At 44.8% G+C, this 105,527-nt stretch overlaps 3 protein-coding genes, 3 long non-coding RNA genes and 1 pseudogene across 13 annotated transcripts; 2 read left to right on the plus strand and 5 right to left on the minus strand.

Moving 5' to 3' along the window:
• Window positions 1-17,877: 17,877 nt before the first annotated feature.
• LOC309844494 (vacuolar protein sorting-associated protein 26A pseudogene) lies at window positions 17,878-19,268 on the plus strand (annotated as a pseudogene). Its single transcript has one exon. The product of its transcript is annotated as a vacuolar protein sorting-associated protein 26A pseudogene (transcript).
• Window positions 19,269-57,188: 37,920 nt separating this feature from the next.
• HOXD1 (homeobox D1) lies at window positions 57,189-59,384 on the minus strand. Of its 3 annotated transcripts, none has more exons than XM_082688987.1 (3): window positions 58,616-59,384; window positions 58,185-58,287; window positions 57,189-57,718 (listed from the first exon to the last, which is right to left on the minus strand). In XM_082688987.1, exons 1-3 carry the CDS (start codon window positions 59,262-59,264, stop codon window positions 57,619-57,621), a joined length of 852 nt encoding a protein of 283 aa, XP_082545113.1. In that variant the 5' UTR covers window positions 59,265-59,384; the 3' UTR covers window positions 57,189-57,618. The 3 variants fall into 3 exon arrangements, with proteins under 3 accessions (XP_082545113.1, XP_082545112.1, XP_082545111.1); XM_082688986.1 differs by having other exon boundaries at window positions 58,124-58,287; XM_082688985.1 differs by having other exon boundaries at window positions 57,628-58,287.
• An 8,559-nt stretch (window positions 59,385-67,943) lies between these two features.
• On the minus strand, window positions 67,944-68,848 carry LOC309843780. The gene is made up of 2 exons (XR_014300336.1): window positions 68,697-68,848; window positions 67,944-68,517 (listed from the first exon to the last, which is right to left on the minus strand). It is a non-coding gene; the product is annotated as an uncharacterized lncRNA (long non-coding RNA).
• A 348-nt stretch (window positions 68,849-69,196) lies between these two features.
• Window positions 69,197-72,097, plus strand: LOC309843781. The gene is made up of 3 exons (XR_014300337.1): window positions 69,197-70,174; window positions 70,275-70,457; window positions 70,937-72,097. It is a non-coding gene; the product is annotated as an uncharacterized lncRNA (long non-coding RNA).
• Window positions 72,098-74,027: 1,930 nt separating this feature from the next.
• Window positions 74,028-89,275, minus strand: HOXD3 (homeobox D3). Of its 5 annotated transcripts, XM_082689429.1 has the most exons (5): window positions 85,297-85,575; window positions 82,243-82,345; window positions 78,724-78,831; window positions 77,456-78,062; window positions 74,028-75,627 (listed from the first exon to the last, which is right to left on the minus strand). In XM_082689429.1, exons 4-5 carry the CDS (start codon window positions 77,988-77,990, stop codon window positions 74,870-74,872), a joined length of 1,293 nt encoding a protein of 430 aa, XP_082545555.1. In that variant the 5' UTR covers window positions 77,991-78,062; window positions 78,724-78,831; window positions 82,243-82,345; window positions 85,297-85,575; the 3' UTR covers window positions 74,028-74,869. The 5 variants fall into 5 exon arrangements, with proteins under 5 accessions (XP_082545555.1, XP_082545557.1, XP_082545558.1 ...); XM_082689431.1 differs by lacking the exons at window positions 82,243-82,345; window positions 85,297-85,575 and adding an exon at window positions 88,922-89,040; XM_082689432.1 differs by lacking the exons at window positions 82,243-82,345; window positions 85,297-85,575 and adding an exon at window positions 86,344-86,362.
• Window positions 89,276-90,280: 1,005 nt separating this feature from the next.
• Window positions 90,281-95,942, minus strand: HOXD4 (homeobox D4). Its single transcript, XM_082690254.1, has 2 exons — window positions 94,365-95,942; window positions 90,281-93,813 (listed from the first exon to the last, which is right to left on the minus strand). Exons 1-2 carry the CDS (start codon window positions 94,798-94,800, stop codon window positions 93,476-93,478), a joined length of 774 nt encoding a protein of 257 aa, XP_082546380.1. The 5' UTR covers window positions 94,801-95,942; the 3' UTR covers window positions 90,281-93,475.
• A 1,906-nt stretch (window positions 95,943-97,848) lies between these two features.
• LOC309844082 lies at window positions 97,849-100,120 on the minus strand. The gene is made up of 3 exons (XR_014300491.1): window positions 100,044-100,120; window positions 98,832-98,857; window positions 97,849-98,567 (listed from the first exon to the last, which is right to left on the minus strand). It is a non-coding gene; the product is annotated as an uncharacterized lncRNA (long non-coding RNA).
• Window positions 100,121-105,527: the final 5,407 nt, after the last annotated feature.

Below are 105,527 nucleotides of genomic sequence, written 5' to 3' on the forward strand. Positions count from 1 at the left end.
ATACCAATAGTAACAATTCAAGAATCTGTAGGGCAAACTTCATGCTATCTAGAAAAAGCAAAAGATGAATATTAATTTATTTCTTCCTTTTGATAAAGCAATAATGTCCACTCTTAGGCAAATCTCTACTTAATTTAACAAATATTTATTGGACAATTATTAAGTGCCAAGTACTGTAGAAATCTAGTGATCAAGACAGACACATCCCTTGGCCTCATGACAATCTCATCTCTACCACCTTCACGTACACCATTTTCCTCTATCTCAACGTGGCCTTCTTCTACGGCCCCAAGTTTCTGACCTGGTGACTGGGTCAGAAGGTCAATCTGGAAGTAGTGCCATATACCAGTGTGGAAATTACTAGAGAAAGGACAGGCTTGGCTTTGCTTGATTTGAAGTTTTTTTGGTGGCTGGCCTTCTGTGATAAAAGTGACAATGAAAATGGTTTCTACTATTGTTATGTTTTGTTTGAAGAGAAACGGTGTGTTAAGGAGAGAAGATGATGTGTTCTTGCAGAACTTAGAGTTTGGTATGCTATGGGACACCATGAAGAGATCTGTAGAGGGGAGCCTGGGTGGCTCAGTGGGTTAAGCCTCTGCCTCCGGCTCAGGTCATGATCTCAGGGTCCAAAGATCGAACCCTGCACCCCACATCGGGATCTCTGCTCAGCGGGGAGCCTGCTTCCTCCTCTCTTTCTGCCTGCTTCTCTGCCTACCTATGATCTCTCTCTGTCAAATAAATAAAAAATTAAAAAGAGAGAGATCTGTAGGTTAAAAAGAGAAAGGAAATACTTGAATTCTTTTTTTTTAAGATTTTATTTACTTCTTTGACAAATACAGATCACAAGTAGGCAGAGAAGCATGCAGAGAGAGAGGAGGAAGCAGGCTCCCTGCTGAGCAGAGAGCCTGATATGGGGCTCGAACCCAGAACCCTGGAATCATGACCCGATCCAAAGGCAGAGGCTTTAACCCACTGAGCCATCCAGGCACCCCAAATACTTGTCTTCTTATGGGGATAAGAAGAGACTTGGACCCAAGCTAGAGGTTTAGATTCGTCAGTGATTTTTCTCATCCTAAGTATGAGTAAGATCATTTTTGTAAGTATAGGTTGCTTGAAGGTCTATTTTTTAAACTGCTAAATTGGCTGTATGATCTTGTATTTTATTTTGTTTTTTCCTTGGGGGGGTGGTTATAACAGCAACAACAGTCTGCTCCCTTAGGGTTAGAACCTTTCCAGTCTAGCTTTATGCCTCATGAAGACTCACATACTGTATGGATTCAATAAATATTTGCCGATTGTTCCACTGTGTCAGTGTGAGATTCTGAGACACATCAATAATTTCCCTAGGGTTAATAAAAGTAATTGTAAACAGTTGGATAGTCTGATGTACCACAGGCTGGCTAAATATAGCAATAATAGCTACCACATTTGCTAAAATAACAGCTAAGCTGCTATACACAATTTGGGATTAAAGACTCATTAAATAATAATATAATTCTTTCCAGCCAAACTGGCCTGCTCACTCTTCAAAGACAAGCATTGAATATTCCTGCTCCCATGTTTCTGATGACTCCAGTTATCCCACTTGGAAAAACCTTATCACTTTTTCCCGCAGGTCCACCCTCTTCAACCTTGTTAACCTTTCTCAAGTCCTGTCTGTAAAGGCCTTCCTACGTTCTCTGGCCCTGGGTCTTCATCACCACCCGGTACACATCACCCTGTTTCCCTAATTTTATCCCAGCTATATTCCCAGCCAGACTTAAGAGGAGTCTATTTAACTTTTTGGTGTCCTCTTGCCTAGTCCAATATGGCAAAATAATAGATACCCCATAACTCTTATCTGTTGATGATGATTGAGGGAAGATAGGCACCCAATAAATCACAGGGTCATAGAATATTAGAATCTGAAACTTTAGGAATTCTGTGATGCCCACCTAACACCTAATAGATGTTATGTACTTGTCCTCAAACTAACCCCATAAGCTAATTGGAGGTTTCCAACGAGGATTCCCCAGACAACTGCTATCAATGAAGTCCTCTGATGGTGAAAAACAAAACAAAAACAATAGTCTAACCAAACATTCCTATTTTGGAAATGAAAAAAACATAGGTCCAAAAAGCTGGAATTATTTTTCTGAGGTTGCACAACTGGCTACTGATAGAATCTAGAAACCTAGTTTACTGATCCTTCAAGGTTTCTGCATAACGCCGATGTATTTGGAGACTGGTACCTTAGCTATAATATCTGTAGAAAGGGCATACATACCTAACAACTTATCCTTTCTGCTTTTGATAATGACATTTTGAGTTCAAAATCTATTGAATAATTCAATTAGACAGTGATTGGATAAAAATAGTCTTTTGAATTAACCAAAATAACTTTGGACTTAAAAATGTTCCCTATGGTTATTACCACTGAAGCTCAATTCCAAATGGAGTAAAGTAGGAGAAAGCTTCCAGAATGAAACTGCTTCCACTATTTTATCCTTGCTATTAACACAGGACAAAGACACCATGAATTACTAAATCCTCCAAAATACTTCTGTAATGTAAATATGGCTTCTTTGGTGTTGTGAAATTACATGTTTCATCTTTTTTTTTTTTTTAAGGTAGGCTCTATGCCCAGCATGAAGCCCAACTCAGAGCCTGAACTATTGACCCTAAGATGAAGGCCTGAGCTGAGGTCAAGTGTTGGAAGCTCAACCAACAAGAGCCACCCAGGCACCCCTAGTATGCTTCATTTTGTTTTGGACATCCTTGACAGAATTCAACCAATAGCCTTAAAATACAGGAAATTCTAAAAAGGGAGTATGCTGCAACATTGTCAATACCTCAAAAGAGAGTTTTCTAAGTAAATAAGCACATTTAGCTTCCATTGCATCCACTCCAAAGTCTGCAATGGGAGTTATCAATGCTGAAATAAAAAAAAAAAAAAACCTATTCATTTCATATCTATGCTTGTAAAAAAAATTGGGGTCTCCCCATTGAACATTTGCAAAAGCCCTCAACAAAATATTAGCAAACTGAATTCAATAGTACATCAAAAAGATCATGAAGAGTAAAAATCATGTGATCACCTCAACAGATGAAGAAAAAACATTTGACAAAACACAACATCCATCAACATCTATTTATGACAAAAGCACTCCACAAAGTGGGATTAGAGGGAATGTATTTTAACAAAATAGAAGCTGTATAGGACAAGCCCATGGCTAATATCATACTCAAAAGTGAAAAAACAGAAAGGTTTTCCTCTAAGATCAGGAACAAAGTAAGGATGTGCAATCTTGCCACTTTTATTCAACATAGTGTTGGAAGTCCCAGACAGAACAATTAGGCAGGAAAAAAGAAATAAAGCCATCCAAATTGGAAAGGAAGAAGTAAAACTCACACTATTTGCAAACAACATGATTTTATATATCGAAGACCTTAAAGATTCTACAAAGAATTATTAGAACCAACAAATTCAGTAAAGATGCAGAGTACAAAATCAAGACAGAAAATCTGTTGTGTTTAGGGACACCTGGGTGGCTCAGTGAGGTAAGCCTCTGCCTTTGGCTCCGGGCATGATCTCAGGGTTCTGGGATCGAGTCCCACATCAGTTACTCTGCTCAGCAGGGAAACTGCTTCCCTCTCTCTCTCTGCCTATCTCTCTGCCTACTTGTGAATCTCTGTCTGTCAAATAAATAAATACAATCTTTAAAAAAAAAATCTGTTGTGTTTCTAGACAATAACAACACACAATTAGAAAGAGAAATTAAGAAAACAATCCCATTTATAATTACATCAGAAAGAACAAATAGCAAAAAAAGAAACAAAGAAAGAATAAAATACCTAGAAATAAATTTAACCAAGACGGTAAAAGATTTGCACACTGAAAAATGTAAGACATTGATTAAAGAAATTGAAGAAGACACAAACAAATGGGAAGGTATTCCATGCTTATGGATTGGAAGAATTAATATTGTTACCCAAAGTAATCTACAGATTCAATGCAATCCTTATCAAAATTCTAATCATATTTCTCACAGAAATAGAACCAAGAATCCTAAAATTTATATAAACCATAAAAGATACTGCTGAGCCAAAGCAATCTGGAGAACAAGAACAAAGCTGGCGGCATCACACCCCCTGATTTCAAACTATATACAAAGTTGAATATAGTAATCAAAACAGAGTGGTACTGGGGTAGTATTGGCATAAAAACAGACACATGGATCAATGGAACAGAAAAGAGCCCAGAAATAAACCCACAAATATATGGTCAATTAATTTATGACAAAAGAGCCAAAAATATACAATGGGGTAAAGACTATCTCTTCCATAAATGAATGTCCAGTTCGGAAAACTTGACAGTCACATGCAAAGGAATAAAACTGGACCACTATCTTATGTAATACACAAAAATTAATTCAAAATGAGTTAAACACTTGAATTTAAGATCTGAAACTATAAAACTCCTAGGAGAAAACATAAGCAGTAAGCTCCTTGACACAGGTCTTAGAGATTATTTTTTGAACTTGACTCCAAAGGCAAAGGCAACAAAAGCAAAAATAAAAATTGGAACTACATCAAACTAAAAGCCTTCTGTCCAGCAAAGGAAACAATCAACAGAAATTAAAAAGGCAACCTACCAACTGGAAGAAGATAGTTGCAAGCATAAATCTGATAAGTGGTTAAAATTTGAAACAAATATATAAAGACCTTACACAACTCTGTAGCAATTAGAAAAGTGATCTGATTAAAAAATGGGCAAAGGATCTGAATAGACATTTTTTCAAGGAAGACATACAGATGGCCAACAGACACATGAAAAGATGCTCAGCATCACCAATCAACAGGGAAATGCACATCAGAACCTCAATGAGATATTACCTCACACCAGTCAGAAAGGCTAAAGACAAGAAATAACAAGAGTTAACAGTTAAGATGTGGAGAAAAGGGAACACTCATGCACTGCTAGTGAGAATGTAAATTGGTGCAGCCACCATGCAAAAGAGTATGGAGTTTCCTTGAAAAAGTAAAAACAGAACTGCCATATTATCCAGCAATTCCACTTTTGGGTATTCATCCAAAGAAAACAAAACACTAATTCAGAAAGATATATGCATCCATATGTTCACTGCAGCATTAGTTGCAATAACCAAGATATAGAAACAACCTAAGTGTCCATCAGTGCATGAATGGATAAAGAAGATGAGATATAGGGTGCCTGGATGGCTCAGTGGGTTAAGCCTCTACCTTCAGCTCAGGTCATGATCTCAGGGTCTTGGGCTCAAGTTCAGGGTCCTGGGCTCGAGTCCCAAGTCGGGCTCTCTGCTCAGCAGGGAACCTGCTTCCTCCTCTCCCTCTGCCTGCCTCTCTGCCTACTTGTGGTCTCTCTCCATCAAATAAATAAATAAAAATGTTGCTTTTTAAAAAAGGAAGATGTAATACATATACACACACATACACACACACACCATATGTATGGTATATATACATAATGTGTGTGTATATACACGTATACACACATACACACAATGGACTACTACTCAGCCACAAAAAAGAAATTTTGCCATTTACAACAATATGGATGGACCTTCAGGATATGGTACTAAGTGAAATAAGTCAGAGAAAGCCAAATACCATATGATTTCATTTATATGTGGAATGTGAAAACAGAACAAATGAACCAAGAAAACAAAACCGAGCTCATAGACCCAGAGAACAGACTGGTGGTCGCCAGAGGGGAGCTGGGTTGGGGAGTGGGCCAAATGGACAAAAAGGGGTCAAGAGCTGCAGACTTCTAGTTATAAACTAAGTAATTTATGGGACGTCATGTACAGCATGGTGATTATAGCCAATAACATAGTATTGTATATCTGAAGTTTACTGAGAGTTAATGTTGAAAGTTCTCATCACAAGGGAAAGAATTTGTAACTATGTTAGGGGATGAATGGTGACGAGACTTACAGTGATGATCATAGTAGCAACTATACAAATATCAAATCATTATCTTATACCCCCAAAACTAATATAATGTTATAAATGAATTACACTTCAGAAAAAAAGATTTTTCTACCTCCATATGACAAAGTACCTTTTAATAGAAGAATCAGTTTTCTTGCTTTTCCCCTTACCCCATCTTTTAAGCTGACAATAAAAAAAAGAGAAATACAAATTTTCCTTTTCAGACAATTTATTCAGTCTTGCTATTGTTATATCCCCAGGGATTAGATTTACATTTTGAAAAAATACCATGGTGTACAAATGTGCATATTCTATTCAGCCAACATATCATAAGATACTATATAATAACATCTGGGAATATTAAACTTTGCCTTTACTGGCAACCCAATTGGCATCTTTAATTTATAGTGCAGATGTTTTATACTGATGTGCTTTGGAAATATTTGAAGTATTCTCCAGACAGTATTCTGAGGTTTCTGCAGTGGTCCACTTCAGTCTTTTGAAGTTCTCTATACAATAGGAGACATACATAGATTTTCCAAAACATGCTTTGGTGGGAATAAAAAAAGAAGAAAAGTCCAAGATGGCATTATACAAAGCTTCCCTGAGTAGTCTGTACCTAATTCCTTTCTGGCACCGTAGTCTTGGCCGTCAGTGAGCTTTATGATAACCATCTGATAAAACCCTTCCTGTTCCCAGACCACTTTGTGGAATCTAAATCATTTTAATGCCTCATATTTACAAAACACTCAGATTTTTAAAGTACAGATATGAAATTTTCATTTTACCTCTTTGCCCATCATATTTCGGTCGTGCACTAACCAGTGGTAGCGATTATCGTCTGTGTGTGCGAGGAGACGGCGGATAAACCTCACCTGTGATCAGGAGTCCTTCCACAGTGTTGCCGCTGAACAGAGGTCTTTCATCCGAGGCCTCAGACACTGCGCGTAGACCTTGCTCCTGCTCACCCCACCAGCTTCTCAACTTGAGCACAGTCAGGCGTTTGTTTAGGAAGAGCTGCCTTTCAGACCATAGGAGATGCTGGCCTCTAGGAAACAAACTGAGGGTTCCTGGAGGGGCAGTGGGTGGGGGGAAACGGTAACTGGGCGATGGAAATTAAGAGGGCACTGGGTCTTACATGCATCCAATGAATCGCTCAATTCTACCTCTGAGACTAATAAAAAATAAAATAAAAGGAGCTGCCTTGAACCATCTGTTGCTCATGTTTACCAGGAGTCCACCACTGTGCCACATGCTTATAACGTGGACTTTGGAACTTTTTACAGCAGAGTTCACATCTCCACTGTGTCGGTGTAATGTCGTCAGCTCATAGAAAGCGCAAAGACTCCGGAGACACATACACTGGGATAGAATTCCTAGCTCCATTATTTACTAGTCCTGTGGCTTTGGATAAGAATGCTTTGGAGCTCCCAGTTTTCCTTTCTCTGCGATGGAGACAATACTTTCATGATTAGGCTTCGGTGAGAAATAAATTAGAAAAAGTGAATAGAACACTTTCCTCAGTGTCAGACCTCTTTGAGGGTCTCTGGATTGACATTCTCTGAACTGACTTGGATTAGCAAGTATTAAAATACACCCTACTTCAATTCCCTTTTTTTTATTGTCATGGTAAAAAATACACCCCACATAATTTACCATGTTAACCATTTTTAAATACAGTTCAGTGGCATGAAGGACGTTCACATTGTTGTATAACTACCACCACCATCTGTCTCCAGAACTTTCCATCTTACCAAACTGAAACTTTCTACCCATTCAACCCTAACTCCTCTTCATCACCCCTACTCCCCACAGGCCCTGGCAAGCACCATTCTTTCTGTTTCTATGACTTCGACTATTTCAGGTAGCTCTTATAAGTGGACTTGCATGATATTTGTCCCTTTTTGTCAGTTCTTGTGAAACTAACTGCTATTTGCGACTTCATTATTGATTACCTTGTCTTGCTATTAAATTATTAAGTTAAGCCTGCCATATGTATGTTGCATTCGGGGTGTAACGGTCCAACCCAATGCACCTAGGTGTAAAGGTATCTTAACTACCCATCTAATGGGAGACTGGACTGTATGATGGTGATGATGATGATGATGTATCCTTCTATTATTACCTCCCCAGCTTTCTTCTTTCTGCCCCTTGAAGAGTAATTTCAATCCTAGCCACTTCCTCTTATTCTCAGTCTCTTCACAAAATCTCGCTCCTCTCTTGACTCTGGAGAACTTGGAAACTTTCTGTGCCCCAGTCACCCCCCTACAGCCCTGTAGAATGGAGGCTGCTCATTTTCCATCCCTTACATTCAATGAGCCTGGAAGCTATCTTGGCATTCTCCCAACATTTCTGATTTATAAAACATGACTCAGATCTTTATGCAAAACTTCTTCCTCATTTGGGTCTCCTATGCACTGAGCTAGCTAACAAGATTTGATGAGGAGATAGAGGTAGAAAAAAAAGAGGTATCAATGATGATGCCAAGGTTTTAGGGCTTTGGAAGGATGGAGTTGCTATTTGCTGAAGTAGAGAGGACTGGAAAAGCATTTGGAGGCAGAACAGACTATGTGGAGCTGTGCTTGGACTGAACATTGAGATGCTCGGGTGCTCATTAAATACCAATGGGAGGGACAGATAGGAAACCTGAGTGAGAGTCAGGGGTGAGTTTCAGGGAACTTGATTTTCATCAGTATATAGATGGTACTTAAAGTCACAAAACTGCACGTAATCATGTAGGGAATAAGTGTAGACAGAGTAGAGGAGAGGTCAAAGGATTGGATACACCAACATTTCCAGGCAGCAAGGCACCAAAGGAAACTGAAAAGGAAAAGCCAGAGAAGTCAGAGGAAAAACAAGCTAGAATGGTACCTTGAAGAGAGAAGAAAATGTTTCAAGGAACAGAACCATTAACCGTTGAACGTTGCCAGTGGGTCAAGGAAACTAAGGGCTGGGAAATGAATACAGATTTGGAAATCTGAAAGCCGTTGGTGACCTTAGAAAAAGGGCAGTTTTAATACAGTAGTGAGGGTGAAAATTGGCCTAAAATGGGTTCAAGAGAGAATCGGGCAAAGACATTGAAGGTGGCTGATATAAACAACTAATTCCAGGAGTTTTGCAAGAAAGGGACAGAAAGGTTAAGGGTGCAGCTGGACAGGGAGAGAGGGCCGAGAGGTTTCTACGATGGGAGAAATAACAACATGATTGTATGCTGATGTGAAGGACAGAACAGAGAGGGGGGAATCATGATGTAAAAGGGAGGGGGAGAGTAGCCAGAGCCCCACCCTTGAGTTGAGATGGCATGACCCCAGTGTACATTGAAAGGATTAGCCTTTTCCAGAAGCATGGCAGTTCATCCATAATAACATGAGAAAGGATAGTGTGTATGGGCACAGATAGAGGAAGGATAGTGTGTATGGGCACAGATAGAGGTAGGTGAGTCGACATGATGGTGAGAGCTTGTGAAATTCTCTTCTGATTCATTCAAGTGTCTCAGTGAAGCAAAATCACCAGCTGACTGAGGAAGGGTAGGGAAATAGGAGAGGTTTGAGAAGGGAGGAGAAGGTACAAAATAGTCACTTAGAGCAGTGCTACCCACAGCATAGTCTGGGGACCAGAGCTTTTTCACAAAGTCTTTGTTACCAGTCCATGAAAAGACAGGTATAGGAATTAAAAGTAACCATGTATAAGCTTTTAGAGCAATTGGATGGAATAATTTTATGACTGTTAAGTTTAATGATAAAAATTTTGGACTTGAAATTTGTCTGTCTTTGTTTTATTTCATTTTTATTGTAACTCATTTAAGTTGTATTTTATGAGAGTATTATTCCAGAGGCACCTGAGTGGCTCAGTCGTTAAGTGTCTGCCTTTGGCTCAGGTCATGATCCCAGAGTCCTGGGATTGAGCCTTGCATAGGGCTCCCTGCTCAGTGGGAAGCCTGCTTCTTCCTCTTCCACTCCCCCTGCTTGTATTTACTCTCTAGCTGTCTCTCTCTGTGTGTCAAATAAATAAATAAACATTTTTTTAAAGTATTATTCCAAAATGGATTTAAAATTGTTAGAAGTTGACCCTTCACCCAGATAGTTTGAGAAATACTTATTTAGAGAGTGGGAGAGTTTGGACAAAGCAAATACAGAAAATTGCTGGGAAGCCTTATGTCAGTAATCATGAGTTTAAAACACCCAAGTCGATAGAGTCTCTTTTGTCTAGTCTTATTCAACCATACAGATAATTTTTTATTGATTGGAGAGCTGGGTTTAAGCAGGGTTTTGGTTTCTCCAGGTGAGTAAAGAAGAAGGGACAAGAGCGTTGGGTATAGCAAGGAATCGATTACAAAGAGTGACAATTGGGTTTGCCAGAACACAACAAATGTGAAAATTTAGATTTACATATTCCTTTGTATGTAAATTTTACATCAAAAGAAAAAACTATACACAAATATTGAACTCAATGATACGCATGCTAAAAAAAAAAGTAGGGATGTCTATAACTTACTTTGAAATGCACTTTTTAAATTGCTTATGAATGGAGGAATGGCTAAAGGGATAAATAAATAGGTGATAAAATTGAATATTAGAATTTAAGTGATGGCTATATAGGTAGTCACTATAATTTCCTTCCATTTTGCTATTTGTTGGCAATTTTTCATAAATGTTGGAAAAACTATTATCTTGAATATTTTTGTGATCATTTCATGTTCCCAGATTATTATCTCCTAAAGGACAGAAAAATTATGTCCAGGTTATCTACCCCATACCTCTTTACTTCACAGATAAGGCAACTGAGTACCTAAGATGCTGAATGACTTTATCAAGATCAGATGCCAAGTTAGGGGTATATGTGACTCGTACTAATTCACAAGGAGCCAATAAAGGGGGCACCTGGGTGTTTCAGTCCATTGAGCATCTGTCTTTGGCTCAGGTCATGATCCCGGGGTCCTGGGATCGAGACCCACGTCGGGCTCCCTGCTATGTGGTGAGTCTGCTTCTCCCTCTGCCGGTGCCCCCCCCCCACCGGCTTCCACACATGCATGCCCTGTCTCAAATAAATTAAACCCTTAAAAAAAAAAAGAAGAAGCAAGTAAATTCCGTAACTCACCCCTCCAAGATCCATGGAAGCGCTTGGAATGCCCATAAAACCTCAAAAGCTAAATGTTAAATCTTGAGTGTATGTTCAAATGTACATTTTCTAAAGGAGAAAATTCATAGCTTCCAAAATACCTTAAATAGTTTATGACTGAAGAGAGATTATTCTCTCTTTAAAAGGGCAAACTTTATGTTCATGTGCATTCCTTGTAAGTACAGAACACAGTGTTAAGACATTCAAGAAATATTTTTAAGCCAATAGTGTTTTACTACTGACAATCAGTGTTAAAGTGATAATATTTTAATCTGATTAGTGATAACAGTGTTTAAGAAGGTTTTTTGTAATTCCGAGACTATAAAGGTGTTTATAATTTAGGACACTCAAGCGCTTTATAGTTTTTAATTATTGTTGAGCTTGCCGCTTAGTGACCCTCATAAGCCTGGCTGAGTTCTGATAAAAGATTTTTCTTTCTTTCTTTTTTTTTTTCTACTTCTTTGACATTCCCAGATTGCTGTATTGTTTAGCAAAATCCATCCAAGGCTTTCAGTTCCTACTTTCCAGTAAAACACTTTATTAGGAGTGCCTGGGTGGCTCAGTGGGTTAAAGCCCCTGCCTCTGGCTCAGGTCAAGATCCCAGGGTCCTTGGATCAAGCCCTACATCGGGCTTTCTGCTCAGCAGTGAGCCTGGTTCCCCCTCTCTCTCTGCCTGCCTCTCTGCCTTCTAGTGATCTCTGTCTGTCCAATAAATAAATAAAATCTTTTAAAAAAAAACACTTTATTATATAACGTCTTTCACGTCTGGGCTATAAGCTTTCTTGCATTTGTCTATGGGATGAGTAAGCAGTTGCCTTTGGGTGTAGAATTAGGCTTGTTCGTTCTCCCCTAGTCCTCTGCTTTACCATTCATTAGAGGAAAGCCATCTTCTTGACCTTTAGCTTTTTTACCTATAAATTCAATACCTCCTGAAGTATGTCACAAAGTGCTCTCAGTATTATTTTTTTAATAGTTTTAAATAGTTTTTTAAAAATAATTTGAAGAGAATGAAACAGTAAAGTATAAGTGTTCAGTACAAGTGAAGTATAAAGCATATAGTATTATATTTGGTCAAAGGAAAAAATATGTTATCGATATGGTTTTTATATTTCAAGAGACCCAAGATTCTGTATTTATGGAAGAAATGAATCATTGGGTGGAGCTGCTTCTAACATTAGGGGGAAAATATTCCTCATTTCATATAAGCATCTTTCCAGAGTGATTCTCCCATCTACCTGTGCCCGCATTTGCCATCCTCTATTTTTCTTATTTGTCAATTCAGTCGATGCCTACTTAAATCTTCTAAAGGCCACATTTGTTAAGCAAATATCATAAAAGCTCATAAACACTGACTGCAATGGGGTTCTCTTGAATGTCCCAAGGATAAGCTGAACAGATAGGTCGGCATAGCTAAAACTGGACTGCTGTAAACCTGCTTGGGCTGTCAAAAGAAAGAGAAGAAGAATAGTTCAGGAAGTAAAACAGTCAATGAGACAAATTAAAGGAAATAAAGAATTCTGGTGTGGATTGAACTGACAAGCTCAAGAACAAAATGATAAAGACCTCTCATCACGTCTGAAAGTCTATAAAATTGTATAAGTACAAGGACTAGAAAACGTGAATAGTAAGCCTTATCCTATTACATAAAGAGACAAAATGAACTGCCAAAACTTCAGAAAGGTCAGCTGTATCATATATGTATCTGTATTGAATGCTCGTACTGAAGACTAATTGGAAGTTTAAGAAAGAATTTGCATTGTTAAGAAAGAATGATCTTTTTAATGAGGCAGATCATCAAAATATGGAAGGCTCTTGGACCTTTGTAAAACCAGGAGAACATGCCTGGGCTAGCCTGCTATAGATTGAGACACAGGAAGAAATGAACCATGGCTCCGGGGGAAATTCTGGATCAAACAGTTAAGTTGCCCAACTAATGTGGAAACCCTAGATGGATCCAGAAAAAATAAATCAGTCAAGCTCAGCCAAGATTAGCAGAATTGCCCATCCAACCCACAGCTCAGTCCTGCATAGATAATATCCCCTGGAGGTGGGAGAAAGGGCAACGTGGGGAGACCAGTGAAGAGTCTACTGCAATATGGTATGCTAACAGCCCCTAAGCTATGGATCAGTACTAACACCACAAAAAGAGGGGCAAGCAGACATTCTAGGTCTTTTGATATGATATGATGAAACTACCACTTAGGAGGTAGTCTTCCCAAACAATGGCAACTGCTCTAGGCATTCAGATCTAACTACTAATTTACAAAATATTAGGGGAAAGAAAATATGTTAAACAATAACAGAGAGATGTAATCTGTAAAATCCAAGCTATGGAAAACTCTATGGGACAAAATGCTCCATTCCTTCAATAAATAAATGTAAGAAAAAAATAGGGAGGAGGTAATCAATGGGCTAAAAGACAGTTGATAATCTATACAGGAGTCAACTGGAAAAACACATTTATGACACAATCAGGTAAATTTTAGCAATAATTGGATATTTAATAATAATTAGGAGTCCTTGGGGATTTTTAAAGATGTGATAATGTTATTGTCATTATTTTTTTTGAGTCCCTATGGGAATACATACTGAAATATTTATGGATGGAAAGATATGATATCTGGCTTTGTCCCAAAATAATTCAATGAGATGGGGAAGTGGGCGGGGTATTAACAAAACAAGATAGGACATGAATTGATCATTGCTGAAGCTGATTGCTGAATACATGGGGGTTCATTTTTTTCTACCTTTGTGTATGTTCAAATTTTTCATTTAAAAGAAGCCTTAAAATTATGAAGGAATATCATTTACATACACCATATGACAGAAAAACTTTACAGATACTGCTCTTTCTCATGATTGACAATTAAGCCATACTATTCCAAAAAGCCCTCCCTTTGCAGATGCCTATTCCTCAGTGATATGGTATTAATGCAAGAATCATCCTGGGTAAAGAGGGGCTCCAACCAACTGAAGAATGAAATGAAATAATAATAGAGACCCATACGTACAATGTCTGCCTATAGATTGCAGTATGTGTTTTAGTGTGTATTCACTGAATGACTACCTTTTTTAACTAGCCAGTTTTTATATTATTAAAATAAAATCATACTGATGGTAAAATATCCAAACAGTACAGAAGGTGAAGGAAAGGTGAGAAGTAAAATTCGTTCTCTCAATATCTAGTCTCATTAAATAGAACCACCTAAGTAACACATTGAGTATCCTTCTGGAAATGTTCAATACATAATCACATGTATAGGTTGTATGGGTGTGTGAGTGTGTATATGTGTGTTTGGAAAAGTTAGTGTTAAACACTATTCGAATAAACACAAGAATTATCTGGGTTTTGATTAATTTTATTAGGAAAAACTATTAGTGAGCATTTAATACATCTTTAGTTTATGGTGACACTTTCATATTCGCTAAGTTGTATATTCATAGAACTTCATCTTAGCCCTCTTGTCACATGATTTCCTGTATCATTCTAACATAGTTATTTATATTCTATTGATCATTTGGAAACAAAGCTGAATTTTTCACCTTAATATAAAAGAAAAAGGAGTGCTGTGAAGTGTGTAAACCTGGAGACTCACAGACCTGTACCCCTGGGGATAAGTGGGAGGTTGGGGTACTAGGTGGTGGGTATTATAAAGGGCACGAATTGCATGGAGCACTGGGTGTGGTGAAAAATAATGAATACTGTTATGCTGAAAATAAAAAATAAATTAAAAATATATATATATATATTATATGTTTATAAAAAATAATTTAAAAATAAATTAAAAAAGAAAATACACTGGGGCACCTGGGTGGTTCAGTGGGTTAAGCATCTGCCTTCAGCTCAGGTGATGCTCTCAGGGTCCTGAGATCGAGCCCTGCATTGGGCTCCCTGCTTGGTGAGGGATGGAAGAACATTCTCCCTCTATCTATCTCTCCCTCTCTTTCTCTCCCACCCCCTCCTGCTCTTGCTCATTCTTGCTCGCTCACTCTCTCTCTCTTTCTCTCAAATAAATAAATATCTTCTGCCCATTTTTTGATGTGATTATCTGTTTTGTGTATGTTGAGTTTGAGGAGTTCCTTACAGATCTTGGATATAAGGCCTTTGTCTATAGTGTCATTTATAAATATCTTCTCCCCTTCTGTGGGTTGCCTCTTTGTTTTGCTGACTGTTCCCTTTGCTGTGCAGAAACTTTTGATCGTGATGAAGTCCCAAGAGTTCATTTTTGCTTTTGTTTCCTTTGCCTTTGGGGACATGTCTTGAAAGAAGTCACTGTGGCCAATGTCGAAGAGGTTACTGCCTAAGTTCTCCTCTAGGACTAATGGATTCCTGCCTCTCATTGAGGTCCTTTATCCATTTTGAGTTTATGTGTATGGTGTAAGAGAATGATTGAATTCATTCTTCTCTAGATAGCTGTCCAATTTTCCCAGCACCATTTTTTGAAGAGACTGTCTTTTTTCCACTGTAACTTTTTTCCTGCTTTGTTGAAGATTATTTGATCATAGAGTTGAGGGTCCATATCTGGGCCCTCTACTCTGTTCCACTGGTCTATGTGTCTGTTTTTGTGCCAGTGCCATGCTGTCTTGGTGATCACAGCTTTGTTGCCTGATTTCAAAGCTTGAAATCAGGCAACGTGATGCCCCCAGTTTTGTATTTCTTTTTCAACATTTCCTTAGCAATTCAGGATCTCTTCTGGTTCCATACAAATTTTAGGATTGTTTATTCCAGCTCTTTGAAAAATGCCAGTGGAATTTTGATCAGGATGGCATTGAAAGTATAGATTACTCTGGGGAGCATAGACTTTTTTTTTTTTAAGATTTTATTTATTTATTTTACAGAGAGAGACACAGCGAGAGAGGGAACACAAGCAGGAGGAGTAGGAGAGGGAGAAGCAGTCTTCCCGCTGAGCAAGGAGCCCAGTGTGGGGGTCGATCCCAGGACCCCAGGATCATGACCCAAGCTGAAGGCAGATGCTAAACCATCTGAGCCACGCAGGCACCCCGGCAGTACAGACATTTTAACAGTGTTTATTCTTCTGATCCATGAGCATGGAATGTTCTTCCATCTTTTTGTGTCTTCTTCAATTTCTTTCATGAGTGTTCTGTAGTTCCTTGAGTACAGATCCTTTACCTCTTTGGTTAGGTTTATTCCCAGGTATCTTATGGTTCTTGGTGCTATAGTAGATAGAATCAATTCTCTAATTTCCCTTTCTTTATTTTCATTGTTAGTGTATAATAAATAAATAAAATCTTTTAAAAATATATACATTGAGATGAAAACAAATTAATGGTTTATTTATTATTTCTTTAAGCCCTTCAAATTGAAAATATTTAGATGGATTTTCTATTGGGGCTATTACAGTGCTCTCATCAATGAAGCACAACAAAATTTTAGTGCATGAAAAGAACAAGGTCAGTATCATAATCTTATGTCATCTGTCTGAATCAAGAGTAAAAATAGTTATGTTATAAATGCATGCCACAAGTTTTACAAGATACATTAAATTTTGAGAGTAGCTTTTTATATTACTTCTCTGTAATGTTTAGCCTTTTCTTGTTGTTGTAAGGGTTGCAGCAATAAACAAAAACATTTCTATTCTTTAAAAAACTTTAATTCACTAATTTTAAATACAACTATGTAATTATTGCCCTTAAGATAATTCTCAATTGAACACTAACTACAAACTCTTTCTTTCCTGTTAATTGTTCCCTTTTTAAGTTTATTTATTTATTTTCATGATTTCTACACCCAGCGTGGGGCTTGAACTCATGACCCTGAGGTCAAGAGTCCCATGCTCTTCTAACTGGGCCAGTCAGGCGTCCTTCCTGTTAATTCTTTTACAATATAACAAGATTCATCTTAGACTTCAGTTAGCCAATACAGTATTATTTTTCAATATGTCCCCTTTTGGTGTGAGCCCATTTTCTTTGTGCTCTTCAAATGACTACTGGTTTTTCAAATTACTGACAAAGAGAAGAGAAGGTAACTATTACTTTTCTTACATGCGGGACTGTCTTCATGCGCACGTGACCTGTGCAGGCACACAGGGTCCCAGGCTCAAAAGAGCCCCACGTTTGATTTAATGCTGTACTATCACTGTGTTGAAATTCATTATAATTTAATCCTTGAACTTGGATGTTTTGTAAGCGAAGTCCAAAGGGACAACAAAGCATGGCATGAGCAGATAACGTATATTCCATGTGCCTCTGTCATTTCTTGCCACCCCATCTTCGTGTAGCATTTCTGAAGCTGCATGAACTCAGAATTCCAGTGGATGCAGCATGGAGCTTGACGGAACTCAAAGTAAGCACAGGGCAAGCATTTTATGGAAGCTATTGGCCTCCATAGACTGCTAGGAGAATGTGCACAAATCAAGAAGTGAAAGAAAAAAAAAAAACAGGTGAGGCAGTTTTTGCAGCATATTCAGTGTGGTGGTAAGAACAAAATAAAGGGGTGCTTGGGTGGTTCAGTCTGTTAACCATCTGCCTTGGGCTCAGGTCGTAATCCTGGGGTCCTTGGTTTGAGCCTACATCAGGCTCCTGAGCAGGGATCCTGCTTCTCCCTCTCCCTCTGCCTGCTGCTTCCCCTGCTTGTGCTATCTCTTGGTCAAATAAATAAATAAAATGTTTAAAAAGAAGAAAAAAATACATATATATGTACAAGCTACAAAACATAACTGTACAATTTGGGTGATCCTGCATGCAAGTAAATGTTCTCATATAATTTGAATAAATATATTTGAATAAATTTAAAATTGGAATGCCACGCTCAAAAGATGAATGGTTTAAAAAAAAGCCATTGGGGAATCTGGACTGGGAGTTCTGAGGGAAGCGGAGTGAAGTGGTGGGGACGCGGCGGCGGCACTGACAATGAGTTTTCTTGGAGGCTTTTTTGGACCCATTTGTGAGATTGATGTTGTCCTTAATGATGGGGAGACCAGGAAAATGGCCGAAATGAAAACTGAAGATGGCAAAGTAGAAAAACACTATCTTTTCTATGACGGAGAATCCGTTTCAGGAGAGGTAAACCTAGCCTTTAAGCAACCTGGAAAGAGGCTAGGGCACCAAGGAATTAGAATTGAATTTGTAGGTCAAATTGAACTTTTCAATGACAAGAGTAATACTCATGAATTTGTAAACCTAGTGAAAGAACTAGCCTTGCCTGGAGAATTGACTCAGAGCAGAAGTTATGATTTTGAATTTATGCAAGTTGAAAAGCCATATGAATCTTATATCGGTGCCAATGTTCGCTTGAGGTATTTTCTTAAAGTGACAATAGTAAGAAGACTGACAGACTTGATAAAAGAATATGATCTTATTGTTCACCAGCTTGCCACATATCCTGATGTTAACAACTCAATTAAGATGGAAGTAGGCATTGAAGATTGTCTACACATAGAATTTGAATATAATAAATCAAAGTATCATCTAAAGGAAGTGATTGTTGGAAAAATTTACTTTTTATTAGTAAGAATAAAAATCCAACATATGGAGTTCCAACTGATCAAAAAAGAGATCACCTGAATTGGATCCAGTACCACCACAGAAACAGAAACAATTGCTAAATATGAAATAATGGATGGCGCACCAGTAAAAGGTGAATCAATCCCAATAAGACTATTTTTAGCAGGATATGATCCAACCCCCACAATGCGAGATGTGAACAAAAAATTTTCAGCAAGGTACTTTTTGAATCTAGTCCTTGTTGATGAGGAAGACAGAAGGTACTTCAAGCAGCAGGAGATCATTTTATGGAGAAAAGCTCCTGAAAAATTGAGGAAACAGAGAACAAACTTTCACCAGCGATTTGAATCACCAGAATCACAGGCATCTGCTGAACAGCCCGAAATGTGAACTGAATGGGAGAAAAAAAGAGAAGCAAAAAACTCCTATGTCCATTGAGATGAAGTTCAGCTTGTTAAAGATGGCTGCAGCTTGGGGGGGGGGGGGGGAAGGCCAAAACTCCATTTATAATAGTCTTCCTTTATCTTACAGTGCTGCATTTATTTTATGATACAACTAAATGTTCTTCATGTATATACATTTAAAAAAAGCGCTTTCTTTGAAACACTGGAACTTTCTTAAGCTGCCGTTTTTTTCTTTCCTTTTTTTTTTTAACTGCATACTTTGACCTGATGATAAGCACCCAGATATGCATAAACATAAACATTAAAGATTTTCATGTGAGTAGGCTGGTATTTGTAATTTTGCTTTTCTTTGTAATGTTGATTATACTTTTCTCCTTTTTCATGCTAACAATTACCTCTATTCTCTACATGCAAAAAATTAAATAGTTTGTGTTCAAATAGAAATAGAAAAATTGACTGGGCATTACATCCGGCAAAGATTTAAAACATGGCATCTCAATATTTTTGAGAAATACATTTATGTTTCTACATGTGTGTTTGAGAAATACATAGGGAGTGTTTCACTGTAGGTGCTTTCGATTCTACCATTCCGTGGCTTCCTGAATTGTATCTTCTTTGAAGTCTTCTGTGGTGTGAATGTTAAAAATTTTACCTGAGATTATGTGGCATGTCACAGTGGCCTGCTTGCTTGCCTGATCCTCCCTTCCTCCCACCCTCCCTCCCTTCCTCTTTTCTCTTCTGTTCTTTTTCTTTCATTCATTCTTTTCTTTCTTTCTTTTTTGCCATATTAAGTAACTATTTTGCTACTACTATCCAGCAGGTACACTGTATGTTTTCTGCAATGTAGAATTGACTCTATGTTGGTGTTTTAGTTAAAACTATATAATTCTTCTATAACTACTTAAAATTGTTTTCTTAATTTAAGGCATCTTTTTACCACATACATAAAAATATAATTTTCTTGCCTTCACAAATATTCTCTTCCCTTTCCAGGAGAAAATTTGAGGATGGAGAACTCAGGAGGCCCTGTGAAGCATGTAGTTATCTAGATCTGGACAATTTCATGTTTGTTAACCTGGAACTTGGCTAGTTCAAACTGAAATTTTGCTAACACTAAGTTCAAGTCATTTGTTCAAAGTTCCAAAAGAAGGTTTCAGTCATCTGTTCGTATGCATGGGGTCTGATCTCAGATACACTAAATGTGGGGTGTAGGAACTAAAATGAAGCCTGTCGTGTGAAACTACTTTCACTAAGGGTTCACTGGTTTTTGTACCAATATTTTTTTATACACTTCAGCGCAAGTCTTGTCCGTTAACCTTACTTTATGAGTAAGCTAAGTAACCCAAGTTACATTTCTTTAAACCTGTTTACTACTATGGCACTTTGATAAAATGGTCAGTAACCAACTTCATTATCGGCAAAAGGTTCCATGTACTATGTGCTGGAGCATCTATTTTAAATGTGGCTATCTGTGAATGGTAATGTTTTCCTTCATGTAAGTGCCTGTTTAGAGTTTCAAAATTTAAAAATGCCAAATATTTTCATGGTCACATTCATGTAGTAAATCTAGGAACTATTCAAAGAAATTTTGGAAACCAATTGTGTTTAACCAGCCTCAAATTGTGCACCCATGATGTATAATAAAGGATTTGAAATGATAAAAATAAATAAACAAAAGCCATTAACTTAAAATGCTTTATTCTTATTTAATTAGGGCAGCATTAGATACATTAAAAAGCAGAGATACTGTGGGAAAAGGAGGAAAGCTTTATATTTTGGTCCCTTTAATAACACTTTTCCCCCTAACTTTTGAACAAGTCGTCCTCCATTTTCATTTTGCACTGGGCCTCACAAATTCTGAAACCAGCTCTGGTTACGTGTTCTCTGTCTGCCCAGGAATCCTCCCGCAGGAAGCATCTGTCTTCCATTCTGAAGTCATTAGTTCACTCTGGCAGCTCAAGTTTGGCTGGAGAAAGGACATCTTTATTTTGGCAAATGGGCAGCACTAGGAAACAGAAGTAACAGAAGGAATCATCATGTGTCCTAAGATCTAGTATGGCAAATGCTTAGGTTCTTAGAGATTGGGTTTTCTTTCCTTTGTTGTCATTTACAGCTATGAATTTTTCACACTGAAGAACAGTTGTCAAAATAAGTACTTTTCCTTCATCACTTCTTGCAAAAGCTCAAAAGTTCCCAGTGCCATCTTGTTGTGAATTTTCTTTTCTCTTAGAAATACTAGAGGGGCCCTGGGAGGGGGGTCAGTCAGTTAAGCACCCAACTCTTGATTTTGGCTCAGGTGATGATCTCAGGGTGCTGGGATTGCCCCCTTGTCTGGCTCCGGGCACAGCCCGGAGATTCTGTCTCTGCTCTCATTCTCTCCCTCTCAAGAAAATAAATAAATCTTAAAAAAAAAAAAGGGTGGGAGTGTCTGGATGGCTCAGTCCATTGGGCGACTGTCCTCGGCTCAGGTCATGATCCCAGAGTTCTGGGTTTGAGCCCCACATCAGGTTCCCTGTTCAGTCAGGAGCCTGCTTTGCCCTCTGCCTGCCTCTCCCCCTGCTTGTGTTCTCTCTCTCCCTCTCTGTCTCTTTCTCTGACAGATAAATAAATAAATAAAATCTTTAAAAAAAAAAAAAAAAGAACTACTAGAAATGACCCAAGACTAACCAAAAAGTGTGTTGCTAATTTTCATTATGTGTTTTTCTGTCACTGTCTCTGATGAACCCTCTTCAGAATATTTCAACAAATATTTATTATGAGCTAGCTTTGTGAGAGGCACTGGGCTAGGCACTTGGGATACCGAGTAAAACAGGAAGACTTCCTGGCCTCAAAGGATTTGGATGGAAAAATCCTCCACAGGGAGCAGATAGGGCCCAAATTTGATGGTGAGTGATCTGGTGGCTCACAGAGTAAGTTCTTTTGTTTTGTTTTGTTTTTTGCCCCACAAATGAGTGAACTTTCTCTCTCACGGTATGTAAATCACCCCCTAATAGCAAGCTAAGCACATTAAGCTTATTTAGAGTACAGTGGATAAATAGATTAATGCTTCCAGAAATGGCAAGAAGGGGTTACATCTGACTCATCTGGGAAGGAAAAAAACGCTCCTTTGAAAAAAGCTGCTATCCTTATGAGTTGAAGTTTCAGTTTCTCTGATCTGAAAATCTAATACACACATGCTGTTTTGGAGAATCCAACCAAAACAGAACTTCCCAAGTCCCAAATCTGTGATTTGGAGCAACTCCATTGACAATGATCAAAATCATTCCTCAAGTTGGGACAGGTGCTCTTAGACTAGATTCTAGAGCCCATTTATCCATAAGCCTCTGAGGTGTTTTCTTCAAGATTCACTCAGTCTTCTTCATTCTCAACACCTACATTAGCAATAATAACTCGCGATATGCTTCTAATACCAGACTCTTGAGGCTGCCTTGTGGTTCTGTTATAGACATGCTCCCAAACATGATTTAACATAAGTTTAAAATTATTATTTAATGCGGGGAGGCAGAAATTCTTTGGAACTTGTTTTCATGAAATGCTTATGGATCTTTTTACCCCGAAGAGTCCCCAATTACATAATATTTATCTGTTTCCCAACATCTATTCTTTCCTTCTTCTTGGCAGGGACAGTTCTCATTTTTAGCTGAGCACATGGCCACCTGGTATAAAACCATTTCCCCGCTTCCTTAGCTACTAGGAATGACCATATGACAGTATTTTATCTAACGTGATAAAAGCAAGATATATGTCTATAATATCCTCCTTTCCTGTTGGCTGGAACACAAATGTGACAGCTGGGGGCTTAGCATTCACTTTGGACCAGGAGAGGGAACATTAAAGACAGTAAAACAGAAAGACAGGAAGAACGCAGGCACTGCTTATTTCTGGACTTTTACATGGAGAGGAATAAAGCTCTGTCTTGTTAAAGCAACCATTATTTTGGGTTTCTGTTACTTGCCACTAGATCTAATCCTAACTGATAGATTTTCTTCTAGATGCTTGTTTCATCTGTCTTAGGTGAACTCAGTCTATTTATACTTATAGTTTTTTTCTACCTTGAAAATGATTGCTCCTTCTGCTAGAGATTCCTTCAGGAGAGTTATGCTTCTCACAACTCCAGTTAAGTCTAGTTTTAAAAAGGATTCAAACAGCATAACAGCTGCAGTAGCTACGGATACCGGTTAGTGGTCTTCTGCTGGTACGTATTCTAATTCTGCTAAAGAATTCCATCTAGTCTATATTCTAATTCTATCTAAAGCACTCAGTTTTAAGACCACCTTTATACCTTAGTTTCTATTCCTATCCACCCCACCAGCTTCCACAATTTGATATTCAGTTAGCAATAATAATAATAATAGGGGCGGCTGCATGGCTCAGATGGCTAAGCATCTGCCTTCAGCTCAGGTCATGATCCCAGGGCCCTGGGATGGAGCCCCACATTGGGCTCCCTGCTCCTTAGGGAGCCTGCTTCTCCCTCTCACTCTACTGTTCCCGTGCTTGTGCTCTCTCAGTCTCTCTGTCAAGCAAATAAATAGAATCTTAAAAAATAAAATAAAATAAAAGTTACCATTGCTTAAAAATAATAATGATAATGATAATGTGTTTAAGAATCAGTGCATCTAGATTCCACTTCAAGCCAGGAGTAAGTCTGATAGAAGCATCATTTCCCTTCCTGGAGGTCAGAAGAACATTTCCTATGGCAGCCATTGATGCTGTTGCTGGAATTGGGGGGGTTCGCAGATGCCAAAGTTGTGAACCAGGAGACAACTGGTATGCTTCCAATCCAAAGGACAAGGTGAGAGCCAGACGGATACTACAGTAGATGGATAAATTAGTTCTGGAGTTCCTAGTGGAGAAAGTCTCAATGCGTGGGGCAGAGGAGGGTGGGGGACCCCACTGGGTCTGAAAGAGCAGTTTAAGACTTAGTCCTGAGAGAGCACCTGGGTGGCTCAGTGGGTTAAAGCCTCTGCCTTTGGCTCAGGTCATGATCTCAAGGTCCTGGAATCGAGCCCCGCATCAGGCTCTCTGCTCAGCAGGGAGCCTGCTTCCTCCTCTCTCTCTGCCTGCCCCCCAGCCTACTTGTGATCTCTGTCAAATAAATAAATAAAATCTTAAAAAAAAAATTAGGGGAAAGTAATTTAAAAAAAAAAAAGACTTAGTCCTGAGGCAGAGTAAGCAGTAGGGGATCCCTTTACCTAGTTCTCTGCAGACACAAGTGAGAGAAGTTCCAATGGCCTTAAAATTCAACATAGAATTTAAAATCACAAGGAAATTACTTCAAATAAGAGCTGGGCATGATGGCAGGTTAAGGTGACAATCTTAAGGAAAAGTCATAACTGTGGTTAAGATGAATGAAAATTAAGGTACCTAAATAGATAACTGCATAAAAATTAAAACTTGGAGAAATGTATGACTACAATTATATTCCAGAATTGATTTAACTCTTTAATTTGAATTTTGGGGGGATTTAGACAGAAGAGGTGCTATTAATACCAAATGATAATCACCAGTGGAAGAGCTACCATCCATTTTAAGCTCCTCAGCTTCCTGACAAAGAATCATTCCAAACGTCATGCAAATCCTGATGCATTCAACAAATGAAATTCATTTTAGCTGAAAGTGAAAAAACACCAGGAATATTAGAACAAACCATTCCCAAACTATCTCAGAATATACTGGTTTGAATAACTGGGCACTTTAGTCCCTAAAAAAGGCAAGAGCAAAAGATATCAGACAGTGGCAATAAATATCCAGAATTTAGCAAGAAAACTAAAGAAATGGGTTGTGACTGTACATCAGTGATCCTCAGATAGAGTTTTTCCTTTCCTGTTCCCTTTAATGAGGTGATCTGGAGAACGATCCCTTGCCCCTGAGGGCCAAAGCTGGTTTAGTCACTGAGCTTTCTGTTCTTTGCTCTTTGTTCCCTTCTTTACTGGGAAATGATTTTTAGCAGTGGGCCAGGGAGACTCATCTGTGAGGCGCATATCTGTGTCTTCCAGAAGAAGGACTAGTATGGGGGAAGTAGCCCAATCTATTGGACATCTGGAGCTATCTAGTCTGATATGACAGCTGTCCCAGTGTAGAGAAAGAGAGAAACAAGCATCAGTTTCCAATCTGATTTTCTTCCTTGCCTCAATGGCCAGTTCTGACACCTTTGACACTGAAGCAGGCAGAGTAAGAACGCTGAACTATTAGCAGAAAATGAATAAAACCAGGTACCTACTGAGTATCACCTGTGTGCTTGGATACTCCATGGATACAAACCAGAAAAGATGAATTCTGTCTTTGACTCACATAAAGTTACAAGGCAAGGAGCGACTGTGGGTGACTATTCTTTTTGTGTATCTGTATCTTCCACTAGACTAGGCTCCATGACAGTAGGGACTAACTATATTCATCATATGCACAGCTGCCCATTATTGATTGCCCGGTCCCTGGGCAATAAATACTTGAATAAGTGAAAGAACATACACTATCGAAGTAACAACAAAAGGCAGCCTCCACATAACCATGTACCAAAGTGTGGGGTACAGGAGAAATAAGCAAGAATCAGTTAGAAAAGTGAAGATAGCTAAGTGAACAGGCGAGGGGTTCGGAGGTTATCACTGTGTGCAGGATAACAGAAGCTCTCCCAGCTAACTAGAACCTGGCCGTTCTGGGGCTCTGGGTCCCATCAAATGTATAAAGCATTCTCAAGAGAGGACATAACACAGCAAGTGCCCCAGCTTCAATGTCAAAACTGTTTACCCCATATGGGACAATGGTGGTATCCTGGTACAAGTTTCTAGAACAACCTCTTCTCTGGAGTCCAGAGACCTTCAAACAAATGACACGTGCTAATGAGGCTTTCTTTGATCACTAGACTACTCTTTAAAGTACCCAAAACCTGAAACTTTGGATATAAAGCTTAATTATAACACCATAATTTAGATGCCAATGATGGTTCTAAAATATGAGGATTTGGTTGCTTTTAGCTCTATGACTTTTGAGAATTGGTAAGTAGATGGCGGGGCAGCTCAGCCCTGGATGGCCTAACTACTCTTGGCAAGAGGCCAGGCCACACCCAGAGGTAGAACATAATGGCCATCTCTCCAGAATGGTCCAAGGCAACAGGACATCACTTCAGTCCACAACTCTTTTCTCAACCTGGTGAGACACCACTGAGGGAAATGTCATCTCACCTTCAATGAGAAGAGGAAGGAGCCAGTTTTCTTGAGGATTTATAAATACTGAAATAACCCCACTCACTTTCCTTTGCCATCTTAATAGGCCAACCGCAGTCTGAAGTGGTGAGAAGTCAGATCCTTCTCTGGTCCAGTCACCTCCTCTTTCTACCCCAAAAGTTCTGCTTAGGGGCCATAAAGCTTGTGTGTCAGTCAGAGGCTCATTAGAAAATGGATGGTACACTCGAAGTGGGATAATTTGGGGAGAGTTTGGTAAAGGGCCTATTTACAAAGATGTGAGCCGGGTATAGACAATCAACAAGGCATAGTACTGTAGTGCCCCGGGCACTGTTACCTCCCTGCAATAACAAGTGTATATAGAGAAGTTACTGGAAACCTGAAGACTGCGTACAGAGGGACGCCATGCCAGGAGCCAGGACACAGCCAACATAGTGAAACCCCCGCAGGAAGGAAACCACAAATACTCTCTTCCCTCTAATCTCCTTTGCCAATACAAACAGGAAGCTGGGGGCAAGGGAACCAGCCCTTTGATGCACTCTCTACAGGTCAGTTCTGATGCAGACAGCAGGATGGAGGAGCCCAGGCATGGGTCTCCAGGCAAACCGAAGCTCTCCAGCACAGCTGTGCTTTACTCATTCTCCATGAGTCTGTGTCTGGGTAAAGACTCATTCCTTTCAAATAGAAAAAACCTCCTTCTAGAATTAGTCCTTAATCACACTAACGCAGTGAGCCACAGACAAACAGAATCATGGAATCCAGAGCCTAAATTGCAATCCCACGTCTGCTAATCACTGGCTGTGTGACGCTGGGGAAGTTAGTTTTCTGTATTTAGGCTTTCTCGTTGGTCTCCTCGTCACTATCTCATGAGAATATTGGGAGGATATCTGCCGCACCTGACTCTATGTTGACCACAATCGCTTTCCTCAACTGCTCAATAACCAGGAGCCTCCCCGTGTCTTTCTACTCATTTCTTCAAAATCTCAGTACCTCTCTCCCCCCCACCTCTCCCATCATTGTTTTACATTCTTTCCCCCTGCATTTCATCCGATATTGAAACCTGCTCTGTGGCGATCTACTATGAATACTGCTGTGGTTTGATTCCACGTTCATCGCATCTGTTGTTGAATTCTGTAAAAAGCTGATCCATCAGGTTTAAGGAGTGCCACACCGATAGCATCTTCTATAAACCTGATAGTATCCCAGCTTGCTCAAAACACAAGTACTGTTCAGAGATATTGTTGAAAATCTCCTTCCAGAAGCAATAAAATGCCAGAAGCCACGTATATAAAGAATAACTGATGCCACAGGGTCATGAATATGATGATGATAATGATCATAAATAACAGGAGTTTCCATTTATGTAGGTTTACATATTGCAAAGGAAATCATGGACGTTCTGTGTCACGCACCATCCTAAGTATTTTAGACATATAATATCATACCAATTATTATTTGGTGTTTTGGGGTTCCACTTTGTAGAAGAGGAACATGAGACTTAGAAAAAGTAGATTCCTTCCCCGGGTGCCTGGCTGGCTCAATCGGTAGAGGATGGGATTCTTGGTCTTGGGGTTGTGAGTTTAAGCCCCATGTGGATGTGGAGATTACTTAAAAAATAAAATCTCTGGAGTGCCTGTGTGGCTCAGTTGTTAAGCATCTGCCTTGGGCCCAAGTCATGATCCCAGGGTCCTGGGATCGAGCCCTCCATCGGGCTCCCTGCTCAGTAGGGAGCCTGCTTCTCCCTCTCCCACTCCCCCTGCTTGTTTTCCCTCTCTCGCTGTGTCTCTCACTCTCTGTCAAATAAATAAATAAAGTCTTTAAAAAACAAAAAAAGAAAAGAAAAAATTTGATTACTGTCCAAAAGTTGTCAAATATTACTCAGATTCAGGATTCAAATCCAGTTTGGCCTAAGTCTATAGCCCATGTTCTTAGACACTACAATATAATTGAATTTCATAAAAGACACATAGGGGTACCTGGGTAGCTCAGTCTGTTGGGTGTCTGCTTTCGGCTCAGGTCATGATCCCAGAGTCCTGAGATTGAGCCTGAGTAAGGAGCCTGCTTCTCCCTCTCCCTCTGCTGCACCCCCTGCTGATTCTCTCTCTCTCTCTCATCCAACTAAATAAATTAATTAAATCTTTAAAAATAAATAAATAAACAAACAAAAAACAAAAAGGACACGTAATTCAAACTCTCTGACCCAGTAACCTCACTTACAAGTAGTTTTCCTGCTTCAAAAGAATATCATTCTAGGAATGGATAGTGGTGGTAGTTGCACAACAACATAAACATACTTAATGTTACTAAATTGTACACTTAAAAATTATCAAAATGTCAAATTTTATATTATGTGTATTCTACGACAATAAAAAATATTTAAGAATTCAACCAGAAAAAAAGAAGGCAGTAAATCAAAATTTTAAAAAGTGATTTTGTTCTTCTTTTCCTACCCCCCAAACCCCACATGTTGCATCTCCTCTTCCTCATATCAGGGAGATCATATGATAGTTGTCTTTCTCTGACTGAATCACTTCGATAAGCATAATACCTTCTAGTTCCATCCACATTGTCACAAATGGCAAGATTTCACTTCTTTTGATGGCTGCATAGTATTCTGTTGTATATATATACACCACCTTTTTTTTTTTAATTCCATTTATTTATTTGAGAGAGAGACAGTGAGAGAGAGCATGAGAGGAGAAGCAGACTCCCCATGGAGCTGGGAGCCCAATGCAGGACTCGATCCAGGGACTCCAGGATCATGACCTGAGCCGAAGGCAGTTGCTCAACCAACTGAGCCACCCAGGCACCCTACACCACATCTTCTTTATCCATTCATCTGTTGATGGACATCTAGGTTCTTCCCATAGTTTGTCTAAGAAGAAAAAATGAAAGAAAATGGGATCGGGAGGGCGACAAACCATAAAAGACTCAATCTCAAAAAACAGACTGAGGGTTGCTAGGGGGAGTGGGGACGGAAGAGGGTGGTGGGGATATGGACATTGGGGAGGGTTTGTGCTATGATGAGTGCTGTGAAGTGTGTAAACCTGGTGAGTCACAGACCTGTACCCTTGGGGATAAAAACCCATTATATGTTTATTAAAAAATTTAAAAATAAAAAATTTTTAAAAGTGATTTTTGTAATATGTTGATTTAAATGCTTGTGTGACAAAATAAATGATAAATATACATTACCTATATTGTTTCCACACCTTAAATAGTCTGCTCAAGCTGGCTAAAAACTTTGAAACTATATTCTTATTGGAGAGGTGGGATTTTTCTTAGGTTTGATATTGCCATATATTTGGGCATGGCAATATTCAACCAAAAATCAATAGCCATCTAAATTAATATTTAATGAATAGAAAAACAAAGACTGCTTTAGCATGAAGTGACTCAGAAATTTTGCCATCCACCACTGAAAACTATCTGAAGAGCTACTATAGCAAATCGAGAAACGTACCAAGAAAGAGAAAGACCTGGGAAAAATTAAAGTGGTAAGAAGCAAAAAAAAAAAAAAAAAAAAAAGCAGCAGCATATCCACAAGATGATGGCTGTCACATTATTTTTAATTGCAAATTAAATAGGAAGTAAAGGAAATACCCAAAGAGAATGAGGAAATTAGCTAAATTATGAACTATGGTGCTCCCTCTTGAGTGAATATTATGCAGCCAAAAAATTATAAGTACAGAAATTCTTTTTTTTAATTTCTATTTATTTATTTTAAGTAATATCTATGCCCAATGTGGGGCTCAGACTCATGACCCCAAGATTAAGAATTGCATGCTCTCCTGACTGAGCCCGCCAGGTACCCCTTAAGTACAAAAACTCTTATAACAGCATGGAAATACTTATGGCTTGTGTTAAATTAAAAAAATAGGACGCAAAATTTTATTCACATTATGCTCATCAGCAATAGAAATGTATATGTATATATGTGTGCAGATTGAAATGAAACACGGAAAAATAAGGCCAGAATTGAGACTGAGCGTAGAATTACGGGTGACCTCCCCACCCCCACCATTTTCTAAACTTTCTGTAATGCCATTTCATTGTTGTATCAGTTATCTATTGTTATGACACAAATTATCCCCAAATTTAAAAGCTTACGACAACAAGCATTTGTTTCCCCACAGTTCTTGTGACTCAGAAATCCAGATACAGCTTTCCCAGATGGCTCAGCCGCTAGGACAGCAGCTACCTCAAGGCCTGAGTAAGGAAAGATACACCTCCAATCACACTCAAGCAGTTGTTGACAGGATTCGGTTCCTCTGAGGTCCTGGCATTGCAGGCCTAGGTTTCAAACTCTCTGTCTCCTGGAAGCTGACTTTAGTTCCTTGCCACAAGACCCCTCTGTAGGGTAGCTCAAAACATGGCAACTGATTTTCTTTTCTTTTTTTTTAAGATTTTATTTATTTACTTGACAGACAGAGATCACAAGTAGGCCAAGAGGCAGGCAGAGAGAGAGGAGGAAGCAGGCTCCCCAGGAACCTGGGATCATGACCTGAGCTGAAGGCAGAGGCTTTTAACCCACTGAGCCACCCAGGTGCCCTGGCAACTGATTTCCATCAGAGCAAACACATGCAGGCAAGCCTGATGGAAGTCAGAGACTTCCTGTGGCCTAATCTTAGAACCAAATATCATTGTCTACCAAATTTTGTTGGTTGGAAGCAAAAAGTCACTAGGTCTAGCTCACATTCAAGGAATTCGAATCCTTGGGGCCATCTTAAAGGTTGCCTACCACAGTGGTCACCAAAATAAAAGACTCGTGAGGCGCCTGGGTGGCTCAGTGAGTTAAGCCTCTGCCTTCAGCTCAGGTCATGATCCCAGGGTTCCAGGATTGAGCCCGGCATCGGGCTCTCTGATCAGCGGGGAGCCTGCTTCCCCCTCTCTCTGTTTGCCTCTCTGCCTACTTGTGTGTCAAATTAATTAATTAATTAATTAAATCTTTCTAAAATAATAAATAAATAAAAATAAAAGACTTGTGAGATAGAGCTCTTCTTTTTGTCATCCATGACCCATTATTTTTGGGGAATAGAATTCAGCAACTTCTTTTAACACACATGCCTCTAGAAACTGGAAATGTCAACAAACCTGCTTTCCCCTCAGGTCTCTAGAAAGGACCATACCCCTGCCAACACCTTAGTTTTAGGCCAATGAGACCTGCATCAGATTTCCACCTCTGGGACTGCAAGATGATAGATTTGGGTTGTTTGAAACCACTAAGTTTGTGGTAATTTGCTAAGGCAGGAATAGAAAACCAATAGAAGCCACAAGCCAAACAAATCACAGAAGTGTAGCTTATTCAGTCTCTTTTAGATTGAATGCTATTTTCCTTGAAGGGGTTATGTGGAAACACAAGAATTCTTCGGGGCCTGGCTCACAGGACTCCTGTGAAAGCAGTTTAAGCCTGTCATTGCAATCATTGGAAGGAGTCACAGAAACAGTGGTCTTCAATTTCCCATTGACTTTTCACACTGAGTCGTGATAGCAACTTTCATCCAGCACAGAAATTGATTTTAGTTAGCAAAGAAATTGGAAAATATATGCTTGTTTATTTCAATAGAAATGAATGAAAAAATAAAGACATTTAACTTCTTCTGCTACTCTAGGAATACAAAGCCTGTTCTTGGCTTTAAGTCCAAGAATGAAGGGACATTTTGGCAAAGGCAAGGGCAGGGAGGCAGGCAGGCAGGGAGCAAGAAAGGAAAGAAGGAAAGGAGGAAGGAAAGACGAGAAAAGGCTGTAATGTCCAGGTAAGTAAGACGGATCTGGCCTATAAACTATAAACTACAAACTCTAGATGGAATCCCATTAACCTACATGTTCTAGAAAGATAACAAAGCAAGTCCATCCTCCAGGGATGGGAACGCATGATTCCAAATAGTTTAGCCATTTTATTTTTAAGATTTTCCTTATTTGACAGAGAGAGGCACAGTGAGAGAGGGAACACAAACAGGGGAGAGGAAGAGGGAGAAGAAGAAGCAGGCTTCCTACTGAGCAGGAAGGCTGATTCGGAGCTTGACCCCAGGACCCTGAGATCATGACCTGAGCTGAAGGCAGATGCTTAACTGACTGAGCCACCCAGGAGCCCCTGGTTTGGCCATTTTAAAGCCAAGGCTGTAGTGTGGTTGAATGGGTATGTGCAAAGAGATGGACTTCTCTTACTCGAAAATTCCATGGGATTCTTTTTTTTTTCCTTTCCACTCCATGTCAAGGGTCTATGAATGGAGACTGACAGATGAACTGGGATGTTAAGAGGTAGATTTGCCTGCTGATGAACTCGCTGAGCTTCCATTAACACTTCAGGGAATTATGTGGAACTAGCGGTGGGTGAATATATCCCTAATACTCTATTTCTAATTTTTTTTTTCAATGAACAATTATGTTTAGTCAATCCCCAGCAGGATTTGTTGGTGAGAGTGCTGGTTTCCTAATGCAAGTTTCTTTTCAGTTAGTCAAGCTAATGCTGATGACCTGTGTTCACTTGGTGATGTACTGTTAGATATAGCAGTGTCTACCTAAATGCATTGGTGAATTAAATCTTGTCTGGGAAGATTTGCTCATTCAACCTAGGGATTAGAAATTATATTGACCCAAGAAGCAAGACTTGCTATATTTAGTCTGGGATCTGTGCCAAACATGCATAGCCAGACCAAGGGATTAGGGAACCCTGACATCATTTTTACTCCAACCCTTTATAAAACATCAAGGTTAGCAATTATGTTACATCATCTGAAAAATACAGTTCCCAAGTTTCAAATTATTTTAAAATTTTTTGTGTGGTGCCTCATTCTCAGATCGATAATATTCAGCACAGGAAGGGAAAGGAAGGGCCTAGAAGGGGGAAGAAACTGCCTTGAGAAGGACCAGCTGATGTGCTTATTCCCCTTCTGTGATGAGAAAAGCAATACGCAGAGAGGCTAATTAAGTAAATTATGGAAGGGTACAATCGAATTGGTAGCAGGATTAGTATTCCAGCCCATCCCTATCTGGCTCCAGATCCCATGCTCTTATCTTGTTTCCATTCATTCTACCTTTGCGGAAGACAAAGGGGGTGTGTATGCTTGATTTCAGTTGGAGAAGTGAGAACTTTATAATAATGGAATGAATTCAGAATCTCCCAAGAAAAGCTGAATAATAACTTCTGACTCAAACTCCCATCCCTTTTTTAGACAGTCATTTCCCTCCTCTTCTGCCTTTCCTTCCTAATAAAAGCACGAATGAAATTAAACATTAAAACTCCAGGAGGAAAAATATCTCCAGGAGGGCACAGATTGTCATTTATCTTTGTATTTCCAGCGCCTTGTACTTACCTGGCCCAGATTAGGTGCTTGTCACCAGCTTGTCATAGGAAAAAGAGAATGAATTAATAAACCGGGGAAGATTGTTCTATTTATAATGCTTATTGGAACTGCTGTTTCACTTTCAAATGTAGGTAAGTATTTTGTTATTATTTTAAGCCAGCTGTCTTAAATATGTTAAATACTCCAAATTTCTGAAATGTGTTACTAAAGACTGATTCTGGACACGGGATTTTTTTTTTTTTTTCTCCCTCACTACACAGAGACACAGAGACACATTTATCTGTTTTATATTTTTATTATGATCCCCAAAATTATTTAATTCAGTTTATATTCAGAGGTATAAACACTCTGAGCTCCAAGTAACATTCTCAGAAAGGGTCTTTTCAAGTTTCATTAATCAAAAATATTTTCAAAAATGAGAACTTTCATAGGTCTCTCTAAACCATAGGTTACTCTTAGGACGATTTATAAACTGTCCAATTGTAATTTAAAACACAGTTGAAATTGTGGGTAGATGTGTCAGATATTACCATTAACAAGGAAAAAGGCGGGCGCCTGGGTGGCTCAGTGGGTTGAGCCGCTGCCTTCGGCTCGGGTCATGATCTCAGGGTCCTGGGATCGAGTCCCGCATCGGGCTCTCTGCTCAGCGGGGAGCCTGCTTCCCTCTCTCTCTGCCTGCCTTGTGATTTCTCTCTGTCAAATAAATAAATAAAATTTAAAAAAAAAAAAAAGGAAAAAGGAAAAAAACAGTAGTTTCTATTTAAAATCTGGTTGTATTTGAAGCAGCTAGATGTACACAATCCAAGACAACAGTCAAAACCTTTCAAAGTAATATGTAATGATGAGCTGAGAATTCTATCCAAAATGCACACCTAAGGCTTCTTGAATTAGACATTTATTTAGAAGCAAGTATGGTACCTTAAGTGTCTTCTAGCAAAAAGCAAACAAATTTTAGAATTTTTCTTGTAAAGCATTGCATGAAATGCCTGGTTTCCAAGTGAAAAAAAAAAAAAAACCCCAAGGAATTGTAATTACACATAAATCTTGCTTCAGTGAAAAAGCCCATTTCCAGAACATTCGTTCTACCAAAAGTGAGACCTTTTCTATGCAAGACTGCAGTTTATATCCTTGAGAGTAGAGATTTTATCTCATAATTCCACCTTTGGATGATGCATTGGTATAAAGAATGTCAATACACATACGTCACACATGAGGTGTGTTTGGATGGATTATATATTCCAACTGTACTTCACACAACAGGCTCGCTCTCAACCTAAATGAGGAGCATTTTTAATAAGAAGGTAATAGGACTATAGAGATCTTCATATGGCATAAAAATACATGGGGAGGTGTATTGTAATGTGAATAAGACTAATTGATCATCTTATTGGAGAAACACTTATCTCAAGATGAAAAATGGCCACATTGTTGTTTGACATTTGGATTGTCGATGACTTGACCAGAAGAAACCTTAGTCAAACACTCCAGAGACACGAACAGTTCAAGAGAGCAGCTGCTTGCCAAAGGTCACTGAGAGAATAATAGGGTTTTTCCTTCACGATCTGGAGAAAGGCCGGTGTTGCTTATATCCCAGGGAAGGGGAAATAAAATGATGGCCAAAAGTCATGCTTTTATTAAAAATACTACCACTCATGTAGCAATAGAATAACTCTAAAATTTCTCTGTAATAGGATCCCTAGATAGTATACATAGGCATGTAACTTATTCTCTTCTCATCTGATATACAACAAAAGTAAAACATTCAATTCTTTTTTGAGAGAATAGAAACTAAGAAAATACCAAGTTGATTTACTAGTCATCTAGCTTGAAAATCATTCAAATGAATAGAATTCCTCTTCTGTTTTGTTTATTTATTTGTTGATATTTTACTTAAATTCAGTTAACTAATATATAATGTATTATTAGTTTCAAAGGTAGAGTTTAGTGATTATCATTTGCATACTACACCCAGTACTCATTACATCAAGTGCCCTCCTTAATGCCCATCACCCAGTTACCCCATCCCCCACCCCCCTCCCCTCCAGCAACTCTCAGTGTGTTTCCTAGAGTTAAGAGTCTCTTATGCTTTGTCTCCCTCTCTGATTTTGTCTTATTTTATTTCATTAATTCTTAAGTTTAAAAGCCAAACTGTTTCTAACTTCCCATAATAAAAAGAGACTTTAGGTAGGCATAAAAGTATTTTTTAAAAGAGACCAAGAGCTCCAGTGGGTCTCTCTTCTCTCTCACAGCAATTTTAAGGTCGTCTGATAGAAGAGTTGGTAGATGTTCTGAGTCATTCATGAACCTTTGCTAATTTCAGCATTTTCCATCTGCTAAAGCTGTTCACGTGAAGAATTTTAATTTTTAAAACTGTTCAATGTGCTCTCTCTGTCTCTCTCTCTAATGAATAAAAAAAAAAAAAAAACTTTAAAAAAGGGGAGGTGGGCGCGTGGGTGACTCAGTGGGTTAAAGCCTTTGCCTTCTGCTCAGGTCATGATCCCAGTGTCCTGGGATCAAGCCCTGCATCATGTTCTCTGCTCAGAAGGGAGTCTGCTTCCCTTCCTCTTTCTGCCTGCGTCTCTGCCTACTTGTGATTTCTGTCTGTCAAATAAATAAATCTAAAAATCTTAAAAAAAAAAAAAAAGGTGGGGGGAGGCACATGGGTGGCTCAGGTTATGATCTCTGGGTCCTGGGACAAGACCACGTCAGGCTCCCAACTCAGTGGGGAGCCTGCTTCACCCTCTCCCTTTGCCTCTCCCCAGCTTGTACTCTCTCTCTCTCTCTTTCAAATGAATAATAATTTTTAAAAAACATTAAAACTGTTAGAGATTTCAATATCACATTAGCAAATACAACACAACTAAATTATTTCACACGATGTTGGTGACAATGCTAAGATGATTGATAGATATGAGGTACTCCCAAACCTTGGACTTCTCACTCTTTACCAAGGAAAAGGTTTCACAAAACTACAAATTTTAACCAGTGTAGTACCACCCCAAGAGAGATGCATATATCTCTGCATATATCTCAATAGGACCATATCATGGGGGGTTAAAATTTCCCCCACTACATCCCTACCCCAGAATTTTTGCACAGTGGATTCAAGTTAAAATATATAGCATGGGCAGACTTGAAAGCAAAAAGAAGCCAAAACAATTTAATACAAGGCCTGAATTGCATATACGGGAAGGAGGAGAGGCAGAACCATTGCCATTTAACCTTGTTAACTTCAGGCTTCTTACCTGAATATTCCTCCCACACAAAAGATATACAGACCGTCCTTGCCCATCTTGATCACACTAGCAGCCAAGGGCTTTCCAAACAACGGTACTCCAATTCATGCTACCCTCATAGACTGTTCTGAAACTTACCTGCTGGTGCTTGTAATGGATGACAGAATTTTGGGAGGACCACACCAGTGTGAAATAAATTTTGAGTCCTTTTAGGTATGAACAGCCTCATCTTTTTAACTTAATGGCATTATTTATCAGTAGGCTCTGAAAAGTATAGTATACTGTGGGTAGAGACAAAGACTGACCTAATAACCAAATCGCCATAAGATTCAACTTCTCCCTAGTACTTCATCCCCAGGGCCTATGTGACCCCCACATAGCTTGAAGACCATGGAAGAAGCTCAAAAACATCTCACCTGTCCTATTCAATGGGGGAAATCCATGTTTTCAAGTCCCTGGGGAAAACGCATGGATTCCCAGAAATAACTAACATTTCCCAGGTGACTACCAGTTCCACAAATTGAGTAATACTAGGTTTTCACCAACATTACTTTTACAAGATTCTCTGCAGATGGATATATTACTTGCCATCAAAGATTGTCAAGATTCCGAAGCTTTTATGATCTATATGGGGCGTGACTAGAGGATCCTCTGCCACAGAAATAGACTTGAGTCTGGAGAGCCAACCACCTTTGAAAAGCTGCAGGATTACTTGAAAACAAAGAGTCTTATAGTATCAGCTGGTTCTGGTCTACAGAAAGGTGGTAGCATCCATTCTTCTATCTGATTTTGAGGCTGGGTTGCATCCTAATCAAATCCTTCAAGCACATTCATAGTCTCATCCTTGTCATCTCTGAATCCTAAATGTTAAGCTAAAAATGGTGACCCAGAGCTCCCAGAAGACACTTTGTCCACCAGTGTGGCTTTCATCATTAGCTTCTGTATTGCTTTTGACTACTTCTTAGGAAGTCCATGTAAATATTCCCAAACACTGCCTCCTCTTTCTCTTGTCCCCTACTTGTTAAAGCTTACATAGGCACACTATTTGATAGTCAAGTCCTCAGTAACAGAAATTTTGTTAAGAATAAAGAAGTGTTCCCTTCCATTACCTAAGTGTGTGATACTGGGAAAATTACTTAACCTCTCTCAACCTGTTTTATCCATCTGTAAAATGGAGCTAATAATACCACCCTCTCCGGGGATATTGTAAGGATTAAATGAGATATAAAATAACTAGAATGTCATAGGCACATAAGAGATGTTAGAGTCTTTTTAACAGAAGTCTAAATTTATTTACATAGAAACTTGCAAATGAATGTTTTTCTTGTGCCAGCAATGTCTTTAGGGTTAAATTATCCCTTCACCATTTCTTAATCAAGCTTATTTACAATCTGGGATATTAAGGACAGATTTAAAGTGTTTTTTATATTAAGGGCTGATTTAAAATATTTATATACATTCAATACTACATTCTGTTGCTACTGTCCAGTTAGCTTTATATTTTTACAGATTTTATATAATTACATTGTCTTTATAGTATTCATTTTGTGCATTCTCAAGAGTGATGTACCATAATTACTTATTTCTATCTTGGGACTTCTGGTTTGTTTGCATTTCTTCAGTAATATCATCAAATAGGGTTGGAAGGGAGGAAAAACTTTGTGCACAAGAGCTTTTTCTAATTTGCTAGTGTTAATGTTTTAGGATACAGTTCTAGAAATGGTATTACTGGATTGAAGTTTTGATGGCTATGATTTGCTTTTGTTGATTTTAAGTGTAGGGAAAGAAGCTACTGTGAGGTAGGATTATCAGAGGTCTGAATATGGAGATTTGAAAGGTAGGAAAAGAAATATTTCAGGAAGAAAATAAATGAAACATAAACAAGTAAGAACCTAATATGGGGTGGGCGGGGGAGAAAAAGGAAAAAAAAAAAAAAAAAACCAAGGAAATTAACCTGATTGAAGTAGAAGGTTTTTTGGCAATAGTGGGAAATTAGGCCGCATGAGTAGATTCTTATTAGAGGTAGCCCTTGACTTTGAGAGTGAACTAAAATAGTTAAAGCTTGCCTTTGACGCCTAGAGCCCAGGACAGCAGCACAACGGAGAGGGAGAGTGTTCCTGAAGAATCGCTGGGCAGGACTGAAGCTGAGCTAGATGGGAAGAACACCAGAGAACAGCTAGAATCAAAGCGTCCCATGTGATGTCAAAGGAGAGGAATGTGGAAAGCAAATCCAAGTGCTTGAAGAGAAAAATGAATAAAGGGACTTAGAAAGAGGTTAGTGTAAGAGAATGCACAAAATTATACTTCCCCAAAATTCTCAGATACCGGAGTGACTGGAAATGAGAAGTTGATGTCACTAAACTGGCAGCAGTCAGGTAACCGGGAGGGAGAACCAGTTTGCTGGAGGAGTGGACTGGGCAGAGGATATTGATTTTGAGTTGACAGTAGGATATTCAAGTGGAAATGTCACATAGAAGCAGTTGGAAGCCCTTACATACCTTAGGACTTTAGTGGTTGAAGTTGGATAATTACAAAACAAGGAGTTTGTGTTGCAGGGTAGGACATTTTACCAGAAGATGGAAAAGGTACTGAGGAGCTTCTGAGATGGTCAGATTAGCCATGGCCTTGACCAAAGCAGCAGGTCATGCTGAGATCTGCCCCTGGCCTCCCAGGACCCCAAAGTGAGAGTCAAAATTTCATCAGAAACCATGTTCCCTTCTCTAGTTCCATAATAAATATGTGGTAAAAACACATTTCTGGTGAAACATCAAAGCAAAAAGGAATGAAATTTAGAATTATTTCATTTAAGGTACTGTAGGCACAAAACCGGCAATGCTATTATAGTGCTCACCCCATTTTATTTAGGGGCCAATGACATAGCTTTCTTAATATTTTACTTCACAAGATACCTGTGTGAAAAGACTCCTCTAAAATATATGGCAGAGACCATGAAACTCAGAAAATCTCTGAAGAGCAGTATGAATGAACACCTTTCAAGAAACTACACGATACTGAAAATTTGGAAGGCCTCACACCTGCAAAATCTTACAGATGAGCTCCAAGGTCCGCACCAAACATTCAGAATTCCTGATTCATCTTTCAACTGTACAAAATTCCATAAGAAGAACCTAATAATCCCCTGGGTCATCCAGAACCACTGAACACATACCCTGTATTCTAAATATAATCCTTTGCATTTTTCCTTAGAGGAATACTAATCACATGTGTGGGCCATATGTTGCAGTTTAATATCTCCCCAATCAGCAAGAAATTTCCTCAGATTTTTCACAGGATCCCTGAGGAACCCAAAATAGACAGCAGGAGAATCCAGTTTGAAGTAATCATCTTAGATTGAATTAAATATAATCATGTATGTAATGGTACCAGGATCTTCTGGAAGAATTTGGGTGTACTAAGTTTTCCTGAACTTGTGTGTTTTATCGATTTTTAATTATCGCTCTTAAATTTCTGGGGAAATTTTTCCATTGAAACAGTTTATAATTCAAGAATCATAAATAAGACTGTTGGTGAAAGGCCATAGTTAATCACCTCAAAAAATGCTCATGCTGTCTGCAAGGTAAGTAGAGAAGGCACCAGAATAGCTCATAGACAGTGGGACTGGCTGTAGCCCAAGAGTCCCCCAACACAATCTGTCTGCTGAGCATTCTCAGTCTTCCTAGAAGGAAGGCTCTGGAAATCACTGGTCGTGAGCCACCCTAAAGCCCTGTATCAGAATCAAACCTGGAGCGTGTTCGATACATCCGTCTTCCTGGAGTCCTGAGCCATGGGCCTCCTAGGCCTTCTGAGGGTAGATGCCCTGGATTTCCTGCTTTCTCAACGTCTGTGAAGTCAGAGTGAATGAGGATGGAGGGGCGTGGTAGAGGACAGCGAGAACAATGGTTTTGATTCTTTTGAACTGACAGACGTTCACAGAATTACGTATTTTTTCTTTTTGGTAACTTCGCTAAATTTGTTCATTGCAATCGAATAAGATTTTGCAGTCCATTACCCTGTAATGGATGTAGCCTTTGGGTATTTTTGAAAACTAAAATTAGAAGAAAAATGAGCAAGTAAATGTGTTGATTAATGCATCTATGAGGATCTTTTAAACAAACTAATGAATATGTTAAAGCAAAATTATAACATGAAAATAAATATACTTCGTATTTGTAATGACAAACCTGCTTTTCAGAACAGCCACCAATGAATTAGTCAAACCCATTTCAGAGATGGGAGACAGTAAGACCTGAAGAGATGGACTTGTGTCCCACACACTCAGTATGTTGGCTAGAGCAGTAGCGGCTGTCTAAAACCCTAGCCTGGGTGCCTGGGGGGCTCAGTCAGTTAAGCGTCTGCCTTGGGCTCAGGTCATGAACTCAGGCTCCTGAGATGGAGCCCCAAGTTGTCGGGCTTACTGCTTGGCAGGAAGTCTGCTTCTCCCCCTGCCTGCCACTCCCCCTGCTTGTGTTTGCTCTCTCTCTCTGTGTCAGATAAATACAGAAAATTCTAAAAATAAATAAATAAAACCAGTGGCCCAGCCAGGGGTTAGGGACAGGACATTTGTCAAAAGTTTCAAAGTTGTACCCGATTTGCTTGAAAGAGGAATCATTTTATCAGTATTTTCCAGGCGCGAGCATGTTCCTGAGGTCTGTGGCTCCCTTCAGGGGCTGCACCTTCTGGACTCAAGCTGCCTCCCGGACCATCTGTTGGGGCAGACAAAGGTGGAAGAGGCTCGCTTCCATGTCTGCCTGCCTCCCCACTCAGAGCCAATTTTGGGCCTCCCTCCAGACCTCACCCCACCCCCATGCTTCTCCTATTCCTGAGGTAATTCATAACTAGAATTGGAGCTGAGGAGGGGCATGGTAGCCAGCCTCCAAGGTCCTCCCTTACTTCTCATCACATCTTTGTAGAGTCTCCTCCCGCACTGGATCAGGGCAGGCCTGTTTGCCTAGTAGAACATTCCACAGTGTAGTGTGTCATGTCAGGTGTGTTAGGGTATTGGGGTTTTACCTTTAAAATTGCTTGTTTTGGAGGGGGCCAGTAGCCATGTCATAAAGACCCTCAAGCTGGCCCACAGAGAGGCCCGCATGGAGAGCCCTGACCAGCCAAAACTGAGAGGCAGCCATGGTAGGAGTGAATCCTTCAGGCCCAGCCAAGCCATCAGATGGCTACAGTGCAGCTGACATCTGGCTGTACCCTTGGGAGAACTCCAGAGCCAGAACCCAGCTAACCCACTACAGAATTCCTGACCCACAGAAATGATAATGTTATGGATGATGACATCGCTCTAAGCTACTAAGTTTATAAATACAGAAATGCTTTTTACGTATTGTTTTATTTAACCCTTACCATGATCTTATGAGGAAGATACCATTTTGTTCATTCCCCCAAAACTCCTTTTGTGAAGCACAGAGGAGGTCAAATGGCTTGCCCAAGGTCAAATAGTAAAGAGTGAAGTCTGAACTTGAACCCAGGTCCTCTGATTTCCAAGCCCATGTTTTGGGACTGGAGTGGAAAATCGCTAAGGCTCTTTCCAGCTCAAACAGAGAGGATTCTATGCTGTAAAAAGCTCCTACTCTCCTCCTTGCTTAATGCCAACTAAAGTACCATCCACCTTTAGTGGCCTTTGCTGGGACCATACAGCCATCCTATCTCCACGAGAGATTTAGGAGGGTCCCAAGCCTTCCCTGGCCAGTCTCACATCCTCTCTCTTGCAGTTTCCATTTCTGCATTGTCTCTAGGACTCACTAGGGTCCAGTAAAAAAAAAAAAAAAAAAAAAAAAAAAAAATCCCTGATTAAAACCTAAATGTGTTACCTGGGAAATGTATACCAACCTGTTGTCACCATCTTTGACCTATTAGCAAAGAACAGAGCCTGAAGGAAATAGGAGACCTGACAGATATATTGACGTTTAGGGAGAATTTGAGAAAGATCTGAAACTGCTGCATTTCCAGGAGTTGGAAGGCCTCTGAGAAGCTGAATACCTATAAGGTGAAGCAAGTGTAGCTCCTACACACACATCCCACTCGTGCCCCAGATGTAGAAAAAGAGAAAAGTTCAGCTTCAATTATCCAAAATTTGCCATCAGAAAACCCAGAGATAGGCTTTCTTAAATATAAGCATATGTATAATTCGGTGTCATTTTGAAAAACACAATTTTATCTTAAATGACTTGTAATGGAGGTGAGGCACAGCAAAATCATTTCTGTTTTGAAAACATTATGTTAATTTAAATAAGCCAGACGCAAAAAGATAAATATGATATGATTCCACTTATGCAACGTATCAAGAATAGGCAAATTCATAGAGACAGAAATGAGAATGGTGGTTTACCAGGGGCCCCGGGGAGGAGGGACTGGGGAGTTAGTGTTAAATGGGTATAGAGTTTCAGTTTGGAGAGATGAAAAAGTTCTGATGATGGGCAGTAGTGATGTTTGCCCAACAATGTGAATGCACTTCATACCTCAGAATTGTACATTTAAAAGTGGGTAAAATGATGAATTTTATTTTTTTAAAGATTTTATCTATTTATTTATTTATTTGACAGACAGAGATCACAAGAAGGCGGCGGGGGGGGGGGGGGCGGGGAGCAGGCTCCCTGCTGATCAGAGAGCCCGATGCAGGGCTCGATCCCAGGACCCTGAGATCATGACCTGAGCTGAAGGCAGAGGCTTTAATCCACTGAGCCACCCAGGTGCCCCGATGAATTTTAATTTATATATATTTTATTGTATTAAAAAAATTTTCCCCTATCTTTTCTATTGCTAGAGCTCCAAGGTCTGTATCAGGTCTTACTAACTCCTTCCCATTTTTTTCTCCAAAATGTCTGTCTGACGTTTTTCCTCTTCTTCCTTGCCTCAAGCCTTCATGATCTCTCGCAAAGCCTATTGAAACAAGCTCTTAAATGGCCTTGCTGATTCTGCCTCTTCCTATACAATGCTTCTCTGTCATCCCAGAGTTAAAAGTCTCTCAGGGCCTCTTGCCTTTAGACGAAGTTTCACACATATTAAAAATCAGTTTTCTCTCTTATTCAGTGGGAAACCCAGGCTGGATGCCTGTTTCCAATGATCATTGTTCTACTTATTTTTTGAAATTGCATTTTAAGTAACCCATGCCACACACAGGGCTAGAACTCACCACCCTGAGATTAACAGTTGCACATTCTACCAACTGAGCCAGTCAGGCACCCCTCACTTATCTTGATGGTGAAATTCCGCCTTCGTGCAGAAGGGTACATTAAACTTTCGTGTAGGGTTTCAACTGCTCATGTAACCAGATTTAGAGAGGACATTGACAGTTGGTGCTTAGAGCTGACCAGACAGTATGGAGGAGTAGCAAAACGTTCTTCAAAAAGAAGATACAGAGACAAATTTCTCTGGTTTTTATCATCTTAAACCCAAGAATGCGAGGCAGCACCTTCCAGCAGGATCAGAGTGGGGTCCATGGACAATTCCTTTAAAAAAAAACCTGTTCGGGGCGCCTGGGTGGCTCAATGGGTTAAAGCCTCTGCCTTCAGCTCAGGTCATGATCCCAGGGTCCTGGGATCAAGCCCCGCATCTGCATCTGGCTCTCTGCTCAGCAGGGAGCCTGCTTCCTCCTCTCTCTCTGCCTGCCTCTCTGCCTACTTGTGATCTCTGTCTGTCAAATAAATAAAAATAAAATATTTAAAAAAAAATCTGTTCAGGGGCCCCTGGGTGGCTCGGTTGGACAGCTGCCTTCAGCTCAGGTCGTGATCTTAGAGTCCTGGGATTGAGTCCCATGGGCTCCCGGCTCCATGGGGAGTCTGCTTCTCCCTCTGACCTCCCCTCTCATGCTCTCTCACTCTGTCTCTCTCTCAAATAAATAAATAAATAAATAAAATTTAAAAATCTATTCAGGGGTGCCTGGGTAGCTCAGTGGGTTAAAGCTTCTGCATTCGGCTCGGGTCATGGTCCCAGGGTCCTGGGATCGAGTCCCACACCGGGCTTTCTGCTCGGCAAGGAGCCTCCTTCCCCCTCTCTCTGCCTGCCTCTCTGCCTTCTTGTGGTCTCTGTCTGTCAAATAAATAAAAATCTTTTCAAAAAATAAAATAGAAATAAAAAATTAAAAAATCTGTTCAGTAATGATGGTGTAGAAAACCAGTGTAACCCTAAACAGCTCTAGTTAGGGAGTCCCGAATTAGGAAGGTGAATAGCACAGCTCCTTTCCTGGAGGGAACAGACACGGATGCCATCAACAGCAGTTGTTTTATAATAAAGGTGTGTACAAAATGCAAAGTGGAGTGAAGAAGCGTTCAGAAACGGAAAGAATTAAAATGAACCAAGCTACGAAACAAAGCAAGAAACAATTGGTAGTGGGATCTTTGTCATCATTTCATTCCCAATTCCTACTAGGAGCTGAGAAAGTTCTGGGAACCCAAAGAGACGGAAGGAGAAAACCTAATCCATGTCCCCGATGCCAGTCTAGGAAGCAACTCACAGTGCATTTCCCGTGGAAGCTATGGAAGCCCTTCTCTGGAGATCTTCTGCTGGACTTGGAAGTCTCACGTATCCACTGGGCTGCCAAGTTTGTTAAAGCAAGCGGGATGCATGCCAGATTGCCACTTCCTTTTGTGCTGTGTAGACACAGTCCGGAGTAGGTGAAGCTCCTCTAAAGCACTTAAAGCTATTTTTGGACTTGTCTGATCTCCCTTACTGGTGAGTTTTTAAGTTCCTTGAGGGCAGTGCGTCCCACAGGGTTCTGAGAGGCAAACATGGGCCCCACGCAAGCTCGCTGAAACAGGGGGCGGAAATGACTAGGTTTGGGTAATTCCAGGAGGACCACGGATCTGCACTCAGACAAGGCGCTACCGTCAAACAGGAACATCTCCCTCGGGGTAAGCCGGCACAGGTCCCGGAGCCAGCCTCGCTGCCCTGGGCAGGAAAATCAGCCATTCCTTTACCCCTAGAAATGGTGGGAAGCTGTTAGAGGAAGAAGGAGTAGGCACTGGGCGGGCAGAAACAACCAAACCAAGGCCGGAAGCAAAGTAGATGCTCACAGAGTTTTACTAATTCAGCCACGTGGAAGTACCTAGTACAGTTAGAAAGAATACATCTCTATTTTAAATTTTCTCACACATACTTTAGAGGTATCAAGCTGCTCTTCCAATAAGCCAACTTTGAAATACAGCCGACAAAAGAACTAGCATTTTCTCATGGTGGTTATCTAACCTTTCGCTAGCCTCCTAGAGGCTTAACAGGACCTACGTTTTTGGTGTGTTTCTCTCATAGACCACCATGGAATTTCCTAGGTCTTTCTAGAGCATAGGTATCAAAGGATTTTTGGTGCTATCCAGAAAAAAATGCAAAGAATATTAAGAATACTCATTCTTGGGGTGCCTGAGAGGATCAGTCAGTTAAGCGGCCAACTCTTGATCTGGGCTCAGGTGATGATTTGGGGGTCCTGGGATGGAGCCCTGCATTGGACAGTATCCTCAGCCGGTAATCGACTTAAGGATTCTCTCCCTCTCCTTCTCTCCCTACCCCCGCTCACGCGCATGCTCTCTCTCCCTCTAAAATAAATACATCTTCAAAAAAAAAGAATACTCATTCTTATAAAAAGTTTGCTTGTATCTTTAGAAACTTGCTCTTAATATAAAAAGCAGCATTTCTTGACTTTTCCTTTGTAAGTATGGAAAAATGAAAAGTATAGTTTAAGAGGGGTGGGGGATGGGCAAAATATGTACAGGGGGTGGGAGCTACAAACTTCCAGTTTTAGAATGCGTAAGTCATGGGAATAAAAGGTATAACATAGGGGTGCCTGGGTGGCTCAGTGGGTTGAGCCTCTGCCTTCGGCTCAGGTCATGATCTCAGGGTCCTGGGATCGAGCCCTACATCGGGCTCTCTGCTCAGCAGGGAGCCTGCTTCTCTCCCTCTCTCTGCCTGCCTCTGCTTACTTGTGATCTCTGTCAAATAAATAAATAAAATCTTAAAAAAAAAAAAGATATAACATAGGGAATATAGTCAATGGGATTGTAATAGTGTCCTGTGGTGACAGATGGCATAATGTAGACTTGTCTGTTACTGTTGTACACCTGAAACTAATACAACATTGTGTCTCAATCATACTCCAATTAAAAAAATAAGTTCCATAAAAAAGTATCATTTTCCATATTTCTTGGTTCTCTATTTTCCTTAAGCTAAAGACATTCTTTTCTTTTTCTTCTGCTCTTCATGAATTCTGCTTTTATCAGCACAATTCAGAGCTTGTTTCCAACTGGTAGGATGAAAATTGAACATATGTGACATGTGAGCGCTGAATTCCCTGTTGAAGAAATGAACGATAGACCTTATCTATCATTTATTGACTCATGTGTACACCCATGTATATTATAGACATTTTTATTTAATTATTCAGGAATTGGCACATGAGATGCATTATCTAATTCCTCTGGGGTCTTCCACTGGCAAAAAAATAAATGCAAAGACTGTGACTATCAAATGCAATTTTCCCTTTTTCATATATTTTAGGATAATGACTTTATTATCTCTACATTTAATGATTCATTATTTGAAGATTTTAAGCAATATATAAAAGTACTACAAGTGAAAAAAATCAACAAAAGCCTACCATGTAGAAAAAAGTCATCATTAACATTAGGTGAACATCTGTTTTGACATCTCTCTATGTAGACATGCAGATAGGAGGAATGGTAGATGAATACATGGAGAGATAGTTCAGTACACAGAAATAATTGTATAAAACTGGGTACCTACCATGCACGCTATTTTTAAATTAAAAAATAATTAAATTTAACAAACAAGAGAAATAGATGAAACTAACAGATAACTATTTCTTCCTCACTGGAAAAGTAGCTTTTAGAAGAGACTTCTGACAATAAGGGGGGAAAATATTTAAAAGTTTGGAGATTTTAGCGACCCAAATGCGTTCTTCAATTTTGTTAATGTGTCCCTGAAGCACCTGGCTGGCTCAGTCGGGGGAACGTTCAACTCCTGATCTTGTATTTGTGGGTTTAAGCCCCATGTCAGATGTAGAGAGTACTTAAAGATAGAAAATTTAAACAAACAAACAAAACTAGGGCACCTGGGTGGCTCAGTCTGTTGAGCATCTGCCTTGGGCTCAGGTCATCCATGGGTCTGGGGACTGAGTCCCTCATCACACTCCCTGCTCAGCAGGGAATCTGCTTCTCCTCTCCCTCTGCCCCTCCCCCCTGCTCATGCTCTCCCTCCCTCTCTCAAATCAATAAATAAATAAGACTAAAGTGTCCCTGATACTACATAATTTTAACTGAGAAAGCTTTAAGCTAACTCTATTTGTCCTGAGTTCAAAATGGCAATTTTATTTTACAACTAAAATTGGAGGGGAACAGAATTGGAAAATCTGAAACTTTTATTTACAAATAATCTGGGGCTAGCTTGCTTTGTCTTTGTGATGCTTATGAAATTCGGGACAGGTATTAAGTAACACCTTTATTCATCTTTGATCGATTAGACTGAAATTCAGTCCACTGGTATCATAAAATACATCACTTATTATAGTTTTTATATGAGATCAGTTAAGAAATCCTTAGCACTTCCTTGTAAACTATATAATTTTCAGAATTCAGGGCCATCCAAAAATCACAAAATTCCAATAAAAGTAAATTTGGACTTTTCTTAGGTAGTATCACCATGGAACAAATTCCAAAGCTTCTTTAGAGACACAAACACAGCTGTTTTTGAAGCTTCCAAAGGAACCATATGCTGCTAGAAAAAATAGATTATTCTGTTTGCATGTGGGCTTTTATTTGTAGTCAAAAGAGAAGAATAAAGTGGGCTTCTTGACAGGTTCACCTAAGGAAGTTTTTTCTTTTAAGATTTTATTTATTTATTTATTTAAGAGAGAGAGAGAAAGAGTGCAAGTGGGGAGAGAGACAGAGGGAGAGAGAATACCAAGCAGATTCCTCTTTGAGCGTAATGCTCAGTGCAACACTCAACTCAGGGCTCGATCTCATGACCCTGAGATCATGACTCTGAGATCCTGACCTGAGCTGAAGCCAAGAGTCAGAGGCTTAACGGAATGAGCCACCCAAGTGCCCCAACCCAAGGTAGTTTAAATTGTTTTTAAAGTCAATTAAAGATTTTTAGAGACAAATAGTATGCTGTCCATGTCTGAATAAGAAATATTATACTTTTAACTTGTCCTTTGTAGCTCATTATATTTCTTTACTGGGAACTTATCTTTTCTACAATTCCTTTATAAGCTAGTAATTTCTTTTCTTGCCCTCTATAGTAAAGCCAAAACACTTCACAAATTTGAAACATAGCCCAGGTTTCAAATGTAAGAGGAGATATAAACATTTATATATGATAGAGTAATTATTCATACAAGCAATTGAATACTAACACTATTTTGACTATTAGGTCACGGGCATTTAGGAAAAATAAAATACTTTCTATTTACATAGGACTGTCTTACCATTAATTAAACCTCAAAATGTCCCTCTGCAGCAAGCTTTTTTTTTCCCCCCAGCTTAAGGGCAGGCTTTCATAAACCTACATTGGAAATAGTTACAGGTTTTATGCACAGTTAAGAAAATTCATGATTCCTCGCTGCCAGAGTAGGTAGAGGAAGGGATTTCTTCTTTCTGCAGCAACAGAGTCAAGAATGTGGTTGATTGTACTTTAACTTGGATGTCAACAGAATATAGTAACCAGAATCTCTATTTTTAAGGATGATAAATTCAAGCCGGGGGAAGTGCCACAATGTAGGAAACTCATGTAACACATCACTGCAATCTAATTTATGACACCGTCAAAATGTCATGCATGTGAATTCACGTGTCCTTTCAGATAGGGAAAAATTAGGCAGATGTGTAGTGGATTTAAGTTTTCTGCATTGCCTGGTCAGTAAATTGGAAGCAATGGTCAGTGGTCCAATGCCCCTCTCATCCTTATTTCTTCCAAGTTGGATCTTCTAATATCTTGGGCTCTTAATTCAGTGCATGCTTAGCCATTGCTCTCATCAAGTATTCATTAACTACTATTTTACTTTCATCATGTACCACCTATATTTTGCTAATTTTATCAATAACCCTAGAGCTTTGCTTATTTTCTCCAACCTGATTCTTTTTTTTTTTTAAAGATTTTATTTATTTTATTTTGTCAGAGAGAGAGGGTGAGAGCGAGCACAGGCAGACAGAGTGGAAGGCAGAGTCAGAGGGAGAAGCAGGCTCCCTGCGGAGCAAGGAGCCCGATGTGGGACTCGATCCCAGGATGCTGGGATCATGACCTGAGCCGAAGGCAGCTGCTTGACCAACTGAGCCACCCAGGCATCCCTCCAACCTGATTCTTGTTTCCTTCTCAATATCACTCTGATTCTAGTGGTTAATAATCTTTCTGGTACCTAATAGCTTAATAAATATTTGTTTTATGTCTATATATGAACATTTCTCTCCCTTAGCCTGTGTCTTTCTGCCCTAGCTACCCATTAGAGCTCTCATCCCATATTCATAATTTGTAAATGATTATTAAGCATCAGGCATTGTGCTAAGCAATCTGCATGTATTACTTCTGTTCATCTGCACAAGTCAATGAAATAAGGATGTTATTATTCCCATTTTTAAGGAAGGAATGTAGAGCTAAGTGACATTGCATTGTCCATTTTAGGATTTGCTCCCAAGCCTGTCTGCCTCCAAGATGCAGTCTTGTAACCACTACATTTATTGTTTCCAGACCCTTCTTGAGAAACCCCAACACTAGACCTTAGTTGGTTTCAAAAATCCTCTTCCAGTGGTTCTGCTCCCATAAGGTATCAAGTTCCCATAAGGTACTCAAACGATTATGGTAAGTAATGAATGCAATACCATATATTACAAAGCCTCGAACAACAACCGAAATGCATTGTACATTATATTCTATAAAGATATAAGGGATGGGTTCACATAACATTCCCACTCTCCATAGGTTTACAAGTAAAGAAGGAAAGTCTGTGTTTCCTCCATTGCCTCTCAGCCTCCTATTTGTATTTTACTATGTGGTCAAGAATAGCTCATGTTCTACTATAAATAATGAAATATACAGAATACTTAGGAAAAGGAGTCTGGCTGACTCGGTGGGTAGAGCTCGTGACTCTTGATTTTGGGATTGTGAGTTCCAGCCCCCGCTGGGTGTAGAGATTACTATTTAAAACAAACAAACAAACAAACAAAAACAAACAAAAAACCTTAGCAAATAAATTGTTATAATGTTCTTCACCTGGTAGAAGAGGTGCTTAATGAGTAGCCCTGAATGTGATGATATAATAACACTGCATTCAACATTCAGCAACTGGTATAGAACCGCTATTAGGTATAAGGCACTCAGTGAGAGATGAAATATACGCCAGTGGCGAGAAAACTAATGGAGAACAGGGACGAGGGAGACTGTGGCTGGGACAGAGACCAGAGGCCAGATCAGCAGGGCCCCTCCATCGCATAGCTAAATGGGAGATGGTTAAGCCTGAGCCAACGGAGAAAGGAAAAAGACATGAGACATCCTGAAGAAAAAATAAGCAGGACTTGGAAACTAATGGAAAGCAGGAGCAAGTTGGATATTTGTATCTCTTTTCTGTAACAGAACAGAGTATTTACTTTGGAATCCCACATATCTTCAAGGAAAAGAAATTACAAATTATTTCTCTATCTGAAACCTGTCAACTTAGAAGAATTAAGAACAAAGAGATTGAGAATTGAAGCACTGACACCTATTTAGAAACTTTCTTATTCGACCCTAATTTATCTGTTCAGAGGGAAGTGGTAACTTCGGGGGAGATTATCACCATTGTTAGCTCTTTTGTTCAAGTCAAGACCAATGAAAAAAACATCACCTAATTCATACTTACACGCACACACACACACACACACACACACACACACATATTCTTTTTTTTTTTTTTTTTAAAGATTTTATTTAGGGTGCCTAGATGACTCAGTTGGTTAAGTGTCTGCTTCTGCTCAGGTCTTGATCCCAGGGTCCTGGGATTGAGCCATATGTCGGGCTCCCCGTTTAGTCGGAGAGGGTCTGGTTCTCCCTCACCCTCTGCCGCTCCCCCTGCTTTGCTCTCTCTCTCAAATAAATAAATAATTTTATTTAAGATTTTATTTATTTGAGAGAGAGAGAGAGAGAGAGAGAGAGAGAGAGCCTGAGAGAGAGCACAAGCCAAGGGGAAAGGCAGAGGGAGAAGCAGACTTCCTGCTGAGCAGGGACTCCCCCCCCCCATGTGGGACTTGATTCCAGGACCCCGGGATCATGACCTGAGCAAAAAGCAGACACGTAGTGAACTGAGCCACCCAGGTATCCCTAAATAAATAATACCTTTTAAAAAAAAGTGAGAGAGAGAGGGGAGCATGAGGAGCAGAGGCAGAGGAAGAAACAGACTCCCTGATGAGCAGGGAGCCTGATGCAGGACTAGATCTCTGGACTCCAGGATCATGAGCTGAGCCCAAGGCAAAAGTTTAATAGACTGAGCCACTCAGGTGCCCCTATACACACACAATCTAAGGACAGATAGCTTAAAATGTAAAGACCTCTTGTTGATGCTGATCTTACACAGTTAATTATTATTAAGTAAATTTTTCAGTAATAACCAGCAAAGTAAGGGATTGTGGCAGAATACTAGGGTGAAAAGGAAACTTAGTGATCATCCAGACCAAACCCCTCTGTTTTATAGAAGAGACTGAGACCTGGGAAGTTATGTTCCCTTTTCATTAGAAATCACAACTAGGGGATGCCTGGGTGGCTCAGTCGGTGAAGCATCTGCCTTCTGCTCAGGTAATGATCCCAGGGTCCTGAGATCAAGCCGCACATCCACTCCCACATCAGGCTCCTTGCTCTGCAGGGAGCCTGCTTCTCTCTCCACCTCTGCCTGCTTGCGCTCTCGCTCTCTTTCTCTCTTTGACAAATAAATAAATAAATAAAAATGTTCTTTAAGAAAAATCACAACTGATGCTAAAGTCCACATCTCCTTCCTTAAGGATAATGTTCTTCCCCCCTCCCCCACAGCCCTTTCCTCAGCCTCAGTGATTCGATCCTTCTGGGAAAAGCTTAGAAGTCAGCAGTGTAGCTGTCATCTCTGGTTCTAGATTGGTATCCCTGAGAAGGAAATACAACAGAAAAGAACCGCTGGGATGAAATAGAGCCCCATTACCAGAAAGTGAAATAGTTCAGGCAGCCAGTAGCCCAGAAAAGACGAGTGGTATTGAGAGGCTTGGAGTGTAGACCAGAGCCCCAACATGCCTTTGTCCACATTATCTAATATTTGATGCCTTTAAGAGGTGCAAACAGTCACTCTGGTTCCAAGATCCTGGGAAAAAGCAGTCACTGCTATCATCTTACAAACAATGACTAGGTATTGGGAATGGAGCAACGGTTTCAGAAGGGGCAGATAGGGTTTTATGATGAATGCAAAGACACTTGGGGTCAGTAAAGCATGAAACTCTTGATCTCTGGCTGTGAGTTTAAGCCCCACAATCGGGTTTAGAGACTTTTTAAAACCTTAAAAAAGAAAAAAAAAAAAAAGGAAAGAAACTTAATCTCCACTCACTTGGGCTCTTCCAGATCCTGAAAGATACTCTAGCAATTTTGTATTCACGATTTTTTTTCTTAAAGACGTCCCTCAAACTGTAGTTTAGGTTCAACAAAACCCCGAAGAATGGGATGCACTAAATAGTCTAGCGCCCTTTGAAATCCCTCGAAGGTGTCAGTTACTTGCTCTATTAGCTACTTATGAGTCCAAATGACTACTCTGTGGCCATTCTTTGTATTTATTAAATGATATCAGTAGGGGACACCTGGGTGGCTCAGTTGTTATGTGTCTGCCTTCTGCTCAGGTCATGATCCCAGGTTCCTGGGATCGAACCCCACTTTGGGCTGCCTACTCAGTAGGAAGCCTGCTTCTCCCTCTCCTACTTTCCCTCCTTGTGTTCCCTTCTCTCTCTCTGTGTCTCTCTCTATCAAATAAATAAATAAACTTTTTTAAAAAAAATTATATCAGTAAGACTAGCATAAGTGGAACAGATAATGTTTAGGGCTTTTTTTTAAGATATTATTTTTTTTTAAGACTTTTATTTATTTACTTGTCAGAAAGAGAGCAGAAGCACGGATAGCTACAGGAAGAACAGGCAGAGCAGGCAGAAGGAGAAGCAGGCTCCCTGCTGAATAAGGAGCCCAATGTGGGGCTCCATCCCAGGACCCTGGAATCATGACCTGAGCCAAAGGCAGACGCTTAACTGACTGAGCCATGCATGCATCCCATGCTTAAGTCTTTACAATCTAAGTAATAGCCCTTCCTTTCATGCCAATATTTAGGAATTCTTTCCTCTTCGTTCACTATTGAATTTAAACAGTTTCTATTTAATTTATAGTTGCATAACAATTAGAACATCAGAAGCAGTTATAAGTAAGATGTTAAATAGAACCCTTTTCATATCTGTTGCATGTTCGTGCTCTGGAAATATGCTTTAAAGGACAAAAACATGAAAATCTTTACTTCTATTCAGGTGGATATTTATCATTATTTGTGAGATATGTTCAGTATGGTTTCCCTTTAAAACCACAAATAAAGTTTTAACAATCGGCATTTTTCTTGTCAAGAGGTCTGTGGTCAGACTCAACATTTCTCTGAACTTGATTAGGTCCTGAGGTTTTTCAATTCAATATTCACCAAATATAGAGCACGTGTTTGGCCATAAGAAATAATTACGAAGTCCGGAGCCAATACAACTCTCCTGAGTCTGTCCGTCTTTTCTGATGACATGGTAATCAGACGCAACCTCTCCAGTCTCAGTCCTCACCATACAGGAGACTGGGGCAGAATGCATACAATTGGTCTTTTGAGGATTTAGGTGACATTGCTTTAGGTTTTTACATTAGCAACTCTTTTGTTTGCTAGGACTCAAGTAATGGAAATTTAAATATTATTAAATGCTTTATTTCTTCTTCCTCACTCCCAACTATCCTGAATCCAGAAAAATAGACACATGGTCATTCTGTGAAGACAATGGAACATTGAACAGTAAATTATACAATAGCCAGAACTGTCCACTGTGTATTCATTCTTGAAACGGACCGCTGGAGGGGAAATTAGCATATTTAGTTTGAATTCTTATAAAATAGACAAGGGTTGTTTTAGCAGTTTCACAGTTTGCATAGTAACCATCATACTTCATGGATGATCTCACTCAAAATAACACAAGGTTCTGAACAATGGGACGGGGAATGTTCTATAAACAATCCAGATGGGTTAGGTACCTCCACGGACAAGATGTATTTAATGAAATCTAAAATCCACTTTTCCTGTACAAACACAGTGTCACTGTCATCCCATGGACTGCATTTACTTTCTTGGGGCTGAACTCTTTTTTTTTTCCAATTATAGGCCTAAAATAAAATATGCAGAAGTCATTGAATCATTTCTGTAGCCTCTTCATTGCTGAAAGGGACCTCCAGAGGTCACCTCGTTCATCCCCGTCTCCAGTCAGGACTCTCCCTAATACTGAATATAGCTGTATAGTGATCTACATTAAGAAAGCTTTTAAAGATCCCTGGGGTTGGTCAAAAAATAGCTAATATTGGCCTGATTCACAGAACAACATTATACATATGTCAAAATAGCCACCTTCATCAAGGAAGACATCCATCAGGGTTAAGTGCTCACAGTAGCTTCAAAAGGAAAAGCTTTATTTTCTCAGAGAAAAGGATGGTAGGTTAAGGAAATGACCCAGTGTGTTGGCATTTTGTTTGTTTGTTTGTTTGTTTGTTTGTTTAGGTGTACACTTAATGCTTATCAAAAAGGAAACACTGTCTTGTCAAAGACCACTGCAGGGGAAGGAAGCAAGCAGATGACAACTCCTGCAACAAGTCCTTTCAAATAGCTACCAGGATGGGGTGGGGTGGGTGGGGGAGGGTACTGTTGTTTCAAACCAGATCTGATTAGCTTCAAGTCCATTAAGGGCAGATGGTGAAATGTAAGCATAATATTGACAACCTGAAACGACTACTACACTGTATGTTAACACACTGGAATTTAAATAAAAACCTTAAAGAAAAAAGAGAGTGAAACTGTGAAAAACAAACAAACAAACAAACAAACAAGAATAATATTGATAGACCTGCTTTTTTTTTTTTTTTTTTTTTTTTTTTAAGATTTTATTTATTTATTTGACAGAGAGAGATCACAAGTAGACGGAGAGAGAGGCAAGCAGAGAGAGAGAGAGAGGGAAGCAGGCTCCCTGCTGAGCAGAGAGCCCGATGCGGGACTCGATCCCAGGACCCTGAGATCATGACCTGAGCCGAAAGCAGCGGCTTAACCCACTGAGCCACCCAGGCGCCCTAGACCTGCTTTTTAAGTGATATCTTTTCCCCCTAATTGGCTGAGTTTGTTAGAGTTTATAATTTTATTTCTCCAACTCCATGAAACTGTGAGTGTGAAGGAGAGGAATTTAAGTGTAATTTCAGTCTTCTAAGATGATCACATCGTGGATAGTAAGCCTCCACAACTGTTAGACTTCCAAATAATTGGATTTAAAGCACTACACTAGAATCTAAAAGTCTAGTTAAAAGGAGAACTGAGGTTCATATCTGGATTATTTGAACCTTGAAGCCCTTTGGTTGAACTGCAGAGAGATTTTAAAGATGAAGCTCTAGCTCTTCATAAAGTGAGGGAAATGAACTGCCTTGATAATTGTCCCAAATATCTACTTGGCTTTGTGTATTAATGTCACATTTTTTCACATAGTATTTCTGTAAGGTTGTCTAAAAGCCTGGCCAACCATGCGTGTTTCCAGGGTTAGGAGCTGGGGGGCTGGATGGAAACAAGCTTAGAGGCTTTTTATCACATACCCTCTTGCCATCCTTCAAATTTTGTGCTTTGAAGCTTCTTTCAAAAAAGTCACTTGAAAGTATTCTGTTTTTAAAAATAGAAAGTTACCTCTGTGCTCTCTTATTAAGCCAGATGTCGGTCTCCGTTACAGGAAGCAGAAAGCTCTGACGACTGGCCCCACTAGCCTCCTCTGTAATTCTTGACTTTGGGAAAGGGAAGTCCGCCATTGAGAACTTTTGGATGTGCAGCTGCCTTTCTCAGAGAACACTAACCAACTAACAAAACCTTCAGGTTGCCTTTTCTTGTCACGAGAGCAAGAGACAAAAGAATAAGGAGATCTCCCTACAGTGTCTTCTTGGCTTTACAACATTACACAGTGGACACCTAACCTTTGAGTTAATGTGCAGTCTAGAGTCACTCCAAAACTTGCGGACTTAAAGTAAGTACAGCAACTCCTTAGTTAACTTGAATATTTGGCAAAGTAGTTCTTCTTCTCCCTTAAACTGCTCAGATTATTGTCCATTACCTATAGTTGGTGTATACAACCTATAAAATGTGTTATTTTTTAGAGTTATTAATCTAAACAAATTCCCAGAGCAGAATCAAGAAATTAGAAGAAACCAAATTAGCTTTTAAGAAAGATCATGAAAATGAAAGGAGTGTAAGAAAAAACAGAGAGTAACAGATTCTGTAATTTTTATTACAAAAAAAAGTTCAAACCCTTTACATGCTGACATTAAATGTCATATAGAAGTTCATTGCAAGCAAACCTGTTTAAAAATATACATACTGTATATATTTACATTCCAGTCTGAGTAACTGGTGTCAGGGTGTAGTTCAGGTTCTAGTGTTCACCCACCCTGTGGATTTGTTCCTCTACTAACTAGACAGCCAGCGATTGTATCTTCACTCAGGCACATGAAGAGGTAGAAACTGCTTTTAAAAGAGAAGAAAAAAAAAAAAAAAAAAAAAAGCAAGTGGAGTGCAAACGTGAAGATCACCTTTGAAGCAGCTTAGCTAGATCAAGAAGGCCCTAACTAGCTTTGGTCATCTCGAGCTGAATACATGTAGTCTGTCCTTTAAATAAAAATGAGAAAAACTTTGGGTAGACGTTCTTCTGAGCATATCCGGGGCCGGCAGAGATCAGCAACGAATGCTCTTGTCACTCTGCACCGAAGGACTGCATAGGACTAAGTTAGGCAACACAGCAGCAGGGCTGGGCTGGCACTTGGATACCTTTTCCCTGATAAGACACAAATAATACACAAACGAGTGGCTTAAGCGACTTCAAATTGACATCTGTACCCCTAAGCCTGGAACTCAGAAGCCCACTAAGATACTTCCTTTCCTGAGAGAAACCTCTGTTGATTTCAGCCCACGCCCACCTCCATCCCAAACTGAGCATACTAAGTCTAGACAGGGGTGAGGCAGCCTATGACTTCTGCAGGCCAAGGTTTCTCAGCCTCAAGACTAAACCTCATGAGGGCGTTTGGGCCTGTGAAGGGCTCCCTGGCTTCTTGCCAGACTTGGCGGTGCTCGTTCCTGAGAGGGGGAGTTGGAGGGAAGCCACAGGGGTGACGGAGGGCAGAAGCCCTTCCCGTTCTCTTTTCTTCTGTTTCATCCTGCGGTTCTGGAACCAGATTTTGACCTGGGTATCATTCAGCTGCAAGGAGTTGGCTATCTCGATGCGTCGGGCTCGAGTTAAGTACTTATTGAAATGAAACTCCTTCTCCAGTTCTGTCAGTTGCTTGGTGCTGAAATTCGTGCGGATCGCGCTGGAGGGGCTAGCGGCTCCATATTCGGCGAGTTTGCCTGCAATGTAAAGACAAAGCATCAGTGGGGCAAGAGGACGCGGCACACTACTTAGAATCGAAGTTACAAAGCAGTTCTCCTGGTTCTCTGTAAACACAGAGCTCCACGGAGAGCTCCCTCCTAAAATTTCCTCAATGCCTGGCCCATTTTCGAAGCGTCTACTTGGGACATGCTCAATGGAGTGCGCCCACTTTAATAATGCCTCGGAACGCCTTTCCCCCGTAACTCTAAAGGGCCCTCAAGAGGGGCAGCTGCGACGCGCTCCCAGCCTAATTCTTTGGAAGGGGGCTCCGACCCCAGTAGCTCGGTCCGAGGCCCAAGCACTTACTTTTCCTAGGGGCGTTCCTCTTCACTTTCATCCACTCGAAGGTGCTGAAGGCGGCTGGGAGGCCGGAGGCCGGCGAGGCCGACTTGGGGTAGGCACCAGGGGCGGGGGACGCGGTCTGGAAGGTCCCAGGGTGGCCGTCGGCTGGCTCCTTCAGACACGCCGGCAAGGGGCCGGGCTCGCCGAAGGCCGAGTAGTCCACCTGGCCGCTGAGCAGAAAGGAGCCCCCGCCCGAGAAGACCGCTGAGGTCGCGTAGTGGACGTGCGCCCCGCCGTCGTCCGCCGCCCGCCCGAGCGCGCACGGGAAGTCGTAGGCCGACCCCGGCCCCAGGAAGCCGTAGTCTGCACCCCCTGCCGCGGCAGGTGCGGTGCCTGGCTCGTAGGCACCCTCCAGGGTGCACGGCGCGAAGGAGGGCGCGGCCGGGGGCGGCGCGGGAGGCTGCGCGGGCGCTGCTGGGGGCAAAGGCGCAGGCCGGGCGGCGGCCAGGGACAGGCAGCTGACGAAGGCGCCGTCGCCGCTGCCCAAGGGGAAGGCGGGCTGCAGGGCCACGGGCCGGGCGTCGGCGCGGCAGAACTTGGGCGCGAAGCTAAGCACGTCGCCGCCGCCACCCGCCCCGCTGCCGCACGACACGTACTCCAGGTAGGAGCTCATGGTTCCGGCCCACCCGCCTCCGCGCGCAAGCCGCGGCCGGAGTGCGGGGCCGGGCAGGACCGCGGCGGACTGCGCCGCTCCACCTCTGCTGCCTACCCGCGCTGCCTTCGCCGAGCCATGGCCAGCAAGCCGGTGGTAAATAGTGGCCTAATATAGCAGCGGGGGTGGCCACGTGGCGCTGGCCGGCCAATGGGCGCCTGCCCCGCACGGCCGGGGTCCCGACTGGCGCGCGGCTCCACGCGCCTGCCCCGCCGCCAACTTTGCCAAATCCGCGGGTGGCCGCCGTCCAGCACCCCCCGGGTCGGGAAGAGAGCCGGCGCGACCCAGGGGCGGCCTGGGGAAGGGCGGGGCGAGAGCGCAGGAGGCCTGCTACCGGGACAGGTACTGGACGGAGCGGGAACAGAAAGGCAGAACAGGCGGCTCCGGTGAGGACAGAGGGGGAGAAGATTGTTCTTCTGCATCGGTGGGTGGCTGACCCCTCGGATGCGGATAGTGCACACTAAGATGGGGAAAGGGTTAAAAAGGAGTGTGGTGGACGTCAGCCCTTGGGGACTGCTTATAGCCTCCCCCCACCCTCAACCCCGGGGAAGGTCAATATTCCTCCCCAACCCCCCCTACTCTGAGTCCTATGCGCTTTCGGTTTTCCTGGCACTGGTGTTATTCCTTTCCTAAACCTAGAGTACGGATTTAATTTTCCCTCGTCTTCTCCCTCCTTCCGATTCCCGGGACTAAATTGTATGCCCTGGGTGCTGTGTACCTGGGGCGGCACGACATCTTCACAGTTAGATTTTCACGTTACTTCGCAGCATCCCTTCAGTTGGCGTTCCTTCCATTTGTGGCGGCGGGGTGATGCGGGTACGCGTTGGGGCGCCAGAGGTTTCTGCCTTGTGGGGAAGTCTACCAGATTTCCCCTTCTAACTAGGATGTCCAAAAAGACTGCCCTTGCGGTGGAACGCCGGTGGGAGGCTGGCACCCGCATCCGGGCTGCGCACGTTTTCTCTGAGAGGCTTGGCTCCAGGGCGCAAAGGCTTCCCAGGGACCGGTCAGATCTCAGAGGTTTGGACGGGCTTGTACCTCGAAGCAATTAAAGCTTCTGTTCCATCAGATAAGTGCTGCGTCGTCTCTTGCGAGTGAAATCTGAGGGCTCACAATGTTAATGGGCTCACGTCTTTCCCTTGATAATATGGTTTTGTTTACTGAGCGTAGAGAGACGGGAAATAAAAGTGCAACTGGCACAGGAAATGAAGAGGAGAAGGGTTACAAAGACAAGCCTCCCATTGACAAACTTTCCAACGTCCTTGAACATTTCTTATAATGTCTTTGGGGCGGTAGGAAAATAACAAATTAAATATATAAATGTTATTTACACACAGCAGTCTTGAAAGAGAGTGGCTTCCTAAAACTGTGTGAATAGGGTCTACTCTTGGCTTATTCAAGTACCCTTGAGAATTTGATCTATTATAGCCTCTTAGTTATGGTGACAGAAGTTTTATTATTGTTTTACTGATCCACTTGTCATGAAAGAGCGATTGAGTCCTTGCCTAAAATTCTGCTCTCAGGAAGCCTGGAAAGTAGGAGCCATCACAGTCCAGGCAGCCAGTCCCTACTGGGATGTGAACTTGTGAATAAACAAAGTCACACCAAACGTGTTGCTGGTGAAGCTGAAGTTGAGCCAAGGTGGGGGTGGGGGGCTAAGTAGAGAGTACACAACTAGGAATGAGCACAAAAGCTAAGAGGTCTGGGGTTCCTACACCGCTGGAGTTCTTGGATTTGATTGGGAAACAGAATCCTGTGCTGAAAATCGCCCTCAACCTTGATGTTGCTACTTCAGTTCTCTCCTAAAGCCAATCAGATGACAAAGGTCCTAAATAGTCTGAAAAGGGAAAAATAGAAGCTTTTTTTTTAGCTCCCTGATCAGGAAATGATAGAGCCCTTCAGAGCTAGCTCAGGCTTCATATGAAGAAGTATTTCTTTGCTGTCCCTCACTCTGGGCTCGTAATACAAAAATACCAGCAACTCAAATGCTGCTGAGGTCACATAACACTTCATTCATGCCTGCCTAGACTTTAATAGTCAGTTTTTATCAGCATAATGACCCAGTGTGCACACTCCTATCTCAAAACTATAAGTCTTTCTCTCAAAAAGTACTTGTTTAATCACAGCTCCTAGGCCCAGAGTCTATACTTGCTAAGACCAAGTCAAGAAGGAGGATGGGGCGCCTGGGTAGCTCAGTGGGTTAAAGCCTCTGCCTTCAGCTCAGGTCATGATCCCAGAGTCCTGGGATGGAGGCCTGCATCGGGCTCTCTGCTCATCAGGAAGCCTGCTTCCCCTCTCTGTCTCTAACTCCCCACTTGTGACCTCTCTCTGTCAAATAAATAAATAAAATCTTAAAAAAAGAAGAAGGAGGAGGAGGAGGATGGCCTTGCAAAACTTTCTGGAGAAGACTTCTAGCTGGCTGCAACTTAGGACGTAGGACAGAAAATCTGGCCTGATTATCTGGCCAGTCTGACCAAAACCTGTCATATTAAGCGCCTTTGCTCTAAGGTTTCAGGAAAAACAGGCAGCCTAGGCACCTTGGCATACCTCATTGCAACAGGGACCAGGTTTCTGCTGTTATGCACTGGGGGCAAAATTTGGGTCCTTGCTGTCACAATTAAGCATTGACTTTGATGCCCCATAAGCTGTCCACACTATTTCCCTGAAGCAAAATTTTAAAGATTGAACTTTTGCTGGTGGAAGAACATGTCCTAAAAGAGAATGAGATTTTTTTAATCGCATTGTTTTGTTTCCAAAACTATGAGTGAGTGTGGGTGTGTGGGATGTTCAGTATTTGTCCAGACCCAATTGCTGTTCTCTGGTAATTGCTTACAGAGAGCTACATTCTGTCCATCCTCTCTACTCCTTTTAATCTCTCAGGCTTTGGTATATCCTACACCTTGAAGCCCAGAGTTGCCATCTCTACTCCTGGACTGGTTCTTGACTCGTTCAGATTGGAGTCAAGACTCTGATTATCTCAGACTCAGATTCAATATATGCCAAGAACCTACTGTGGAAGATCTGGGCTGGGGGGGGGGGGGGATGTTCTCAAGCCAAAGGAACAAGAGATTCATTACTGGCACAAGTCTCAGATATATTATAAACCTATTCCAGAAGAATCTGAATCTATAATTTTCTAAGGAGAGATAGGACGATTTCATTGGAGAAAATGTATGTAGAAATATGTGAACCTAGGATACTTTGCGTATATTTAAGGTTTGTCTCCTAGGTGTTCACAGGGTATGAGAGAAATGTCTTACTAATTTTATTGCTTGTTCAAGTCATGAATTCCCAAGGGTCACTTGCCCTGCTAGGTCCTGGTGCTGTGAGTTCTCAGTGGGAGGTGACAGCAGAGGAGCCTAATTGCCAGGTTGTGTTTGATGTAGGAATGCTTTGAAATCTCTCCCATACTGCTAACACAGGCAGCCACCCCCCACCCCCACCCCCATGACAGCCCTTGTCTCCCATCTGAACAACAAGTTTTTTTTCTTGCAGACAGAAGTGTTGGAGGGTGGCACTCTGGTCTTCTGTGTGTTTACAGTTGTTCCTAAGAAGTCTCTTACAACCCCTCTCCACAAGCCTCATCCTCTTACCCCTTGGAGATGCCTTGAGCACATGCTAACTCTTGGCTTCATAGCCCCAAAGGATAGAAAGGCCCTGGATTGGTGGGGTGAAAAACAGAGGAGGAGTGGGCTTTTCTCTTAAGCAAGATTTGTAGTTCTCTGCAGCAGACTTCAGTCCTCCCATGATGGAAGTGGGGGTGGAAGGGATCCTAAGGACAGGAATTCTAAACCTATCAGGAGATTGTTAACATGACCCTCCCTGTTTAGAGTGCTGTGCCTTTCCCTGGGAGCTTTGTGTTGCCTGGCACACAGTAAACATCCAAGAAATGTTTGTTGGACAGAAATAAAAATGGACAGGATGATGTGTTTTTACCATGACTAATATTGGCTGAAGGATATCCTTAGATTATTGGCTCCCAAAATCATCACAGAAGCTTCTTTAAAAGTGCAGGTTCCTGAGCCCACCCAAGAGATTTTAATCCAATATATGTGACTTCATTAAGAGTTTTAATAAGCCTCTCGGTGATTCTAGAGCGAGATTTTTTGGACTCATACTTCGAGAATTTCTGCTTCAGGAGCTGGGTTGGGGTGGGCATTGTTGGGAGAGAGGGGTGATTCTGTGGGAGAGACCCTTGACCAGCACCATGTGAGCTCCTGGCCAGCTGAAACATGAGAATACCTGAACAATGTTCAGAAGCCTGTGGTAGGGGCAGAGAATGTCGAGGCCAAACCTGAATCCAGTTGGGGTGAAGTTTCCTAAAATAACCTTAAGCAGTAGTCAGTAGGATTTTGCGAAGTTTTGCTGACAAAGTAGTGTTTTGCAGAGACCTGGCTTCTGCTCCTTGCCACTTTCCTAACTTGGCTTTGGGGATACTAGTAAGGTAGGAAGTGAAAGAGTTTTGTCTATCCCAGTGTCCTCAGGGAAACTTTCAGGTGGTTTTGAGGTAATGGAAAGAAGGAAGGTGTAGGAATGGGGGTTCTCAAGAGGGAGGAGCCAACTCCTCCTTCCATCTCTCCCAAATTGTCTGGAATGAGCATTTGAGCTCCAGGGATCCATAGGGGATGAAATGTCTGTTGGCCTAAGCTGTAACTCTCCTTTTGGTTAAAGATGGACCTTTCATATCATAAAATGTCAGTGCAAGAAGGCTCCTTAGAGATAAGTGACATTGAACCTCTCATTCTAGAAAGGAAATCACTTTATTCAAAGGTTGAAAGACAAAATCATTCTGCAAAAAATGACAGTCAGGTCTCCTGACCACAGTCGGCTTCCTGTCCACAGTTTACAAAGAGGGACGAGTAAACCAGCCCCTCCTTCACGCCATGGCTGCCTCAGTGCTGAGCCACAGAGCAGTGTTCAAGGAGACACCCTTGTTTCTGGGAGACCATACAGCCAATGTGGCTGACTGGGAGGCTTGCCACCCCCCACAATTTGTAATTTGTTTTCGAAATTTGTGCTCCAGACTTCTGAGGCCCCACATGAGATACTCCTGCAAGAGAAGGCAGAGAGGATCTGGCTCCCCACCCCGTCCACCAAGCAAGAGTAAATAAAGGATTCCCTCTTCTCCTGCTAAGCTTGACACCTGGGGGAGCAAACAAGAAGTGTCCTTGGGTTAATGTAGCTGGACAGTTCAGATTGAGGATGTGTGTGAACACACACAGGTGCACCCAGGTCAGTTACAGTCATACTAATCTTTTTTTATTTTTTTTTTTTTTGCTCCCTTATTTTTTAAATAGATAACAAATTTAAATTTACCTGGTTCAGGATTCAAAGGGTACACAGTGGTATGCAGTGAAAATCTTTCTCCCATCCTGTCCTCAGCCACCTAGTTCCCCTTCACATAAACACCAGTAATTGGTTTCTTGTATGTCTTTCCAGAAATACTTTATACATCATCTATCTATAAATTCCCCACATTTTTTGCATAAATGATAGCATATTAGATGACTCTTTTGGCCCATGCTTTATCCCCATTGTATTTTTTTTTTTTTAAGATTTTACTTATTTAGGGGGACCTGAGTGGCTCAGTCAGTTATGTGTCTGCCTTGGGATTGAGCCCTACATTGGGCTCCCCACTCGGCAGAGAGCCTGCTTCTACCTCTCCCTCTGTCTCCCTCTGCCTGCCACTCCCCCTACTTGTATGCTCTCTCTCTCTGTGAAGTAAATAAATTTTTTTTAAAGATTTTATTTATTTGGGGTGCCTGGGTGGCTCAGTGGGTTAAGCCGCTGCCTTCGGCTAAGGTCATGATCTCAGGGTCCTGGGATCGAGTCCCGCATCGGGCTCTCTGCTCAGCAGGCTCTCTGAGCAGAGAGCCTGCTTCCCTTCCTCTCTCTCTGCCTGCCTCTCTGCCTACTTGTGATCTCTCTCTGTCAAATAAATAAATAAAATCTTAAAAAAAATAAAAGATTTTATTTGTCAGAGAAAGAGAGAGCGCGCTAGCACAAGCAGGGGAGAGCACAGGCAGAAGGAGAAGCAGGCCCCCCATTGCACAAGGGCCCTGATGTGGGACTTGATCCCAGGACCCTGGGATCATGATCTGAGCTGAAGGCAGATGCTCAGCTCACCCAGGTGCCCTCCCCTATTGTATCTTGAAGATCATTTCATATACTTGCATACAGAACTTTCTGGTTTGTTTTTACAATTTCATGCTGTTCTACTCTACATACCTATAATAATTTATTTAACTAATCCCCTATTAATGGGGATAGAAAAGTTCTTGCTTATTTTCAGCCTCTTGCTATTATAAACACATGTTCAAATTTTTGACCTATTAGATAAATTCCCAGACATGAAATAACTTAATCAGAAGTATGTGCACCAGCGATTTTGATACAAAATGCCAAATTGCTCTCCTTAGAAGTGAATCAGTTTACCCTTCTACTAGCAACATAAGAGAATTCCTGTTACCCCATACCCTTGCCACATCAGTGGGGTAGTAAAATTTTTTATTTTTTGCCAGTCCAATAAGTAAAACATAGTGCCTCTTACTTACCCTTAGAGCATCTCCAAAAATGCCATTCTTCCTTATCTTGTTTGATCCTTTCATAATTCTATTTTGCAAATGGTAATACTGACACAGAAAAGATAAACTACTTGTTGTCATCACACCCAATGTAAATGGTCAAGGTCAGATGTTCCAACACCCTTTCCTACACTGCACTGTGTCACAAGGAAGCCTAAAGAGGTTCAAAGAGAGTGGGTGGCTTCAAGCATTCTGTGAAAGACACATGATATAAAAAAGCTTTCCGAGTTCTGCTAAGAGGCCTCCTCTTTAGTGGTCTGATACCAGGACCACATTTCTGCACGTGTCCCTGGAGAGTACCCTCCGGAAGCAGAGGAGCTCTAATTAGCAATATGATCTGACCTAGTCCTAAGCATTAGCTTGGATTCAATATCTGGGAAGCAGGAGGGTGTTGTTTGTAATTTTCCTGAGACATATTTCTCACTAGCCACCCAGGATCTAAGTATTGATTAGCATGGTGTGGGTAAGAGGATGTTTTCCTTAGGTTTTAGCTTTGCATATGACACTCCCTTGGACCTGGTGAAGGTAATACCCAAAGTGGATGTGTGCGCACACACACACATACACACACACGATAAACTTCTGAGGTAGATATCTATTGACTGTTACATTGGTGATGAAACTGAAAGCCAGAAAGATTAAGTGAACTGTTTAGGGTCATACAGTGTATCAATTAGCAAAACAGAAAACACAATGTAGACCTAAAACTGAACTCTTTCGTTTCCTCTGCAAAGTCTTCTCTTCTCCTCCTGTATTCATTTTGGTGAATGACCTGAGTACTCACTCAGGCCCTCTAAACAGAAACCTAGGGATTAACATTTGTAACTTCTCTTTCACTCATCCAGTTATCACCAAGTCCTGTGAATTTGTCCTCCTAAATGTCTTTCCTCTTCATTGTCATTTCCTTAGTTCCTCTCTATGCTAGATTATTGCAACCTCCTTTTTTTCCTTCTTGTCTCCTATCTCTGCTTTCTCCAGTCAGATAGTTTCCCAAAGAGCAGTCTTTCAAAATTTACAACCTCACATCCCAGCTTAAAACCTTCAGTGGCTTCCCACTGCCTACAGATGAGGTCCAGACTCCTTTCCATGAACTCCGTACAACCTCTTTTTCCAGCCAGATGTTCTACTCCAAGGTACTGTTCTTGTTCTAGGGCCAGACTTTGCTCTTTCTTCCCTTCTTGTTTTGCGTGTGCTGGTCTCTCTGCCTGGTATGTCCCTCCTTCCTTCCTAAGAAACTCTAAGAACCCAAATTCATTTCCTCTGAGAAGCCCCCCCCCTTTATTTTTGACACTACAGTGGTGTTAGTGGCCCCTTCTCTTTATTCCAGGAGCATCTTGGCCACACCTGTGTTATAGCATCTGTCACACAGTTTCAGCATTCTTTTCCTCCCCTAGTAAATGAAAAGGTGCACACTATTAGTGACTACTTTTTATATCTCAAGCCCGACACAATACCCACAGGAACTGTTCAGTAGGTCTTGCTGAAAGGCAAGGAGAGAGGGAGACACTCTGAGCCAAGGACAACAAGACCAGTATTTCAGTTGCTTAATGAGTTCAGAACACTGTGCAAGGCTTAATGCTTCAGGTTTTATCTAAAGCAAAACGATAGTAGAACACCTCTCCAAAGCAAGTTAATTTCCACCCAAGAGGGTGCAGAAAGAGAAGAGTGGAGGGGGGAGCTGGGATTTTCTATCTTTCAAGGGCTCTTTCCTATAGGCTGAGGCAACACTTAAGGAACTCCAGAAACTTCTCAGCTGATGTCACTCAGAAAAAGAGTAAACGGGGTGGGGGTAGCCTGGAACTTCTTAGATTTTACAAGAGAAGTACAAGTACCACTCAAGAAGGCCTATACGAATGCTTCACCACCCACTTACCCAAGCCCTCCCTCTGAATAGCTCTGATGCTAATGACCCCCGGCCCCCCCACCCGCGCACCGTTTTCAATCTATCCCTTATTCTGTCCCTTCATGGTATTTCTAAAATGCACCCCAAAAGAGCTGATGTAAGATAGTTCAGTCCTTCCTTCACACCAGAAAAGAGAGGAGAGGCATATCATTGTGGTTGGTATTTTAAGTGTATTTTTATTGTTCTCTTTATATGGCATTCTAGTTCCAAGTTCAACCCGGGTGTTATCCTGCTTCCTCCCACACAAATTACTCCTGAAGGTAAATAAGAGAACGAAACTAGCTCCGTCTCTTCCCTGAAGTCTAGTCCCTTGGGAATCTTTTTTAAATTCTTAGTGTCTGCAAAACCCTTCTGACCCACTGAGATTTTTCTTGTTCCGCCTTGGGAGAGATGGAGTTGCCGGTTTCTAGGCGTGGAGAGGCGTTGAGGGTGACTGGGGAGGAAGGAAGCAGGAGATGTCGGGGTGGGGGTGGGGGGTACCGAGTCACGGTGCGTCCGACTGGCGCTGCCGGCCTCTTGGAAGGGCCGCGGGCCGCAAGTGATCCGAGGGCTGGCCGGCAGGCGACAGGAGGGACCCGGAGCGAGGAGGTGACCGGCCCTGCACCCCCGAGCGTGGGGCGGCGGTTCGCGCCCTCCGTGAGCGCTCACCCCGCGTGCCTGCGTCTCCTCTGCTTGCGGTTTCTGGTCGGCTCCCAGCTGGCCCGGACTTGCTCTGAAGTAGGAGGAACCGCTGTCGAGCGAAAAGTGCACACCGGGTGATTGATGAATTCTTAATAGGACTAACCTCTCCCGCCACCCCCTCCCCAACCCGCGACACACACAGAGAAATCCTCCTCCCCAGCCCCCTCCCAAGGCCGCCTCGCTGGCGAGAGGGGACGCGGCCGCCAGCCTGTTGGGTGATTAACTCACCGTTTGTCTCTCCGAAAGCGTGCCAGGTGGATTTCGGCAGCCTGGCCGCGGCCCCGCGGCTCCCGCGCTCTGCTGACTGCGCCCTGCCGCGGGCCCGGGGACCGCGGAGCGAGCGCGCGCGTCACATGGTGGCGCGGCCCCGAGACGGCCTTTGTGCCGCGCGACCGCCCGGCAGCCCGGGGGAGGCGGCGGCTATTGTTCCCCGCAGGGGAGGGAGGTGCTCAGACTCGGGGTCCAAGCCAGCCTCCTCCCCAGAGTGTCCCCACGTCTGAGGACGGGTGGGGGCTTCCTTTGTGTGTTCTGTGCCTGCGACAGGAATGGCGCGGCGTCGCTGCCCCAAGGGGCAGCAGAGAGGCTGAGGGAGGTTGGAGCCAGCTCCGCCACTACCTCGAGCTCCGCTCAGCCGACCCAGTTTCCCGCTTTGCCCTTGCGGAGGAGGCGGAGAGGCATGTAGTATTTGTAGGGCAGAGCTTGGAACAATGGAGCCATCAACGGGCCTTCTTCCCCCGCTCCTCAGAAGTCAGCAACAGGTCCTCTTGGCCTGGTTTTAGGCCTGCTTTCCCAATAAAGACATTTCATCTATTATTCCACCAGGGTTCTCCATGAATCCTGATTTAAATTAAAGTCTCCTCCTTGGGCTCTTACTAATGTTAAAATCTTATTTTCATTATTTTCCAGATATTACTCTTCCATAAAAATGATCCAGACTAGCTATCGGAACCAGTCCAGATATTTTGCCACCAATAGAGATCTTTTGGGGCCCCTGGGTGGCTCAGGCAGTTGGGCATCTGCCTTCAGCTCAGGTCATGGGATTGAACCCCACATTAAGCCCTCTGCTTAGTGGGAAGTCTGCTTCTCTCTCTCATTCCCCCTCTGTGCTCCCTCCCTCAAATTAATAAATAAAATCTTAAAATAAAAACAAAACCATTAGGGACATTTCACCTGCTTCTGCTGCCGCAAATGATTGGGCATCCATTTACATTTCCTCTTCCTTCATGTGGGGAAACCTTTTGTTCATCATGCTTCAGGCTAGACCTGGCTTGAAAGCGGGTCCTTGAATTACCTTTGTACTATTACAACTTGCCAAGTGGTTATGGGATCTGAGGGAAGTGTTCAGGCATGGGCTGTAGGCCAGGAGTATATAATCCATTTGGAACCAAATTTGAGCCCCAAAGATAAGGGCATTTGTAGCTGGACCAGAGACAAGGGAACAATGAAAACTAAGATTTCACCCTCTGTGATGATCTTCACCTCCAGCACCACCAATGCGGTGAGTACAGAGGATTCAACTACCTCGCCTTTTTTTCTCTCCATCCAGGCTCTCTGCAAGAGAAATCTAAGTGAGCTAGTCCTCATAGCTGGGGAGGGTATGGCTGGCGACTCAGTCTTAGCTCTCTGTGCCCGGAGTGTCTAGGGCTAAGTCTGTTCACCCAGGCCATAGCTCTGTCCTCTCTGGGAAGTTGCAGTGCCCCGAAGTGGTAAGGCTATAGGCCTGTGGGACTGAGGCCTTCTGCCCCTCTTTGTATTTTTATTTAATACTCACAAAGTTCTGTTCGTCCTACATTTTTTTTCTTACAGTTTCTGAAAGAAGGACCAAATTCATGCCAAGAACACCCAGATGAAGAGGACCTTCCTGGATCTGTAACTGGGATTAACCAATTCTTTAAGAGAAAGTTGCAATGAATTCTGAGGATAAAGCCAAACAGGCTCGTGACTGTTCCTTGAGTACTGACAGCGTAAACAAGCTTCTGGCTCCTCCAGGTCAAGCGAGAAACACTTTTCATTAGGATGTTGGGTTTCTTCTTTGTTATTCAAACATACACCCACACATATCCTCTTCACCCTCCCTAATGAAAACCCTCAGCAGATGGAGAGCCTAAGCTCCCAAGACTTATGGCTGAGGAGAAGCGCTTCACTCAGGGGTGGGTTGGCTGGTACAGAATGGGGGAGGGAGAAATGAATAGCTAGGGTAGGTAATCACTATCTTTTAATACTCCTTACTGATAGAAATTCGAAAAATCCTGTTCAGCAAGGTTAGCAGCCTCTAGGGCCTAGGAAACCAATTTGGCTGATGTGTCTGTGATAGGGACTAGGCCTGGGGCTGCACCAGGGGGAAAGTACTCACTCTATATTCTCTCTCTCTCTCTCTCTCTCTCTCTCATTTGAAAGCCTGTACAAAGAAATGGTACAAATGGATGGTTAACTTAATGATTCATCAGAGGCGGATTTTTCTCTGTCAGGTCCCTGGATGAGGCCGAGGTCTGAAAGCCAGGAGGCAGAACATTTACTTAATCGCCCTTTCTTACCACCTTTCCAGGGGCCAGGACTACTCTTCAGACATTTCCTCTGCAACTGCCCCACACCCCGCTAGCTCAGTTGGGTCTCTTTATTCCACTCCAGGCTGGATCCTGAGTTTCTCCTGGAAGCCAGGGCAAGCTCTCCTTCTGCCTAAATCTCTTTCCCCACCCACACCTCCCAGTCAGCAGTGGGCCCTCTGGGCAGCCTCCTCTCCACCATGCTTTAATTCAAGTTTGATTGCCTGGACAGAACAACCGGGGGCTCCCAAAGAGCTGTTACCCCCATCCATGGGCCTGTTGTTGACTCTGAGCCCTTTCTTCAAGCCTCAGGGGGATCTCCCACAACCTCCCTGGCCCTCCTCACCCCCCACGTCACACTTCAGGGGTCTCTGTAAGAAAAAAATAAAATAAAATAAAAAAGAGCTGGTCAAGGCCTGAGCAAAAGAGCCACTTCCTTTCCTGGAGCAGCAAACGAGGTACACCTCCCAGAGACCAAGGCTCAAAGTGGGCCCAGCCGTTCCTCAGCACCAGGCGCAGGCCCAGCGGTGCCATTGTGAGGCCTTACCCGACGCTGAGCCCCTGGGGAAGCCTCGCACACAAAGGCGCAGGGCTCCCGGAAGCCCTGGCTGCTGTGAGCGCCTGCAACCCCGCGCCGGACAGTGAGGGGCCAGCAGCCTCGAGGCCTTGGTGCGTTCACCATTTCCCCCCGGTGAGTCTGTCTCGGGCCCAAGTCTCGGGCTAGGCTGGAGGTTTCCTTCTCCAGCCAACTTGCCCCTTCCCGCTGCAAGTTACACACTCCCCCACTTCCCCGGGGATGGAGAGGCCTGGGCTCAGGGCGCCATTGCCCAGTCCAGGCTCCCCTCCCCCACTGTCTCCTTTCTCTGCTTCTCGGAGATCGGGGAGAGAGGAGGCGGGTGCCTCCGCCGATAGAGCAGCTATTGTGACCTTCCCTCGCGGAGCGGGAACCCAACAGAGAGTGTACCGCCGGCGGGGGAGGAGGCGACTGTGTGTGCAAACCTCGGGGTGCGGAGGGGGTGGGACTGGGAAATTAATAAAGGTTTGCAACCTTGGGCAGTTGGGCCCTTCAGAGGGCGTTTGGTTGTGTTTAGACTCCAGTGCTTCCTAACACTAATTGCAGGCTCAAAAGGAGCAAAATTTATGGCGAAGGCCAAGGCAGCTTGTTTATAATTTATGAAGTTTTAAATGGCTGTGCCGGAGACCCCCCTCTCGCCCTGGCTGTCGTCCGCGCGGGAAGCGCCAACCCAGACTCGCCACCGCGCCCCCCCAACCCCCCCCCCCAGCGACCTAGTGTGCCCATCACATGACACTCAGGCCAATGGCAGGAAAGAATCCGAGCCTCGGGGTACCTTTCTCCAAAGGTGAGAGAAAGCCGATTTGTCCAAAGCAAACTCCCCCACCCCACTAGAGAGGGGCGCCTCCGGGCCCCCAACCCCGCACTTCTTTGGAGCCTCGGTGTGAGAGGAAGCTGATGTCAGCCGGCCCAGACACCGTTTAAAGTCTAATCCATGAAACCCTAAGCCGCAGATGACACTTGGGGCCTTCGCAGACACCCGCAGACTCAGCAGATACTCCTGCGGTAACACACCGCGCTGGAAAACGCCTGGAGCCATAATGCATTATGTATTTTTATTATTATTTATGGTAGGAAGAGGAGATGAGGGAAAACCGGGCTGAATCTAAACAGCCTGATAATTCATCTATTTAATATTTCGCCAGTTAAGAAAGGTTGTTGTAATCCCTGCAAGGCAGCAAGCTCTTCTTCGACTTCCCTAATAGCTTAAAAAATAATTTCTTACAAGACAATTAGAAATTCTGCCTATGGATGCAAATCTCATAGAAAACAATGTTAAGCCTTGAAAGTGGGTAAAATATCCCTTCAGTTGAAGTCATTTATTCTGTTGATACACTTCTACAACATGGATACTCTAAACCTGCTCAGATAAAGTGAAATTGAGCAAAAGAATAGCCCCCTCCCACCCCCAATCTAACATGCCATTTTAAAAAACAGCACAAAGGAACAAGGAAACTAAATATTATTTGAGCCATCATTTAGCGAAACACAAACATCCAAATAGAAACGATTGTTGTTCCACCAGAAGATCAGAAGTTAAATTATTTGCACACAATGGGAATTTCACCTCGTGTCACCGGGGGATGTAGTAGGAGTTGCATTATTTGTCAAACCAAATAGAGATGCGTGGGCCGACGTTGCTGAAATACAAAAGAATCGAACCTTATCTGAAGGCGCTTTCCAAGTGTCTCCTTATAGAGAAGTGGGTGGACGTTGTCCGCCCCTGGCTAAAGCCATGCTAATATTTACAAAATGGATATAAACCCTTGAAGACATTTTTGCCCGTTTTGTACAAAGAAACAGGAATAAACAAGGTGTTTATACTTGTTATGTTCCATTAATGAAACTTTTATTACTTTACATCGTGGGGCAACGTTTGTTTACTTTAGAAATGAACCACCAACCATTAAAAAGGAAAAGTCCTGACAGCATTTCCTAAAGAAAAAGCTTAGGTGCGTGTCTACAAATGACCGTTTCTTTTTGTGCACCTTAGCTTTTTCATAACTCAGATCTTCCTACAACTTTACTTGTGTCTTTTCTTTGATTGTCAGTTTTCTTTTAAGGTTTATTTTGTTATTAGCGCAGAAAAGTGAGCGCTGGCCTCCCCAATGTAAATGCAATCTAAAAAAAGTCGATTTGTGTCTAAAAAGAGGGTGATGGAAACAGCACAGCAGGCAGAGCACAAAGCCCTACCCAAATTACCCCATCCAGGATGTTTCTAGGCTTGCATCCTCAGATTCCCACCCCCCCTCCAACCCTCAGGTCAATGCTGCAGTGTAATCAAGTATCCCCAGAACCAGCTCGTGTACCAGATTCCAAATAAATGGAAAAATATATATATATCAAAGAGTCAGACTATTTGGGGGCCTTCTATTGGGATTGTGCGAAAGATAAAAGGCAAAGTTACTTCCAAGTGTGCGTGATTAACACAGATACACTTCGGACTGAGAAATTTTTTTATTCTAAATATTTGTTCAAATAGTACCAGACAATTTGAAATCAATAAACTGTGTCGAGTGGTGAGGGCTGCGGCTGTTCAGAAATGAGTAACTGGTGTGGTGCCACGCCGCGGGGCCGCCTGACTCTACCCATGAAGGACAATTTGCGGTCTTAATCCTTTACATCAACTACAAACACCAGCCACGGTTACAACTGTTCAAAAACTACTCTCTCAACTAGTTCAGACCAAGGGGACTAAAGAGGTGAAACGTGGCCCACGCGGCCTGGGAGCGCGTTCCTAAGCTTGGCTGGAGAATTCTACAAATATACACATAAATACATTAAGACGAGGATAAATAATCAGGGAAAGAAACGAAATGACTCGCTTCAAATAATAAATACAGATCGTAGAGTCCGTTGCAATCCTTACGGGACAGGAAGGAGCATATAAATTAAGGTCTCCGCAACTAAGCTAGACTCGGGCCAGGCCCGGGGCTGTCCGGACGCTGGTCCCTCCGCACAGCGCGCCACGGATGGATCTCAGACTTACCTTCGGGACACCATTACCAGATTAGAGTCCCTCGGTCCGCAGTATATGGCACTGTCAGGGTTACAGAGGAGAATCCGTGCGGCTGATTTATGGCGAGTCACCCAAAGGAGGGAGCGCCTGGAGGGGAGGCCCAGTCGCCTGCGTCTCGGCCGCTGTTGGCCCGAGACCCGGGAGGCGGCGACCGGGCCAGGGCGAGGGAGGGGGGTCACCGAGCTACCCCGCGGGCCCCGCCCGCCACCCCCGCCACCAAAGCAAAAGAGGTAATAGCGCCGCGAGTTCCGGCCGGCGGCGGCCGCTACAGATGCGTCAGTTTGGGGGCCTCGGGCAGGCGTCCCTGAGACGAGTGGTGGGCCGAGAGATCTGTGTAGGTGGGATGAGGGTCGCACGGTCCATGGTGATGGTTGCCGGGAATCTGCGCGGCGCAGCTGTAGTCCACGCTGGCCGAAGACGGGTGAGAGAGGTGGCCCAGGTTGAAGACGGGCCCGGACGCGGGCGCCATGGAGTCGACGAAGTTGCCACCCACGTACACCGGGCTGCCCTGCAGGTTGGCGCTGGCGAAGCCGCCGCCATTGCTGGCCATGGGGTGGGGCTCGAACTCGGGCGCCGCGTAGCGCTTCTGCTGTGGCAGGCAGCTGCTGAGCGGCGCCGTGTAGGCGGCCAGGCCGTACATGTTGGGCTGAGATTTGGCGAAGGCGGGCGGCGAGGGCGCGTCGTAGGCCAGGCCGGGCACGGGCGGGAGCTGGCCGGAGTAGGCCACGTGGCCGGCGGCGCTGCCCAGCGGCGGGCTGCGCTCCGGGGACTGACCTGCCGGCGAATGCAGGATGCCCTTGGCCTTCTGGTCCTTCTTGTACTTCATGCGCCGGTTCTGGAACCAGATCTTGATCTGGCGCTCCGTGAGGTTCAGCAGGTTGGCCATCTCCACGCGGCGCGGCCGGCACAAGTAGCGGTTGAAGTGGAATTCCTTCTCCAGCTCCACCAGCTGTGCACTGGTGTATGCCGTGCGCACCCGCTTGGACGCCGGGCCCGGCGGGCTCTTATCCTCGCAGCTCTCTCCTGGGCAGGAAGGGAGATAGAGGAGATGCTGAGCGGTAGGGGGGTGGTGGGCACCCAGGGCCGGAGCAGGGTGCTTCTCTGGCTCCCTTTTCTTCTTCCGTCCCTCCCCCAACCTTACTGCTGGCTGGCTGGAGTGGGGGAGGGGGACGTCTGAGAGGTGAGACTCCTAGTGGGACCTCACACACCCCGGTCCTACCTATGAGTTGCACCTGAACACACACACACACCCCCATCTGCCTTCTGAGGTCCGATTCACTCTGCCGCCTCCTCCCCTCCAGCCTAGTCCATCATCCTGTCCCTAAGGCTAAGGCTGTGGAGGAGTTTAATGAGAGACTAGTAGCAGCTGGTAGGGCCTAGCCCCCACTCCCAGCCCCCATTAAAGAAGGGCCAGACTTCTTTGAACACTCTTCCCAACCTCTGCTGGGGGATTAGGGAGAAAGGCACCCTCCTCCACCCCCTTGCTCTGGGGCTGGCTCCTGGGCAAAGCACTCCAGGAAGTAAGAATGAGGATGGAGATGTGGGCACCTCACTCCATCCAGCTCAGCTGCACCGAAGGGCTCTGCACCCCAACTCAGGGAACTAATAAACCGTAAAAATACCGCCCCAAAGTTTCCGGGGCTCCAAGGCCAGCCTGGGTGCATTTTGAGTATTTCAGGGCTAGGACAGCAGTCTCAACCTGGGTTTCCATTACCCCCCTCCCTCAGCAGCTTGTTCCTCCCTCCCTGGTTGTACAAATGGATTTCTCCTGGGAAGAAGGGGCCGGGCTTGTAGCTGGGAAGGAGGGGCGGAAGAAGCTTACAAGCTAGAAGGCACTTTCCCCCTAGGAGCTGCAGCCCCGGAGAGATCCTGGCTAACCAGAGACTTGAGACCTCACACTAGCCCTAGACCTGTAACCAAATTCATCTACCTGAAGATAAACTGCGTCAAAGGACACAAGGCCAGAAAATTTTAGGAGCCAAGCAAGGCTGAGTGAAGAGAGGCAGCAGACCTTAGAGCTCCTGGGCCTGTCCATCTTCTTCCACATATCCTGAATGGATCCACAGAAGATCTCAACTCTAGGATCTCCCTTCTCAGGAAGAGAACCTCAAGGCTGCTCCCATTTCAGAGCACTTCCTTTTCCCCTAGGATATGCCCCTTCCCAGTATGGATTTGCTGGGATGGGAAGAACTGGGCTGGGGTAGACCAAGTAGAGATCATGGCTTGGAGGCCCTGGTTGGATTCAAGTGTGCCATTCTGTGGCTTTGAGATCTTGGGCAACTCACAGTTTCCTTATCTGTAAAATGGAACTGTTATCATATACCTACCTCAAAGGGTTTTTTTTTTTTTAATTAAATTAGATAATGCTTATAAAGCATTTAGCCTGGTTGTTAACATGGAACCAGATTAGCACTCCACAGACTTTAGTTTTTATTAATTAAAGGGAGTGGGATTCCTGTGTTATAGGCTACATAAGAACCCATGCTTGGAGAATCATAATACCTGACTTCAAGTTTTGAGGAGCCGTCAGACGGAAGAAGGAGCTAAGTCATGACCAGCAGCCCAAGAAAGCAGATAGAAGGTCAATATAAGAAAAAGGCCACCTAGTCATAACTGTGGGAATTGTCCAGCAATGGCACCAGCAGCCTGAAATGGAGCTCCCTTTCCCTGTAAGGGTATGGCTCCAATCGGGGACACTAAGAAGAAAGGCCATTTCTGCATGAGTACAAGTGTACATCTATGGCCTCCAAAGCTGCACTTGCAGCCCCAGGTCTCTTGCTTCCTAGGTGAGCTAGCTTCTTGGGGTCATTCTGGGGGACTTAGCCTAGGAGGAGCCGCCTCAGAGAGCTACCTGCAGTTGCACAGCTGTTCTTCTGCTTGGAGTTCTGTCGGGACTCTTTCATCCAGGGGAAGATCTGCTTGCTGATGGTGGCTGAGGAGCCAGAAGCATTGGGCCCACCCTTGGCCTTCTTGGCAGGCACTCCTCCTCCAGGATTGGTGGGCGAGGATGGGGGCAGGGTTGGTGGCGGAGGAGGGGGTTGTGGTGGTTGCTGCTCTGAGTTCAGGCCAGGAGGCTGGCTACCACCACCCCCACCCTGGCTGTTCCCAGTGCCAGGCCTCATACAGCTGCCATTGAGTTCAGTTCCTTTGTGGGCTGGGGCTCTCAGAGGTGCGGAACTCTGGATAGAACAGGCAGAGCCCGGGTAATCAGTGTCCAGGGAGCTGGCAGCAGCAGGGGGTGGGTAAGGCTGATGGGGAGTGCCATAGCCATAGGTCTCCTTGCTGTAGCCATAGCCTCCGAAGAGTCCTGGGTTTTCATAGTAAGCAGCCTTCTGCATCGTGCACTCAGGAAGTTCCAGGGCCTGCTGACCCAGCTCAAATAACATTGACCACCACTGTCTCTTTCACTTCCGAGGTCTGCCCTGAGAGGGCTGGGGTAGCCCCAGGCTCCAGGTGACCTGTGGAGAAGAAAAGTGAAAGGCCCCAGAGGGACTGTAACTGACAAGATAGTCAATATAGAAGGACCAGCTAGCCTGTGCTCTCTGCTGCCTACCCACTTCCTAGGGGGAGGATCTGAGATTTTATGACGTTCAGCGTATTTGAACCTTGCAAAAGTCAGAAGGAATTTCTCATAAACATAAGGAAAGACCTTTCCTTCTCTTGAGCTCAATTCTATCCAAGAGAAGGGGCTTCCTCCCCATCCAGAAACTATTTTCTTTCTTCAAGATCATCAATTTAGCTTTTGAAATGGCATAGAAAAGCACTTATGGCCTCATACATTTTAATGGCTGAGTCTCTCGCTGGACTTCGAGCTCCTTGCAGGCAAGGACTGTGTCTTATTCATCTATATATTCCTAACACCCAGCCCAGTGCCCTGTCTGTAGTAAGTACAGTAAATGCTTGTTGAATGAGTGAATGTATGGGTCAATCAGTCAATCATTGGGACACCCGAGGCTGTTGATGAAAAAAGAAAGCTCTATAACACACTCAGAACAGCCAGAACTCTCAAAAAAAAAAAAGAAGAAGAAGAAGAAGAGGAGGAGGAGGAGGAGGAGGAGGAGGAGGAGGAAGAAGAAGAAGAAGAAGAAGAAGAAGAAAAAGAAAAAGTATCTCCCCCACCTGATTTCAAAATCACAGCATCTTTCATGAAGACCCAGATAGTCCACTTTCTGGTGACAGGGTGAGAATCCGCCCAGTGAACTCTGTGGGTCAGCCCTGTGAAATGGACTAAGAGATAAAAACCAAGAACACTTAGACTCCCAAACTTATTTTGAGGCTAGAAAATGTTTCTTCTCTTTCATCTACATTTTTCAAGTCTTTACTTTGTCCTGTACTACTTTTAAATGGATACTGGAAAGGGTGAAGAGGTTTAGAATTTGAAATGCATGGAGCATGAGAGAACATAGGATGCTTTATAATATAACTATATCATTTTTATCTTGCATCTATTGTGTAAATATATATATTATTATTGGCCTCTGCTCTGGATCCTTCAGGACAGCCCAACTCCACCCACTCCACAGCCAATGAGAGAACTTCCCATGCCATGATGAATGGACCCAGAATTAGAAGAAGAAGAAAAAAAACTAAGAAAAATTCTATCCCTTTTGTGTCCTCTGATTCTTAATGGGGGTTTCCCTTCTCACCCACTCCACCCCCTTCTCCAGACTCCTAAGGAGTTAAAGTATAACTAATACCATTCAACCACTTTTGTCTGCTTGATAAAGAAAACTCATAGGTCAGCTCGCTGGTCTTCATTCTTGATCTCCTCTTTCAGGCACCTTTCCTTCCTCAAAACTCCCCAGGCTTCCATCATGGTCATCATGATGGACCACATTGTCTAGACAACTTATGTGGCCTAATGGATTTGACCACTGGGATCAAAACCACTCCTCCATTCACTCATTTCTCCTCCACTTTCACCAAAGAGCCCTATTTTTAAAATTCTTCATATTAGCCTTTCTTTGGTAGTATTGTTGCCCTTTTTGTTTTAAAATATAAGGGAATCTGGCATTTATCTTGTAAAGACACAGGCCCTTTTCAATGGGATAACAGAATACTAGGATGTGTTTTAGGAATTATTTCTTTTATTGTTCTTAAATGTATTCAGTTAAGATATCTACTTAGCAAAGCTGGTGTTAATCTTTCTTTCATTCATTTTCTTGATCATCCTCTATTAAAGTTACTGAATATCAAATGGAAAGTTACATCCCCATCCTGTGACTAATATTGATGTGTTTGCCCCCAAGGCAAAGAACCGGGTATTCTAGCTTTGTTTCTGGACTTTTCTTGGATCCTGGTTCCAAGGATCTTAATCGTGGGCTCTCCGGATGTCAAAATGGTCACATCTGACACTCAGACCACCAGAACTCACTGCTGCTTCTGTCATTTCATTTAGAACTGTGGAAGCAAAATACATGCCCCCCCTACCCTTCCTCCCAGGTTGACCAAGTTTATCTCAATAGGTGGACAAATCACATTAAAGTAGCTTCTTTGGCTACTGACCAGGTCTTTGAAACAGATGGCTTTACATATATATTTGTTCCTATGGCATATTCCTGAAGAAGCCCTGTGTACTGGGCCTCAAAAGTGTAAATACTTGGCAGTTTCATGAATAACCTCAGCGCCTGTTCTCCTGCATCTGTTTTCACTGTCTTAAGGAATTTCAAGGCTTATTTGATGACACCCCAATGTCTACTGCCCCAGAAGCGAGGAGAGCGGTCCTCTCCTCACCAGGAAGGGCTTTGCAGCCTTCCCCCACATCCATATGATAATGTCCCAAAGAAACCAACTGTCCTAAAACAGAACCCGAGAATATTGTTACAAAATTGGTTTAAAAAAAAAAAAAGGCTTATTTCTTTCCAGAAATCCCTACTCCTTGTGAACTCTGCTTGAACCTAAAAAGCAGGAATGGGTCATAAATCACTTGGACAATGGTCAACTGTTCAGTGGCTCATCTTTTCGATCACCCCCCCCCCCTTTTTTAAAGGCTTTCTTTTTTTCGCCCTTTGGTACCTCTGCTCATTTTTGCTCCGGGACCCAAATGCCTTGGGGTGAAGACTAGCCCCTGTAGGGGGAGGGGCGGTCTGCGAAGTCCTCGCTGCCCTTTTCTCTCCTTCCTTCTCCCCTCAACCCCCGTGGCTCCGGCCCGGGCAGCCTCCCCAGAACCCCACGACACAACCCCTGGCCCCTTCTAGGGTAGGGGCACTAAGCGGGATCTGGGTCGGATCTTTCTCACGGTCCCGGGAGGTTGCCCAACTCAGCTCGGAGGCCCAACCGCAGGCTGGGAGTGCAGGGCCGAAGGGTCCCCAGCCAGAAGGAAGGCGGCCTCAAAGCGACCCTCGGCCGCCTGGGCCGCGCTGGACCACCGCACCCGCCGAGCTTCTGAAGCCGCCGAACCCTGATACTTCCTCATTGCACTTAATTCTGCCCAGGATCAATACCTAATATGATACCGAATAAATAAAAGGCGCTCACAGCGGCCAGGGGACGGGGTTATTAAGCAGCTGGAGCTCTCACGGTGCATATCAATGCACCTGTCATTGTGGTTTGTAACAAAATTTATGACTGCAAGCAAGGCGGCAGTAAACGCTTCAGTAAGGAATGAAAAGAAAAACACTTCCCAAGGCCCGGCACTTTTCAGAAGTGGAAAACAGGCTCCGCGTAGGAGGAAGAGCAGCAAAAGAATTCCCTACTCCGCACTTTGGCCAGCCCCGCGCCCCGCGAGCAGGGAGACTATATAAAGTGGCCACTGCCCGCCTCTCGGAGCAGCTCTGCGGGGCGGCCGGACGCGGGACGGGACGCGCGCTGCCTCGCCAGGGGCCGAAGACCTGCTGCCCGCCGCTGCCTGGGGACGCCGGGAGGCTCGCTGGATGCGAGGAGGCCCGCCCGGCGCTCGCTCGCCCGCCGGGGCCGTGAACACACCGAAGGGCTTGGGGAGGGAAGGGGCGGCAGTCGCCGGGCTGGGACTTGGTCGGTGGTCCTAGTAAATTATGGACTGGTAGAGTCAGGGCAAGTTGAAAGAAAAGGGGGAGGCGATGGTTTGCCGGTTGTTTCTGTTGTCTCAAATGTTTCTAAGGTTCCAGTTGGCCTTGGCTCCTCTCCCTGTTTCTTCCTAAACCAGGGCCTCGGAAGCCCACAGATCTCTTTTTGGCGTACCAGACTCTTGCTGGGCATCCCCGTTAATTCTCTGGAACATGGCAACGATTCTTGCTCCCTGTTGGCTTTGCTACTTTGGGATTCCGAAACCACCCCTTTTCCGGGTTGCTCCGTGGGGATATATTTGCTGCAGAGCTGGGATAGCTTTCTGCCCGAGGTCTTTCCAGCTCTCAGCCTGAGCCTCTTCTGCCCTATGGGAAGCCCTGAGCGCGCCTTCTAAATCATCCTTATTTAGCCCAGATAACTCAATACTTAATACACCCTGCATTTAAGGCACTGGGTTCACCCCATTAAATGACCATAAATTTGAAGGCCGATGATCGGTTATCATGTAACGGGCAGCAGTTCACACTGAGGTGATCCACTTCAAAGCTGCCCTTTGTTTTATGTCTTGATGTATGAATCCTGAGATGGCTACCTTGAGTTGTAGGATAGATGGAATTGTAGTGGAAATTATTTTTTTTAAATCACACTACTCACCACAATTTGTGTGTGTGTGTGTGTGTGTGTGTGTGTTCTCAAATTTTGTCGGTAACTCTTTTTTGGTTCTTCGGGTTCCTTTTGATATTCTGTTGAGGCAGATCTGGAACAAAATGGAAAACTCTCAGTGGCAGTTGCTTCTTTCTTACCCAAACATGTTGAGAGACTTTACCCCTTTTAAGGGTGTCTTAATCAATGTGACTATTGTATATGTTGCCCGCAGTCATTCCAGGCACCTTCCCCCAGGCAGAAAGGAGACTTGGTTGGCTTCTAGAGAGTGAGTGGACTTTAACACAAAGTCTTTGGCGGGATGAGGGAAGGAAGAGCTCTGACTTGAGGAAAATGCCAGACCCTCAGGCAGGGGATGGGGTAAGTGAGTCAAAGGCACAAGGGGAATTAGTTCTCTCCTCCTGCTTCAACTAGCCTCTAAGTACAATCTCCCAGGCCAAGCCCACCCTCCTAGGAGTGAAAGAGAATTTGCAGAATTAGGGCGGGAAGAAGGCTACAGAATAGGGCCCCAGAAAGAAGAGGAGGAATATGTGGATGGGCCTGGGTAGGTCCTAGTCAATGGCTGTCCTACTCAGCCCCAGTGGAAAAGGAGCTGGGTGCTATTTCCTGGTTTGTACGTTGTATCTTGAAGGGTTCCCCTTAATTTATTTTATTACAGTAGGTACCCACTATTTTCCTGGACTAGGCTGCTCACCCATTCCTGGGTTGGGATTAGGCCGCAAACCATCCAAGAAACAAACATCCCTTCCACCTTCACCCAGAAGCAGACCCAAGCTGCCCACCACTGTGGGTGCCTAACGGGTGCCTGTTCAGGTCAGGCCAAAGGAGAGACAGAATCCCCCCTCTTGCATCTGCCCTGTGCAATTTGTCGACTCAGTAGTTTGCAAACACTAAACCACGCAGGAGAAAGCCCCACACAAAGCGATCCGGTCCCTTCTAAAGACCAGAGCACGAAGCCATAAGCCTTTGAAGTGACCTTTGGCTCACACGGCAATAACTCACCCCTTAATGAACACCCAACGGAAGCGCCTCAGAGAGATCCCGGCCCGTAGGGCTCCTAATATCTTGCCGGGGCTTGAGCTTCCAAGCCAGCCTCAGGCTCAGGGGGCTGCCCCGGAGGGCTGTGCAGCAGGGGCATACTTTACCCAGGTCCTAGAACCTGACTGGTGGGCCCCGAAGCCACTTTATATGATACATTCATGGGAACGGACATCAACTTTTGCCGCTTGACTGTTTTATTTTATTTTATATTATTTTATTTTTAAAAGAGGGTTCTTTGAAAGTAGGATCTTCCCCTCAGAAGAGAGCTAAATTGGGAGGCCACCAGGGCCAGCCCCGTGCTGCCTATAGCTTTTCTTTTCCCAGCCATGGAGGAAAAGGGTAAGTGTGCTCCTGGGTGCTCCGGGATGCCCTGTGCACCCTGTGCTCTGGTGCAGGCTTGGGAAGGGAAAAAGATAAAGGACCCCAAGGGGGACAAAGTTGGGCCACCCAGAGTCCCCGCTGCCTTCTCACGCTCTTTCCTGCTCAGCCCACCCACCGTCCAGCCCAGGCCCAATATCAGCCTCCTGCTTGCCCAGAATCGCAGGCTGAACCCGGCTGGCTCTGGTCCACCAGCTCAAGTACCCTTTCCACAGCCAGAAACTGGGGGAGCAGGAGGTAGCCCTATCTGTGAGCTGTCAGTGAAGAGCTGGTCTGAGGCAGACCCGGCCCTATACCCCAACCCCCACCAGCATCCCCTGTAAAAGTCTTTAGGATAGGGAGCCTTGGTGCGGATTATTGAAATTTTCGGGGAAGTTATAAGTGAGTGCTCCATGGGGCCAAATGAAATGCTGCTCGCAGTAATTGGATTCAGCTGACTAAGTTGGCAGGCGCGCCGCTCCAAGGCAGCAGGCGAAGAAAAATGTCCAGCGACTTTAAGTTCTGATGGAGCCAAGAGCAGGCAATTGACAAAACAACTTTCCTGCTCTCCTTTGATGGCGATGCCCTTGGAAGTCAGTCCCTCTCTAGCTAGGGCCTGTCCCAACTTAGGGTAAAGGTCTGCTCCTTGCTTTTTGGGACCCTTCCCTACAGAGGCCCAATCTGGCCCGGCTGTGTGGCATTCTCCTGAGCCCGGAGCTGCTCACTTGGACTCATGGAGCTGCTTATTTGGGCATTGGACCCGGGAAAAACCCCAGGATAAATTGTCCTGTCCTCCTCCAGCCAGGAGCCACAGGATCCAGTAAACAAAAGGATGCAAGGAATTTAGAAGCCAAAATATGATTTAGCTTTCGTCGTAGGTTCTTCGGGGAGAAGAACTCAGGAGCCCTGAATCTTTTCTCTGACACTACGAAAGTCAAAACCTAGATTAGTGAGGGGGCATGTGGAGGAGCCTCTCAAACTCTTCTGAGTAGTTTGGGGGTTCTCTTGAATTTGGGGGAGAAAGCCTGAGTAGCACTTTAACCTCTAAAGGAAAAAAGTATTAAGCCAGCAGCAAGAGATAAAGGCATGAGTATGTGGAGCTAGCTCCCAGAACAATGCAGGGAGCTGGCTGGTCACAGAGTTTATTTTAAATACATATAAATCAACCTGCCTGTGCCCAGCCAGGCAGCCCAAGACACGGAATTAATATGACGCTCCATCTTACTTTGGCAGTGACAGTGTAAAAAAGTTTCTTTTTATTCATTTCATTTTCCAGCCCATTCTCGCAACTGCACATTTACCCCCAAAATACTTCCTCCAGCCCCCAACCCCTTCGCGACCCTCTCCTCAAACTGCCACCTCCTCCCTCTCCAACCCTACCATCAGCCACCCCCCAAGCCTGGCAAGGTAGTGTGTCCTCCTAACCTTTGGGTAGGCGGGGAGCACCCCCACAAAGCGCACCTCCTTACGATTAATCACCGTCCTCGATGTATATGTAGAAGTGTATCTAGGTCTACGCGGACTGCCTCACCAATTGGCAATAATCAAGATCACAGATTACACAAAATAAATCATATTTAGTATCCCATTCAGGGCAGCAAGCAGCCCGGTGCCCGAAGATTTCCATTTTGTCATGCAATTGCTTACCTGGATCCCAATTTATCATAAACCTGGTGTCCTCGGCCTCAGAGGGGGCGCCAGTGGGGGGCAGAGCTAGCCTTCCCCCTTTGTCTGCAGACAACACTGTCCCAACCCTGGTCTTGCGCGCTCGCAGACGCGGCCATATACCCGAGCACACAGAATTCCCGGTAGAACGGAACCAGGCTGAGGTTCAACTACCAATAAACGCAGGAGGAACGAGTTCGTAGTCCCCGAGCTGGCTTCGCCCGCGCTGCGCGCCCGTCGGTCCACCCGCCCGCCTGTCCGCTCCCAGGCCCAGAGCGGCGGCCACCCGAGCCCCCACCCTCTCCTGGGTTCCTGCCCAGCCCTCCCAGACCCCCCAGAGCTCGGGGTTTGTTTTGCTTTCGGAATGTGGCCCTTTCTGGATTTGGAGAGAGCCCCGGAAACCCCCTCATAGTCGGGAAATACAGACGCTGCCTTCAAATGCGAGCATATTTGTTCACGTGACCCCGAGGGAAGATTGTACTGATTGAGGCTGAAACTTTCACGCCATCCAGCCCCGGAGCGCAGCCAGGCCTGGGGGCTTGGAGGAGGGGCAGGAAGCGTGGGATCTGGGCCCATTCCCCGGAGCAGACATGGGTGGGCATGGAGCGGAAAGAAAGTCCCCGTCTCGTTCGGGACCAACCCAGCCCCAGCCTGGCCGCCGGCAGTGGGATGGGGGCGCTGGAGTCTCTCCCCCCACGACCTCTGACCCTGGCCCGGCCTTCCACCGGACTGGCCCACGGACTGGAAATTTTAGAGGCTGCCTCTCAGAGCCGTCTCCGGAGGCGGCTGTGGAGCATCAGAGGCCCAGGGTTCCCTTAGCTCCCCGGCCGGCCGAGCCCGGTACCTCGCATCCGCACGCACCCAGGCAAGGCTCTGCCTAGGCGGACGCGCTGCTCTCCCCCTCCCGGGACGAGACAATTAGTTGTGGCACAGAAGAGGCTCCGGCCCTAAGGTGGGTGACTCCAGCTCCCAGACCAGGCCAGACACTCCGGGGGAACCCCAACCCCCCACTCCCACCCCCACCCTCACCACTGCTCGAGGCCTTGGCTCGTTCCGCAGACGCGGCGGCGGAGCCACCACTCCCGAGAGCCAGAAAAGACGCCTAAGCAGCAGGCCAGACCGGTAGCGGTTTCCCCTCTCCGCGCCTTGCGCACTCCACTCGGGCGCCCGCGGCCTGGAGCCCCCGAGGCGCAGAGCCGCTGTTTGCCGAGACCTGCGCGCCTCCCAACCTGGGCCGGGCCCACGGAATCCGCTGGCCCCGTGACTGACAGGCCGCGGCTTCCCGCTTCCTGCGGCGCCTCCCAGAAAGCGAGGAGCCTGCGGTATCAGTCCTGGTCGGGCTGATCTGGGAGTCAAGGGAGCTTCTGTTTAGAAATAGCACATCGGGACCTGTTCCCAGCACTCTCCAAGTGGTCGGGCGGAATTTACCGTCACAATTCTGCGTGTGAGAAAGAGTTAAGCTCCCAGCCAGGGTGAGCGACCAGCCTCTAAGTCCGAGCCTGCCAAGAGCTACCACCCCCCGCCCCGCCCCATGGCCCTCTCTGGCCCGACCTGCACCCCGGAATCCCGCAACGCGGGATTCTCCACCCCATCCCCGAAGTATCGTTGTCACGGCCAGTGTTGCTTCTCAGTGGCAATGGGCACGGAGCAGATGCCCTGTCACCGCTTGCAAAGTCTCCGACAGGCGAAAGCGAGCGTGAATGTGCTCGGCAGCTCCGGAAGAGCCAGGGAGAAGGGGGTAAAGTCCTCCTCATCCCCCCTTCAGAAGCACAGAAGTCCCCGAGGACAAGTCACAGGCTCGAGCCCCTAGACGGGTCAGGGAGTTCCTCCTTTTGTTCACCTGGCCGGCCTGGCTGGAGGCCCACTCGGGAGACCTCTAGAAGCTGGACTGTAGGTGCCCCCAGCTCACCCCCACCCGGAGGATCCTGCCCCCAGCCTCCCGCCAGGGGCAGAGCAACGGGCCCGCAGCAAGTGTTAATCTCCTGCCAAAGAGGGGGGCCGATTTGCGGGAATTTGTCTCCAGGAAAGGATCTAAGCCTTCTTCAATCGGAGCATATGTTCATAGAGCAATAAACCGGAAAGATTTACAGTCCTCGCCCGGCCCCCAACAGCCTCGCACCCTTTCAGGAATTACTTACGATGATTTATCACATCAACCCGGGCAATTGTCACACTGATAAAATAGCCCGGGCCGGTGCCCGCCAAGCCCAGGACTTGGGAGACTGCTGGCTGCCCGACTGCCAGCGGGGCTGGGCAGGCTTTTGTGGGCTCCTCTCTGGGCCTACCAGGGGATGTTGAGGTGGGTCGGGGTGGGTGGGGTTGGGGAGGGAGGGGAGCAAATTCTCATTGAGAAAAACGCAAGCAGCTCAGAGAAAGCGCCCGGAATCTGCGTCGGAGTCGCTTGCAAAGCACATAAACATTTGTCATCTTTGAATAATTGAATTAATGTATTATTGTTTGAATGTATAATTCATAGCGGAGGAAACTTTGTCTCTATCCTGACGGGGAAATATACACAAACCAAAAAAGAAATCAAAACATACACACAATCCCCAAACAACTACCAAACAGCCAACTCCAGCTAGCGGAAATCATCCTCAAAGCCAACGGGAGCGGGAGCGAAGAAGGCGAATAAAGAGGCTCTCCTCCCCGGCACTGGCCCTGAGCTGCCAGCTGGAGGAGAATGTCCGCTGCTGCCCCAACCCAGAGCCCCTGGCAAGCTGCGGGTGGAGTGGGTGGGGTGGGAGCTGAGGGGCTAGTGGGACCTCAGCGCTCCTTGGAGGGTGGGAGAAAAAAGGCTAAAATGGGAGGCGACAGGACAGACAGCTTTTGCACCACGACTTGGCCTCACCCGCATATCCCTGCCCTAGGCTTCCTTTCGCCCCCGGGGTCTCTTACTCCAGCCGTGGGGACTTCTAACCCGTGCCTTTATTTTAGATCTTTGCCCAAATTAAAAATACAAAAATTAAGGGTAATCTTTGCGGGGGTGACAGAAGCAGCAGAGCTTGGGTGGGAAAGGAGAGGAGTGGGAGAAGCAACTCGGAAATCATTATCTGTTGGTTAAAACCTGCCTGGGGTAAAATTTCAACTCGATTTTATAGCCTTCTATTATGACGCAAAGAAAAATTTACGACCCTCGCTTGAAAAGAGGGCCGGGGCCTTTTCTCACCGGTTTAAGAATAGGCAGCAGATGCCGTGACAGCGACCATTGTTCCCGGTAGACACAGGCGACCGGGCAACCTCGGCCCGCGTGCGCCAGGCGCGTCCCCCAGCCGGGCGGGTTTTTAACAACTCCTGTTGTTTCGGAGCAGCTCGCGCGCACCCTCGCCCCTCGCCCCCTCGCCCCTCGCCCCTCGCCCCTCGCACACCCCCACATGCTCACACACACCCTCTCGCGCGCTCGCAGACACACACTCGGCCGCTCTCAGTAATTTTTCATAAGTGCAAAGCTTTGCTGAACCAAAGGTCACCATCCAAGCCACTAACAACTTCTCGCCGGCGCGCGGTTCCAAATCAGGAAGCAAAGGGAACTATTTGTCAGCGGCCCTGACAGCTAAGTTCATTAAGGATTTAAATCTGGAGAAATAAAAGTCGCCAAAATATTTACCTGCTGGCCGCGCTCCCGCGCCCGCCACTGGGGGCCCGAGGGTGGAGGGCTTGGGGGCGCCGCGCGGCCCCCCTCGGCGGGTGATATTCTTGGGATCCCTGCACTTTCCAAGTCGGAGAGAGCCCTTTGCGTGGCAGATTAATGACGACTCCGTGTTTCTTAAGGGACGTGCTGAATTAATTATTTCGCCAATCACGTGGTCGGGACTTGTAGAAATCTATTCTTATCATCTTCCTCGCACTTTGAAAATTCTCCGGGTTATGAGAGGCCCTCCCCCGGCTGCCGGCGAGCCCCGGCCGCCCAGCCAGGCGCGGGGGGCAGGGAGGGCTCCCCAACATGGCGGGCGGGCGGGAAGCGCCGTCTGCCGAGGGTCCCGATTTACTGTACTGTACTCAAGCGGGCTCGGCTATGGACTCGCTTCCTCCTCGTCCCTGCCCGTGATTCAATACACACCACGGTATTGATGTATTGGTGGGCACAGGAGGAGCCATTAACCAGAAGACGGGCAGAGGACAATCATAAAATGTGTCTGAATATTTAAACTTCTGTCTGCACACTTATAAATACACATGTCCACGCGTCTGAGGCGAGCCCTTCCATATATTAAGGACACATGTCTGATTTTATGCATCCTGCTCATTTCCTGTCGCGAGCAAGCCCCCCCTCCCCAGCTATTTTGGGACTCCTGTCTTGGCCCACTCTTCAAGGCCAGGCAAAGACCAGAGAAAGCCCTCGCGGGAGAAAAAAAAAAAAATAGCGCACGCCACTTTTTATAGTGGGGAGTGTTTATTGTCGTTTCAAGGGCGGAGGGGGCTCCAGGGGAAGGAGGGGCAGGTGCAGGAGGCCCCAGTGGGGCTGAACAGCACAGGAAAAGTAGGCGTCCAAGACTGGAGGCCAGAGGGGTCTGGTCCCAGTAGCCACTGGCCAGTCCCAGCTTGGCCCAGAACCCAACACTCTTCCAGAGTTGGGGGAAGGGGGCGCGTGCAGGGAAGTCTCTCTCCCACCACAAAACAAAGAGAGACTGAAGGGGTCTAGGGCTAACCTGGGCCACACAGAGAGCCAACCTGGAGCCTCTTTTTAGCCTAGGAAGTTACTTATTTTCCTAAATAAATAAATAAATAAATAATGCCCTGCAGCCTGAATCCAAGCTTAGGCTTCTCAACGCCCACAAAATATGGTGGCCAAATGGGAGTGTATACTTGTAGGGGAGAGGTCAATGACAAATTTGCTAACCTTACACAGTTTAACCTTCACATGTCAGGCACAATGCAGAAAATAATAAAATAAATTGTTAATATCAAATGTTAGCTTTTAGAAGACTTAATGAAGAATGCTTCTGTGGAGGCACCAAACAGGATGGAAGTTTCGCTACACCTTTTATTATTTCAAATATAGATCAATGAATTACATCAAAACTACAGGCAACAATTAGTATAAATAATACTTTAATCAGTGGCAGCAGAACAGTGGTCAATTCTATTAAAAAAGCATCTTGTGTGAACAGACACCATGGGGCTGACTGACAATGTCATCTCCCAACAAAAGGCTGCAATGGACAAAGTGAGATGGGAGTCTGAGGAGCAATGTCCTCAGTAAACACTTCACTCCTCCCCAGTCACGACCCCAACACAGCTTAAAAAAAAAAAAAAAACACCAAAACAAACACTTCTGGCTCATATTTGGGGGAACAAACTGGAAACAAATAAAAGCAAATGGGCACTGCGCCTTTCCACATCTAGGTTTCTCCAGAGTACGTTCCCAGATGGAAACTCATTTCCTTCCCTGCCCTGGGTGGTGGTGGTTGCAGGGGAGGCACTGCTTCTTCCCTGCCCCACTCCTGTGGGCCCAAATGGACGCTGGGGTCCAATTGGGACCACAGGGTTGAGGGCTGCCCCCTGGGCCATCCAGGCTCCATTAACATTTCAAAAGACAATCCCTGGAAACTGAGGAGAACTGAGACTTATAAACAAAGAAGTTGTTTCTTTGACTAAGTTACTTTTCAAAGTAGTGGGGCTACATTTGAGAAGAAGCTTGGGTTTTCTTCATCAAAACATGCCTCTTGGCTTTCCTGTGGGGTTTGAGTGAGGGCAGCTATGCAGTTTTGGCATTTGGTCTAAAGCTGGAGTGAATAACCTGAACTTCTGGGAAGGGGGAAATCTATATAATAATCTTTATAATATATATGTAGATTGGTGTTGTGAAAATATATTCTTTTTCCCCCTCCCAAGGAGAAGGTTCAATATATTCACAGATTTGGGCTTTAGGAAAGAATCTTAGCAACTTTCCAACTTGCCTAACCATAGCGGCTCTTTTCAAATGCTACATCCAAAGACTGCTCTCCATGTTAGAGGGAGAAAAAAAGAAGAGAAGGGTAGTTAGAGTCCAAAAGGTTAAGGGTTTAGAGGTCAGTCCTCCCGGCTGAAATACAGCTAATCGAATAGAAAATTTGTCCTCTGGATGAACCTGATTCTGTAATTTAGCCGAACTTCAGTAAAATACCTTTTCAGCTTCTCAACGTGAGGGCGTCAGAAAAAAGACGTCTTGACTATGTATGAACTCTTTGCTTTTTGTCATAGAAACAATGATGCGAATAATGCAGGAATATCCATCTTTAATATCCCGACGTGGCGATATTCAAGTATTGCCATGTGCAAGTCTGAGAGCCAGGCTCACCCCAAGGAGGAACAAAGAGCTGTCCCCAGGGTCTAATACAAAAGACCAAGGCTTGGAAGATACTTTAGAGAAGTGGAATTTCAGCCTAGGGACTCAGTGAATACCTGCTCTCAGTTCTCAGGAAACACCAAAGAACATGCGTGCAGAAAAAGTCTTTTTTTTTTCTCCCTCCACCTAAATATATTTTTAAAAAATTATCTCGGAACCTTCTGAAGCATTTTGAAGCACTGAAAAAAATAGCTCCAGGTTTGAATCTCTCTTTCAAGCTCATCCTTCTCCCCCCAGCCCCTTTTGCCATTTTTTCGTAGCTACAACCAAAGGGTTTCTTTTTGGAGCCTGAGGCTTTGGGGTTTAAACTTCCAAAGTCTTGTTTCATTTGAGTATATGAACTCTGGCCATTACCTTTGACTCTTTCCCCCTTATCCTTAAGGGTCAGCATTTTAGAAAAATGAGCTTTGAACCTTTCTCAGGCAAGGCATAAGAAAAATGACTGAAGAACATCACTCCTGTTGTTTGAGAGTGATTGTTCTTAAACCACTATTCTTTAAGGCAAGGAAGAGGGCCTGAAACTTTTATACTTTGACCATTTCTGCTTCTAATTAATATGTTGAGGAAAAACTTCCTTACATTTGTTTAAAAAATAAAAACTTCAGGAAAAAAAAAAAAACCCTAAGACCAACTTTTGTGGACTTCTAGATTCAATTAGTTTTCTGTCTCTTTTTTAAAGCAAGATTTCCCCTACTTTCCCATTTCCTCCCCACTACATACCCCCTCTCCCATATAGGCCGTACACCAATTCCTATTTTAAAAAACTGCTATATGGGTTATTTGGAATCCAGCATTTGGAATCCAGTTGGAACAGAAAATTCAGTCATTATCTAATGACCCAGAACATAGAGGATTTGTTTTCTTTCCCCAGAAGGAAAATGTTGGACCATTTGTTTCTTTCTTTCCCCTTTTCTTTAATCACCCAGAACTAGTTGTAAGCACAGTGCTGAAAAAAGCACATGTGGAAATATATTTTCAAGAACTCAACTTTGAGTGGACCCTTTCCTTCCCTCTAAAAGGGTTAAGGGCCCCCTACACACATTTCCGGGGAGTGGGGAGGGGGTGGAGTTCAAAATAATGCTTACAGCCAGAAGTTAGTCCACACATCTCTGATTCTTCTCCCTGAAACTCAGCCCCTTTCACCTTCTTAAGATTTTTGGCATTAAGATGTCAGTTATTTCTGTTCCCCATCCATCCCCCAACAAATAAATATTTAAGCAAATATAATCTAAACATAAAATAACCCGTTTCCACTTTCTTCTTAGACTCATTTCTTTGGGCATGGGGCCACTGGGAGCAAAATACTTTTTTTTCACACTGGAAATTATACAGATAACCAACAGAAAGTTCCAAAAATCCTGGCCCACCTCTCCTGTTTCCACTGAAAGCACCTAGAGCAGGGTGGGGGGGGGGGGGGTCAAGCTCCTGCCTCAACTCCCCCACGTTATTAAACCACAAAGATCCCTGGAGGGGTGGGGTGGGGGAGGATGTTCAACTTCACGCTGGGATAAAGTATCTCACCTTCATTTGCAAATTCAAAATCCAACAGCAGAGATTTTCATAAGTTTAATAACTTGCCAAGGTTTATGTTCTCAGTAGCTCCTGCCATATGATAATGTACTTAGAGAATCCCGCCCCCCTCCCACCCCCATTCCGCTCCAGGGAGGGGGCTGCCCTCGGGCAGGATGCTAACCTAGTCCGAGGGCGGCCTGCGAGTCCCAGGTCCACCCTACAGTACCTTAAAGCCCAGGGAGGTGACAGCAAGCCCGGCCTGCCCCCGCAGCTTCGGCTCAGCCGGGAGCGCAGGGAGGAATGGGCCCAGGTTCCCCACTTCTATAAGGTCGTCAGATCCGTGTGGTGGTCCTTGGCCAGCGGCTGCAAATGCTGGCCCGGAGCAGCTGAGGAGGAGCAGGAGGAGGAAGAGGAGGAGGAGGACGAGGACCTGCCTTTGGTGTTGGGCAGCTTGTGGTCTTTTTTCCACTTCATCCTCCGGTTCTGGAACCAGATCTTGATCTGGCGCTCGGACAGACACAGGGTGTGAGCAATTTCAATCCGACGGCGCCGCGTCAGATACCTGTTAAAATGAAATTCCTTTTCCAGTTCTAGGACTTGCTGCCTGGTGTAGGCCGTCCGGGACCGCTTGGGCTCCCCGCCAGTGTAGTTGGGGTTCACTGCGAGACAAAACAGACAGCACGGTCAGGTCAGCGCCCAGCCACTCGTTAGGCCCCTTGCCACTGCCGCTCACTTCCTGGCGCGCCCCGAGGCCCCGCGGCCCTCCCCGCACACTCCCCAGCCCGCTCCCTTCCTCCCTCCCGCCCTCGCGTCCTCCCTGCCCCGAGCGCACACACACGCACGCTCACTCCCACCCACCCTCCCACCCATCCCGGGAGGGGATCCCCAAATGTGCTCCCATCTCCCCGGCCCGAGCCGCGAGCTCCAGAATTCCCAAGCATTTGGCGATCCCCCTCTCCTCTACCAGGTTCCCTCGCTCTGAAAATGGAGTCCTCCCCCACCCCACCCCCATCTCCACCCCCTTTTTCGCCCACAGCCAAGCAGCCAGCCACATGGTCCCGGCCTGCTCCCTCAGCTATAAAAATTTATGGAGAGAGTAATTGCAGCGCCCATTGAAGCCCCGCACGCCCCCACCCACTCGCACCCCCTCCCAGGGGCCCAGGCCTCCAGGCCGGGGTGGGGACTGAGAGGTCGCTGGGCCTTGCCTTACCCGAATTCACGTGCACCTTCTTCATCCACGGGTAGACCACGGCGGGCTGCTTGAGGGCCGTCCCGGGGGGCGGCTGCTTGAGGCCTCCCGGCTGGCTGCAGGCCCGGGCGCTGGGCAGGGGCGCGGGCGGGGGCGCGGGGGGAGCGGGGCACGGCTCTCCTGGGGCTCCGTAGTGGCCGCCGGGGCCACTGGCTTCTTGCCCGTGACCCCGTGGTGGCAGCGCGGAACCGGGCCCAGGACCGCCGCCGCCGAAGGTCTGCTCACCGAAGTCGGGCCGTGGGTAGAGCCCCGGGGGCTGGAAGTCTGCACCCTGCACGCCACCGCCGTAGTAGTCGGCGCCCTGCTCGCCTAGGTAGCCACCCTGCAAATACTCCTCGCACGGAGGGAACTTGGGGTCCACATACTTGGAGTTCACCATATACGAACTCATGGCCATTAATTTCAGAAGGTAGAAAATACTAATTTTTCTCGTGTTGTCTTTTTTTCTCCTTCCATAGGGCCCTCCTACTTGCTGTCAACTGAATAAAGTTGGCGGCCATGTGACCAGGCCAGCCAATAGCGAGGGAGCGAGTTTATCACCGGGTTGGTGAGCATCTCATAATTTTCACAAATTTAACTAAATAACATACGTGTAATCAAGTGACTCGCCATGGCACATTCGAAGGCCCCCACCAGATGTTAATGTAGTTCTAGAGTCCCCAGCACCCTTCTTCCTGGCAGGTAATCCCAGCTTTTGTCTGCCACTGACTTTGTTAACCTGGAGTGCCCTCTCCACTGCCGCCACCCGCCTGAAAACAGCCCCCCAAAATGGGTACAGTTCAAGGAGGGGGATGAAAGCCCAAATTTGTCAGGCTGCAGAATACCACCAGGAGGGTGGGTGAGGCAGCCCTGGACTTAGGCAGAGTACCCCAGGCAGGCAGGGCTCCCGCCCGCGGGAACAGGGACTCTGCCATACAAAGGCCGAGTCCTGGCTTTGTCTTCGTCAGGGTCACCCAAAAGTTACAACAAGCTGGCTAGCCTGAATCGAATCAGGCAATGAGTAACTGCCAAGCTTTCTGTGAGTGCCTAGACTGGAGCATTTCTGGCCAAAGCCCCTCTCGCAGGTATGGGAAGACTGCCACCCACAGCCCCCCCAGCTGCTGCAGCTGAGGGGTGGGCTTGGAAGCCGCGGATGGCACCCTCACCTCACCCAGATAGTCTCCAAAGGACCCTGCACTCCTTCTTCCCAACTGGATTTTTCCCACATGGCAGTCCCTGACCAGTGAGTCCCCCTCACTGAGCACCCTCTGACCTCACCTCATACTCCCTCAGGGCAGAGCTGGGACTGGGGCTACCTGGCCTTCCACCTTGCTCCCCAGTCCCCCAAAACCTACCGCTTTGGCCCTGCATTCATGCAACCAATTAAAGGATTACACAGGAGCCTCGGAGGGGCTTCTCCAGGCAGACTCCATTATGTCACCAGGCTCAGCCCATCCTCCTGGAGTCTAAGGTAATAAAACAGAAAGAAAACTGACCCGTGCCCACTGCCTCTGGCCTCCGCTTCCGACTATGGCCATTTCGGAGAAACATGAAGTTTTTGCATCGACCATATATTCCCCTAGAATCGAATCTGTGACTATGTGGATACCACACAAATTCGGTTCTACAGGGTATATATAGACAACGTTACTAGCTCCGGGTTCCGGCCAGAGTGGGTACCCCGACTGCTGCCAGCCCCGGCCTCTTCCTCAGAACCATCACGGGCCCGATGCAGCCACTCGCACTTTCAGAGAGGGTTCGGGTAGCTTGAAGAGCTTGGTGAAAATTTGCAGCAACGAGTTCCCCATCCTCCGTACCACGGCCAGAGGGACCAAGCAGCCAAGGAGACGGGACAGTCATCTTAAGGAAAAAGGAAAGGAAAGGAAAAAAAAGAAAAGAAAAGAAAAGAAGAAAGAAATAATCCATCCCAGAAATGGCGGCTTTATCACCCCCCCCTCCAGATCCAAATAACACCCCCTCCCCTTATCAAGTGGTATTTTCCTGAAAGGAGCAAATGTCCTCAGTGGCAGAAGAAAAGATGCAAGAGGGGAATATCTTCCACCCATTCTTTTTCCCAACGCGGAGGCAAGCCAGGTTGGCTGACAAAGCTAGTTCTCACAGAAGTCTCACGTTTACCTTCCTGGGCCCTGTGCGGGGCGGGCCTCTTGGTCCTGCTGCTGCTGCTGCTGCTGCTGCGGACCCCGAGGCAGGCACTGCTTGCAGGCACCGAGCTGCCCTGGGCTAGGGTCGGCGTGCTAATGGTGAAGGGCAGGGCGAGGGGTCATTCGAAATCATTTACAAACATATCACAAAGTTTCATTATTTTTGCTTTGCCGACAGCAGCACACAAGAGTACAAAAGTTCATGAATTGCACCCGCCCAGCGCCTCAGCGCCGTCTAGGGCTCACCCCTCCGTTTGGGGCACGAAGAACACAGACACACTCAGGGCCCCGCTGGATTTCAGGGGCAGAAGGATGCCTGGGCTCAAGAGGGGGTTTGTGGATCTCTGACCGTAGGCCAGAGGTGTTAAAAAATTTTTTTTTGATTGTTTTGATTTTCTCCCTTATGATTCAAAAATGAGTTTCAGCCTCAGCCTGAATCTTGTGTGGTAGAGCAGGGAAACTCTCCTCTGCGCCTCCCCCCGCCCCCCAAAAGCCTGGCAAAATTGGCTCCCTGCTTCTAGTCTGCACTTTGGACACTCCCCGCCCCCATCCTTTGGTTCCAGGGCTTTAGCTATTTTATAGGGACTTCCTGGGTGCCAAATCTAAGGAGAGTCTGAGGCTGCCCCACATCAAATGCCCTTGTTGGGGGAGATCCCCCCCAACCTCCCCTAATGCCAAGCACTCCCAACACACCCACCTGCCTGGGGACACTGGGCCTAGGCTTTATCCAGACAAATTGGGGGATCCTGCTGGGCTGGGTGGGGACTGGGTGGGGGTACACATTTTCATATTTGTTAGACGCTGTGACCTGCATTTCACCTTATTGCTCCACTTGCTCAGACAGGTCAAAGCCAACGAGTTATTGATGAACAAAAGCGTTAAATATTCACCTCCCGCTCAACTGCCCATACAAATGCTTTTGATCTCTCGGGCTTTTTGTGCAGCTACAGGGCGCCGAATGTGGGTTTGCAAGCAAGGAGCACTGGCAGAGATAAGCACCCAGAGCAGGGGCAGCCGCAGGAAGGGGGCAAAACCAGGGTGTCCTGGGGACACCAGATTTTCCAGCCTGGAGCCCAGAGCTGGTTTTATTTGGGCCAGCCTGAGCACTAGAGGGGAAGTATGAACTGGGCAGACTCTCCACTTCTGGGGAGAAACACAGCCTCCAGGAAGTCAACTAGGCTGCCCACCCTGGAGAGCAAAGAAACCTGGCCCAGAGCCAAGCCCTGGCTTCTTCCACCCTGGAGAAAAGGTGTCTCAGCAGAGAGGAAGGGTGCCTGGCTTCCACCGCCCTCCTATATTCTATCTTCCATTAAAATAAAATAATCTCCATTTTGCAGTGAGGGAGGAGGTCACTGTTTTCTTCCTTCATTCTCCTGCCACTACCATCATCTTAATGAGATAGTCTTCCTGGAGATTTCACAGGCCTCCTCAGAAATCTACCTGTCTTCGGGGCACGTGCAACTCAGAAAGATCCAAACTTCTGAGCTCAGGACTCCAAGCATCTCTGCCCCCCACTGCAGCCCTACCACCACCACCACCAACAGGACGTTTGCCTGCAACACCAGTGGCTCTGCCTTGAAAATTCTGGAACTGCAGGCTAAGAGGACCAGAGGTGAACCAGAAGGGTCGCATCACTCCCTCCTCGCTCAGCCCGTGTCCCCAGCCCAGACCCCAAACCTCTGGGGCTGGGGCTTAGGGTGTGTGGGGGGGGGGCGAGGAGGGATTTCCACTTAAAGCTCAGAATTCGCGCAGCCCTTCACGAAAGCGGACCAACTCCCCACACCCGCAGCCGTAGAGGGTGACGTTTTTCTTTCTTCTATTTTTATTAAAAAAACGAGAGAAGAGAAGTTGGGCCAGGCTGGGCAGCGGAGGGGAACCGCGATCCTTTGGCGTTTGGCAGGCTGGTTCGAGCAGAAAGCGATGCTCGCTGAAACTTGTAAATAGGGCGGGCTGCTAATTAGCTGCAAGCTCTTCATAGAAGCGGAGGCAGCAGCGGGGCTGCACCTGTGCGAGCTAGGGAGGCCTGGGGAGGCCCAAGGAGACCAGGGTGAGAGCCTGCGGTGTGTTCTCTTGGTTGGGTGACTGTGAACTAGGCCCCAGAAAAATCTATCCAGGAGCACAACTTCGAGCCTCCACAGCCGAAGAGAGCTTCCCTCGCACCGCCAGGCCTGGGCAGCCAGGGCCCCTCTCCCACCCGCCCAGTCCTGTGGGCCGGCCCTTCCGCCAACACCTCCCCAGTTCTCAATACCGCCTCTTCGCAATTCGGAAGAAACGGGAAGGTACTTACGGCGGCAGTCTCGCATGGTCTCGAACCTGTTGCAATGAAAACGGGGGTCACTTAAATTCCACAGGATAATAAAGCAGAGACAGAAGATACACGGAAAAATGACAAGGCCCAGACACCCCACCAATACCCAGACCTCCCCGCTTCGGGTGCCGCCCCCAGGAATTGCGCCAAGCTCTCCGCGGAGCCGGAGACCGCAGTCCTCAAGGGCAGACCCAGGGAGTAGGAGAGTATTGGGCCCCATCACCTCCCCCGTTCCATGCACCCTTGGGCAAAACCTTACTAGTTGCTTGGCCCGACTCAGACTGCCTGTAACAGGGTTTCCCCAGTGGGAAAACGGGAAGCGAGGAGAAAATGGGCCTTTGTGTGTTCCCTTCTGCACAATCAGCCGGGTGGGCGCAAGTTCACCGGGGAGGGGACAGCCGCTGCATCTGTCCCCTGCCCCAGGTCCCGGTCTGGGTCGCTCTGGCGCAATTCAACCCCATTTCCCAGTTTCGGGTGGGTTTCAAATTCCCCAGCCCCAACTAGCGCCCCCAAAACCTGGCTTCTCCCCTTTCCACAGAAGGACCGGGCATGACTAGGACTTTCCTTCCCACTTCTGCTCCAATTCAAAACAAAGAGCAATTTCCAAGGGAAATGAGGACCTAAATGATAACCAAAGGAGGAGGAAAATCGATGGGCTGGAAGGTAAATAGCAATGCTTTAGATTGGTCCTGCAGCTCCATGGATGTGGCAGCATTTTGTCAGCATTGCTACTGGAGAGCCCACAAAGCAATCTTACAAAGCGGTGCTCCTCACAGGGGCTGGTGTCCAGCTTTAAGTTTTCATCTATTCTAGGATGGCAGCCTTCCCTGAGAAATCTCAGAAGCAAAGCCCTCTCCATCCTCATCCTTTCTCTCCCTCCCCTTCTCTCCCCCACTCTCTCTCTCCACCTAGACTACCACTGTTTAATTCCACGTCTGAGACAGATGCTCCACTGGGAGGTGGAGAGAGACAGTAAGTCCCCTTTTGTGAGGTAGGAGCCCTCAGTTCCTAACTTTCTAAGTGCAGAAGGGAGGGGAGGATCCCAAGATTCCCACTCCATTTGTTAATTTCAGTTTAGGCTAAAATGAAAATTCACTTCTCTGGGACTTCTGCTCACCCCAGGAAGGAACGACAAGGCAGAGAAATCCCCCACCCCTGGAGCTGTCCTGGAAAAAGTAATAAGGGACTTACTGGTTTTCTCTCCTAGTGGGCAGGGGAACTGGGAGTAGCACTGTCTCCTTCTGAGCCTGGCGCTAGCTGGAGCCTCTCACTTCCCTATCGCTGCTCCAAGAACCAAGCATCTGCACTTGTATGCTCTTAACCTAATTTATGGTGGGAATTATATTTTGGCTTGTCAACTCTCAAGCCATAAAACAAAGTTTATTGGAATCACGTGCTCGTAAATAGCCACTCAGGTCTCATCTCTGCACAACCATAAATAACCTTCGGCTTTAAACTTTTATTCACTAAATAAAGGTTCACTGCAACTGTTCTCTCACATTTAAATAGTTCCAAATATTCAGGATGCAAGGGGGGTCATATTCATATCAATACCCTGGGCTTTTCAAATAGCATCTTTTCAGACAAGTCTGTTTAAGTTGGGAGGTAGTGCTATTTCGAAAAGACTGGTTGGTGGGCATGTCTTATGATTCTTTGGCTGCATTCACTGTGAGTACCTTCAACTCCTTTCTTTCAATCATTTTCTGGCTCTATATATGGTAAATAAATAAAGAGGAAAATCAAAGGCTACTTCTGACTCCCTTATACCAGGAATTGTTTGAGATTTTGTTCAAACTTCAACAGAAAATAGGGTGGTTAGAGAGAGGCTGGGTGGGCTTGGGGTGGGGGGCAGCAGTTGGAGTTAACACTTGGCTCTGTATTGTTGTGGATGGGCTCAGTGAGAAAGGTGAAGGTAGCTACATGCCTAGAGGTTTCTATAATTTGCTTAGCTCTGAAAGGGGAGCCTTTGCAAGTGACCAAACTGCTTAAAACAGCAAGACTTGGGGTTTGGTAAAGTGAGAAGCTGGAGAATAGCCCCATCGGGATCTTTGGCAACTGAAGCTCTAAAAGAAGGTTATAAAACAATAAAACAGCCCTGGTGTGAAGGGGACAGGGTGTGAGGAAGCAAATGAGGTTCTAAAGGAACCCAAGCCCAGGAAGTCAGATGTCCCTGTTCCCACTTGGCTAGGGGCTCATGATCCCTGCGCTCAAACCTGAGTGAAATGCTACAGCCCCACACTGCCACTCCCACTCCCACTAGAGGGTTAGCCTAAGAGACAAGGAAGGAGTGCGCTCTTCTGCTGAGAAAGCCCAGAAATGGAGCTTGGGCCCAAGCGAGCTCAGTTGGGGAGAATGGGACATTCTATGCTGGGCAGAGGGGGGGGTGTTGAAGCGATGTCCCCAGCTCCCAACAAGCGGGGTAAATCAAAAGAGAATTGACCCCCAGCACCCTTCCATAGCCAGCCAGAGTTTCTACCAATCAGTGTGAAGACATGTATGATTTTGACGATTCTGATGAAAAGAATGGGGGTTATGTGTAGGTTTGTAGAGCACACACACACACATACATGATTTCTAAATCAAATTCAGTTGCAAGAGTTCTCATCAGCAAGTTCCACCAAGCCTATAAAAGAGATCTCTCTCTACAAAGATCTCTTTGCATTCTAACTTCCACCCATTCTCTGTGTATTTCTAAGCCCTGTGTATTTCTAAACTTCCATCAGCTGAAGGCGGGGAGCTGTTGGCTCACACTCCATGGCATTTATTTCTTCTCCCCTCCCCCATTAGCCTCTTAGGAGGACCTTTTTCTTTTACAGTTGGTAGCATTCGTTTTTTAAACACGAGTAAAGGTCAACCCTTTAAAAAATGATTTCTGATTCTGTTAGGACTAGGTGAGCAGCTTCAAAATTAGTCCCAGCTGATCCACTGTAAAAAAATAGTAATAATTAAAATTTGAGAGATTGAGAAAAGATTCTTTATTTTTCCTTAAGTTAATAAAACAGAATTAATCAAAGGATGTGTGACTTTCTAGGCAATTGTGTGAGCTTTTCATGGAGGGTGGGGTACAAGGAGGAGACCAGGCTGGGGAGGGGGTTGTTCGAAACAATGCCGAGTGCCTGATCTGGGCTCGGTGGATATATTTTGAATGAGTGGCAATGAAGGACGATGACTGGGCTTGCTTGCAGGCTTCGCTGTGGCTCACACAAGAAGAATAAAATGACACAGCCTATTCTGTATTTCGAGATAATAACAGGAAAGTAACTAGCCATGCAGAGGAAAAAGGAAAGGAAGACTCTGAGGCAGACATCTTCAATTATTTTCTAATCTTAGGGCAGTCAGGCAACATGATTAAGGAGAGAGTGTCCACCTTCCTACAGTCTTCCCTTGCCTCCAAGCCCCCAGTGTCCTGAGCTTCTGTGAATGAATGAGCGAGTGGGAATAAGAAAGAACAAATTTGGTCTAATAAGAAAGCTGAGTATCAGGGAGAACAGCATACTAACTTGGGCCAATTTGTTGGAGTTTTCTCAAAGAGTTTCAGTAGTGGTGGTGGTAGTAACAGAAGAAGAGGTGTAGAAGCAGAGGTTGAAGCCTTCTATAAAAACCTGTAATGATTTTGGGGAAAAGCAGGACTCTGAGACTATCTCACCTCATTTGCCTGGAAAGGGCCAGTCCTGGGAAATCCTGCCCAGAAAGCTCCCATGAGGTAGGGCTCCACCAACCTAGAAGCCAGAGCAGCTTCCCAGGAAGGAGGAGAAAGTGAAGGGGCATCTGCAGGTATCAGCTACACTCCAAATGTAATGAGGCCTGCCCTCTGTTCACTGGAAGGGCCACGGCTCTGTGGCCTCAGGGAAGAATAGTTTGACACTGACTTTTAAGAGGCCTCTTGCCCAGAGGTAGTATGAACTTTCCTCTTAAACTAAGTGTCTGTATAACAAGAACAGGTAGGGATGGGACTTTGAATGAACTCCCAGGTGGGGGACAGATGGTAGAAGAAGACTACCTAGGCCTGGCACATGGGAACACAGGATGGGGGTAGAGTCAGGGAGGGGCTGAGCAGAGAGTCCCAAGCAGCGGAGAAATATGATCCCACATTCCTGGCACTATACTCTATCACTGAAAAAGGAACACTTTTCCCACTACCCTATCTCCCCATTCTTTTCATTCTCCTATCTCCTGTGCTTAGGAGCTCTGGCTTGGTGTCCTCTGGGAAGAAAAGATGACCCCAGAGCAAAATTCCAGTAGTGAGAGATGAGATCCAAATGAACGAGCCCTGGGACAGGGCCTTTGATGATGGAGCCTGGGACTTGAAAAGACTCCAGTGGTCTCCAGAAGGGTAGGGTCTGGGATGGCTGCCTTAGTACTTTGAGAAACAAGAGTGGAGGTTAGATGGCACAGGAGTTGGGGATGGCTGGGGACTGCAGCGGTCCCCTATGATATAGGCCAAACATCATCTGGCATGGTTGAAAGCTAAAGAGACTATATATGTTTTGAGAGAAAATCTGCCCCAGGTGAACTCCTTGTTAAGCCAAGAGAAGTCGCTTGGCGAAGGGCTGCAGAGGCCTTGTTAGGAAAAGTCTATAAGCACAAATCATGGAAACCAGGACTAGGGGTTGGAACCTGGTTGCAAGGGGTCTGCACAAGTCTGTGGATTGTAGCATGAAATACTATTTACATAGCTCTTTTAAAAAGAAAGAATCTCAAAAATCTGGAAAGGCTGATGGATATTGAGGGGATAAGTCCTCTCCAAGATATACCTTGATATCACTGTGGCGCAAGTTGGGCTTGCCCAACTTAGCGCTGGAGCCTAGATCTTGGAACACAAGCAAATTAAGAGGGAGTAGGACACTTCTGGCATCCTCTGCTCTTGCCCATTGGCCTTTTGCTTTTTTACCCTGCTCCAGATGTCAAGAGGCTAAAAAGGGTATACTTGCTTTGGTGCGTGGGACTGACAAGTGGTGGTGGAGGTGGCTTTCTCAAGAAAGGCCTAAAGCCTTTGGTAGGAGTCACGAATGGGCCTGCATGGGTGCAAGGCCTCCTTGGTCTGCCAGGCTACCCACTGAGGGCCTAGGGGCACTTTCCTTCCAGAGGTGTCCCTGAAGCCCACCCATAGGCAGATGCCACACACCTAAGACCCAAGGGGGCAGGGCCTACCAGGCCCGTTACAGCAAGAGGAAGCATCCCCGAACTAAGTTCTTCTGGGTATGTCACTGCCTGTGTGACCAAGCCTAAGGTCTGTCTTCTCCTCTGTAGAGTTCAAGAATTGGGTGAGTGAACTGGGTCTCTTTCAGCTCTAAAAGTCTAGGCCTGATGTTGAGCAAAAAAGAGAGAAGGATAGAAGCAACATGTACTGAGTGCTTGTTATGTGCCCAAACACTGTTTCAAGTACTTAAGCAGTGAGTTAACATACATAAGGTTGTTAGAATAGTGCAAGGCACATAGTATTGCTATGTAAGTAAAAAAAATTAAAAAATAAAAAATCTTCATAACAGCCCTACTTTTTTTTTTAAAGATTTTATTTATTTATTTGACAGAGAGAGATCACAAGTAGACAGAGAGGCAGGCAGAGAGAGAGAGGGAAGCAGGCTCCCTGCTGAGCAGAGAGCCCGATGCGGGGCTCGATCCCAGGACCCTGAGATCATGACCTGAGCCGAAGGCAGCGGCTTAACCCACTGAGCCACCCAGGTGCCCTTATTCCTACTTTTGAAATGAGGAAATAGGCCCCTGGGAATTGTCCCTACTTGCCTAAGGTTACATAGCAGGTAAGTGGTAAAAGATTTGAACAAAGGCGGTCTGGACTGAGAACATACTCACCTATTTAAAATCTCCAAGTTAGCAAGAAATCAATGTCCCCTTCCCTAAATGGGAGCAATTAATTAATCAGCCTATGTGGTAGTGACATTAAAAAACACGATTAGAGAGGGAGCTCCAGGAACCATGGGGGGGGGGGTGCTGCTGCACGGTAAAGGGAGCTTGGCCCCTGGAGGCTAAAGAGCATTGAAGAAGCAGGAGAAACACTTGACCAGTAGTTCGAACTGTAAGCATGCTTCTTAATTGCTTTTGGGAGAGTGTTTACAAAATGCAGGTCCCAGATATTCTGACTTAATAAATCTGGCCTGAGCCAGGAACCTGAGTTATAAACAATTTGAACTCAGGTCTTTATTAAGAATCATTGCTCTGAAGTACGGAAAAGAGAGAAGAAGAAGGCTGCATTGCCAACAGACAATGGGAGATCAGTGGGGTTGGATCAGGGGCGACTGTTGAAATTGGGTGTCACAGTGGTGCAAGAAATGACCCGTGGAGTCCACCAAAATTCTGAAATGGGCACGGGGGTGAAAGTGTGTGGGGGTGGTGTGGGAAAGAGCTGAGCTGAGCATCTGCAGTGTTCTCAGGCTGCAAGTCAATGAGATTCGACCCCTCAGAGCCTCAAGGACACCCAGAGGGAATCCCTTGGAACCCAGGCCCTGTGGTTGGAGAGTTATGGCGAGGCCCGTTCGCCTGCCCCGGGAGGCGTTGGACTTGGTGCTTTTCAAGGCTGCTGATTCTGGGTACCAAGGATCGCAGTTATGGGTGGGTGACAAAAACAGTAGCCCAGCCAGGGGATATGGTTAAACACATGCCCTCCTACCGCCGGGCCCCAGTGTCCTGCTTTTAGGAGCCCAGCGCGCGGAAATCGCG

This window comes from Mustela nivalis (assembly GCF_964662115.1).
Source record: "Mustela nivalis genome assembly, chromosome: 11".
Lineage (NCBI taxonomy): Eukaryota > Metazoa > Chordata > Mammalia > Carnivora > Mustelidae > Mustela > Mustela nivalis.

What these genes read in the sequence shown, in the direction of transcription:
- HOXD1 (XM_082688985.1), bottom strand. Translation starts at nt 59,264, where the DNA reads ATGAGCTCCTACCTGGAGTACGTGTCGTGCGGCAGCGGGGCGGGTGGC. An exon ending in GAGGAACGCCCCTAGGAAAA is followed by an intron (nt 58,288 to 58,615) that starts GTAAGTGCTTGG and finishes TTTACATTGCAG; the next exon opens with GCAAACTCGCCGAATATGGA.
- HOXD3 (XM_082689433.1), bottom strand. Translation starts at nt 77,990, where the DNA reads ATGTTATTTGAGCTGGGTCAGCAGGCCCTGGAACTTCCTGAGTGCACG. An exon ending in GAACAGCTGTGCAACTGCAG is followed by an intron (nt 75,628 to 77,455) that starts GTAGCTCTCTGA and finishes CTTCCTGCCCAG; the next exon opens with GAGAGAGCTGCGAGGATAAG.
- HOXD4 (XM_082690254.1), bottom strand. Translation starts at nt 94,800, where the DNA reads ATGGCCATGAGTTCGTATATGGTGAACTCCAAGTATGTGGACCCCAAG. An exon ending in GAAGGTGCACGTGAATTCGG is followed by an intron (nt 93,814 to 94,364) that starts GTAAGGCAAGGC and finishes TTTGTCTCGCAG; the next exon opens with TGAACCCCAACTACACTGGC.